Here is a 144,179-nt window from a genome sequence, read left to right as displayed (position 1 = left end):
AAACAACATGATATTATAAATATATTAGGTGAAAGTGAGAAATGTGATTATGAAACTCTGTGATGTGAATACCGTATTTATCGGCGTATAACACGCACTTTTTAGGCTAAAATGTTTAGCCTAAAGTCTACCTGCGTGTTATACGCCGATAAGCCGCTGCAGTTCAATGATTTAAAGCGGGCGCTTTAAATCAATGAACTGCAGCGGCTTTGCAGGTGCAGAGACCGCCAGCGCTGCCCCATTGCCGGCGCCGCTTCTCTCCCCCTGGCTATCGGTGCCGCTGCCCGTTCTCTCACCCTGACTATCGGTCATTCATCATTGCGCCGTGCCGTGCAGTGCATAGCAACGACGCAGGGGACGCAAACCGGAGGCCTGAAGCAGCGCGGACCCGACCCCGGCAACAGGTAATTATACAACCAGGGATGGGGGAGGCAACGGGGCAGCTGCGCCGGCAATGGGTGCCGCTGCCCCTTCTCTCCCCCTGGCTATCGGCGCCGCTGCCCCATTGCCAGTGCCTCTTCTCTCCCCCTGGCTATCGGCGCCGACACCGATAGTCAGGGGGAGAGCATGGGCAGTGGCGCAGATAGCCAGCGGTAGAGAAGCGGCGGCAGCAGGGCTCTAGACCCCAGGAAAGGCAGGGGGAGAGAAGTGGGCAGTGACGGCCTCTCTCCCCCTGCCTTTCCTGGGGGTGTATCGGGGTATACGCATGCACACACACGCACCCTCATTTTACCAAGGATATTTGGGTAAAAATCTTTTTTTACCCAAATATCCTTGGTAAAATGAGGGTGCGTGTTATAGGCTGGTGCGTGGTATACCCCGATAAATACGGTATATAAAGATGTACGAATATGTATACAAAGTCAGTAAACATATATACAAAAAATAGGTAATTACTACAAGGGTAACAAACTCCTAATAAAGTGACATATGCATAATGAAAAGTGCTTGGGATAAAAAAAGGTAAGGAGCGCGGATGGTAAGTAATAAAAATTATTGAAAATATTAAAAATTATAAACTAATATTTTGATTAATACATAAATTAGTTCGCTAACAAGAGGCTTATAAAATAGAGGGCAATATATACATCCAGCAGCTATAATGGTGTAATAAATAAATATATTAAAGATATGACCAATATATAAAACGGGGGAGATTGGTCTCCCACAAAGTGCACAGTCCTTTCAAAAACATACATTAAACACTAGTGAATAGACTATTCGGACATCAGGTGTTGGATGCGGGATAAGTCACCTATGATGGCATCTAGAATAAAGAAGACAGAAAGAAGATACATTAAAAACCATAAAAACATATCATAAAAACAAACCCATTCCCATAGGGGAGTGTTACATTACGGAGCAGGAGTGTAAAAATTGAGGATTAATACGAGCCAAATATCATAAAGAATGAAAAGACATCACAAAAATGGGGAAAAACTGTTGTGATCATTCAAACCAAGAGGGCAGAGGGTTTTAAGCCAAAAAATCCATCTCATTTTAAGTTGTGCCAGACGAGTTTTCTATTCACCACCTCTAAGTCCTACAAAGACTGAATTGATGCCCCTCAGCTTAAATCCACTGGGGTCACAATTGTGATATTGTTTGAAGTGTTTCGGGACAGTGGTAAGTCTGGAGGGATCCTCTATGTCTTTAGCAGCCAATATTCCAAGGACATGTTCTCTCGTACGTCTTCTCAGTTCCCTGGTCGTCATTCCTATGCATATAAATCAACAGGGACAGATAGTATAATATATGACACCTGTCATATTGCATGAGATAGTATGAGTAATCTAAAAAGTATGGGACCCACTTGAATCAGTAAAGATGGATTCAGAGATCACATTGGGGCATGCAACACATTTCCGGCATGGGCGGCACTCCCACTTGGGCTTTTTGGATTCAAGCACATTGATGTTTTTTGGACTGAAATAAGGGCTGTGTACAAGTTTGTCTTTTAAGTTTGCTGCCCTCCTAAATGTAATTGAGGGTTTGTTGGGTAAATAGATCTTCAAGGTAGGGTCCATTTGTAAAATATTCCAATATTTGTGCAGTATGTCACACACTTGAGGAACCTGGGCATGAAAGGAAGAAATTAATCTCGCCTGGTTATCATTACTTGGTTTTGTCCTTGACTGAAGCAGATTTTCTCCTTTGGTATGTTTAGCATACCAAAGGAGAAAATCTTTGGTAGCTTTGGTAAGGTACGCTTTATAGACGATGTCCTCTTCATATGGAAAGGATCCATAACTGAGTTACAACAATTCATGGATCGCCTAAACCAAATAATTTGAACATCAAACTCACCTTTAAAGCCGAAAGAGAGAAGATGGATTTCCTGGATATCGCCTTCCACGTAAACCAACATGGGTATGTACAGACAGACCTATTTAGAAAACCTACTGCTATGAATTCCCTCCCACATAATTTTCTCAGTCCTCCCACCCACATAATTTGATCAAGAGCATACCGGTGGGTAAGTTTTTGAGACTGAAATGCATTTGTTCCACAGATACCATCTTCGAACTGAGAGCTAAAGAATCGTGGAACAGATTCGTAGACAGAGGATATTAAGAAAGATGTATACGTCGTGCTTACCTTCGTGCTAAACATACCAAAGGAGAAAATATGCTTCAATCAAGGACAAAACCAAGCAATTATAACCAGGTGAAATGAATTTCTTCCTTTCATGCCCAGGTTCCTCAAGTGTGTGAAATACTGCACAAATATTGGAAATTTTACCTACCTTGAAGATCTATTTACCCAACAAACCCTCAGTTACATTTAGGAGGGCAGCAAACTTAAGAGACAAACTTGTACATAGCCATTATGTTGGTCCAAAAACATCAATGTGCTTGAATCTGAAAAGCCCAAGTGGGGGTGTCGCCCACGCGGGAAATATGTTGCATGCCCCAATGTGATCTCTGAATCCGTCTTTACTCATTCAAGTGGGTCCCGTACTTTTAAGATTACTCATACTATCTCATGCGATAGGACAGGTGTCATATATTATGCTACCTGTCCGTGTGGATTTATATTCATAGGAATGACGACCAGGGAATTGAGAAGACGTACGAGAGAACATGTCCTTGGAATATTGGCTGCTAAAGAAGTTGAGGATCTCCCCAGACTTACCACTGTCCCGAAACACTTTACACAACATCACAATTGTGTCCCCAGTAGATTTAAGGTGAGGGGCATCGATAGGGTCTTTGTAGGACTTAAAGGTGGTGAATGGAAAACTCGTCTGGCACAACTTGAAACGAGATGGATTTTTCGGCTTAAAACCCTGATTGGTCATATGAACGGCTCCATTCATGATTTCAGTCACATGATCGGCGCAGCTGGCGGTTGCTGGTGACATATTCACAGCATTTCTTGCTGCTGGGGTGTGACTTGCCCTGTGTGGATGCTCCATTTGTTTACACCATGTTACTTGTGCACGTGATTTGCCCATGTGACCTGTGACGCCGTGCGCTGACATTGCGGGACTGCAGGTAATACTAATTAAAGCGATACCTCCATGCTAATAAGAGCACAGTATGTCATAATGGCACCAGCAGTCACAGTCTGATTAACTAACAGCTTTTACTTCTGGTATTATTCATGATTATTATATCTCTCATGAGCATTATATAGCTTTACCGTGTGTTAACATCTGTGACCTCTGATTATTTTACATAATTTACTAGGAGTATACTCCTCTTTTTTCTGTTGTGATGTCTGTAGTGCCTATTACATGTTTTTAACATTGTATGTGTATTTTTTATGTTCACTCAATAAAGTTTGTTCACTTTTTTTCATATACTATGATATCATGTGGCCTTATTTCAGTCAGGAAAAATGCCTTGAAATAATGAAAACATAATTATGTCTATTGTCGCCACTCAATTCAATAACTAAGAAACTAGAACTAGTTTCTAGGAAACTAAGGTCCAACCAATTGGCTACAAAATCATCCTGTGTCTACAAAGTAAACCTGTCCTGTTTTAATGATGCTGTAACTTACATTTCACCTGTCAGGTGTCAGATCCCTTATAGATTTATAACATCTGCTGTGTGAATGGATTGGATTTCTTACTCCCTTCGTGAAAGGATTAACATGACTTTAGATTCATCCCTTTGTGTTGCACTTGATGCTTATGTAGCATTTCTGTAAATAATGGAAGGGATTTATTAATACTGTTATTACTTATTTTCATAGCGCCCTTGATTCTTTTACATATGATGTACATAACACAAACGCAAGTACAATAAATGTAATACAGAGTATATGGTAGACAGATACAGAGGGAAAGAAAGCCCTGGTCACAGGAGCTTACAATCTACAAGAAGAGGGAAGGAAAAACAGTAGGTGAAGGGGACAGCTGGACGTCTATGAGAAGTAAGGGAAGTAGCTGTCTCAGGGCAGTGGCAGTAGGGTTAATATAGGTCATAGGCTTTCTTGAAGATATGGGCCTTCAGGTTACTTTTGAAGGTCTTGATGGTGGGTGAGAACTGGATGTGGGGGTAGCGAGTTCCAGTGTATGAGGGAAGCATGGAAAGAGTCTTGGAGACAGTTGTGTATGGTGTGGACAAGGGGAGGGTACAGGTGGAGGTCTTGAAAGGATTGCAGATTATGTGAGAAGTGGTATTAGGAGATCAGGTCAGAGATACATGGAGGGGACAGGTTGTGGATGGCCTTGTATGTCATGGTGAACAGTTTAAACTAAATTCATTCGGCAACTGGTAGCCAGTGAAGGGTTTGGCAGATGGAAAAGGCATAGAAGAAGCAAGGGAAGAGGTGGATCAGTCTGGTAGCAGAGGAAAGGATGGGTTAAAGGGGAGCAATAGTGTTTGATGGAAGACCACAGAGAAGGATGTTGCAGCAGTCCATGAGGAACATAATGAGGGCATATACTAATAATTTAGTTGAGTCAAAGTTGAGAAATGAGCAGACACAAGAAATGATTCAATGTAAAGGCAGAAGGAGGTGATAAGGGTCTGAATGTGCAGTTTGAAAAACAGCACAGAATCTAAGGTGACCCGAAGGCAGCAAACCAGGACTGGGGAGAGAGGGGAGCAATTGACTGTAATGGACAGACCGGGCGAGTGGTTGAGGAGCTATTGCTGGAGCAATGGGGGAAAGATAATAAATTCAGTTTTTTCCATGTGGAGTTTAAGAAAGAAGAAAACGAATGAAGAGACAGATGACAGACACTCTGGGATTTTGTAGACTGTCTAGTCCAATATGGGGTCCCATAACATAACTATAGGGGGTGTAGAGGTAGTAGGTACATAGAGATGCAACACCATACACATACTGAGGGACATTTATCAATGTTCGCTTATGTATTCTTTTTTTTAATAATTTTTTCCTTACTTTTTTTTTTGCTTATGTGTGACTCATTTATCAACTGGTTTCAGCCTGTTGATAATTTTCTTTCATGTAAGCAATTTTTCCTTTTTTTACTTTGGTAGTAGCTTTTTCTGCTCCATGTTTGAGTTGGAATAAATTTAGTCAATTTTTAACCTTGTTGCGACTTTCTTTTGCGCAGTTGCGACTGTCGCAGTTGATAAATACCCGACTAAAGCAAATCCATTTTGAAAAATTTACTACGTAAGCAAGTTTGAATTTTCTTGCTTTTCTTGTTCTTCATGCAAATTGTCGCACGAAAACACACGTAGTCGCAGTTGCGACAATTTTGCGACAATTATAGTAAAGAAAACCTGACTAAACCCGTTGATAAATGTCCATCACTGTGGCTACACAGTCAAATTAAAAAAGATAGAATTGAGCTGTAGTACCAGACATGGTTACCTATACATATAAGTCCCTATGATTGTATATATAAAGGAGACCAGCAGTTGAATTGCAGAGGTCTTGAGGGCTTGACCCTTTCTGCTAGAATATTCATGAACTATCCAGAATAAAAGCCAATCTTTCATTGAGGCTGCCCTTGCCCTGTATCCAAGTACCCTGGTCAAGGCTGAGTGGCTTGTTGGCATCTGCCGTCAGTTGGAGCAAATTCTCCAACCCACCCCTCCCCGCTATGCCCTCTGCTTTATAGCCAAAAATATTAAGATAATAGAATTAAAGCTTTTGTCTGAAGAATGTTGAGTCGCTTTTCTCCTTCCATTTGCTAACTCCAACTGCAGCACCTAACTAGTAAAGTGTTGGACTCTGCAGTCTTTTGGGGGTTTGTGTCAGATTCTAAAAGCAAATTCTGCAGTCAGAACACAAGATCACTCAATACGGCGCATCCTGAGGGCTGAAGAATGTTGTGAACAAGGGCTGAAGAGATCTCCTGCTGAGTGCACAACAAAGGAGCAGAAAACAGACACTTAACAAGAGACTTACGTGGTTAAACGACATCCTCATTTCTATTGTCAGCCAGAGGAAAAGCAATTTTACTGGCTGATCATCCAGCAAGTGGATAATTCATTCACCGTCCACCTGGAAGAAGCTGAACGGCGATAACACTTTTCATCCGGATGCTGTGAACAACTCATAGGCATTTTTCAACAAATTTTTTTTTGCAGTGGAAATTTTCCTATTGTTTGTTGGTGTCAGACATGGATCTGATCGTACAATCTTTCCAGGATATGTATATTTTTATGGTTTGGCAGCTCTTTTCCTTTACATGGTTTCTTTTATATGGACAGATTACTTCCCATTATGAGGGTCAAACAACAATACAGTAACCCCCAGACATACGATGGCCCCGACATATGATAAAATCGACATACGATGGCCTCTCAGAGGCCATCGCATGTCGATGTCAGCATCGACATACGATGCTTTTATATGTCGGGGCCATCGCATTAACTGCTATCCGACAGCGCAAAATGCTTAAGCTGCTGTCGGATAGCAGTTTAAGCATCCCTGGCAGGTTCGCTTACCTATTCCCGCTGCTCCAGGTCCACTTCGCGATCCTCCGGTGTCTTGCGCATCTTCTCCAGGGTCCGGGCCTTGCTTTCCGGCGTCGTTATTACGTCACTACGCACGCCGCGCCGGCACAGCAGCGTAATAACGTCACCTGAAAGCAAGGCCCGGACCCTGGAGAAGATGCGCAAGACACCGGAGGATCGCGAAGAAGACACCGGAGTAGCGGGACAGCATCGGGAGCCCCTGGAACAGCAGCGGGAGCGGTGAGGACCTGGTGCGGAGCGGCGGGGACAGGTGAGTACACCTTCCTATACTTTACATTGCACGGATCCCTCAACATACGATGGATTCGACAAACGATGGGTCGTTTGGAACGAATTACCATCGTATGTTGAGGGACCACTGTATACAAGTCAGTCAGTGCTCAGTAAAAGGGCCATTTATAAAGCCTACTGGTAAGGTGTGAACAGCAGTGCCAATAATTGCCGGATCATTTGTGTGGCTGTTCACTTCTATTATTGTCTGCAGCACATCGCATTTACACAGGGAGATGTGCTGCCTTCAAACATGTGGCTGTATAAACAATTGGTAATACGGACAATGTTTTGTCGCGTGACCAGGGAGCCTCATGGATGATGTAAAACTGCCTTTTCGTGCCAAATGCAATACCAGCAATATACAGTGCAAAAATATATAAATGAACAAGAAACACACAGCTATACTTTTGAAAGGGCTACGGAGAAATGATGAAAGCTGTAGCACTCACCCTTTAAAGATGCAAGTAGTGAAGGTCCTTTATTTTATATAAAAACAAGGGCTTCTCTGGGCCTAGAGGAGCGGCGACGGCTCAGTTTGGTGGAAATCCCATTTGGTCACGCCTCACCAGGGGCTTGGGGTTGACATTGGTCAGACAGAAAGCCCAATCCTCCAGTAGATATTTGGTCCCTGTAGTGCTGATCAATGGTGATTGAAAGGATCCCTGGTTCAATTAATGTAAAGGGCCACACAAATGCTCTTTGGATTGCTCATTGCTCTAGCTTTTACACAGAGGGATGTGCTGGCAAATAACAAGGAGTTTTTAGGTGGCATGATCCCATCATTCAGCCAACAAACGAGCATTTGTTTGTTGTTTGACTGATTGCAGGGTCTTTTATAGGACTGGACACATTCGGCTTATAATCTTCCTATGTAACATTCCTGTTGGAGTTCACAGCTGTTGGCTGAAATACAGTTGTCTAAGGTGTATGGACACTTCACCAGCCAATCCATAATAATCAGAAGGATGAAACTGAAACCATGGCTTCACAGGTAACTTTGTATATGCAAAAGTGCAGCTCAGTCAGACATTTAAAGTACCGTAGTTGTTTCTCTAGATTTCTGTAGCATAGACCAGTGTTTCCCAACCAGGGTGCCTCCAGCTGTTGCAAAACTACAACTCCCAGCATGCCTGGACAGCCTTTGGCTGTCCAGGCATGCTGGGAGTTGTAGTTTTGCAACAGCTGGAGGCACCCTGGTTGGGAAACATTGGCATAGACTACTTGATGCAGTTATTGCATAAGACACAGTATGCTTTGGAGTTTTTGGCATGTCCATGTGGATGTGCTTTCTGCCTCTAATCTCTAAAATTTACTGTTGAACAATCAGCCAAACTTAGGTTGGCCATGCACCTAAGATAATGGTGGGCAAAAATGGCTAACTTTGCCCAATTTTACAGACTATTGTGTTTAAATTATGCGCTAACTATAGATCTTGATGGATGACAGAAGTTGAAGCCACCACTCTACATTTGTTCAACCGACCAGCCACTGTACGACAGTGATATGCCAGCTTAGTTTCGCAAGTTTTTGGCCTGATCCTTTGTATGAACATTGCCATGGGACTTTGATTGGCACAACATGGTCAATCATAGTTCCTTGTTTGTGGAAAACCTTGCATAAGATTGGCATGGAGAACAGATTACGCAAGATGTTAATACTCGCGTGGTAGAAGGCAGCTAACATAGGAGAAGCACCAACATTGGCACATCACCAGCAACCCTCATCTATTTTCCAACGCGGTGAGCAGTTATATAGAGCATCTCTCACTCTGGAGGACCCTTCACTGTCCATCATGTCCTAATACTTTATGTCCTCCAACAAATATCTGATACTTAGGGTTCTTAGCAGAGAGACACCCTGTGATGATCTCAGTAGTGGATTATTCTATAAAACAGACAAGGTCCAGAGTGGATAACCCCTTTAAACCACCACTAACTTCCTCCAAAGTATGAAGGCCCCAGGTCTTCAATGACTTTACGAAATAGAAAAGAAAAAATATATATATCACACTGCAGCCTTATGCTGATATAATATTCAAGCAGATGACATTCCCTGCATGCCAATGTGTTCTCCTTGGAGTACGGTGACACCCTTCTCTTGTAATCGAAACCAGAGCAAGACTTTGAGCAGCATGTATCCTAGCACAACCAGTTCATTCTGTGTGCTGGGATCACTTGGCTGACAGAGTAAAGTTACACTCTCCAGGGACGCTGGCACAGCAGAGTTTAGAGGCCGTACTAATGATTAGCTAATTAACCAATTAAAGGGAAACCAACACCATTTTATCACCCTGAAATGATTACCTAAGGTGGTCAACCTTGGTGACTACAAGGTATTAATAACTGACATCCCATGTTAAAGATGACAACCTGCCACTGAAAGCATATCAGGGGCTGTCATTTCACACCAATATACCACACAAATGACAAATGGATTAGATTTATTTTTTTAATTGTTTGTGTAGCACTTGCACTCACATTGGTTCATGCCCTCAGTGGCTACACTGTATAATCTATCTAACCCATTTATGTACATGCTACCATTTTGCACATAGTTATTGAGGGAGATAAAAAAAACTGTTTAATTCTTACATAGACTAAACAGTCTAAGAATGCGAACATGGACAGGCTAAGGGTACGGTCACACACAGCGCATCCGCAGTGTATTTCACACTGCAGATGCGCTTGCCAACCGCAGTCACAGAGCGACTGCAGAGCGAGCTCTGTGACTGCCGGTGGCATGCACAGTGTGACCCTACCCTAAAGAGAAACACCAACTGTATAGTATATAAAACAATGATTACATTTCACCACTTTATTAGTAGTAAAAATATACATTTAGCTACAGACACTAACATGAGGAGGCTGTGTCAATATGCTCGCCCTCTGAAGAGCACATGTCCTGAAAATGCTATAAATAGCATAATGATACTCTCCTTTCAGAGTACCTACTAAAATATATGAAAAAATGTGTGACCGCAATTCAATCAAGGATGTTAGCTGATACCAAATAAACATTACAATGTTCAATACCTATATATCCCAGTAAGAACATAAAGATAGCTAACACAAATAAAAATAATGCATGGTTATATATCAGACCTGGACAAAAGTTATTATAAGAAAGCTCAAACGGAAAAACAGGAGAGAGAAATACAGTAACTAAAAAAGCAGATATGTGCCCCATTGAGACCCCATCTGTATCATTGACTGATGGCAACTTCCTCAGGTATTGTGGAAAAACATGCAGTGTCTTAAATACCCAAATAATATAATGAAAATACCTGACAGGTGTGGGCAACAGGATGATGCTATTAATAAAGATGGCCCCTTCCTGTGAAGGACGGAAACAAGTGCAATGAACATATAATACTTAGCACATGCGCACTGATCTGATACAAAGTACGAATAATGGCCAATGATAGTAACAAATGTAAAAATATATATATATATATATATATATATATATATACATATAATTATTATTATTTTATTTTTTATGGTGGCTCTGGCTGACTGTCTACTCAAAGTTTGCACCTTCAATTAGTTGGCTTACTTTTTCCCCAGAAATGTGTACCAAAAAGTGCCTTTTTTTTATTTTTTTTATAGCACATTTACATTGACATATTGTTCAAACAATAAAGCTATAAATAAGTTCCTAAATAATATGAGAGCTTTTTCTATTACTGTTGATGTCATAGCAGAGATAGCATGGAGGAGCATCTGGGGTTAGGGCCCCTAAGCTATATTCAAATCCTGTTAGGAGGGCAGCAGAATTCCCTGCTAAAACCCACACAAATATATAGAAATACAAAATCTTATTCTGGTTCGAGTGCAATGCATAACACTGTATATGTAAAAAGTCTAATAAGTAACTTTTGATTACGTCAAGTCAAGTGAACTACCAGGGTATATTTGCATTACTGCTGGTTTAGCTGAAATATGTCTGATGTCATATAAAATAGTCCATTCATTTTTTTTGTAGTTTATTTGATAAACTAAAAAAAAATGCCAAATATATTTCATTTTACTCCCATACATTGTAGTATAGTTATGGAAGCTAACTTCCAGACCATTTTGGCTCCCAATTATCAAAGTTCTATGGGCATCCTAAATCTGCCCAAGGACCTTTAAAGAAGTACTCCACCCCAAGATATTGTATCCCCTCTCCAAAGGAATAAGATGTCTGATCACTGGGGGGCACTGCCGCTGGGTGCCCCCGCAATCTCCCGGCCGGCGACGCAGCATTCTGAACACGGGAGCTTGGAGCTTCCATGTCCGTGATGTCACGCCACGCTCCCTCCATTCATGTCTATGTGAGGGGGAGTGACAGCTAGTACATAGCTACAGTATCATGCCTCCTCCTATAGATATGAATGGAGGGGGCGTGAAAAATGTGGTTGCCCGTCACGGACCATGGAGTGGAGTTCGCTATATGCACCAGAGATTGCGGGGGGAATATAATGGAAAAAATTTAGAAACGGAGAGATCAGTCCACATCTGTGAGTGTGTAATGGATATCTGGGATAAATAATAAAGCCAGTTGCTAATTTATATACTATTTAATATACAATATTAAAATATTGGTGTAAAATTTCTCTAAAAGTTTCGCCTCCGCAGGGCCCTGGCGTTAATAGGCTCGCTTAAGAGAATATAATAATACAATTCTTTATAGAAATAGTAATCTAATATATTACTGCGGTTCACCCCTGTACAAAGTATTACATATAACAATCATATACAAAACCTGCAAAGAAAATGCATAGAACAAAACCTGTAAAAAATACTGAATGATGTTGCCAAATAGTAAAGTCCTGTGATGAAATATCCTGTGAAAATGAAGTCCTGAAATAAAATGCTAAATCCATTTAAGATGAAAAGATGATTCTTTTCACTGTTTCCTATTGTTTCCAATCCTGTGAGTAAATGATATGTCCGATTTTGATACAATATTGTTATTCCCAGCAGACAATGTATCTTTAAGTAGAGAATACCCACTCACCGCCCTTTAGTCAGATGTTCACAGGGTCTCTGTATCTCCAAGGGATGGTGAATTTATGACTGGAGGTGGCGACAACCGGTATTGGAGTCGAGCCTCTTCTCCCAGTCTGATACCGCTGCCAACAGATGGTAACAATGCTCGCTTCGGCGTGAAGATTGATACCGCCCAGTGTAAGCGGCGTGTAGAGGCAGCGGCGTGTGATGTAATCGGTCAGATGATTGCAGGTCAGCTGACCTCGGATGCACTCAATCCCGGTATGTCCCGCAAGTTGGAAATTACCCTGGCATCGGACGGGAGGTTGCAGAGTGGCCAAAAGGGACCCGGACGTAGTTGTTGGGTCCAGTGACTGACGCTGGATCACAGAATCGCAGATGTCTGCTGATAGATCGCAAAAAGGTCTGCTGGTAGTTATAGTCCTTCTAGTAGTAAAGGTTATAGTCCTGGATTGCTCAATGTCCCGGACAGTAGTAGAAATGGATGGACAATCATTCCAATAAGATCCCTTAGTATGGCAAAAAATAAAAATAATAAGGTAAAATAAAAACGCAGGTTGAACCGCATCAAATGTGAACTTGTAGCAATACCAAACGCGTTTCGGGGTATCTATGGATAGTGTCCTGACCCCTTCCTCAGTGGTGCATACAAAGAACTGAAATACTTTGAGACACTGAGGACTGATCTCTCCGTTTCTACATTTTTTCCTTCAGAAATAGTTTTGCATTCCATTTTTGTATATGTATTAGTATTTATGTGCTATATATTCATCTTTGTTTGTACCTTTTTTAAATTATGGAATTCTTTGATCATGTAATTTAACTGGGCACTGTCAGATAAAAAAAACGTTTAATATGTTGTAAAGCATGTATAACCAATAGGTTTTGCAATTGCTTTCATTAGAAATGTTTCAGTATTTCATACTGAAAAAGCCGGTCAAACAACTGCCCCCCCCCTGCCTGCTTGGACACATACTAGTCCTGCTGTGTCCATGCATTTTACCTATGTCATGGACACACTTCCTTGATTGACAGCTGTAAGCGCAAAATCCTTCCACTGTCAGCTTGTGTCCCACTACTATCAGTGAGGACAAGCTGGGAGTTGTAGTTTTGTTAATGCTAGGGGAGATGTGAGAAGACAGCATACTGAGGGAGGAGGCGGAGACCTGCACAGTGAGGCCACACCCCCTCCCTTTGAGAGGAATTCAGACTAGTGAGCTAAATTAAAAGTGTAATAAAAAAATAAATAAAGGTGCTAGACACATAAAAATTACATGTACATGGTCAGGATTATGTACTGAGTGATATATTAAAAAAAAATTGTTGGATCTGACGGGTACGCTTTAAGGATTTCTATTCTAAAGAGGTCCATGTGATTACAAACATTACAAACTGGCTTTAAATGCCATGGCTACAGCATGCTGCCTTTTCAAAAGAACTTGTGCTAGCCCAAAAGACGCCATGGGAGAAAAAAAAACATGCCACAACCCATTAAAGTAGTGCTCATGTAAATATAGCCAATGTTGAAATGATGCCCCCATTTATGAGATTCCAGCAGTTAGATTCACGCCAATGAAACACTTATAACCTGTCCTATGAAGTGGTGATAAGTTCCCATTTTGGGAAATTCCTTTAGGCTGGAATTCCACTTGTTTTTTTGGGGGAAAAACACCAAGAAAAACGCCAATTCTGCTGCATGGCCTTTTTTCGGCCAAAAAACGCTGCAGTCAGATGTTAGCTGTAAATCAATGAGAAACCGCAAAATTATTTTTCCAGTTTTTCAGTTTGGCGTTTTATTTTTAATCCTTTTGGGGGTTTTTTCACTCTTTTTTTGTGTTTTTCAGCTCCTTGGCGGTTTTGCAAAATCGCAGCAGGTTGAGCCTATGGCGTTTTTTTCCCCTGAAGTCGTGGCTTTTTTCTCCCATAGGAGTAAAAAAAAAACGCCAAGAAAAACGCCATGTTTAGTGATCCAAAAAAGGGATGGAGATACCTTTTTTAACAAAATTTTGGAGGGTACCATTAAAAAAATAATAATAAAGTTACAGTAGTGATGAAAAAAATTGTATTTAACAAAATTTATCTTAACAACATTTTTATTCGTTTTTAAACAGGGATCAATTTATGTGTGCGGGCAGGGCACTAAAAGTGTAGCCGACAATAACAAAAATGTAGAATGTGTGTGTTTTTAGCTTTTTGTTTATTTATTTTTTAGGTGGTACTACTACTCCCAGCATGGAACACACTGTTTCATGATGGGAGTAGTAGTACCTGTACTAATTGACAGATCGCCCCGGGTCTGTTGCGATCCTCCTGTATAACGTATGGATGCGGCCGGCCGCTCTTCTATGGTCACCTATTCATATTTCCCGCAGAGAGCTGTGATTGGCCAGATGGTTCCAGCCAATCACAACTCTCTGCGGGAAATATGAATATGTGTATATATACATCAGTGAAGGAGACCATAGAAGAGCGGCCGGCTGCATCTATAAATTATACAGGAGGATCACAGCGGGTGTCAGGAGTTACATCCGCTGTGATCTTTCCTTAACTGCAGGTACTACTGCTCCCAACATGGTCAGAGTGTGCTCCATGATGGGAGTAGAAGTACCTGCAGTTAAGGAAAGATCACAGCATCGATCATCCTATCTATTGCAGAGATGTGGAGCGGCTCTATACAGCACTCGCATCTCTGCACTATACTCCGGCCGGCCATTGATATGAATTGAACATCACTCATATTTCATCATTCATATTTCTCACTGAGAGCAGTGGTTGGCTGCAAACATCCGGCCAATCCCCACTCTGCGGGGAAAATATGAATGAGTGATGTTCTATTCAGTATAGTGCCGCGATGCAAGCGCTGTATAGAGCTGCTCTGCTATATTATGGACAATCGCATCGGGCGATATGTCTATTAGTACAGGTACTACTACTCCCATCAAGAAACAGTCTGTTCCATGCTGGGAGTAGTAGTACTAACTAAAAAAAAATCTTTAAAGGGGATTGTGTTATCCGAAAATGTTTAAATCAAGTTTTTAGGTTAAAGATATTTTCTACGAATTTTTGGCCTTTTTCTCTTTTAAAATTTACACCTGCGGGGACCAAAAGCTTCTTTTCCAATTAAAGGGGTACTCTGCTGTAAACATCTTATAAGATGTTAGATCGCGGGGGTCCCTCCACTGAGGACCACTGCGATCTCCGCTGCGGCACCCCTGTCATTCGGTGCACGGAGCGAACTTTGCTCCGTGCCCGATGACTGGTGATACCACCCGCCACGCCCCCTCAATTCACATCTATGAGAGGAGGCGTGATGGCTATATACTAGCTGTCACGCCCCCTCCCATAGACATGAATGGAGGGGACGTGGCGTGACATCATGAATGCGGAAGCTGCAAGCCCCAGCGGTGGGACCCCCATGATCTAACATCTTATCCCCTATCCTTTGCATAGGGGATAAGATGTTTACATGGAAGGGGTGTATCGGCAGTGCCACGCCGTGACACGCCTCCTGCATGGGAAAGCCACAGCAGAGTCTGGGCCCTTACAGTAGATCCCTGCAATAGGGGATAAGTGTCTATGGCTGGTAAATTTGGCCTTGTTACAGATTTTGCATTGGGGCCCAAAAGTTTCAAGTTATCTCTCTAGTTTGGGTCCTGGGTTATAGTCTGACTGAGATAGTATGAGCACGGAGTTTGTATGGCTTTTTAAGACCTCCATACACATTGTAGAGAATCCTTTTATCTCCTGACTTCATCTGTCAGGAGACTGTCAAGATAAGAGACCCCAAACACAGCAGCTTCCTCATCATCATCACAGACAGAACAGGATGTCTCAGCTTTGTTTTAGTCTTACTCGTGAAAATCAACATGACAAGATTTCAGGATTATTTTATAAAAGTAAATTTTTAAAGAAAAAAAGGCCAAAAATTCTTAGAAAATATCTTTAACCTAAAAACTTGATTTAAACATTTTTCGGATAACACAGTCCCCTTTAAGAAACCCATACTAACAGGATGGCCTTCCAGTAGCTTCCCCCCTGGTGAGAGCTGACAGCAGACAGCTACTGAAGGTGTATGGTCACCTTTACTCCATAAAATGTGATAGATAGTTTAAGGGTACATTCACACACACGCAGATTTGATGCGCAGGATTTTATGCTGCAGATCTCAATGCAAACTAAATGACTGAGCACAGCTTCTAATCGGCAGTTACAAATCCTGCGCATCAAATCTGTGCAGGATCCTATACGTGTGAATGTAACTAGAGAGATAACTTGAAACTTCTGGGCCCCAATGCACAATCTGTAACAAGGCCCCATTTACCAGCCATAGACACTTATCCCCTATCTGCAGGGATCTCCTGTATGGGGCCCCAGCTCTGCCGTGGCTTTCCCGTGCAGGAGGCGCGTCGCGGCACTGCCGATACTCCCCCTCCATGTATCTCTGTGAGAGAGGCGGAGATGCAGCGTTTGTGCATCCCCGCCTCTCCCATAAAGCTGTATGGAGTGGGGCGTGTTGTCGACCTCAGTGAGGTTGACGACACGCAGATTAACAGAGCCACGGTTATGGCGGGTCCCCATGCCAGGTCTCGATACGGGGGCGTGACAGCTAGTACATAGCCATCACGCCTCCTCTCATAGACGTGAATGGAGGGGGCGTGGCGGGCGGCATTGCCAGTCATTGGGCACGAAGCAAAGTTCGCTCCCTGCACCGAATGACAGGGGTGCCGCAGCGGAGATCTAACATCTTATAAGATGTTTACAGTGGAGTACCCCTTTAATGGGAAAAGAAGCTTTTGGTCCCCGCAGGTGCCACTGTTACACCTATACCCCTGACTCCAGTGCTACAAGCTAGAAGTGGCTACCACCGGGCCGTTTAGCAAGCAGTTACCCGGCATTTAGAGTTTATAATTCAGTGGCGCGCACTAACATGGTGCTAACCTATATGCAACTAAGGGTGGTTAAATTGCTGTAAAAAGTGTATTTTCTAAGCAGTGTAAACTCTGGAATTATTCCCATAAAGTAATATTAAATACATGACAAAACATCAATATCTTTCAATAAGGATTAGTTACACTACCAGCATGTGGACATCCAAAGATTTTTCAAAACATCTTGCAAACTAAATTGGTATGATTTTTTTGTAAATTGCATTTATTGACATTAGGATTAGGAAGGGTTTACTGACGAACGAGACAAAAGAGTAACATTAATAGATTAACAATGTCAGATGATTAGCCTTATAAATAGGTAATTTAAGTGTTTTTTGTAGGGGTTTATTTATCTAACTTGACACTGCACTGATTGGTATTGGTTTAATAGTGGTATTGTGACCCGGTTTCTTTAGGTGTATATCTCTATGAGAGAGCCAGAGATATAGCGCTCATGTATCTCCACCTCTTCTATAGAGATACATGGAGGGGAGGAATCGGTGGTTGACAGTAATACGGCACGGAGTGGGAGGTCCCTCTGTGCATGAAGTGCATAACAGCCAAAAGTTCACCATATCTATTAAAGGGGTCTTCTGACGAGCAGAAAATGCATTACCTGCCTTCCAAACACTCTTGCTCACCTCCAATCCCTCCAATGCTGCTCAGCTAATCCACTTTTCACCTTGTTTCTCCTCTGCCTTTTCCCTGGGTCAATCCCTTCCCTTGCTACCTGTTGCCAAACAAATTCAGATTAAACTTTTCACAACTGTCCTCTCCATAAATCTCTGACCTGATCTTCTGATACCGCTTCTCACGTAATCTCTGATCCTCTCAAGACCTCTGCCTGTGCTCTCCCTTTATCTGCACTTCACACAACTGTCTTCAAGACTTCTCTTGCAGTTCCCCAATACACTGGAACTCAATAGCCCCACAAATCTGGCTCTCCCCCCACCAAGACCTTGAAGAGAAACCTGGAGACCCATCTATCCAAGCAAGCACCTGCTCACAGATGACCAACTTTCCCCATCACCTACTGTTTCCCTCCCCTCTCCTTGTAGATTGTAAGCCCTTGCAGGTAGGGCTCTCTCCCCCTCTGTATCAGTCTGCAATTAAGTCTGTGTCACGTTATTTGTTTCTGTTTAGATATTTTAACACTTATCAAATGAAACGTGCCTTGGAACTAGAGATGAGCGAACAGGTGCTCCGGTGGGCTGGAAAAGGTGGATACATTCCTAGGAAAGAGTCTCCTAGGACTTTATCCACCTTTTCCAGCCCTCCGGAGCACCGGAAAGCTGAACTAATTTATGCAGGAAAAGTCATCAACTGCCAAGCCGAGAAGTTTGTGACGAATCGAATTTACTGTAAGTTCGCTAATCTCTACTTGGAACCAATGGAGCTATATAGATAAACAATTATATTAGTAATTGAAGGCATGCCAATCTACAAGATGGGCACTCATTTACAGCTTGGCTTACACTGTATAATAACTCTTCAAGGAGTTCCACACATGGAAAAAGCCCATAATCACCTTGGTCCCAAGAATAACACTCACATAGGCAGTGATAAGACCAGTAGTGCGTAAATGTGACTGCTGCTCTATTGGGATGGGGAATTTGGGACCCTTTTTTTTGTGATCCCATCTGTCAGACGTCTAGTAGATATATATTACCTCCTAGCCTGTGAATAGACCTAGGGGACACCATGTGCACCATATTCTGAAAAATACAACACAGCTCCATAATAGGTCAGTGTGCATAATCCCTAAGGTTTATGTCAACTTGGTAGTTGTTGATATAATCCTACTAGGGCACTGGAGCATATGTAAGCAGAAGAGAGAGGTAATACTGTTAAAGGAGTTATCCCAAGATTATAAGTGATCCCCTACAGGATAGGGGATAACTAGCTGATTGGTGAAGCTACAGCAGGTGTAGACCCCAAGATCACGAGAACAGAGGTCAATTGTCCCCTAAGATAATTATGCAGCCACATGGATAGGGAATAACTTTTCATCTTGGGATAACTCTTAATTCAGAAGAGCTTAAAGAGTACCTGTCACCAAATAAACTTTTCTAAACTAACTCTGGCTATTTTCCCTAACAACTCCTAACACCCCTTCGAACCCTAAAAAAAATTCAGAGCTTTAAAAACTTCTGTATCTTACCATTCTTCTTGCAATCTCCCAGCTAGATAAAGTGGGCATTTCTCAGCAGGCATGACATCACTGAAGCCTTCTGGGGGACCACTTCCGCCCTCACATAGTTGCAGTGCTGTGATGAATAGAAGACCTCAGACTCTGTGCATCTTTCAGTATGTGTATCTTTCAGTGAGGCTCTATGCATTTTTCAGTGAGGCTCTGTGCAGCTTTTAATGAGGCTCTTTGTAGCTTAGGCTCTGTGCAGCTTTTAACCCCTTGGGGAGGGAGCCCATTATAACCCTAAGGACGGGAGCATTTTTTGCAAATCAGACCACTGTCACTTAAAGCATTAATAACTCTGGGATGCTTTTACTTATAAATTTGATTCCAATATTGTTTTTTCGTGACATATTCTACTTTATGGTAGTGGTAAATTTTTGTCGATACTTGCATCATTTCTTGGTGAAAAATTCCAAAATTTGATGTAAAATTTGAAAATTTAGCATTTTTCTAACTTTGAAGCTCTCTGCTTTTAAGGAAAATAGACATTACAAATACATTATATATTGATTCACAAATACAATATGTCTACTTTATATTTGCATCATAAAGTTGACATGTTTTTACTTTTGGAAGACAGAGGGCTTCAAAGTTCAGCAGCAATTTTCAAATTTTTCACAAAATTTTCAAAATCGGAATTTTTCAGGGACCAGTTCAGGTTTGAAGTGGATTTGAAGGGCCTTCCTATTAGAAATACCCCACAAATTACCCAATTATAAAAACTGCACCCCTCAAAGTATCCAAAATGACATTCAGTAAGTTTGTTAACCCTTTAGGTGTTTCACAGGAATAGCAGCAAAGTGAAGGAGAAAATTCAAAATCTTCATTTTTTACACTCGCATGTTCTTGTAGACCCAGTTTTTTACAAGTGGTAATAGGAGAAAAAGCCTCCAATAATTTGTAACCCAATTTCTCTCAAGTAAGGAAATACCTCATATGTGTATGTCAAGTGTTCGGCGGGCGCAGTAGAGGGCTCAGAAGGGAAGGAGCAACAATGGGATTTTGGAGAGTGAATTTTGCTGAAATGATTTTTGGGAGGCATGTCACATTTAGGAAGCCCCTATGGTGCCAGAACAGCAGAAAACCCCACATGGCATACCATTTTGGAAACTACACCCCTCAAGGCACGTAACATGGGGTCCAGTGAGCCTTCACACCTCGCAGGTGTTTGACGACTTTTCGTTAAAATCGGATGTGTAAATGAAAAAAACATTTTTCACTAAAGTGCAGTTTATTCCCCAAATTTACCATTTTTACAAAGGATTATGGGAGAGAATGCCCCCCATAATGTGTAACCCCATCTCTTCTGAGTATGGAAATACCCAATGTTAGGACGTAAAATGCTCTACGGGCGAAATACAATGCTCAGAAGAGGAGGAGCGCCATTGAGCTTTTGGAAAGAGAATTCGTTTGGAATGGTAGTCAGGGGCCATGTGCGTTTACAAAGCCCCCTGTGGTGCCAGAACCGTGGACCCCCCCCACATGTGATCCCATTTTGGAAACTACACCCCTCACAGAATTTAATAAGGGGTGCAGTGAGTATTTACACTGGCGTTTGACAGATCTTTGGAACAGTGGACTGTGCAAAGGAAAAATAAAATTTTTCATTCTCACGGACCACTGTTCCAAAAATCTGTCAGACACATGTGGGGCGAAAATGCTCACTGTATCCCTTTTTACATTACACGAGGGGTGTAGTTTCCAAAATGGGGTCACATGTGGGGGGGGACCATTGTTCTGGCACTATGAGGGCTTTGTAAACTCCTGTGGCCTTCAATTCCGGACACATTTTCTCTTCAAAATCCCAATGGTGCTCCTTCTATTCTGAGCATTGTAGTGAGCCCGCCGAGCACTTCACATCCACATATGGGGTATGTTCTTACTCAGAGGAAATGGTGTTACAAATTTTGGGGGGCTTTTTTCCTATTTTCCCTTGTGAAAATGAAAAATTTAGGGTAACACCAGCATTTTAGTGAAAAATTTTTTTTTTTTTCATTTTCCCATCCAAATTTAATGAAAATTCGTCAAACACCTGTGGGGTGTTCAGGCTCACTATACCCCTTGTTACATTCCGTGGGGGGTGTAGTTTCCAAAATGGGGTCACATGTGGGTATTTATGTTTTTGCATTTATGTCAGAACCACTGTAAAATCAGCCACCCCTGTGTAAATCACCAATTTAGGCCTCAAATGTACATGGTGCGCTCTCACTCCTGAGCATTGCTGTGCGTCCACAGAGCATTTTACGCCCACATATGGGGTATTTCCGTACTCAGGAGAAATTGCGTTACTAATTTTGGGGGGCTTTTTTTCCTTTTACTGCTTGTGAAAACAAAAAGTATGGGGCAACACCAGCATGTTAGTGTAAACATTTTTTTTTTTACACTAACAGGCTGGTGTAACCCCCAACTTTTCCTTTTTATAAGGGGTAAAAGGAGAAAAAGCCCCCCAAAATTTGTAGTGCAATTTCTCCCGATTACGGAAATACCCCATATGTTGCCCTAAACTGTTTCCTTGAAATACGACAGGGCTCTGAAGTGAGAGAGCGCCATGCGCATTTGAGGACTAAATTAGGAATTGCATAGGGGTGGACATAGGGGTATTCTACGCCAGTGATTCCCAAACAGGGTGCCTCCAGCTGTTGCTTAACTCCTAGCATGCCTGGACAGTCAGTGGCTGTCCAGAAATGCTGGCAGTTGTTGTTTTGCAACAGCTGGAGGCTCTGTTTTGGAAACACTGCCGTACAATACGTTTTTCATTTTTATTGGGGGGGGGGGGGGGGGACAGTGTAAGGGGGTGTATATGTAGTGTTTTACTCTTTATTATGTGTTAGTGTAGTGTAGAGTTTTTAGGGTACATTCGCACAGGAGTTTGAGCTGCGGCGAAAAATTTGCCACAGACCAAACTTGAAGCAGGAAACTTACTGTAAACCTGCCTGTGTGAATGTACCCTGTACGTTCACATGGGGGGACAAACCTCCAGCTGTTTCAAAACCACAACTCCCAGCATGCACTGACAGTGCATGCTGGGAGTTGTACTTTTGCAACAGCTGGAGGCACACTGGTTGGAAAACCTTCAGTTAGGTTCTGTTACCTAACTCAGAATTTTCCAACCAGTGTGCCTTCAGCTGTTGCAAAACTACAACTCCCAGCATGTACTAATCGCCGAAGGGCATGCTGGGAGATGTAGTTATGCAACAGCTGGAGGTTACGCAACTACAACTCCCAGCATGGTGAGACAGCTGTTTGCTGTTTGAGCATGCTGGGATTTGCAGTTTTGCAACATCTCGAGGGCTTCAGTTTATAGACCACTGCACAGTGATTTCCAAACTGTGACCCTCCAGATGTTGCAAAACTACAAATCCCAGCATGCCCAGACAGCAAAGAGCTGTTTGAGCATGCTAGGAGTTTTAGTTTTGCAAGATCTGGAGGGATATAGTTTAGAGACCACTATATAGTGGTCTCAAACTGCAGCCCTCCAGCTGTTGCAAAACTACATATTCCAGCATGCCCAAACAGCAAACAGCTGTCTGGGCATGCTGGGAGTTGTAGTTTTGCAACATCTGGAGGGCTACGGTCTCAGACTGTAGCCCTCCAGATGTTGCTAGGCAACTTTCCGGCTTCCGTAGGATCCAGGGAGCCATCTTCTTCTGCCGCCCGCGCCGATCTCCTTCGCCGCCCGCTGATCACTGTCGCCCGCAGCCACCGGAGGGGTAAGTGGACCTTCGACGTTCGGTCCCCGTCGTTTCCCCGTCCTGCCCCGCCTATTGTGGGTGGGCAGGACGGGGAATACGAAAGTAAACCCCTCCGCCCCCGATCTGCTATTGGTGGTCGCGTCTAGACCACCAATAGCAGGGATAGGAGGGGTGGCACCCCTGCCACCTCACTTCTATCGCTTCAGGGGGATCATAGTTGTCTTAGACAACCGTGATCCCCCTTCTATTCCGGGTCACCATAGACTCGTAATGACCCGGAATCGGCGCAAATCGCAAGTGTGAATTCACTTGCGATTTGCGCCGATTGCCGACATGGGGGGGGTCTAATGACCCCCCCTGGGCATTTGCACGGGGTGCCTGCTGATAGATATCAGCAGTTACCCCGGTCCGGTGGTCCGGCGTGCGGCGGGGACCAAAATTCCCACGGGCGTATGGATACGCCCTTCGTCCTTAAGTACCAGGATGCAAGGGCGTATGCATACGCCCTTCGTCCCCAACAGGATAATGAGGCTCTTTGCTGCTTTCAATTAAGCTCAGTGCGGAGAAACACTTCCTGAGTTTGGTCTCCTGCCAGGCTGGGACCAGACCAAACTCACTGTATTAAGTGCGGCAGGGAACAGAACAGAGCCACCTAGTGGCCATTTTTTCTATTACATTTTAAACATATTTATGTTGATCATTTTAAAAGCAAGTGAATGGGAAAATGTCTGCTAATTACACAAGGGACATTAAAAGTTTTATTTGGTGACAGGTACTCTTTAAAGCCACTTCAGATCAGCTCTTGCTTTAAAGAACCATTGGCAGAGAACATTTAATACCCAACTTCTACCCTACAATAGCATCTACTCATAATTGATACCAATCTCTAGCCACCAAATGATCATCTATTAATACTTAAAACATGAAAACAGCCTGTCTAAAGTTAACAACCCCTTTAAGATGATGGAACTACCCATAAAAATATAAATGGTATCACTCAGTATCACTCGTTGACTTGCAACGAGTACAGATTTAAGTGTGTTTTTGTTTTACAGTGACCTTACCTGAATACCTGTGGCAGGTGTGCAATCAGCTCTCCAGCATCAGTCATGTAATCTCATATAGTAATCCCTCACTCTTCCCATGAAGTGGGAAATCCATGTATCCTTTCTCTGATGCAGATAATAAAACAGATCTACGCTTTGTTTTCTTATCACCTTCGGAAGACTACCTGCTTTGTATAGCAGCAGTCACACTTAATTAGCTAATTCATCTAATTACCTAATTAACTGAAATTGCTAGCAGCAACGTAACTTAATTAGGCTTAGCCAGTAGTGGGTGATTTAACTTAACGTATGGCAAGGCAGTTAAGGTAAGGATTGTATGACTGAGGGCATTATATACTTCTTCAAGATTAAGAAAATCAATTGAGTTTGCATAGCTGCAGACACCATCCTGCTATTTTGCTTTTGGGATAAGATTATTTTTGCCAAGATGTGTTTTTTTTTAACTTGTAATGGATTTAGGTTGTTAAAACTTAATGTAATGGTCTATGATACAAACTGGTGCATCCAGGGCCCCAATGCAAAAACCATGCCCATCATTAGTTACGATCTTTGGCTGCAACACTTGTCATCATGTAGACCTCGCCTTTGTTCCTTTTACGGTTGTACAATTTTCTTTATAGCACATACAAAAAAACAGCCTCCCCCAAATCTTCATAATAGTTTGGCCAGAAATACTATTGAACATCAGACATTTTATTAGACTAGTGTTGATAGGAACATCATTTGGAGGAATCCAATGAGGTCGCGCAAGCGTGAAAATCGAGGGTGGCGGGTATAAACCTTGCGCCAGGAAAAACCCTCATCTGCAGCAGGTCTCCAAGCCAAACAGTCTCTAGCATGTTAGAACAGTCTAGGTAAGGATAGTAAGAAATATAGCTACCAGATTTGTTGTGAGGGCTTAGCTGGCATGCGGTACCGCAGGGCTAGGCATGTTGCATCTGGACATCGCACCACTCTCACTCCAGTTACTGTCTCAGGTTGTGAGATGGCCTGTAAACCCATGCTAGACCAGTCCTATAGATTGTCCCAGCTGGCTGTTGCCAGACTCATTTTAAATGGTAAAGATAAGAAGTCATAAGAGTCGAGCCTGCAGTCTAATTTAACTCAATACAGAGAACCTCAGCTTGCCCAGAGACAGAATGGATTGATAGGTCTTTCTTGATTCTTTGGGTGCATTGCTGTTCTGATGGAACAATTTATTTGGTTTATTTCTGATAATAAAGATTTCTCTACAGAGTCCAGATCAAACTTTTTAGATCGTTAGGAGGTTTTCATCTGCTAGGAAGACGATCAAGCTTTACTATTAAGAGAAAGAAAATATTGTAGCAAGGTAGCCGTAGGCGAGCCCACAGAAGAATCTTGATGAAAGAGATCTAGAAGGGTCCCTCTCTTGGGCAGAGCGAGAGAGGCAGAGTACTAAGTTTCAATGCTTAAACAGGGCAGAAGGTTAGCCCTGGGGAGGTTTTGAAAGGGATGGGAGAGCCAAGGAAGGTTAGAAGGAGTAAGGCTGGGTTCACACTACGATTTTCAAATACGGTAACCGTATACGGTTTTCCACAAAAAAAAGTATGGCAAAAACTGTATGCAACTGTATACAACCGTATGACTCCAAATACGTTTTTTCCCCATATACGGTTCCAAAATGTATGTACGGTTCTATCCGTTTGTATTCCTTTTTGCTATTTTGTTGGAATTAGTTTTCAAGCAATTTAATAAAGTTACTATTGTTCTATTGAAATTACTTCTGCGCATGTGTCAACTCCAAAAACGGATTAGAAAAACCGTGTGCAACCGTATTCTGAAATTCTGTGTACGGTTCTCATAGACAACAATGTTAGAAGAATCGCATACGGTTCGCATACGGTTTTCCAACCAGAGGCAAAAAAAGTGGTCGACAGCGTTTTTGCCTACGGTTGAAAAATCAGCAAAACCGTATCCGAGGCAAAACGGATGCAACCGTACACAACATTTGGAATACGTTTTACAGTGCATTCTCTATGCATACGGTTTCGCATACGGTCGTATACGTTTTTTTGCGGAAAACCGTATACAGTTACCGTATTTGAAAATCGTAGTGTGAACCCAGCCTAAGCAGCCACTCCTTGCACATGCTCTACCATTTCCAGCCTTCTAACTTGGATGCAAGGAGATGAGGTCACTGGGGGGGGGGGGGGTAGATATTTATTTAGCAGACATTTAATTAGCAGACATTTAATTAGCAGACATTTTCCCATTCACTTGCTTTTAAAATGATCAACATAAATATGTTTAAAATGCTAGGTGGCTCTGTTCTGTTCCCTGCCGCAATTAATACAGTGAGTTTGGTCTCGTCCCAGACTGGCAGGAGACCAAACTCAGGAAGTGTTTTTCTGTACTGAGCTTAATTGAAAGCAGCAAAGAGCCTCATTAAAAGCTGCACAGAGCCTAAGATTCAAAGAGCCTCATTAAAAGCTGCACAGAGCCTAAGCTACAAAGAGCCTCATTAAAAGCTGCACAGAGCCTCACTGCCGTAGGCTTGCATTGAGGGGCGGAGCGTGACGTCACACGGGGGCGGAGGCGTGACGTCACACGCCGCCGGCCCTGTAGTCGCCCGTAATCAGAACCGGAGTGAACACGCTCCGGGGACTGATTACAAACGGGGTGCCACGTGCATGATTGCGGGCGTCCCCAGCTGCGGATAGGGGATAAGATGTGTAAGCACCGGAGAACCCCTTTAAAGGAGACACAAGGTATAAAAACATTTCAGTTTTAGTGATTCTCATATTACAAGCCAAAATGTACTGCAAAGAGAATTATAAATGGGTGTTTTTAATAGTACAGTCTTACTATGTGAAAGGTTGTACCATTTAACACAGGCATGCATTTTAATAGATCCTTTAAAGGAAATCTGTCATCACCTGCACTAACCTGTCAGTCTCTGCTGGATCCTGCTGCTAGCAAACAGCAGCAGTGTTGTCATTAAGCTCCATCCATGCTCCAAGTCGGGCATGGAGCTGAAGATATGGAAGAGGATCATTGGTGAACGACAGCACAGAACAAGACAGAGTAAGTACTGTTGTCATCAGTGTCATTTTCCTGTTTTTAACCTTATTGATTTATTAATGAGTCCAGTGTATATTAGATCAAATTTCAGAATTTTAAAATGGTCACTGTCATTTCAAAAAACCTTTGCATGAATCAATACTAAATGTTATTTTAAGAAACTTTGCAATATATCTTATCAGAGAAAAAAAATGTATATAGTTCTTTCTTCACTGATCAGGCTACTTTTCATCACCCAGTGTAGATGTCACATATGGGCAGGGAACAGTAAAGCCCTATCTCACCCACAGTCGCTGTCCCTAAATATTGCCTATTTTCCTAAGTGACGGATCGACAACCACGATGACAAACCCTCCCTGCTAAGTACAATAGCCAAAACTATAAGCTTAACAAGTTAAAAAAAAAAAAAAAAAACATTTTGTGGAAAAGTGCTAAGTGCTCCCTGCTAAGTGCTGGGGCAGTGTTGTCAAAATAATAAAATACAAAAACAGTAGGCATCGGGAAACAGCTGGAGGCACACAAACTAACAGAGATACACTAAGACACACACACGGTCAAAGTCAGCCGAGGTCGGTACCAGGACGCAGCAGAGTACAGGAACGCAGAGCAAGAGAAGAGTCTAGGGAAAAGACAAAGATCAATAAACAAGCAGGTATCCAGTAAGCAGGAGGTGTCAGCTAAGGTACAGACAATGATCACTGCTCGTAGCTTATATAGGCAGGTGACCAGGGATACACTTCCTGATAGGTAGCAGAGCTGAGAACCACAGCCAGATGACATAGGTGAGCTCTATGCAGCTCCAGCCCAACTAGAGTCATTTAACTCTTCGTGTTCGGCCAGAGCCAGACGTTACAGTAGAAGTGTGATGTAGGGCCCAGTATACCTGTATACATACCTTCTGAACTTAGCAGTATGCATGAGGCCTTAGTCTGCCCTCAACATTATAGCTAATAAAAGACTTTAGAAAATTATGACACATGGTATGTCAAGCAAATAAGGACTGACAAATTATGACTTGCTAGACAGTTATTAAGGTAAGTCTAAGCGTCTCTATTATAAACGCAACTCAATTTTTTTTTTTAAACAACCAAGCAGTCTGTCAACATGTGGCAGAGGAACCTACCACCACTGGGCATGGAAAATATATTTCCGATCAAGGTTAAATCATTCAGGCTCCCGGCTCCTGCATTCAAAGCGTTGGTACAATTAAACCTGCTAAATAAAAGGCTTTTTCTTTTTTCTTTTCTTTCACCCGCAGAAGGACGGAGGCGAATGAAGAGAATGCGTCTGACACACACGCTGGTAGCCTGTCTGGTTGCCACAGAGACAACCAATACTATGGCAGAACCTGTTCTGGTTCTTCAAGAGCTCCCTAGCTAAGACGCTTATTCCTCTTAGTGCTGATCTGTGTATTTAGCTTGCTCAATAGGCACTGTGCCATGCCATTCTCTAGTGTCTGATAAGTGGATGGGTAAGGAGTGCTGTAACACTTTTGAAGAATCTTAGCATTTTTCAATGTTGGGCACTTGCCATTTTTCGGAAATGTCGTTGACCAGGGAAATGCCAGTCCCCACACAGTATTTTGACCACATCTCAGGACAATTGTCAAGTGAAATATATTTGCTTAGACTTAGCTGGGGTTTAGATTTCATGAATAAATCAAACTAAATTGAGTTTAATGCATGAGCCGCGATGATCTTGGCTACATTATTGCTGCATCCATCATATTGTAGCCTACGGATCGACCAGGACTGAATGCAATATTACTATGTGCTGGCACTGTATCTTTTTACGTTGCCCCATAGACCAATGTTTGTAATCCGAATATAGACTTGGTAAAAGTCGGGGATTGGGGGCCACTGGACAAAATGTTTATACAATGATTTTGCTAGTGAAGAGTCAGGGAGGGCAGAGTATGACAAGTAGATTTATGGAACAAAGAAAAAAATCTTTTTTGAGGATGAGGAGGATGAGGAGGAAATCGGATACAGTCACAGTTCAGCAAATCAAACATGATCACTTAAGGACCAAATGTAGTCTACTACTGACTAAGATACGTCTGTTTCTTGAATGTATACTTTTTATTGTAATTTTGAAGGATTAAACACTGTTGTTTGTGTATGCATAACGACTAACACTATTTGTGGTCATAACTTGCCTATGGCAGTTTTCACCTGTTCTCACCTCTGCAAATTTCATCTCTGTGTTTGATTTCTACCTGAAAAAAGTGGATTTAGATTAGCTGCTAAGATATCTCTTGTACACTGCACTCACTTAAAAGAAGAGATTCTGCTTCTTTATTCATCCCACCTATAGAAAAAGGGGCAGCATAGAGGACATTGTGGAGTAATACTGAGCAGTGTTCGCTTTGATCAAGCACTGGGGATGAAATAACAATTATCAGAACTTATAGCCATTTGGCTCTGGCAATAGTTCTGCACCTTTCTAGCCCCATCCATTTTCTGGGTCATTCAGCTACCCCTGGCACGACTCGTCCACACAGGTTGCTGGGATGTGGCGTGGCGCAAAAGGAAACTGGCAAGACGAGGTCAAGGTAGCAGTAGGTCAGGGCAGGTGGCACAGGTGCAGGGTCAGGTAACAGAACAAGGATCAGGAACATGGATATCAGGAACACAGTATGCTTTCACTAGTGCACTGGTCAACAAAGATACGGCAGGGAACAAATGGAGGAGCTGATACTTAAAGGGGTATTCCGCCCCTAGACATCTTATCCCCTATCCAAAGGATAGGGGATAAGATGTCAGATCGCCGCGGTCCCGCTGCTGGGGACCCCCGGGATCCCCGCTGCGGCACCGCGCTATCATTACAGCACAGGAGCGAGTTCGCTCTGTGCGTAATGACGGGCGATACGGGGGACGGAGCAGCGTGACATCATGGCGCCGCCCCTCGTGACATCACGGCCCGTCCCCTTAATGCAAGTCTATGGGAGGGGGCGTGACGACCACCACGCCCCCTCCCATAGACTTGTATTGAAAGGGGCAGGCCGTGACATCACGAGGGGCGGAGCCGTGACATAACGATGCTCCGGCCCCTGTACCGCCCATCATTACGTGCAGAGCGAACTCGCTCTGTGCTGTAATGATAGCGCGGTGCCGCAGCGGGGATCCGGGGGTCCCCAGCAGCGGGACCGCGGCGATCTGACATCTTATCCCCTATCCTTTGGATAGGGGATAAGATGTCTAGGGGCGGAATACCTCTTTAAAGACAGAGTGCAGGTGTAGACAATTAAATAAATGAGTACTGGCCCTTTAAATGTAAGAGCTCCGGCGTGCGCGCCCTAGGAGGCGGGACACGCGTGCCGGGGCTGCGAGAACAGGAATATCAGGGAGGTGTGTGACGGGCTGGGATTCGCATGCAGGCGCGTCCCATGATGCGAATCCCAGCCCCACTGGCAGCGGGGACATGACAAGAGAGCGCTCATGGCCAGCGTGTCTGGCTGGAGTGCCGATGTTACAATGAGCAGTGTAAGCTGTGAATCAACCACTGGGTCAGATATTATACCTACTTGAACTTTCTGTCCTCACTCTGCAGCTAATTTCCCTTTCCCTTATCCATTGATTTAATTGGGCAGCATGTAACTTGTCTCTGTAACACCAGCGGTTAGCATGAACCTCTGCTTAACAGTATCTACTGGGTGTGCAGCAGGTCTGCCTCTCTGTAGAATATGGACATCCTTCGCATGCTGCAACAGTTTCTGGCGTGTTCCTTAGGGGCCACACGTGTGTCCATGCCTCATTTTATAGAGCCAGTGTGCGCTCCTGATTCCTGTTCTCCTCCAAACCCTGCCAGGCACCACCAACATAAGAGCACTCCTCCCTTTCTGTGGCGCCTGAGAAATATTTTAGTGTCTACTAGCGAAGGTGTCTGTTTCCTTGTTCCTGACTTGCATACCTGTGTTTGACCTGAGCCTGATATCCTGCCCCTGCTTTTTCCTAATCCCTTTAGCCTGATTGATTCTCTTGAGTATATCTGGATTGACGACCATGCCTCAGTCTGCTCCACCTGGCTGCATCTGAGCTCCTTAGCTCTGTTGTTATTACAGCTCCAAATTAGCTATATCACCAAGTCACCTCTGCTTCATCAGACGCTGTTTCTATTCTAATGCCATCTAAAGCATTAATTTGCTCCACCTGCCTGTATCCCTGGTGTTTGGCACCAGAGCATTGTGGGACCACTTTAGCAGTAGTGACCTGGCGTTTCCCCCGGAGCTGAAGTCCAGTCTCTGCCTCCTGGAATAAAGAATGAAAACCAGGGGGACAATTAGACTAAACTCCAAAATTTGTCCCAAAGCCAAACTGACAAGTGGAACAGTGGGTCCACACCCGTTGGGGCGTTACAGTCTCTCGGTTCATTTTTAAAGTAAATGGTTAGAAGGTAGGAGGAAAGGATCGTGATGATGTTTGAAGGTTCGAGTCATGTGCCACAACAGCTTTACATTATTTTAAATCAGCAGTTTTGATCTAAACTACACCATTGGAAGTAAAATAATATAGAGGGACATTTACTATTCTTTGACTATGTAGTCTGGTTTTTACCCTTTTTTTCTACTTCATTTTTGCTTACGTGCGACAAATTTACTAAATTGTTGCACGGCGTTAATAAATTTGTCGCACGTAGGCAAAACCGGGAAATGTACTCCATGTAGTTGAAAAAATAGTCATTTACTAGTTTCTGCTGTCTGACTTGGTCAGGCAGTCTGTTCTCTCTCTGGACTTTCTTTTTTGGTGTAGATCTCTTTCTTTTTTTAACCCATTTTACTCAATCTACTACAGGCTTAATTAAATGGCTCCTATTAGTGGGAAGCGTAAGTCCAAAACCCGTAATGTTGCTCCACCTACTGCTGCTGAGGTATTATTGGAAAACATGTCTGGCACAACTGTTAAACAGGATTTTGATGCTGGCTCTTCGCTTCACCCTTCCTCTGAAGTTTCGGATGGTGAAGGCTCAGTGGCGCCCGCAATGCAGCGTAAGCGTTTAAAACAACTAAACGCACACCTGAACAACAAACTGGATTGCTGTGGTTTGTGCATATAAAAAAATATAAAAAACATATTAAAAAAGGTGGCAATGTTAACCATCACCGGATCTTCTGAGTTTTGTTACTTTATAGCCCACCAATTTGCAGATATTCCAATTTTGCAATTTTTGAAGCACATAAGATTTCAATGCCCATTCCCTCTATGGGAAACTGCTGTAATTTTAAAAAAGCATACCCAAAGAGGATGTTGGATTCGAAAAGTATTGACCCTGCTGTTTTAAGTTTTCCTTAAACCAAAAAAAGCAATGAACCAAAAAGGAGAAAAAAAAAAGGTAAAATCACTTGTGTTTTATTTAAGTTTCTGATAGCAGATTATTTCAAACTATACATATGTGTTTAAATTTGAAAAATAAACAACATTTTTGTTTAATGCATAACGACTAATGGCCTATTCTTTCCTTACATAGTTCCGTTTAGTAATCCAAAACTTTGGTGGGGTACATTTAGTCAAGTTTTTTAGCCTTTGAGACTTTTTTGCAACTGTCGCAGTTAATAAATTCGTGACCACTGCAAGTCAAAAATCCAAACTAGCTTAAATCAAGCGGGCAAAAAAAATGTGGTCTTCTAGCTCTTCAGAGATAAAGTCTCACGAAAAATAGCGTAGTCACAATAGCGACAATTTAACGACAAACATAGTAAGAAAAAAAATGAGTAAACCCCTTAGTAAATGTCCCTCACAGTTGGTATTAACACTTTATTGGTATATGTTATCTGTATATATAAAACTCAATGTCTGTGTGTGTGTGTGTGTATGTATGTTCTACAAAAACGTCCGAACGGCTAAAGATATTAACATGAAACTTGGCACAGGGGTGGGGTTAAGTTTAAAGTCCCATACAAGTCAATGGGAAATATATGTTACTGCATAACTTCCAAACGGCTGGAGATATTTCGATAATACTTGGTCACATGTTACTTATATGTCCACTTAAAATATAGGATAGTTCATTTAACCCTTAACTACCCCCATTTGTGAGGGTCGGGGTTTTTGTTTAAAGTCCCATGCAAATCAATGGGAAATGTATGTTCCCACATAACTTCCGTACGGCTGGGGATATTTCAATACCTTGGACACATAGGATAGGAGGTCGGAATAGGAGGACCGGGATACGAGGACCGGGATAGGAGGACCAGGATAGGAGGAGGAGGACCGAGATAGGAGGTCGGGATAGGAGGACCTGATATGGGGTTGGAATATGACAACAATATATGAGGACGGGATATGAAGTCAAAAGCTTCCTCCTTTGTTTATTTTCCTCCCCAACAAGGATTAGGAAGGAAAAACCGGGCAACGCTGGGTATTAAGCTAGTCTATATATGTAAAATTCAATGTGTGTGTGTGTATGTGTGTATGTTCCAGCATCACCTCCATACGGCTAAGGATATTGACATGAAACTTGGCACACATGTTACTTATATTCAACAACAAACATAGGATAAGTGATTTAACCCTTACCCACCCCCATTTGAAAGGGTCAGGGTTTTTGTTTAAAAACCCATACAAGTCTATGGGAAATATATGTTACATCATACTTCCAAACGGCTGGAGGTATTTCGATAATACTTGGTCACATGTTACTTATATGTCCACTTAAAACATAGGATAGTTAATTTAACCCTTAACTACCCCCATTTGTGAGAGTCAGGGTTTTTGTTTAAAGTTCCATGCAAATCTATGGGAAATGTATGTTCCCACATAACTTCCGTACAACTGGCGATATTTCAATAATACCTGGTACACATATTACTTATTATATGTCAAATAAAAAGATATGGTTAAATTAACCCTTACCTACACCCAAAAAGTTATGGTTAAATTAACCCTTACCTACACCCTTATATAAAATGTGGGTTTTTGTTTCAAGTACCATGCAAGTATATGGGACTTCCAGTACCTTACTCCACAAGCTCGGCTCTGCATCTCCTGGTGAATGTGTCAATCCAGCTTTGAAGCCACACCCCATCTCACAAAGACATGCCCACATTTTAAGCCCCACCCCTTTTATTATCTATCCTTTTTGTGCATTGGTCTGGCTTGCAAATCACACCCAGTCCCACAAAGCCACATCTCCTTCTATTTTCAGCTTACAATATCTTCATTAAAAATCAGTCCCACCTAAGGACAGGATATGAGGAAGGGACATAAGGACGGGATATGAAGTCAGGATATGAGGACGGGATATAAGGTCTGGATAGGAGCTCGGGATATGAAGACGGGATGTGAGGATGGGATATGAGGACGGGATATGAGGTCGACATAGGAGGACGGGATATGAGGATGGGATATGAGGTTGAGATATGAGGACGGAATATGAGGATAGGATAGGAGGTCGGGATTAGAGGTTGGGATAGGAGGATGGGATATGAGGTCGGGATATGAGGACAGGATATGAGGTCGGAGGACAAGCGGGGCCCTGTACACTGAGGACAAGCGGGGCCCTGTACACTGAGGACAAGCTGGGCCCTGCACACTGAGGACAATCGGGGCCCTGCACACTGAGGACAAGCGGGGCCCTGCACACTGAGGACAAGCGGGGCCCTGCACACTGAGGACAAGCGGGGCTCCGTACACTGAGGAAAAACGGGGTTCCATACCTGAGGACAAGTGGGCCCTGTACGAGAGAGCGAGCAGGTCGGCGGGCGCACAGTGAGCTCCGATGTGGCGCTGCGGCGCTTAGACGTGAGGTCACGTCACCCCATCACAGTGACGTGACCTCACGCGCCGCAGTGTCACGCCGGAGTTCAAAGCGCATCTCCCAGGCAGCCACTGCGGTTCTCTTACAGGCCTGCCGTGGCTGTTTGGGTGATGCCAAACAGCAGCCAGCAGCACCATTCTCCGGGTCCTGGTCTGTGCCGGGCAATAAGATAAAAAAATAGTTTTTATTTCATGTGGCAGGCGGCGGACAGCGGGCCTGTCAGTCCGCCCCTGGGACTGGATATGAGGACGGCATATGACAACAATATATGAGGACAGGATATTAAGTCAAAAGCTTCCTCCTTTGTTGATTTTCCTCCCCAACAAAGGATTAGGAAGGAAAAACCGGTCAACGCCGGGTACTCAGCTACTATATTAATATTTGGTAGTCCAGGGAACTGAACTTATCAGACACTTACTCCCTGTCCACAGGATAGCAGATTAGTGTCTAATCACAGAAGGTTCGACTGCTGGGACCCCCTGTAATTTCCTGTACAGGACCCTGGCTACTTGTCTGTCCTCGGCGCAATCCTTACCTTGCTATATGAGAGCAGGTGACGGCATGCTCAGCCAATCATGAGCTGAGGCTGGACATTACTGTTTATGTATAATATTGCTTAGTGGATGTAAATTTTAATATATGGGAGGATGAAATTAGTCTAATAAGCGGAGATATAAACCATTTTTTTTATAAGTCCTATTACAAAGTTTCTTATATTCACATCTGATAAGGACCCTACAGTGCATACTGTGGTATACCCATGCTGGGTCCACTGAGTTAAATGAACCTAACTACAAAGTGCAGGCAGCCAGTATGATATGTAAACCCCAAACATATGGTCTTTTACCAGATATGAGCCCAAATGGGTACAGTGACAAAGTGATGTAAAAAAAATCCATGTGGATTATGTTGGTGTTATATAAATAAGAAATGTAAAATTATGCATGAAAACACAGGAAACGCACATAAGACACTAACACAACAATTATGCGCAAATTAAAGGTACAGTACACAATGCTTCAGCTGTTCATTTAACATTAGGCAATTACTGTTGTCTAGAATTCATAAGGTGGCACTTAATAATTGAAGAGATCACAGACTAGGACACATGGGGACACTGCAGCTTTCACTTATGAACACATCATAGCTTGTATTCAAGCGCACACAATATAGGGAAACCTCAGCTGGTACATATGGGGATACTGCAGCTGTAACTGTGTTGGGTTTCTGTGGCTTTTGTCTTTCTGTGCTGGTGGGCTACAAGGTCCTTAGTAAAAATGAGAGCTGTAATCCGGCTGTGGTAGGCCACTGCTCCACTTTTTCTTTCCTAGTTAAGATGAATATCAATTCAGGCTTTGATCACATTACGTCAAAGCTACACATTGCATGTATGACTCAAACATATACCACGGTATAACCATGCAGTGGCATTTGTCACCAGTTGGCCACAATTTTTATAAAAAAAAAAAAGAAAAAATAAGTGGTATATGCTTTTTTTTTTTTTTTTTTTGCAGTAGCCCATAATGTGCTCCCCCAGTGGGACAGTAAAAATTGTTTTGGTCTCTGTCAGTTGAATACGAACCTGTACCTAAGTTTGGTATAGGCATTGGGGGGTGCTTTCTTGGCACATAAGCCAAACTTGTTCAGAGCCTAAGCCTTATGAATAGACACTATACAGCACATAAGTAGTGCATAACAGTGGAAGCTATCAGAATTATTCCAGTGCATGGAGCGATTTACGCTTTGTGCAAGGAGACTGTTGACCACCGCATGAAGTGCTCTCCCATAGAGATGCATGGAGGGGCACAGCCATGGCCACGGCTGCTCCGAGCAAGAGAAGAGACAGTGTTCAGAAAAAAATGTCACACAAAACCTGCGATCAGCCAACAAAGTTTTCTTGTTTATCTGCTGATCGCTGGTCCTTGTACACAGGCCAATTATTGGGAACATGCATTCCTAGGAACACTTATTTACCGGATAATCGGCCTATGAAAAAAGGGCTTTTAGAGAATGAAACATGTCATCTGATTGGTTGCTATGGGCAAGTGTTCTGCTTTCGCTTTGCACAAGTTTTCCTGCGCAGGTTAGAATCTGAAACATTTTATCTGATTGGTTGGTATGGGAAACTGCTCCATTTTTCATTTGCGTTAGTTGTGATAACTCATCATTTATTAAAGGGGGTTGCCCACAAAAAATAAATACTGTATTTTTCGCCCTATAGGACGCACCGGTGTATAAGACGCACCCTATTTTTAGGTGCAAAATCTAAAAAATTAAAGATTTTGAACCCAATAGTGGTCTTCAACCTGCGGCCCTCCAGATGTTGCAAAACTACAACTCCCAGCATGCCCGGAAAGCCAACGGCTGTCCGGGCATGCTGGGAGTTGTAGTTTTGCAACATCTGGAGGTCCGCAGATTGAAGACCACTGCATAGGAGGTAATACTCACGTGTCCCCGCCACTCCGGACCCATCACCGCTGCCCTGGATGTCGCTCCATAGCTGTCGCCATGTCCCCATCGCTCTGCTGCCGGCCTGCTGCTGAACATCTCTGCTACCGGCCGGGTATCCTCGCTCTCCGTCGCCGCCATCACGTCGTTACGCACGCCGACGCACGTACGCGACGACGTGATGACGAGGAAGGAGAGCGCCGGCCATACAGGGGATCCCTGAACGGAGAAGACACCGAGGAGTCAGGTAAGGTCCCTCCCGGTGTCCTGTAAGCACTAACCCGGCTATTCAGTCGGGCTGTTCGAGACCGCCGCGGTGAAATTGCGAACCCGAACAGCCGGGTCCGGAACAGCCCGACTGAACAGCCGGGTTAGTGTCACTTTCCCTTCAGACGCGGCGGTCAGCTTTGATCGCCGCGTCTGAAGGGTTAATACAGGGCATCACCGCGATCGGTGATGTCCTGTATTAGTTGCGAGCCGTTGATGGCCGCAGGGACCACCGCGATAGGGGTGTATTGGCCGTATAAGACGCACCGACTTTTTCCCCCCAGTTTTGAAAAATACGGTAGGTCTAATCAAGGTATTATGTAAAAATAAAACATATTTCCAATGTACACGCCTATCTGAAAATGTCCTGTATGACAGTTACAGTATAGAGTATGTGACATTTTTGTTAATATTTGGGGGGACATTTATGAAACTTTGCTTTTGTAGTCTATTTTTTTGTAATTTTTCTTCAACTACTGTTTTGCTTTCGTGCGACAAATTTATTATTCTGTCGCACCACCTTAATAAATTTGTTGCACGTAAGCAAAAGCGGGAAAATCCTCCCACGTAAGCAAAAGCTGTGTGGTAAGCGCAGGAGATGTTCCCACATTAGCTACAGAGGTGGTTCTTTACTGTCCTCACTTGTTTATCGGGCTCAAAATCATCCAGTGTTGCCTAATCCAGTGTGGTGCCTTAATTTTGTTGTGATGGCACAAGTAGGTGTTAAGAGGAGGTCCAAATCCAAAAACATATGTGTTGTTTGCTTTCTTCATATTGTGAAATTTGGCAAAGCTGTTTTGCATTTTAAGTAAATAAAAATGTTCTCATATGCATTTTTTTTGTCATTATTCTTTTTTTAGTTTAAATTTGAGGTTTAAATGAGGTTTTGACAAACCAACATTGGAATTATCTGGAGTAGAAGAGGTTGATTATGGCAATCAGTGTGAAAAGACAAAAGCCAAAAAAAGAAAAAAAAATCACAGACAGTGCCCATAAGTAAGCAATAAAAAATAATCATGTAGTTATGACACACTGTACAATAAAAAAAAAAAAATTAAGAATACTATTAATTAAAGAGGACAACTCATTTTAGAGTATGTTCGGCAATTTAGTAAGCCAGAAATGTGCTGGAGTAAATTTTAGCAAAGTTTTTCACTATAGCGACTTTTTAGCGACAGTCGCATTTGATAAATCACTTACTACTGCAAGTTAATTTCTAAAACCTGCTTACATAAGCAAAAATCTATTTTCTTGCTTTTCTCGCTCTTAAGGAGGATTGTCACACAGAAAATTGCGTAGGCGCTGTTGCGATTTTTTTGCGACAATTATATGAAAAAAAAAACGGGTAAATTCTTTAATAAATATCCACCTTTATTATTTCTTTTCATGTGACAACACTGAAGAAATGTCACTGTGTAACAATGTAAAGTAGTGAGTGCACAGCCTGTAAAAATTGGGTCCAATTAGCTGTTCTCCCTCCCCGTAGTCATGTGTCTTATTAGTGTTACAAGGTCTCAGGTGTAAATGTGGAGCGGGTAGCTTAAATTTTGTGCTATGGCTCTCACACTCTCTAATACTGGTCACCGGAAGTTCAACCACACGGCACCACATGGCAAACAACTTTCTGAGAAGCTGAAAAAAAGAATTGTTGCTCTAAATAGGGTGAATTGCAAAGACCCTATTACTAAGCTGCAGCACAGTGAGCAAAACCATACAGCGGTTTCACAGCACAGGTTTCACTCAGAACAGGCCTTGCCATGGTCGACCAAAGAAGTTGAGTGCACATGCTCAGCATCATATCCTGAGGTTGTCTTTGTCAAATAGACATATGAATGCTGCCAGCATTGCTTGAGAGGTTGAAGAGGTGGGTCCGATGAGATAAAGATAAACTTATTTGGTTCAGATGGTGTCAAACGTGTGTTCAGATGGTGTCAAACCAGGTGAGGAGTACAAAGACAAGTGTGTCTTGCCTACAGTCAATCATGGTGGTGGGAGCATCATGGTCTGAGCCTGCATGAGTGCTGCTGGCAATGGAGAGCTATAGTTCATTGAGGAAATCATAATTTTCAATATACTGATCCCCTCCCTTCGGAGACTGCACCGCAGAGCAGTATTTCAACATGATAACAAACCCAAGCACACCTCCAAGATGTCCACGGCCCTGCTAAAGAAGCTGACGGCAAAGATGATACACTGGCCAAGCAGGTCTGCAGACCTAAAACCTATTGAGCATCTGTGGGGCATCCTCAAATATGGGAGCACAAGGTCTCTAACATCCACCAGCTCTGTGATGTCGTCATGGAGGAGGACTCCAGTGGCAACCTGGGAAGCTCTGGTGAACTCCATGACCAAGAGGCTTCAGGCATCACTAGAAAATAAAGGTGGATACACAAAATATTGATGCATTTGGGCCCAAATTGGGCCCACTAAGAGTACGCTTACATAACGTACTCACATAACATACTTGTAAACAAATAAGTTTATATAATCTGCTGCAGATTTGCGTGGAAAATCTACAATTGGATTTGCTGCAATGAGTCAATGGGTAGCAATATTATTCACTTGCGGATTTCCTGCTGCAGAAAATGTAAGGTTGCCAAGCATGCTCAGTTCAACTTCAAACTTCTGGTCTGTCCCATAAGTACTGGCAATTAGTCTCCACTACACATGCAAGCAAGGGGGATTGTGGGAAAGTGTGTGCACTGTTATATGGGGGAAACCAGGAAGTGATCAGATCTATGGTGTAAAAGAACAGTATAGAGAAGGAAGTTACTTTATTTAAGACAGCACATTTGTCCTCCTTTACATATATGTATTTGGTACACATCTGATTTTACTAACTTTGCTTTGTAGAAAAAAAAAATCCCTGTAACCACTTCCGCAAATAGACATATATTTATGTCCTCTGGGGCTCCCGGGGTACGACGTGTGCTCAGCAGCTCGTGTAATTATTTTTAGGCAGGGTCCATGGGGGGAGATTTATCAAAAGCTGTGTAGAGGAAGAGTGGTGCCGTTGCCCATAGCAACCAATCAGCTTGCTTCTTTGATTTGTACAAGGGCCTCTGGAAAAAAAAGGGATCTGATTGGTTGCTATGGGCAAATGCACCACTCTTCCTCTACACAGGTTTTAATAAATCTCCCCCCATATGTTTATATGTATATGGACTACCACTCCTATTGGGGGTTTAAAATGTAGTTGTATTTGTTCCACATACCAGCTATAACGGTCACATCCCTGCAAACCCAACCATGAGGAGATCCAGGTATTATGGGGGAGATTTATCAAAACATGTGAAGAAAAAGTGAGCAGTTGCTCATAGCAAGCAGTTCAATTGCTAATTCAATTTTAAAAAAGGCCCAAGGAAAATGTAAAAAGCAATCAGATTGGTTGCTATGGGCAACTGCTCCACTTTTCCTTTGCACAGGTTTGGATAAATCTTCCCCTATATCCCCGCACTAACTGTAGAATTACATTTATTATACAGTGAAAGCTCTCCAAAGACCACTCCTTTGAGAAGACCATCTTCTTAAAGCGGTACTCTGCCCCTAGACATGTTATCCCCTACCTAATGTGGGGAACCTCCTACCTAATGACCTAATGTGGGGAACCTGTTACCTAATCACCTATTGTGGGGAAACTGCTACCTAATGTGGGGAAACTGCTACCTAATGTGAGGGAACTGCTGCCTACCTAATGTCACATTCTGCAGAGAGAAGTTTTAGCTGGAACAAGTCCTGGCGGTATGTACCAGCTGAATTAGATAAGGAAAGACTATAGAGAAGACGTCACCTATAGTCACTGATATTATTGTGTATTTGCCTCACAATGTCCTATCAGAGCTGGAGTCACTTGTAAATTCTACAGTTATGATGAGTGAAACTACAACTCCCAGTATAACCTCACCACTTCTTAAAGGGGTACTCCGCTGGAAAACATTTTTTTTTTATCAACTGGTGCCAGAAAGTTAAACAAATTTGTAAATTACTTCTATTTAAAAAATCGTGATCCTTCCAGTACTTATCAGCTTCTGTATGCTCCACATGAAGTTATTTTCTTTTTTTTATTTCTATTTTGTCTGACCACAGTGCTCTCTGCTGACACCTCTGTCCATTTTAAGAGCTGTCCATAGTAGGAGCAAATCCCCATAGAAAACCTCTCCTGCTCTGGACAGTCCCTGACATGGACAGAGGTGTCAGTAGGGAGCACTGTTGTCAGAGTAGAAAGGAAATTCAAAAAGAAAAGAACTTCCTGTGGAGCATACAGCAAGTGTTAAGTACTGGAAGGATTAATATTTTTAAATAGAAGTCATTTACAAGTCTGTTTAACTTTCTGCCACCAGTTGATAAAAAAAAATGTTTTCCAGTGGAGTACCCCTTTAAGTCCTTCTGGGAGCTGTAGTTTCAAATGGTGAAAACTTCACCCCAGTAACTGCATTTTAAAAGGGGTTGCATCTTAGGCCCTATAATAGATGTGTATACATGACAACCGCCCAGTTCTCGTTATGTTCCTCCACCAATAACCCAATCAAAACCCAGCATCCCTGTACATTATATGGACAGCACATTGATTTCAATCGGAATTGTATAACTCTTTGTTTCCCCTGTGGAAGTGAAGAAGGGATACCCATTGCCAGGTTCAGCTGACCACCTCAGTATCCCAACAGTGGAACACCAGCTTAAATTCGGCAAGGACCTTCTAAGAAAAAAAATGTCCAAAGTGGGCAACCTTTTTTCTTTCTTTTATCTCGTTTGACTTCCTTTATGTAACTGAAACCTCCGCCCCCCCCCCTGCCAGTGTTCCCTTCCTGCCATGACACGTGCTCCCCCCCTTCTGTGATATCTGTATCCTCTTGTCATGATCTTATCCATGTAACCTCTGCGCTTCTCACCTTGTCGTCTATCTATCCCCGGTTCCTGTTCCATCTGCTCAGAGTTACATCCTCTTTTCTCTCTGTATCCCTTGTTACTTCCTGGACTTGTGGTATCTGCTGCTCTCCAGAATCCTCTATGTCTAGGTTTATAAGCCAATCAAAATCTTATAGAGTCTATGGAGTTTTCATTGGCTTGCACACCTAAATTTGCTATTCAAATGCATCAGATAACTGGGTGACAACTTCTATAGGATCTGGAATGGTTCCATATAGGTTAGTACCTGTAGCTTTCATGGGATGCTGGGAGTTGTAGTTTTTTTATGTTTTTATTTTTTTATTTTAAGGAACATTGGTCTAAGAGTGTTTATGGGCAAAGTAAAGATACATAATAGTGTAAATGTTAAAAAGTACTGCTGTAGCTCACTGTAGCCAACTTTGATGTAATGTCCTTAAAACAAGTCAAAATGAGGCTCAGTAGTGTGTGTGGCCTCCACGTGCCCGTATGACCTCCCTACAACGCCTGGGCCTGCTTCTGTCACCTGGACAGTCTGTTGTGCAACGTGGCGTTGGTGGATGGAGCGAGACATGATGTCCCAGAGGTGCTCAATCGGATTCAGGTCTGGGGAACGGGAGGGCCAGTCCATAGCATCAATGCCTTCCTCTTGCAAGAACTGCTGACACACTCCAGCCACGAGGTCTAGCATTGTCTTGCATTAGGAGGAAACCAGGGCCAACTTAACCAGCATATGTTCTCACAAGGGGTCTGAGGAACTCATCTTGGTACCTAATGGCAGTCAGGCTACATCTGGCAAGCTCATGGAGGGCTGTGCAGCCCCCAAAGAAATGCCACCCCACACCATTACTGACCCATCGCCAAACCGGTCATGCTGGAGGATGTTTCAAGCAGCAGAACGTTCTCCACGGCGTCTCCAGACTCTATCACCATTGTCCCATGTGCTCAGGGTGAACCTGCTTTCATCTGTGAAGAGCACAGGGTGCCAGTGGCGAATTTGCTAATCTTGGTTGTCATACTTTGCGCTCCGGCCGCACGCACCGGTCACGAGTGCATTGTCCCTGTGTCCCCGGCTGCTGGCGGGGCTGGGTTTCGCATTGTGGGTCGCGCTCGCATGCAAATCCCAGCCTGTCACTCATCCCGCTTTGCTGCCGCCTCTTCCACTGTGTCTCAGCTCCAGCACTGGTGTCCCCGTCTCCTAGGGCGAGCGCGCACCGGAGCTCTGAAATTTAAAAGGGGCAAGTGTGCCCATAATTAGTATTTGCACCTGACACACCATTATAAGTCGTGCACCTCCCACACTTCCCTGCCGGATCTTCAGTAGCCCTAGCCTGAGATTAAGCGACCCTTATAGCCTGCTAGCCTTACCAGTGTATCCAGACTTTCCCGCTACGTTATTTGACTTTGCATCTTTGCCGCCTGCCTTGACCTTCTGCTATATTTGACTATGCTACTACCTTATCCTTTAGTACCTTGCCTTGCCCAGCTACCTATGTGGTCAAGCCGTGTCGGGGGGTAGCGACCTGTGTGTCGCCTGCCGCAGCAAGCCCATCCTGCCTTGCGGCAGGCTCTGGTGAAGACCAGCAGCACCTTAGACTCTGCTCCCTGATACGGCCCATGTCATCAGCCACACAGGTTAGAGGATCCCCATCCAGCTCCATAACAGCAAGATCCGGCCATGGATCCTGCTGGGGTTCCTCTGCCAGATAATCCGGATCTCGCTTCTATTGTGGCACTCCAGTCACAGCAGTTGAGCCAGTTATCCGCCATGATGCAGCAGTTGCTAACTGCTCAACAACAACCACAGCAGCCACAGCCTCCTACTGCTCCAGTGCTGCCTCCCACTGCTACAGTCTCCTCCGGAATGAAACTCTGCTTGTCTCTTCCAGACAAATATAAGGGGGAACCCAAGTCCTGTCGGGGTTACGTGACTCAGTGCTCCATGCACATAGAACTCAGGGTGGAACAGTTCCCTAGAGAACGAGTAAAGATGGCCTTCGTCATCAGTCTCCTAACTGGAAGGGCTTTGGCCTGGGCAACTCCACTTTGGGATCGCAGTGATGCTCTCACAACCAATCTCCAGGCTTTCATGATGGAATTTCGGGGTGTCTTTGAAGAACCTGCCCAAGCCTCCTCCGCTGAGATGGCGTTACTGAATCTTTTGCAGGGCAACTCCTCTGTGGGCGAGTATGCCATTCCGTTTTTTATCCTGACATCAGAGAGATCATGGAACAATGAAGCTCTTTGCGCCACCTTCAAGACAGGACTAACCAGGATGCCCTTGCTGCCCGAGAATTGCCATCTAACTTGAATGAACTTATACAGTTGGCATCCTAGATTGATATCCGTTTCTCTAAGCAACATGAGGAACTTAGCCAAGAAAGGGAGTCTGCACGACCTCGGCACTTTCCTTGTCTGGCACCTGTCTTCCATTAACCAACGCAACCTTCTACGTTTCCTCCCGCAGTGGAGGCTATGCAGGTGGATCGGTATCGCCTGACCCTGCAGGAAAGAACTCGCCGACAAACTGAGAATCTATGCCTCTACTGCGCCAATGCGGATCATTTCCTAAAAGACTGTCCTCTATGTCCACAGTCACAGGGAAACACTCACACCTAGGGTTTGTGGGAGAGGCCACCCTGTGTGAATACCACCTCTACACGTATAAATTTCCCAGTCCAGCTTTTTCTACCTTCCATAGAGATTGTTTCTATTCTTGCCTTCTTGGAGTCTGGTTCCGCGAGAAATTTTATTGATGCCTCCCTGGTACATAGGCATCATCTTCCTGTAACTCGCTTGTTAAAGCCCTTGTACATCTCTACGGTCAATGGAGAAAGACTGTACTGTACTGTGCTATACCACACTGAACTGTTGTCTATGCAGGCTGTAGCCTTGCATAAGGAGAACTTGTCTTTCTATGTAATCCCTCATTGTACTTCTCCTCTCCTGCTTGGCCTACTGTGGTTGCAACTCCATGCCCCGCAGCTGGATTGGAAAACTAGAGAAGTTCTTCATTGGGGACCATATTGCAAAAATCACTGTATTCAAATAAGTTTGTCTAAGATAGAACCATCTAAGTCACCAGAGACATGAAGAAATGCTTCTAAGTGTGAAACAGAGCCGTCGTCCAGATGTATAGCTCCTGCCGCTCCAGCTCTGCTCGGTTAAGGGGTGTCGGGATGTCAAAGTGTATCGGACTACTTCGGTAATAAACTGCACAGCAAGATATTCAGGTGTGTGATCCATTTTTTCTCATCTGTATTTTATTATATCATAACCACTTCATTTCCACATGCAGCACCACCTTGGACTCTTGTACATATTATATCCCACCCCCGACAGCTATTGAGTCAAGCTTTTCCACTCACTGACCGCAAGCGGTGCCCAGTTGTTTTCTTCTCCTGTTTGCATAGGAACCATCTTCTTGTCCGCTGCCCGGTTTGCTTTCGTTCCTTCAGGATTTTGCTGATGTCTTTAGTGAAAAACAAGCTGAAGTCTTACCACCACATCGTCCCTATGATTGTCCTATTGACTAACTGCCCGGCTCTACACCTCCCCAGCGCAGAATCTACCCTTTGTCGGTCCCTGAAACTCAGGCTATGTCTAATTACATCCAGGAGAATCTTCAGAAGGGATTTATCAGGAAATCCTCTTCCCCTGCAGGAGCCAAGTTCTTCTTCGTAGAAAAGAAAGACGGGTCTTTGCGACCTTGCATCGACTACTGAAGCTTGAATAAAATTACAGTAAAGAATCGCAACCCACTTCCTTTAATTTCGGAATTATTTCATTATATACGGGGTGCCAGGATCTTCTCTGAACTAGACCTTCGTGGGGCCTATAATTTGATTCGTATACGAGAAGGAGACGAGTGGAAGACTGAGTTTAATATTCGTCATGGGCATTTTGAGTATCTTGTGATGCCATTCGGACTCTGTAATGCTCCAGCAGTCTTCCAGGAGTTTGTCAGTAAAATTTTTCGTATGCTTCTGTGTCGTTGTCTATTTTGATGACATTCTTATCTACCCGTCCAATCTCCACACTCATCGTTCACACCTCCGCCAAGTTTTACAGCATCTCCGAGACAACCATCTTTAAGAAAAACTTGAGAAGTGTACTTTTGAAAAGACCAGACTTCCGTTTCTGGTGTATATTGTTACCAGTCAAGGTCTACAAATGGATTCTAACAAGCTATCCGCTGTACTGGAGTGGCCCCAACCTTCTGGCTTGAAAGCGATTCAGTGCTTCCTCGGCTTTGCCAATTATTATCGGCAATTTATTCCTCACTACTCCACCTTGGTTGCCCCCATCGTTTCTCTTACCAAGAAAATTGCTAATCCGAAGGTCTGGACTCCTGATACCGAAGAAGTGCTCAAACAGTTAAAGTCTGCCTTCGCCTCTGCTCCTGTGTTGTCAAGACCTGATCCAGGCAAGCCATTTATTTAGAAAGTGGAAGTTTCTTCAGTTGGTGCAGGTGCAGTTTTTACACAAAAATCCTCCAAAGGAAGAACTGTAACCTGCGGATTTTTCGCTAAGACCTTCTCTCCTGTGGAGAGAAATTATACCATTGGAGATCGCGAGCTCTTAGCTATTAAGTTGGCCTTGGAAGAATGGCGTCATCTCTTGAATGGCTCTGTAAATCCACTTACTATTTATACTGACCACAAGAACTTGCTCTATCTACAGACTGCCCATCGTCTCAACGCTCGGCAGGCTTGCTGGTCTCTGTTCGTCTCCAAATTTGACATTTTTATTCACTTCCGTCCAGCAGAGAAGACTCTTCGGGCTGATGCTCTATCTAGATCCTCTGAAATACAAGACCAAGAATCTCACCTTCAACATATTGTCCCTCCTGATCGTCTCATTTCTGCAGCACCAGCAAGTCTTCAGCACCTGCCTCCTGAGAAGACTTACATAACTCCCAGTCTAAGGCTCCAAGTCTTGAAATGGGGTCATTCTTCTTTGTTGGCCGGTCATGCCGGTATTCGTAAGTCCTTGAAACTCATCTCCCGACAGTATTGGTGGACAACTTTAAAACAGGATTTCACTGACTTCGTTCGTTCTTGTTCTGTCTGTGCCCGGGACAAAACCCTTTGTGCCAAGCCTGCTGGTCTGTTACATCCTTTGCCCTGGACCGACATAGCAATGGATTTTATTACTGACCTTCCTTCTTCTGCCGATAATATGGTCATCTGGGTTGTAGTGGAGCGATTTTCTAAAATGGCTTATTTTGTGCCCTTGCCAGGTTTACCATCAGCACCGCAGCTTGCCAAGCTTTTCCCTTGTCATATCTTCCATCTTCATGGATTGCCTACTCATTTCGTCTTCGACCGGGGAGTCCAGTTTGTCTCTAAATTCTGGAGGGCCCTCTCTTGGACTTCTCCTCAGCTTAGAAAAGGATTGTCCAGCACTGTAAGCACGATGCAAAGATGGTTTATTGTAAAACCACACAGCAAACAGCAGCAGGGATCAAGTGACGCTTTTCAGCGACCTTCGTCGCCTTAGTCGTACTCAGAGGGCCCTCTCTTGGACTTCTCCTCAGCTTACCACCCTCAATCCAATGGTCAGGTCGAAAGGGTGAACCAAGTCCTGGGGGACTATCTTCGCCATTTTGTCTCTGCTTGCCAAAGACGACTGTACCGGCTACCATGGGCTGAGTTTCCCTACAACCATAGGAATTCCAAATACACTGGGACTTCGCCCTTCTTTATGGTCTATGGGCTTCATCCTCGTCCTCCTCTTCCCTTGTCTTCTTCTTCTTCCGGAGTTCCTATGGCTGACGAACTAGTGCAGAATTTTTCTTCCATCTGGCAGAAGACTCTTCACTCCCTTTTATATGCCACGACCCGTATGAAGTCGCAAGCGGACACAAAAAGACGCCCTCCTCCTGAATTTTCTCCTGGGGACAAAGTGTGGTTATCTTCCAAATATATCCGCTTTAAGGTACCCTCTTATAAACTGGGTCCACGCTATTTGGGTCCCTATAAAGTCAAAAAATGACTTAATCCCATGGCTTATTCCCTTCATCTGTCCTCCTCTCTCCAGAACCCGAATTCCTTCCATGTCTCCCTCTTGAAACCTGTCATCCACAATCGTTTTTCTCAAAAGGACGTCTCGCCTTCTCCCATCTCTGGTACCTCTGATATTTTTGTTGTTAAGGAAATCTTGGACTTCAAGCTGGTCAGAGGGAAATGCTTCTTTCTTGTGGATTGGGAAGGATTCGGTCCAGAGGAGAGGTCTTAAGAACCGCAGGACAATATCCTGGACCAGGACCTTTGGACCTTCTCAAAAAACTTCTGAACCTCAAAAGGAGGGGGAGACCAAAGGGGGGGGGGGGTTTACTGTCACACTTCGCGCCGCACTCCGGCCACATTGTTCCTGTGTCCCTGTCTGCTGGCGGGGCTGGGATTCACATCGCGGGATGCACCCGCATGCAAATCCCAGCCCGTCACTCAACACGCTCTGCTGCTGCCTCCTCCACCTTGTCTCAGCTCCGGAGCATGTGTCCCCGTAATTTAAAGGGCCAGTACGCCCATAATTAGTTGTACACCTGACACTACTCTATAAGGTCCCTGCACCTCCCACACTTCTCTGCCGGATTTTCAGTGCCCCTAGCCTGAGATTAAGTGTTCCATATTGCCTGTTTGCCTTACCCGTGTATCCACGGGTAAGGCAAACAGGCAACGGCTGTCCGGGCATGCTGGGAATTGTAGTTTTGCAACATCTGGAGGTTCGCAGGTTGGAGACCACTACACTAGCCCATTAGTTCCCTATACCATTAAAGAAGGGAGGGCTCAATATTCACGAATATGCACATATATTTTCGCATATGCACATAAATATGCAGAAAAGAAAGCGAATATAACAAATATGCAAATTTCGCGAATATATGACGATTATTCGTCCATATATTCGTGAAATATCGCAAATTCGAATATGGCCTATGCCGCTCATCACTAGTAGACAACACACAATCCTCCTGACAGCCAGGGTCCCGTTCACAGGGAGCGACCAACGGTCGGACCCCCGCAATCAGCTACTTATTGCCTATCCTGTGGATAGGGAATACGTTAGTTTTGGCTGAAGATCTCATTTAAGCATCCTTATGTCTGACAGCAACCTCACAGACCAGTGTTTCCCAACCAGGGTGCCTCCAGCTGTTGCAAAACTACAACTTCCAGCTGTGAGTTGTAGTTTTGCAACAGCTGGAGGCACCCTGGTTTGGAAACACTGGTCTGTGAGGTTGCCGTCAGACATAAGGACGCTTAAATGGAGGCACCCTGGTTGGGAAATGCTGTCACAGACATTACAGAGCTAGTTGGCCAGCTGACTTTTATGACCCCCCAGCTCACTCATCTATATACATACTTTATTTCAATAGAGGATACGTGGCTGCCAGACACCACCGGCTCAGTTTATGTTCTCTCGGAGTTTGCATAGTTTTCTTCTACACTCCAGGGTGGTAGATGCTCAGTAGATGGAACATGATGCAAGTCTCCAGCTCAGTTTTGGAAAAACATGTCTGAACATGTGCAGCTGGAAATAAAAAGCATTGCTTTGTTCACTAAAGCTGGCATCAATAGGGCATATGGGTGTAGTGGGACCTGTAGTTCTACAGCTTCTGGAAATGCTTCAGTGGAAGACTGCATTGTGTTATTGAATGTAGCACCAAGCACCAGGGACATTGATTGAAGATACAGTGATGTTTGCCCGGTTGTCACACACCACCGCGTTTTGGTCCACAATAGTCCAGTTGGCTAAAACTCTCCTCCAGTTCCACAAATCTGGGACACCTTCTAGCTTTACTAAAACACAAATTTCCCCTTGGTAGGGTCAAGGATCACACTTCAATATAATCACAATAACCCAGGGCCTAATCCTGGGGCACAAAATCCCTTGTAGGAAAAAAAAAAACCTTTATTAAAATGTAACTTTTATCAATTACTTCCTAAAATAAACGTGTGATTTTAAAACTGTGCAGTACAGCCCCAGATATTCAGAATGAATTAGGGAATAACCCACTCATATACATATGCTGGGGTCTGCAGTCCCCCTTATTAAACTGGGTAGCTGTAATGCTGATTTAAACCAGTATTGCTATTAAGCAGCATTACAGCTACCCAGTTTAATAAGGGGGACTGCAGACCCCAGCATATGTATATGAGTGGGTTAATCCCTAATTCATTCTGAATATCTGGGGCTGTACTGCACAGTTTTTAAAATCACTGCCTTCTAGCTTTAAAGGGGTACTCCGCTGCCCTGCTTTGGAAGCTCCGCTCCCCAGCGTCCGGAAGTTTATTGTTCCGAACGCTGCGCGCGGACTTCCGTGTTCAGGGCCGCCCCTCATGACATCACGCCCGCCCCATCAATGAAAGTCTATGTCCCATCGACTTTCGTTGAGGGGGCAAGCGTGACATCACGAGGGGCGGCCATGAACACGGAAGCCCGCGAGCAGCGTTCGGAACAATAAACTTCCGGACGCTGGGGAGCGGAGCTTCCAAAGCAGGGCAGCGGAGTACCCCTTTAACTGGTGCCGAGTGTTGCAGTTGTACAACATTTACAACCTTCCTAAATTAAAAACACAAACTTTTGAAAGCAGTGTTCCTTGGAAAACTACTACTCCCATCATTCCCTGACAGCCAAAGGAATCAGTGTTCCCCAACCTGTGGCTTTATGAATGTTGCAAAGCTACAGCTCCCATCATAGTCCTGACAGCTGAAGAAATCCGTGGCCCCCAACCGGCAGCTCTCGCGCTTTTATAAAACTACAACTCCTATCATACCCTGAAAGCCAAAGGAATTACTGTTCCTCAACCTGCCGCTCTCTAACTGTTGCAAAACTACACCCCCCATCATTCCCAGACAGCCAAAGGAATATTTGTTCCTCAACTTGTCGCTTTTCAGTTGTTGCAAAACTACAAGGCTTGATGGCAGTTTTGCAACAGCTTGAGGAACATACAAGTGACTACAGCTCTGATGGGACAATGATATAGGTGACTCACAGTTATTGACATCTTGTTGTGTAATTCAGCTGGTACATACTGCTGTGACTTCTTCACGCCTCATTTTTTGTCTGCAGAACTTAATGCCCAGATGGCATTGGCTCCGCACTTTGTCACTTACTATATGAAAACAATAATAAATATAATACTATCACACACTGCACCCTCTGAATATAATACTACCACACACTGTGCCCACTGAATATAATACTACCACACACCGTGCCCTCTAAATATAATACTGCCACACACTGCGCCCTCTAAATATAATACTACCACACACTGCGCGCTCTAAATATAATACTACCACACACTGTGCCCACTGAATATAATACTGCCACACACTGCACCCTCTAAATATAATACTACCACACACTGCGCCCTCTAAATATAATACTGCCACACACTGCACCCTCTAAATATAATACTACCACACACTGCACCCTCTAAATATAATACTACCACACACTGTGCCCACTGAATATAATACTACCACACACTGTGCCCTCTAAATATAATACTGCCACACACTGCACCCTCTAAATATAATACTACCACACACTGCGCCCTCTAAATATAATACTACCACACACTGTGCCCTCTAAATATAATACTACCACACACTGCGCCCTCTGAATATAATACTACCACACACTGCGCCCTCTGAATATAATACTACCACACACTGCGCCCTCTGAATATAATACTACCACACACTGCGCCCACTGAATATAATACTACCACACACTGCGCCCACTGAATATACTACCACACACTGCGCCCACTGAATATAATACTACCACACACTGCACCCTCTAAATATAATACTACCACACACTGCGCCCTCTAATTATAATACTACCACACACTGTGCCCTCTAAATATAATACTACCACACACTGCGCCCTCTAAATATACTACCACACACTGCACCCTCTAAATATAATACTACCACACTGTGCCCTCTGAATATAATTCTACCACACACTGCGCCCTCTAAATATACTACTACCACACACTGCACCCTCTAAATATAATACTGCCACACTGTGCCCTCTGAATATAATTCTACCACACACTGCCCCCCTCTGAATATAATACTACAACACACTGCATCCCTAAATAAAATACTGCCACACACTGCACCGTCTGTATTTAATACTGCAACACTGAATCCTCTGAAAATAATACTACCACACACTGCGCCCTCTGAATATAATACTCCATACACTGTACCCTCTGAATAAAAACACATCCACACACTGGTCCTGCTGAATATAATACTGCCACACACTGCATACTCTAAATATAATACCGGTATAGTGTCATAGTGTCACCCCATCAGCTTGGTGTCACCTGTTGCAGCTCAACCCACCCTACATCCCCCCCCCCCGACCCGCACCCCAGTCGCTACGCCACTGTTCCTTTGGCATCATTGCATGATGGGAGTTGTAGTTCTGCAACAGCCTGAGAGCCACAGGTTAGGGGGAACACGGTTTTAAAGGGACAGACTGCTAAGAATCTTGCACGGTGATCCTGGGATTAGTAGTTCCACAGGTAAAAACTTTCCTAAACTACATAGTACAGAGACCCGGTCGGAAGGGTGAGCCCTGACGTTCACAAACCACCTGTAGCTGCTGCAGAACGTCTTTGCCATCACAGCTGTCAGTCAACTAATTCTCTCCTCTATCAAGTTATACAGACCTCACCGCACCAAGAACATTCCAGATCCCCCCACCTGTTGTTCTGCGGTCCCAAGAGGTTCTGCAGCAGCAGCAGCTATCCCCATTTATCTTGCCTACCCCAGCACATGGCTCCAATGTCGCTGACCCCCCCGGTACTCGGCAATTAAAATGCTAAGACATAAGAAGAATATTTCACCTTCCCCACTTGCTGGACTTTTAAATCCCCCACGGGCCGCGATTGGCTGGCGGGGTGTGTGACGTCACGGTGGCTGCGCCCCGCCCTTCCTTCCGTCCCTGAGTGTCTGTGCAGTCTGGCAGCGGATCGGCGAAGGAGAGAGAGCACGGCTGGGGCTGCTCCCGGACCCACCGAGGAGGACCAGCCAGCCTGCCGGCCCCCTCCCCCCGACCACACCATACCTTCACAGCTATACCCGCTCACCCCCAATCCATCCACCCCCCCTCTCGGACCCTCCCTCTAAATCCCTATTTATTTATAGGTGTTGGGGGGTTCCCTGCAGAACACAAGAGGGGGGAGGGTGCACCAGGCGTGCAGGATTTTTACCTTCATGATTATGGGCGACAAGAAGAGCCCGACCAGGTACAGTGCAGCAGGGGCTGGGTGGTGGGGGGAGGGGGATAATAATAAGCCTTAAAGGGGAGGGGGTAGGTTTATTTATATACCCCCATTACCATGTAGACAGATGGAGACATAATCCCCCCCCCCCATTCCTCCTCCCCAATCATCTCCCTGTCCTTGAAGGCTGCAGTACCTCCACCCTGTGTGCCCCCTCCCCATTATAATGTATATAGGATGTATATAGGGAGCTGTATATGCTGGGGAGGAAGTGCACAGCTCTACTATGGCGGCTGATCCTCTCAGACACATAACACACACACTCCCTGCACAGAGCCTCAGACAAAGAGAATATTTACCAGGAGAGAGAGGAAAAAAAGGAGGGCAGGGTGGAGAGAGAGAAACGCCTCCACTATCCCTAAAATCTCAATAAGTCATTACCCCCCCCCCCTAATATCCTTTAGTATTATTTCATTATTGATAGGTAAATGGGGAGGGAATGGGAGACAGTGGGTGGCAGGAATGTCTTGTGTCGGCTGTGGCTTCTTTGTCTTTTGTGTTATTTTCACAGTGGGGTGTGTTGTGTTTTTATAATGCCTTATTGCTTTGCAACAAATGCCCCCCCCCCTCCCCCCCCCTTCCTTTTCCTTCTTTCCGTCACCATCGTCGCTATATGTCAGGGCCCTATAGGGGCACGAAGGGTTAAACATGACGGTGACGGCTCTGGAAGGAGAGGGGAGGGGATGGAAGTGAGGGGGGGGGGGGTACTCTGTTGTTGGAATGGCTGCATATCATAATGGTGGGGGGGGGGCAGTTCATTGGCGGAGATGCTGTGGGTGTCTTCAGTGACAGGGTGCTGGCACAAGGTGGTGGTTAAAGGGGGGGGTGAGGTGAGGGCATAGCAGTTCGCATTGGCAGAAGACTGCAAGGGTAGGAGTAGATCTCTGTGGCTCCTTCCTGGGCTTTCGGCTTGGGTTAACCCCTTCCCTTCCGCCGGTATGGCCTGCGATATAAGGTTAATTTGAAGGGCAGGGAGTTTAATCTTGGATATGGTGATTCTTGGTGCCCCCTGCAGTCACGGAATTGACAACCTGCTCTTATGTGCTTCTTATTTCTTTGGATGGAAAGTTTGGGATTTCTAGACATAAGGGTGGCGTTTTCAAACCAGGGTGCAAAACTACAACTCCCAGCATGCCCGGACAGCCTTCGGCTGTCCGGGCATGCTGGGAGTTGTAGTTTTGCAACAGCTGGAGGCACCATGGTTGGGAAAACACTGACACGGGGTTATGCAATAGGACAGGTCCATGTGGGCATGTGCAGGTGATTGACAGGTCCGCGAACGTGTTTTGATATCTCTTGTGCTTGCTTTACAGGCCAAAACGGCAAGCTAAGCCTTCAGCGGATGAGGGATATTGGGATTGTAGTGTGTGCACTTTTAGGAACAGTGCAGAAGCCTTTAAATGCAGTATATGCGATGTCCGGAAAGGAACGTCCACAAGGTACAGTACCCGCTTGCCAGGTTCCAGCCCTCCTTCTAGCAAGGAAATTGTTGCAATTATCTTATGTAAATATTTACGTGATACATTTATTATTTGTTGCCTCTTCCTGATGATTTGCATATTGTATATTCCTGGTGATTTATACGTCGCCGTAGAAGACTGAGGACCACCTGTGTCATGTGGTCCCTATACCAGCCGTGACCTTTTACTCCTGTTCCCCCCCCCCCCCATTTGCGCCGTTGTGCGACTTTATAGTGTCACATGACCGTTGACTTTTATGGCGCGTGCTCACTAGAGATGAGCGAACGTACAGTAAATTCGATTCGTCACAAACTTCTCGGCTCGGCAGTTGATGACTTATCCTGCATACATTAGTTCAGCTTTCAGGTGCTCCGGTGGGCTGGAAAAGGTGGATACATTCCTAGGAAAGAGTCTCCTAGGACTGTATCCACCTTTTCCAGCCCACGGGAGCACCTGAAAGCTGAACTAATGTATGCAGGATAAGTCATCAACTGCCGAGCCGAGAAGTTTGTGACGAATCGAATTTACTGTAAGTTCGCTCATCTCTAGTGGTCACTTTTCAGGTTGCACAGAGCTTTGTTGCTCTTTACCTTTTTTTTTTTTTTTTTTTTGCATTTGTTTCTCAGGACTCCTGGCCCGATTGGTAGACTGGATGTTAGATGTAGCAGAGCTGAGTTTGTCATTTCACTCTTTAGGTGTTGCGTTGTCGTAGCTTTCTGTGTTAGGATTATGGAGTAGGATTACCTGCGTTCCTTTTGTTGATCCCCACTGCGATATCACAATGAGCGGAACTGTGTGACAACCTCAGCTCTGCTGCGGCTAGGAAACTTGGCTCTGCTGCATCACTACTTGATAGTTTGACTTGTTCTCCGGTGTGCCGACCTATTATAAGCGGTGTCTATTAGAGATGAGCGAACTTACAGTAAATTTGATTCGTCACAAACTTCTCGGCTCGGCAGTTGATGACTTTTACTGCATAAATTAGTTCAGCTTTCAGGTGCTCCAGTGGGCTTGAAAAGGTGGATACAGTCCTAGTAGACTCTTTCCTAGGACTGTATCCACCTTTTCCAGCCCACCGGAGCACCTGAAGGCTGAACTAATTTATGCAGGATAAGGCATCAACTGCCGAGCCGAGAAGTTCGTGATGAATCGAATTTACTGTAAGTTTGCTCATCTCTAGTGTCTATATCAACCATATATGTAAATGTCGACTATTGATGGCAGGTGACCTGTCTAGACAGTAGGTAGAACTCCCTCCAGACCTCTTTGCTGGAGGACTTGTTACAAAATGATTTGTACAGGTGTTTAGATTTCATAGGTATTCGTTATTGTTATATACTTTTATATACCGTATGTATTATTATTATTATTTACAATGAAGAATAGGAATGTGGAAAACGTTCTGGCAAAATTTAACTTTCAATGTCAATAGCTTTTATTTGCTTTTCTTTTGTATTTGTTTTATACCTCGTGAGGCGCGTCTGATCTGATTGAGAAAGATTAACCCTTTAAAAACTTTGGTGAATGCTGCATCTGCATGGATTAATAAGGAATTACAGTATATTTACCTGTGAAATATGCTGGGAGTTGTAGTTTGCCGGGTAGAAAACTGGTTCTTACTTTACTATTTACCAATTACTCTGCTTGACAATTGATCTGGTTGGGGAAGCTGAGGTTTAAAATATTGCTTTTTTAATGCTGAAATTTCATTGTAATATTGGCTGTAGCGTTGGCCATATATGAGCAGATAAATGGACTGGCCTGACCCATGACAAGCGGTTGAGGCAGTGTCTGTCGATCAGTGTTTCCCAAGCAGGGTTCCTCCAGCTGTTGCAAAACTACAACTCCTAGCATGCCCGGACAGCCTTCGGCTGTCCGTGCATGCTGGGAGTTGTAGTTTTGCAACAGCTGGAGGCACCCTGCTTGGGAAACGCTAGTAAACCTAATGATGATCCAAGTATTTTCATATAGCAGCCTAGGAGGTCAAAGAATCATGGTCATAGTACAGACCCCAAAATGCATTACCTCTATCTTAAACTGACTTACCAACGGGAATTTGTATATGATTTGTAAGACAATTGTTCTGGGATCATAACTAGAGATGAGCGAACTTACAGTAAATTCGATTAGTCACGAACTTCTCGGCTCGGCAGTTGATGACTTATCCTGAGTAAATTAGTTCAGCTTTCAGGTGCTACTGTGGGCTGGAAAAGGTGGATACAGTCCTAGGAAAGAGTCTCCTAGGACTGTATCCACCTTTTCCAGCCCACGGGAGCACCTGAAAGCTGAACTAATTTACGCAGGATAAGTCATCAACTGCCGAGCCGAGAAGTTCGTGACAAATCGAATTTACTGTAAGTTCGCTCATCTCTAATAATAACAACGAAGATGTGGCTAAGGCTCCTTTCACACTATATGTTGCTCCATTTTAAAGACCTGTTACAATGTCCCGTTAAGAAAACCCTTAAAAACGCCCATTACAAAATCCCATTCAAGTCTATGGGATTTTTTGATTATCCGTTATCACCCATTATAGCTCGTTATGAATAACGGACGTTATTTGTGACGGGAGAAAAAACATCACATGCACTAATTTTTCTCCCGTCACAAAAAAGTCTGTTATTCATAACTAGCTATAATGGGTGATAACGGATAATCAAAAAATCCCATAGACTTGAATGGGATTTTGTAACGGCCATTTAACGGCTGTTTTTAACCTCTTAAGGATTAAGGACGTATGAGTACGTCCTTGGTCCCGCTCCCGTGATATAACGCGGGGTCCCACGGTGACCCCGCATCATATCACGGCGGGCCCGGCGTCATAGTGAAGCCGGGACCCGCCGCTAATAGCGCACGGCACTGTTCGAGGTGCCGCGCGCTATTAACCCTTTAGCTGCGCGCTCAAAGCTGAGCCACGCGGCTAAAAGTGAAAGTAAAAAGTGCCGGTTAGCTTAGTGGGCTGTTCGGGATAGCCGCGGCATCCCGAACAGCTTACAGGGCAGCTGGAGGGTCCCTACCTGTCTCCTCGCTGTCCGATCGCCGAATGACTGCTCAGTGCCTGAGATCCAGGCATGAGCAGTCAAGCGGCAGAATCATCGATCACTGGTTTCTTATGAGAAACCAGTGATCAATGATAAAGATCAGTGTGTGCAGTGTTATAGGTCCCTATGGGAGCTATAACACTGCAAAAAAAAAAAAAAGTGAATAAAGATCATTTAACCCCTCCCCTATTAAAAGTTTGAATCACCCCCCTTTTCCCATAAAAAAAAAAACTGTGTAAATAAAAATCAACATATATGGTATCGCCGCGTGCGGAAATGTCAGAATTATAAAAATATATCGTTAATTAAACCGCACGGTCAATGGCGTACGCGCAAAAAAAATTCCAAACTCCAAAATAGTGCATTTTTGGTCACTTTTTTATATCATGAAAAAATGAATAAAAAGTCCTATCAATGCAAAAATGGTACCGTTAAAAACTTCAGATCACGGCGCAAAAAATGAGCCCTCATACCGCCCCATAAGCGGAAAAATAAAAAAGTTATAGGGGTCAGAAGATGACAATTTTAAACGTATTAATTTTCTTGCATGTAGTTATGATTTTTTCCAGAAGTACGACAAAATCAAACCTATATAAGTAGGGTATAATTTTAACCGTATGGACCTACAGAATAATGTGTCATTTTTACCGAAAAATTTACTACGTAGAAACGGAAGCCCCCAAAAGTTACAAAACAAGTTTTTTTTTTTCAATTTTGTCTCTCAATGATTTTTTTTTCCGTTTCACCGTAGATTTTTGGGCAAAATGACTGACGTCATTACAAAGTAGAATGGTGGCGCAAAAAATAAGCAATCATATGGATTTTTAGGTGCAAAATTGAAAGTTAGGACTTTTTTAAAGGCAAGGAGCAAAAAACTAAAGTGCAAAAACAGAAAAACCCCCGGTCCTTAAGGGGTTAAGGGTTTTCTTAATGGGACATTGGAACGGGTCTTTAAAACGGAGCAACATATAGTGTGAAAGGAGCCTAAGGTGTAACCCTCAGCTGTTGTTGAACGTTCTGCGAGTATTTCCGGCTTGTGATTGACAGTCCATAATATCCAAGGTGTTATTTATGAGCCTTTGTTGACACATAGTAGTGATACTAAAAATATGTCAGTGGTGCATTGTTTCTGTACAGAGTGACAGGAGAACTCGTACAGGTTTTGTCCTTTGTGGTTTAGAATGGTTATGAATATTTTGTAAGTTTAGTTCTAATATGAGAAAATAATCTAAAGGGATATTAAAGGAATACTTGGGAATTTAATAATGTCAAGTTGGTGGCCATCTTTTTTTTTTTTTTCTTAAATGGTGGGTGGTACTCCGATGGAAAACTATTTTTTTTTATTTTTTCAGATCTGGTTCCAGAAAGTTAAACAGATTAAAAAATTACTTCTATTAAACATTCTTAATCTTTCCAGTACTTATCAGCTGCTGTATACCACAGAGGAAGTGGAGTTGTTCTTTTCTGTCTGTCCACCGTGCTCTCTGCTGACACCTCTGTCTGTATCAGGAACTGTCCAGAGCAGGAGCAAATGCCCATAGCAAACCTATCCAGTAATTAACAAATGTCTTTTAAAGGGTTATTCCAGGAAAAAACTTTTTTATATATATAATCAACTGGCTCCAGAAAGTTAAACAGATTTGTAAATTACTTCTATTAAAAAATCTTAATCCTTTCAGTACTTATGAGCTTCTGAAGTTAAGGTTGTTCTTTTCTGTCTAAGTGCTCTCTGATGACACGTGTCTCGGGAAACGCCCAGTTTAGAAGAGGTTTGCTATGGGGATTTGCTTCTAAACTGGGCGGTTCCCGAGACACGTGTCATCAGAGAGGATTTAGACAGAAAAGAACAACCTTAACTTCAGAAGCTCATAATTACTGAAAGGATTAAGATTTTTTAATAGAAGTAAGTTACAAATCTGTTTAACTTTCTTGAGCCAGTTTTTTCCTGGATAACCCCTTTAACTTTTTGGAGCCAGTTGATAAAAAATAAATAAATATTGTCTTCCACTGGAATACCCCTTTAATTAGAGGGTGACACTTGTGAGAAGACTTAACCAAATATATAGTTTCCTTTTAAATGGCCTCAGTTTGTCTATCAGTGATACCTTACCATTGAAGCTTTGACTTACAGTAGTCTTACCTGCACCATAGGGGTCTAGATCCTTCAGTCTTTGTATCAGTGGGGGGTCCTAAGCTCCCAGGGTTTAATTTCTGTTTGGCTTCTAACTTGTACGGCCGGGTTCACACTCCAGAATCCACAACCCAGAAAATTTTTGTGCAAATATTCTTGAGTGCGGCCCCACGACAGCACGGACATTGCCATCCTGATAGACGGCAATGTCTGCGGTGCGGATTCAGCTAGAACAATGAGCAGGTTCAGTGTTCTGGTGGAATTATTTGATTGGAATTTTCTGGTGGAAAATCTGACCAGAAAATTCTGCAGTGTGAAGGGGTTATTGGAAAACACATTCACCTGCATGTTACGGTCATGCAACCGAATTTCCGACTGGAACTCCTGAGCAGAATTCCTGTCAGAAATTCGTGTGAACCTGGCCTATGGGTGGGTTCACACTACGTTTTCTCCCATACGGGAGCGCATACGGCAGGGGGGAGCTAAAACCTCGCGCTCCCGTATGTCACCGTATGCGCTCCCGTATGTCATTCATTTCAATGAGCCGGCTGGAGTGAAACGTTCGGTCCGGTCGGCTCATTTTTGCGCCTTATGCGCTTTTACAACCGGACCTAAAACCGTGGTTGACCACAGTTTTAGGTCCGGTTGTAAAAGCGCATACGGCGCAAAAATGAGCCGACCGGACCGAACGTTTCACTCCGGCCGGCTCATTGAAATGAATGACATACGGGAGCGCATACGGTCACATACGGGAGCGCGAGGTTTTAGCTCCCCCCCTGCCGTATGCGCTCCCGTATGGGAGAAAACGTAGTGTGAACCCAGCCTATGACATAAAGCGATGTAATTTGCTTTTAGGGCCCACAACAGTGACCCCCCCCCCCCGACCTACGATGGCCCCGACATACAATCATTTCAACATGCGATGGCCTCTGAGGCCATCGCATGTTGAAGGCAGCATCAACATATGATGCTTTTGTATGTCGGGGCCATCGCATAAACGGCTATCCGGCAGTGCAGACTGCTTCAGCTGCCACCTGATAGCCCCGTGTGGTCCCCTGACTATCACTTACCTGTCCTCGGGGCTCCGGCGCGTCCTCTTCGTCATCACGTCACTGCGCACGCCGTCCCGTCATCCAATAGGAGCGGCGTGTGTAGCGACGTGATGGCGGCGACGGAGAGCTAGAATGTCGCAGAGGCCTTGCCGGAGCATCGGGGACACCACAGGGACGCAGCGACAGTGATGGAAGCGACATCCAGGGCAGCGGTGATGTACAACTTCCTATACCAGTAGTCTTCAACCTGCGGACCTCCTGATGTTGCAAAACTGCAACTCCCAGCATGCCCGGACAGCGGTTGGCTGTCCGGGCATGCTGGGTGTTGTAGTTTTGCAACATCTGGAGGTCCGCAGGTTGTAGACCACAGTCCTATACTTTACATTGCACGGATCCCTCAAAATACGATGGTTTCAACAAACGATGGTCCATTTGGAACGGATTACCAGCGTATGTTGAGGGACCACTGTAGTTTACGTTACTCAGAGTTTTTTTTTTTTTTTAAAGTTTACTTTAAGAGCTTTCTATCAGTCTTCTGTGGGACAGTTCAAAGATAAGGGTCATTGAGGGCAGCATTTTCGTTCCCCCCCCCCCCCCTATCATGAATGCGTGTTCTTGTCACTTTCATACTGAATCTGCATAATAACATGAGGTTGTTTTTAGGAAAACTCTACGAACTTAGAGGGAGATTTATCAAAACCTGTGTAGAGGAAAAGTGGTGCAGTTGCCCATAGCAACCAATCAGATCGCTTCTTTCATTTTTGAAGAGGCCTGTGAAAAATGAAAGCAGCGATCTGATTGGTTGCTATGGGCAACAGGGCAACTTTTCCTCTGGACAGGTTTTGATAAATCTCCCTCTTAATGAGTGATCTTTTAACGCGGAACTTCCAGCAGTTGTTGTGTTTGAAGGTTCAGCGAGTATTTCCTGCATGTGATTGACAGTCCATAATATACAAGGTGCTATTTATGAGCATTTGCTTACTCATAGTAGTCCTACTGAAAGTGTCTGTGGTGTATTGTTTGTACAGAGTGATGGTAGAAATCACACATTTTTTTTCTTCTTTTTTTTGTCTTTTCGTGGTTTAGGATGGTTATGAATGTTTTCTGAAAGTTTAGGGGTAGAAGAAATAATAGGAAATTATGTGAAGTCATTAACTCCCCAGTAATAGACTGGCGGACCTTTTTCTTCATTCTTGACATGAATGGATTTCCATAAAAATGCATTACCCTCTGGTTAGGAGGGACTTTTGCAAACAAACACCCCCAAGCTTATTTTGGTCCATGCTTGGATAAACTAACAACATGGCAGGGTTTACTTGGGAAAATGAGCTATATAGTGTGTGTTGTTTGTTGGAGAATGGGAAACAATGTACCGTATATACTCGAGTATAAGCCCACCCGAATATAAGCCGAGGCCCCTAATTTCACCCCAAAAACCCAGGAAAAGTTATTTACTGTACTATAAGCCTAGGGTGGGAAATACATCATACCCCCCCCCCCCATGTCATCATCCAGACCCCCATCATCAACACCCTCATCATCATCATCACTCTGTCATCATCCCCCCCCCCTTCATCATCACCCTATCATCCCCCCCTTAATCATCACCGCCTGTCATCATCCCCCTGTCATCATCCCACACCCCCTTCATCATCATCGCCTGTCATCATCCCCCCCCCCCCCCTACATCACCGCTTGTCAATGTCTGATTTACAGTGGTCTTCAACCTGCGGATCTCCAGATGTTTCAAAACCACAACTCCCAGCATGCCCGGGCATGCTGGGAGTTGTAGTTTTGAAACCTCTGGAGGTCCGCAGGTTGAAGACCACTGCGGCCTTCGTCATCATCCAGACACCCCCCCCCCCCCCTCCCCCTTTAGTTTTGCACTCACCTCCCCTCGGCGGGAAGTTAGGGTGAGCTGGTCCGGGCCATCTGTGCTGTAGGGACCGTCCGGTGGGGAGGGATAGTCGTTCCGGGCTGTCCATCTTCACCGGGGGGCCCTCTTCTTCGAGCCCGGAATAGTGACGTTGCCTTGCCGACGATGCACAGGGACGTTCATGCACAACGTCTGCAAGGCAACGTCACTATTCCGGGCGCGGAGAAGAGGGCCCCCCCCGGTGAAGATTGACAGCCCGTAACGACTATCCCTCCCCACCGGATGGTCCCAGCAGCACAGATGGCCCGGACCAGCTCACCCTTCCTTCCCGCCGAGGTGAGGGAAGTACAAAATTAAAGGCGGGGGGGGGGGGGGGGGGGGGGGGTCTGGATGATGATGATGAAGGCCGCAGTGGTGGGAGTTGCATGCTGGGAGTTGTTGTTGTTTTGAGACATCTGGAGGTCCGCAGGTTGAAGACCACTGAGGGCGGAGAGTTCATTAGAGTATAAGCAGAGGGGGGTGTTTTCAGCACAAATAATCGTGCTGAAAAACTCTGCTTATACTCGAGTATATACGGTACCTTTTTGGATCTATTTTATTGTAGGTTTGTGTACATGTTGCAGTTATCTCGGAGGGAAGCGATTTCTTATTGTATCTTTCCCACGACTGCCTTAGGCACTGACAGCCAGCGTGACCTATTATTAGTGTTGTCTGTTGAAGAGTTAACTGGCTGAGGATTTCTGTTGTAGGGTAATTTAAAGGGTCAGCTGCATTGTTTTACTTTTCCTGTAATGCGTAGAAGACATGGTGGTCACAGCTGACTGTTTCTGATGAACCTTCAATGTTCTATGATGAGAGGGGCCTGGTATCCAGCTCCCTGAACTGAAACGGTGTTATAGGCCATCATGGCAGTTCTTCTCACCATTACCACAATATAGCACGTGTAGTTTGTCAGCACCAAGGAGAGCAGGTTTGGAGTACGGTACTCGATTTGGGTGAAAAATAAGCTTATTTTTTAATACTTGACAATTTGATCGTTCTTAACTCACTCAAAAGAAAGCCTCCACCCTTCATTGATGAACCCTAGGCAGTTCCTGATGGCTCTCAGTAGATGGGATTCCTTCTTGACGCTCATGATTTCATGCTCGGAGAGTTGAGCATTGTCAGATGTTTGCCTCGTGACTGGTGTGAAAGCCCTTAGGCTCTATTTATGTTGCAGGAATTGCATTATGCAATGGGTGAACAGACCCTTAGTCCTGGGCTTCACATCAACGTGTCAGCCGACAGCAAACTGCATCTAAGTCACATGACCAAAATATTTGTGCGACTTTTATGGTCGTGATATGGCTCTTAGAAAAGCAGCAAAATTGCAGAGAAGTTGCGGGCAAGTCGCAGTATGGTGCACATTGTATTAAGGTCAGTGGTGGCAAAGTTGTGTATGAGCTGCAACCAAAAATCCGTTAAAGAAGGATTTTGTTTGACTGTTGCATCGCACTTGCGCTATGTTGCGTGTTGACACTCCATTCATTGACGTTAAGTGTGTGATCACACTGTTAGGCCCCGCAACCAATGTTGCCCAGTATTCATAACCTAATAATTCTTTTGGCAATCTATAATCGTGATTTACCATGATGGGTTGCCAGTGTGTTCAGAGGGTAGGACTGTAGGGGGGAGATTTAGCAAAATCTCTGCAGAGGAAAAGTTGACCAGTTGCCTATAGCAACCAATCAGATCACTTCTTTCATTTTGAAAAGGGCCTGTGAAAAATGAAGTGATCTGATTGGTTGCTATTGGCAACTGATCATTTTTTCCTCTCTAGGTTTTGATAAATCTGCCCATTGTGTACAAGTGTATCACTTGGAGAACAGGATTCAGATTAACCATCAATGCCTTTGTGTCTATTGATGATCATTTCTCATGCTAGTTATTTTTTTTTTCCTGGGCAGTGGGTGGTGGTTTACAGGGCATTGTATGAAAATATGCACTTTTTGCTTGTTTTGGCACATTTAGTGGTGTTTGTACCACACGTGGACAGATAACGATTGACCTTCCCAGATAGTAATTGCAGTGTATCTGTATGAGAGGAGGCAATAGTAGAAAAGCACAAGCTTAGGAATGTGCACCTCTCGAATACCGGTCATAAAGGGTCAGTTTGTAAATATTGGGTCAACTTCTCTTATCCATTTGGAATAGGTATAGTACAGTGGCTTTTAGGGCAACTTGAGATGAGCAAAGTTACAGTAATTCGTCACGAACCTCGCGGCTCGGCGTTTGCGGACATTAGCCTGCATAAATAAGTTCAGCTTTCAGGTGCTCCGGTGGGCTGGAAAAGGTGGATACAGTCCTAGGAGACTCTCCCCTAGGACTGTATCCACCTTTTCCAGCCCACCGGAGCACCTGAAAGCTGAACTAATTTATGCAGAAACTGCCAAGCCGAGAAGTTTGTGACAAATTGAATTACTGTAACTTCGCTCATCTCTACTTACAACCCACTCAGAAAAATGGCTACTGTATTGTGACTGTGGACTCTATCAAGTCTCTATCATATCCCCTCTGTCTCTTCTTTCTTCCAAGCTATACATGTTAAGGTCCTTTAAACTTTCCTGGTAAGTTTTATCCTGCAATCCATGTACTAGTTTTGTATCTTCTCTGAACTCTCTCCAGAGTATCTATATCTTTTTAGAGATGCGGTCTCCAGTACTGCGTACAATACTCCAAGTGAGGCCTCACCAGTGTTGTGTATAGCGGAGTGAGCACTTCCCTCTCTACTGCTTATACCTCTCCCTATACATCCAAGCATTCTGCTAGCGTTTCCTGCTGCTCTATTACATTGTCTTCCTACCTTTTTAAGTCTTCTGAAATAATTACTCCTAAATCTCTTTCCTCAGATACTGAGGTGAGGACTGTGTCAAATATTCTATATTCTGCCCGAGGGTATTTACGCCCCAGGTGCATTATCTTGCACTTATCCACATTACATTTCAGTTGCCAGAGTTCTGACCATTCTTCTAGTTTTCCTAAATTCTTTTCCATTTGGCATATCCCTCCAGGAACATCAACCCTGTTACATATCTTCTCTGGATCAGTAATTACCATAAATCAGTAAGGATCTATTCACACAGGGGAATTTCTGCTTGCGGGATTCCGCCTCAAATTCAAGCCCATAGACTTCTATGGGATTCCGCACTCCCATTCAACCTTCTGAAATTCCGCAAGCGGAATTTCAGAAGGTTGAATGGGAGTGTGGAATCCCATAGAAGTCTATGGGCTTGAATTTGACGTGGAATTCCGCAAGCAGAGATTCCACCGTGTGAATAGACCCTAAGACAGAAAAACCTCTTTATGACGAGACCACAAGAAAACATTTTTGGTCATGCACTAGCCAATTGGGGGATGGCTGCACTGTGACCTCAATGTGTCCCTATGGCAATCTTGATAAGAAAAGCCTGAGATGATGTGTGACTGAATGTCCTCACGTAGCCCCATCTTCACAGTGTAAGCTGTGGCAATAAGGAGGTTCCCAATTTCTGGCTCTGTATGGATTGAAAGTCTTTGTTAACAAGAATGGTCCTATTCACTGATGGAAAGCAGAGATCTCTACAAAGATGGAAGATCTATCTAGGATAATGCAGAGGAACACGGTGACCCTGCTCATGTGTACGTTAATAGAGGAAGCAGCGGCCTGCGCAGCCTCCCTCCAGCTCCGTCTCTGCACACTTGTGAATCTGCTGATGATTTTTACCTTTTATTCAGCGATCTTTAATTTGAGGACTTTTTCTTTTCCGCCTTTTTATATTGGTATTTTCAGGGTTGTCATAATGATTGATGAACAGCATTTAGGCTGTTAAGATGTCAAGACTGAGACGCCTGGATGTTTTATTCAGATGATGTTGCTTGTGGGGTTCTTGGTGTTTTAGTAAAATGATCCGGCTCGTTCAGTGTTTGGCAGATACTGTATTCATGTTAACACTTTGCCTCCCTGTCCAATTGTATTATGTATGAGTATTAATCCAAATACAGAAGAGGTTCTCTAAGATTAGACCTATGTATGTAAAACTATGGTGGCGTGCCAAAAAGGTTATGTACTACTTTGCCACATTTAAAAAAAAATTTTTTTTGATTGCACCTTTTACTGCTAAAACAAAAAAATACACAGCCACAAATATTAAAGGAGTACTGAAGCGGTATTTAACTTATGCCCTTATCTGCAGGACAAGGGGATAAGTGTCTGATCATGGGGGGTTCCGACCACTGGGACCCCCTGAAATCTCACATACCAGGACCTGGCTCTGCGCAGCTAGTGCTCTTGTTGTCAGCATAGAGATGCATGGAGGGTGCGTGTCTGCCGCTGCATTATGCTGCCGCCGTGGCCCTGTACAGGTCAGAGTGGTCACTTATCCCCTGTCCTTTGGATAGGAGAGGAGTTATATGCAGCTGCAGATCTCCTTTTAAGTGTTGTATGCGGTTATGTGTCTCCATTGTTAGACTATAAACAAATCCTGTTTAGTCTGATTCTGCTGTTATTTTGGGTTCCTTGTACACTTGTGTTCAGTAAAGTAACTGCTATGATAAGCCATTACTTTGTTATTAAAGGAGTTATCCAGGATTAGAAAACACTGTTGGTTTCTTCCAAAAAACAGCACCACTCCTGTCCTCTGGGTTGTTAGTGGTATTGCAGCTCAGTTTTTTTTTCAGTTAATGGATCCTAGTTGTAATACCACACACAACCTAAGGACAGTTGTGGTGCTGTTTTTGGAAGAAATTAGCTCTGTTTTTTTTGTTCCTAGATACTACATTAAGGCTCCTGGACCACAGTGCAAAATTTACTCCAGGTCTCCCACCTGCCATGTCCCTATGTTCATAAGTAAATCTCTTACCGTATGTGGTCTTTACAGCCCCTCAGGAATCCAGGTCCAGGTGTGACTGCTACCTCTACACCCCCCCCCCCCCCCAAAGTTATATTCCTGGTCTCGAAGGCCAGACCACCACCGCTGATAAAATCATGTCCTAACCCAGTCTCCAACTGGCAAAACTACAAATCCCAGCATGCCCAGACAGCCAAAAGTAAACTTTTTTTTTTTTCCCCCCAGAAATCCGCCTAAAGCCAGTCTTGTTCCATATTTCTCGTTAGACTTTTGCTTTTATGCTGCTTTTACCCGTTCCAAGCGCGGAGCCAGCTGCACTCAGTTTGGTCGCTTCACACTGTCAGAGGCGCTGGCAGCGAACACTATATGACAAGGGCAAACGAGGTGATGAAAAGATGATGCATTGAGTGAGACTCTCGGAGCATTCTTATAGAAAATCACTTTAATTTCTTCCAGTCGAGGACTCCGCTTGTTAATTGATCTGTGGACACAGCATGTGTCATCTCAATCAAGTTGTTACGGTTCCACTTTTGCTGTATTTCATTATATTTACACGTTCATAGCACTATCTGCTTTGGAATTATCTTGAGGACCCTTCTCGGAACACATTGACGCTGTTGATGTTGGATTCTTTCCTTCTTTATATCCATGTTAGAGCTGATGTTTTTTAGTAAGAGAAAAACATGATTGCTTTTCCCCATCTCTTACTACGATGGTGCTGGACCAAGAGGTAGCGACAGGCAAATTTAAAAGGTTCCTCCTCCATCATCCCATTATCAATGTCATCCTGACGACACTTATGGGGTGCCAGGCAAGTAGGCAGGCATGCTGTCTGTAGCGTTCCCTGCTACAGGCATTATGGTGTGGTCTGACTTTCTGCCTCTGTGCTGCCAGTCAGGAAAGAGAGGATAGGGAGCTGAATGCCCTGTGGGGTTTCTCTGGCTTTCTCAGTCCCTGAGTTCCAGACGATGGTGTCACATGGGGACCTATAGGTGGGGCAGCCTATATGTTGGAAAATATTAAGAAGCCACTAGCACCAGATTCAAGGGGACATTTGCCCTTTGATCTGAAGTCTGGAGGTAAGCTGTTTAAATCATACCTGTCATAGTGCCCAAAAAAAAAGAAAACATATATGTTACTCAGTACCAAATCCTGATCATGTCCAAATAATTATGTCTAGGACCTATATATCCCTAACAAATAGCATTTATATGTTGCTCACTTTCTTTTTGTTCTTGCATTGTGGAGGGGGCATGTCCATCTCTCTCCCTCACTGTGGTTCCTCATCTGCTCTGAGTCTGGGAGCAGTCTGGCAGTCTCCAAATCACTGCACAGTAGTTTTTATGCATACGTTTTCTAGGGATCGACCGATACCGTTTTTTTAGGGCCGATACAGATACCGATAATCTGTGGCCTTTCAGGCCGATAACTTATACCGATATTCCGGTATAAGTTATCGGCTATTTCTCCACCCCCCCAAGAAGCCGCTGCAGATCATTGATTTAAAGCGGGCGCTTTAAATCAGTGAACTGCAGAGGCTTTGGCTGAATCAGAGACTACCGCCGCCACCTGCTTCTCTCCCCCTGCCTGTCTGGGGGTCCTCCCAACCACTGCTGCTGCCCCCCAGCCATCCCTCCCTACCCCACACCGGACACCGCCCCCACCGCCGCTGCCCTCCCCTATCCCCGGTTTTATAGTTACCTGTTCCCGGGGTCCGAAGTCTGCGTTACTTCTGGCTCCTGTCCTGCGCTGTCACTGTGCGCACTGACGGTGACGTCACGTTGAGGACGTCACCGCGCTGCGCAGTGCACAGCGTGACGCAGGACGCAACAGGAGCCAGAAGTAGCGCGGGCCCCAGACCGGCAAGGTAATTGCCGATACCGATAACGTCAAAAATCGTGAATATCGGCCAAACCGATAATCGGTCGATCCCTAACATTTTCTATCTGTTCCTAGTAAAGTTGGATGCTAATCAACAAAGCAGTCACTGTGTGTCATTTAGCTTTCTGAATGTCTGATCAGATTCTATGTCATTCAGGAGTCAGAGAAAGCTTTGGCTGTTCAAACATGCTGGGGGTTGAAGTTTTACAACCGCTTGAGCTGCAGTGTTTATAAAACACTGTGTTAGAGCAGTGTTGCCTTTAGCTGTTGCAAAACTACAACTCCCAGCATGGGAGTTGTAGTTTAGGAACATCTGAAGGCTGTAGTGGTGCAATGGTGATCTCCTATACTGGATACCAACACACTTTACGGCCGGTATCCAGTATACTGCAAAATTCAGAGTAGTCTGTCTGCATAAAGATAGATGACCCCTAGTGGCGGCTATTTTCATTTTTTAGTAAAATTGACTTTTATTTTATGTATATTTAAAAAATTTATCTTATCAGTAGTACTACAGAATATAAAAAAAACTTTTCATAATTACAGTGCCTCTTTAAATATAATCTTCCAGTCCCATTTCTCTCTCTGCAACTGTGGTGGACCCAGGAGAAATTGGGAAAATCTCTGTGTAAACTGAGCCTGTACATCTTTTAATCCATTCTGTGCAGAAGTACTAAAGGGGCTATCTGAATGCATTTATTTAAAAAAAAAACTCCATCCTCCATTTTATCTTTATCATGCCCCTTGACTTAATCCTGGCCCATCTTCATGGATCTCTTCGCCTAGGTGGTCTTATCTTCCTGTTCCTCTTGCGCTGCCTGGAGCCAACAATTTCTGACAGTCAGTGCTGCTCTCTTGTAACTGCTTATTCCTATTGGCTGTAGTTTGGGATAGGCAGGAGACAGGGATGGAAAAGCATGTACCGCACCTGCGTCAACTCGAAGTGCATTGAGTTTGTCAGGCAAGATGACATGGAGCATGTAGTCACACACTGAGGTCGGGCTTGTTGCATTGACTTGGCTGCTATGTCTGGCTTACTAAGAGACACTGTATCTATCCAGGCCACCTAGCCAGTAGTGAAGTCATGTGGTCTCTGTCTTGGGAGGGTGGGGGCTGTGGCAAGAGAGGGACTCACATGGAGATGAAGAGGACAGGAGACAGGGTATTTTTTTGTTTGTTTCCCGACTCTAAAAGGGGGCAAATGACTAAAAACTTTTAATAAATGAAAATTATACTTAGAACAAAAAAGAAAAACACTTTTTTTTCCTGTAACCATATAACCTCTTTAAGAATTTTTCTGTCGTGTACAATCCTTTGCTCTCTTTTTTGTAATGTTAGATTTATAGGTGCCATCTTTATCGCTTTAAAATGCTAGCCAGATAAGTAGGCAATAAGTGTGATTTGCCTGACAAATGCACTGAAAAGTATGCAAAAAAAATACAGATGATGCGGTCCAAGAGACAAAAAGTCCAATCCAATATGGCTGAATTATTGAACTTTTTCTTCCATCTGCCTCCAAATATAGAGGGAAATGATATCCTCATCTGCCTCCTAGGATTCAGACAATGTGGTATAAATTTAGTAGACTCAGATTTGTTGGATTCCAAATATGAAATGTTTATTTTTACTATGCTACAGGGCCTGTTAAGTTAGTGTAGTTCATAATATAGTGTCTGTACCTGTGTGTGACTGTTTTCTCACAGCTCTTCTGTGATTTTCACCCCAATATTTATTTTTAACAGCATACAAAATGACTGTTGTCTCGGATTTTTCCCAGGTTGCAATGCGGCCGAGACCTGACTCACTAGTCAGCTGATGACAGGGAGCCTGTCTGCTTCAATGGATAGAGGGATCGCTTGGTGGGAGAGAGATCAATCTGCAACTAATGCAACAGCTGTAGGCACCCTGATCGAAAACCACAGGTCTTTTGAATGGTTGCAGCTCATTTATGCTTCAATGGGTAGGGTGGCTGACGTGTGGCAGGGAGGAAAATGGAATTATGGGATTTGTAGTCAAAGAAGAAAACTCAAAGGAAATACCAGTTCACAAAAAGCTAGCCACAGTGTTAAGGTAATCTCACAATATAGCCATTTAGCCCCAAGACAAGCACAGATCCTTCCTAAGCATGTCCATTACTGTCTTCCAGGTACGTACTAAAATCACCTTATGGTGGATAACCCCTTTAAAGACATAGAAATTCAAAGGACTGTTCATGAAGTGTTTAGTGGGTTTGAACAGAGAAAAAGAAGTTTGTTTCCAGTAAACATAAATGTACATTCTTAACTATAACAAAAGTAAAAAACACCAGATTAGTGTTTATCAACAAAACAACCAGCTACAGGCTTCCAATTCATGAGAAAACTCTTATAGATAGAATAAGACTGGTCAGTAGTTCGTAGTCTATGTAGGGGTGTAGGTAAAGTGGTTTGTTTTTCTTGGCCACTTGTTGGAGGCTTGAAACACATGCAGAAATTCTTGTGGAAATTCTGCCATGGGAACATAGTCAGAGGGTCTAAGAGGCTTCTCAATAAGGAATGGTTACGTCAATGATTTAATACAAAAGGACTCAGTCTGGTGAATGTTTTATCAGTCTCATACTTCATCAGTTCTTCCAGAAGATGTGCAAACTGCATTAAACAGCCCTGAGACAGTGACACAGTTCAAATGCAGGGCTTCTCTTTAATTGTCCAAACCAAATATGCACCCGTGTTCACACTGACACAAACACAAAACCTGCTTGTCTAAGCACTAGCTGCACATGTTAACTTGCCCTCACTATACACGTGTACTTACTACTGGCCACCTGACAAAACAAACTTTAAATGTGTTACCTTACACAAATGGCAATTGTCCCAGTGGCGTCTAGCAGACCTCAGGACCTTCAGTTAGTCCCTCTGTGCAGTCTCTTATGAGCTGTCTTCAGCACTTGTGTTGATCTGTGCTCCTGTGAGTACCCAGCATAGACCAGGAAGGGATGAAGGGATGAAAGGCCAGCATGGAACTGCAGCTTTGAGAAGAGGAGGGTCACTGGCCGCATACTGGAGCCCGGGGGGGAGCAAAGGGGTGTGTGTGTGTATGTGTGTGTGTGTGTGTATATATATATATATATATATATATATATATATAATATATATATAATGCTATTTTTATTACCAAGTGTGTGGACACCCTTAATTAATAGTTCAAGTATTAGCTTTTAGTGCAGACATGATGAGAGATTGGTTAAACATCCATGGTTAATAATAAAAATTAAATTTTATTTTATTTTTTTAAAGAATGGATAGGTTGAGACTGAGGCTTAGAGTGGTATTACAATTGCACAATGCTGCCCAGTGCACAGAAAAGTGTTGTTACTGGAGTTATCCTCCCCTAGACATCTCATCCCCTATCAAAGGATAGGAGATAAGATGTCTAATCGCGGGGGTCCCACTGCTGTGGACCCCTGTGATCTCTCCTGCAGCCCCCCGAGTCATCAGCTCTATGGAGCGAAGTAGTGCTCTGTGGCGGCTGACTCAAGATACAGGGACCGGCGGTTTGGGACATCATGGCTCTGCTCCTCGTGACGTCACACCCTGCCCCCTTAATGCAAGTCTATGGGAGAGGGGGTGACGGTGATTCAGGGTGCTGCAGGAGAGATTGCGGGGTCCCTAGCAGCGGTAACCCCGTGATCAGACATCTTATCTCCTATCCTTGGATAGGGGATAAGATGTCAAGGGGCACAGTACCTCTTTAACCAGTCTAAAAGATGCAATGAGCTGGCAGATGAGCGTTGGCTTGTTAGGCGATTGCTTGGCCTATTACTCTGGGCGCCATCGGCCCTGTGTAATAGGCCCTTCAGAATCTGTTTCCATGTGGTAGTCTGTTTCCACAGCAGCAGGAGTACACCTCAAGGAGAAATGGGAAATGTTCTATGTTTGTTTGTCCTTTGAAGTGCAGCTGGGAGGCAAGTGAAAGTGAGAAGTGGATCGTTTTTTAAATTAATTTAATTGAACTTTATGATTCAACTTGATTTGCCTAACGACCGCTACCTCTTAAGGTCCCCCCCCTCTCTCTCCCCCATCCATCAGCATACCCCTTTAAATTAGATCATACATTCCTCCCCAGACTTGATGTGGAAAAAAGTGTTATAGTATCTGACTTTTAATAGTGTTTACCTGCAATTTCAGGATGCAAGGAAAAGTTTGAATCAATAGCTCGATTGATTAAAGTGGCTATATGTGAGACCTATAAATCCATGAAGAAAGAATGTCATAGAAGTCTGTAAGCTCTCTATAAGAGAAATGTCCACATAATGACCAGAAAACTCATGTCTGGACTAGGGTGGATACGTTAACGTATACTTTTTGTTTTCTCCTTTTCAAATGTATGTAAAATGCATATGATAGGCCTGGTTCACCCAGCCGAATATGTGCGCAATGTCAGCTTGGAAAACATGGGTGGGTGATTCGGCAGGCGCTAGTACCGCTCTCATAGACTGCAATGCATTTCCGAGTGGAAACCACAGAAACAATAGACAAGTCTTCCATGGAAACATATGCCATGGAAATTCTGTTGTGTGCCCAGTGCAGCAGAATCCCACTAAAATTATTGGGACTCTGTTGCAGCGGAATATTCCTGTGGTATTCTGCGCGGACATTCCACCGTCTGAACATAGCCTTAAACTGAAACAAAAAGGCAATGTGAACTCTCCCTTAACCAAATGTTTACTGCTGTAACCAAGTCAAGCCCTCGCACTTTTGTTAAATAGAATTTTTGGCAGGAAGGTACTTTGACCTGTTGTCCGAATGGGACTGGGACCAGAAATCTATCCTAGATAGATTTTGGCAATTTGTCTTAAGAGTTGCAGCCACTTGTGGGACACAATGCAAACCTATTTATTTACATTAGCTTTGATGTAGCATGGTTCAGGGAGCATGACATGACAATCTTTGGCTTCGCAACGCGTGTTGTGGCCAAAGTCAAATTTTAACTGAATATCCCAACCTGGTGAGCGGAGGATCATTTGTGTCCTATTCACGTCAAAGTCAACAAGCTGCAATACCAAAGGCAACCCATGCAGATGGGTTCAGAGCTGTGAAAGCTACTAGTTTTTTCTTTAACCCCTCAGGGTGAAAAAGTAATGTCTAATGATATGCGCTTTATTAACCTCTATACCTTGAGTTTCATAGCTGCAGTGTGCCTAATGCTGGGTTCTTTCTAAGGCTAGGTTTCCACTTAGCTTTTTTTTTACACTTAATAAAAGGCCAGAAAAACTGCCACAGGTTTTTCTTACATTTTGGCAGTTTTTCTGGCGTTTTTGCCTTTGAGTGGAAATTGCATTTTGGCCCCTTTTTTCTAAATTTGTTGGGTACCAAAAAAAAAAAAAAAAAAATGCAGTAGGGATGGGAAAAAATGTGTTTAAAGGAGAACTACGGGATTTAACATTTTATCCCCTATCATAAGGATAGGGGATAAGTTTCAGTTCGCGGGGGTCCGACCGCTGGGGCCCCCCCACGATCTTCCGTACGGGGCCGCGGCTCTCTGCATAGACACGCGCCCTCCATTTACTGCTATGGGAGAGCCGAAGAGCTGCCTTCGGCAATTTCCGTCTCTCCCATAGCAGTGTATGGAGGGGGCGTGTCGGTCGCTGCTTCGTGCGGTGGTCAACACGCCCTCTCTAACCAGAGAGCCGGTGCCCCGTACGGGAGATCGCGGGGGGCCCCAGCGGTCGGACCCCCCGCAATCTGAAACTTACCCCCTATCCTTAGTTCATTTTTATAATGAACTTTTAATACATTTTTAAGAAAGTGTGTATGTGTGTTTCTCTATTTTTTTTTTTTTTTTAACACATTTTAGGTAGTACTACTACTCCCAGCATAGAACAGACTGTTCCATGGTGGGAGTAGTAGTGCCTGTACTAATAGAAAGATCGCCCCTGGTGTCACTCCTGACACCCTATGCGATCGTCATATCTTTACAGAGATGCGGAGCGGCTCTATAGAGTGCTCTCATCTCTGCACTATACGCCGGCCAAAGGATAGGGGATAAGATGTCAGATCGCCACGGTCCCGCTGCTGGGGAGCCCCGGGAACCCAGCCTAACTTTTGGGAAACCTCAGATCTGGCACGCATACTTTACACAAGGCAGACGCCGGCTTGCCGATTCCATCTGCCGTATTCGCGCACTGCCATAGGTGCCGGCCAGCGCGCGCGCAACAAGAACCACGCACCGCAGCACAACAAGAACCACACACCGCAGCCAACACCACAAACCTAGCGAGATAACCCCGTTTCCTTTCATCCTGGTCTGCATACTGAGAGGGCTCGCAGAATTCCGCTAGCTGACGCTCATTGCAAGAATCAGGGAGGACTCGCACTTACGTCCAAGGGTGAGCGGTACTGTGTTCGAGTGTCTGCTACAGGACTATCTCTTATCTTATTTTGCGCAACATTGAAGAACATTAACAACCGCTGCGATTTTTGCATATATACCGCATGACTATTTTATTAATTGCATTGCTCTGCATTTTTCACAGTTCTAATCCCCCCCCCCCCCCCTTCTAATTGGAACATTGCTATTAGTAATGTTTTTACTGCAGTGGAGTGGTGGCATTTTTCAGCATTTTAGGTTTTATAACCATCCACAAGGGCCATTTGGTTGGACTGTGTATATGCATTTGATTGTTTCTTTTATTCAATATAGTAAATAAATTTATTTTTAACTCCTCTTCACCCATATATCTTTTAGACCTTGAGCTCCAAATTCTTCTCTCTTTTTCTATTCTTATAACGTTTAGGAAGATCATGTTGGTTCCTAGATTTTAGTCACTGGTTTCTCAAATGAAATTTATCTAGCCCCAGGCAAGAGCAGCGTAGGCCCTAAATCCCCAATGTCCTCTTCACACATCGACACATCACTCTCCCTTTCTTGACTTGCTCTACTTATCGGGAAGCTTCTATACCTTGTGATATTTTCCCCTGCCTGAGGGCCTACATGCCTCATGAAGCCTAAATTCCCTGCAAAAGCAGATGTAGGAAAAGGCTTGAAGGCAACATGACTATAACTTGACTTTTTTTTTGTTATTATGATGACTAAGCTAATACATGTCATGAATTGTATTGTCTTAAGTGTATATTCTGTAATTTAATGGTAATGTCTTAATGTCTCCAAAACCAAAGTCTCCAATTCTTGTAGGTTATGTGGAATATTGTTGGTTCAGTCTGGAACTGTGTTTGGAATGAGTAATTTACCTTGGTTTTGTTTGTTTTTTTAGCACCTGAAGTGTGTAGCTCTGGTGCTGTTTTGGTTGGCGTCTATAGAGCATGCCTGTCTAATTAGAGTTTTATTGCTTGCACTTTCGAGCAGCTTTGTGGCTACTAACATGCAGGCCCAATGATTTCCACCCATGGGCACTCATGCAGTCAACCAGATTCTAGTTTTTCCAATGCAGGTTTAAAATGAGAGGTTATCTAAGTGGTTACTTTCTGCAACACTTCTGTATCAGGACTATTGTATTACTTGTCCGCAGGTCATGATGATTTCTCTAACATAAGGAGCCCTCTAATAAAACCTAGAACTGTGCATGTGTCCATCATGACTTCTCAGCAGCAAATGAGGTCAGAACATAAAGCCGTGGTCTCAGCTGTGACTTGAGACGCCCTCCCACTGACTGCTAGGATGAAGGGGCAGAAGCTTTTGGCTGCATGCTCTGTGCCCCTACATCTCCGCTCTGTGCCACTAACGCATCCGGTATATGGAATTACAATGGGTCTTTCGCCAATCCTGTATACTGATTGATTTAGCTGTATAGAGCTGAGGTGAAGGGGCACAGTGTGTGCAGCTGTGATCTTTTGACTCTTCATATTTGGGATCCTAAATTTTACCCCTTAAGGTCCTCTTTCACTTTAGTCAAAAGTTGGCTCTTCCACTTACTACTTGTACTCCACTTTCCTATAAAACAGAAGGCCTGAATTTTATCTACATCCTTCTCCAGATATGAGGACAGTCTGGATTGTGGGTAAAGACATGTAAATTGGTCCTCTTAGGGTTCGGAGGTCAACAAAGCCTAGAACAATAGGCTTCCTATTCACTATAACTTGTGATGATAATCCCTAAAGCGCACTTCACAAAAACCATGTTTTCCATACATTAAACTGATAGGGATTATCAAGACCTTGCTTTGTTATATAAGACATTTAAACTGGTTCTCATAAATGAAGATTTATGGTTTTCTGGCTTGGTGGGCAATATCTCCCCTGAGGTTCTTGACCTTCCAGGTCAGGTTAAAAGGTCAGGAGAAAATGTTAGATAAGATCAAGGAAATGGCAAATGGATAAGGAGAGAATGTAACAGGGAAGATAAAAGCAATGGTATAACATCCTTCTTTTACAGTCTAGACCTCTATACTACAGATAGTGGAATATTAGATCTTATATTTCTACACCTCCATTTGAATAGTTCTGTATTAAGTCCCTAGGAAAGTATAACTCCTGATCTTAAACATTCATCCCATGATCTTTGTGATTGATCGATCATTCTCTTGTCTTGCTTCAATATTGAGGATTGTGGGGATGAAAACAATCAGGACCTATACATCCGTCCTCATGGTTAGCACTGATACTTTGCAGTACTTTCCAGGGTTTGAATTTGAACAGGATATCTGCATGGAATTTTTTTATGGTTTCCCCTTTTTTAACTGGGACTCTGGTTTCACTGATTTGCTTCCACACCCCAAAAACATCTAGATGGATAAATCGAAATCTATTAAATTAAATTGGACTTGGTGAACCCCAGGGAGGCAGCAACTAATGTAAATTGTGACAGGGCAGTGTAGCCTGTATGTGGTGAAAGCTGTGCAGTATACATGAGGTTATATCCTGCTTATAGTTAGTCCTCTCTGGGGAAAAATGTATTTCCCAATGATTTGGCTATGCTCTCATAACTATGGGGCACCGGCTCCTAATGATAAACAGGCGGCCCATGGCCAATGGCTGTCTCCAATTTTTTTTTTTTTTATCTAATATTTGGGGATATCTGCTTTTTACGGATAAAGATAAAATAATAAACTAGCAGTAGATTATGCCATTATGCCAAATCTTGTTGTTTATGACTCTTTCACCAATGTGTCCCTAGATAGCATATAACCGTTACACTCATTGCCAGACACTGTAGATCATCCTTGTACGTGTGCCTGTAATTGTACTTTGAGCACATCCCTTGCCAGAGACTTATTGATCCAAGAAGAGATTGATTAAAAAAGTTTAATTAGTCTAGACCGTCCTGAATTTTTTTTTTTTTTTGGGCTCTTTATAGGTCTTGTCTGAAACTTTCTCACTTACCCTATTAGGACATGTTCAGCTTGTAAAGGAATGTCTCTAATATTAGAGTAGATATCGTGCATTACTATAGGACCCTGTTAGACCACTTCAAGAGCTACATTGTTTTTTCGAGATTTAAATAGAAAAAATTAAATCCAAAAATATTGACACCAGAAGAAAATTGTCTGCCTGCCTCCTATGGGTTATTTTAATCTGATTCACAATGAAGAGGTACGGTAGAATAACAATTCTGTTATGGAGGTAATTTTCTAGCACACAGTAAAATTTAAGCGATTCCTCCTGTAAAAATTGATTGGTACAGTGGATTAAATAGTAAATTTAGGGTGATTCTTTACTGTAAAAGCAGTGAGACTATAGAAGAGCCATGTGATGTTGTGAAGGCTGACAAGTTCAAGGGGAGCCTGGATGTTTCCCTGGAAAAATAGTGTTAAAAGTTATGAATACTAGATGGTATTGTGTTAGATGGTATGGAGCAATTGGCATCTGCCCCCCCCCCTCCCCTTTGTCTGCATCCTTACAATAGTGTTATATGCTGAATCTCGTCTTTATTCCATCCTCATGAACTATGTAAATATCTCGAGTCATGTTGCAGCAGGAGTGGCCAAAACCACACCAGTCTCCATTGCTGCACCCATTGAATGGCAGTTGTTTTCAGTAATTTGATGCCCGCTGGACCCCCCTTTGTTAGCCCCCCAAAAAAAAAATGCTAAAAATGGCATTTCAAGAAAACTTTGGCTGCCCATCTGTTATTTGCTAGCCATTTATTAAACTGGCCTCATGGGATACTACTTTTCTCTTGTAGTGGCCTCTGTTGGGAAATTTGACGGATAATGGCCTGGTATCTCATGAGGAGTGATCATCTAACAGTGGTGGATCTGTGGTTAGTCTTGTGTCTAAGAGGTGAAAAGGTGGTAGAGGCCCCTGATGTGGTGATTTTGTTGGAGGTCATGACATAGTGGCCATGATTTTAAAGTGATCCAGGTTTGGGAAAACAGAGATGCTTTCTTCTAAAAATAGCACCATCCCTGTCCTCAGTTTTGCTGCATAGAGAGACAGAAAATGTCATGTGTATTTTGAGTACACTCCTGCAACAGGTTTAAAGGGGTTATCCACCATAAGGTGATTTTATGGCTATGTTGTGAGATTACCATAACACTGTGGCTAGCTTTTTGTGAACTGGTATTTCTTTTTTGAGTTTTCTTCTGACTACAAATCCCATAATTCTATTTTCCTCCCTCCCACACATCATCCACCCCACCCATTAAAACATAAATGAGCTTCACCCATTCAAAAGACCTGTGTTTTTCAATCAGGGTGCCTACAGCTGTTGCATTAGTTGCAGATTGTTCTCTCTCCCACCAAGCGATTGCGCCACCCATTGACGCAGACAGGCTCCCTGTCATCAGCTAACTAGTGAGTCAAGTCTCGGCTGCATTTCAATCTGGGAAAAATCTGAGACAACAGTCATTTTGTATGCTGGTAAAAATAAATATTGGAGTGAAAATCACATAAGAATTATGAAAAAACTGTCACACACAGGTACAGACACTATATTATGAACTATATTAACTTTACAGCCCCTGTAGCATAGTCAAATAAAAAAAATTCCTGGAATACCCTTTTATTCTCTCAATATAAATGTATACTACACTCTGGCTGTATGCTCCAAGAGCGTGCACTGCATGACATAACTACCGTGTCCCATAGACTTGCGTTGAGGGGGCGGGGTGTGACGTCACGCGGGGGTGGAGTCATGACGTCACGATACTCCGGCCAAACTCGGAGCCTCCAGCGCTGTGGAGAGCTCGCAAAGGTGGGTGCTGAATGACAGATTGCAAGACCCCCACGATCAGACATCTTATTCCCTATGCTTTGGAATAGGGATAAGATGTATTAGGGCCAGAGTACCCCTTTAAATTGCACTGGCCTGACACCTCTGGTCCAACAGGAATTTGATGACACATGTTGATTCAATGGACCGTATTTTTTGCCCTATAGGACGCACCGGCGTATAAGACGCACCCAATTAATAGGTGCAAAATCTAAAAAAAATAAAGATTTTGAACCCAATAGTGGTCTTCAACCTGCGGACCTCCAGATGTTGCAAAACTACAACTCCAATCATGCTGGGAGTTGTAGTTTTGCAACATCTGGAGGTCCGCAGATTGAAGACCACTGCATAGGAGGTAATACTCACGTGTCCCCGCCGTTCTGGAGCCGTCACCGCTGCCCTGGATGTCGCTCCATCGCTGTCACCGTGTCCCTGTCGCTCTGGAACGTCTCTGCTGCCGGCCGGGTATCCTCGCTCTCCGTCGCCGCCATGACGTCGTTATGCACGCCGACGCACGTACGCGACGACGTGATGATGAGGAAGGAGAGCGCCGGCCATACAGGGGATCCCTGAACGGAGAAGACACCGAGGAGGCAGGTAAGGTCCCCCCCGGTGTCCTGTAAGCACTAACCCGGCTATTCAGTTGGGCTGTTCAGGACCGCCGCTGTGAAATCGCGGCGGTCCCGAACAGCCCGACTAAACAGCCGGGTTAGTGTCACTTTCCCTTCAGACGCGGCGGTCAGCTTTGATCGCCGCGTCTGAAGGGTTAATACAGGGCATTACTGCGATCGGTGATGTCCTGTATTAGCCGCGGGTCCTGGCCGTTGATGGCCGCAGGGACCGCCGCGATAGGGGTGTATTCGCCGTATAAGACGCACCGACTTTTCCCCCCCAGTTTTGGGGAAGAAAAAGTGCGTCTTATACTGCGAAAAATACGGTTATATCGAACGAAGAGTTGTCCAACACTCTCAATAAGTTACAGAAAGAGCAAAGTGCTTGGCTGCCTCACCATTCAGTTCTGTGAAGACTGTGGTGGATGAATATTGATAAATGAGGGTCACTGAACCACTATTTTCCTAATGCATTGAAATCACAAGGTTGTCGTAAATGTTGAAGATTAGCATACATCTCTAGTGAGTACGGTTCTTTTTATGGGCCAATTCATGCTACGTAATTTCTTAGCAGAATTCTGCTTAAAATTTCTGGTTCAGCAGCCGGTTTTGTATCTTGTTCTATCCTTTTATTTTATTTTATTTTATTTTTTTTACAAAGGATTCTGTGCCCTTTATTTATAAAAAAAAAAAAAAAAAGTATACAGTTTTAATAACATTGTAGTCAATGCAACCGTATGAGCACACGATTGCATACAGTTTTTGAGGTATACGTTTTCCCAAAAAAATATAATAATAAATCAAAACAATATGGCAAAATCGTGACGTGAATGTAGCCTCTGTTGGATTCTGCTAGCACGATGGAGTTTCTGCAGTAATGTTCTGCTGCAGAAATTCCAGATCCCAGATGCCTACAAAAAAAGATGTTTACTCTTTTGACAAAATACGGACGGCGCTTTTCGGAGTGGTCATAGTGCCGGCTTGTTCTACTGTTGCCTGTGCCTATGTTGTGTAAATGGACCCCTAGTGTCCACTGGTCTAGATCTATTGTGAAAGAAAGTGGTTTGGATGATTACCGTATTTAAAGGAGTTTTCCCAGTTTGTGCAAATAGGGTTTATGATTGCATTTTTAAAGTATTTTAGTTTTTGTACTTTGTATATCTGTTGTTCTTGGTTTGTAATATCTCTGCTTGTAGTCCTTGAATAGCAGACTTCATTGCTTACTCCTTTTATTGGCCTTATTTATGGCTTATGTGTGGTTTTGCAGTATGGGTGCAGTTTTGTGCTGTGCTACTACCACAACATGGGTGCTTAAAAAGGGGTACTCCACTGGAAAACACTTTCTTTTAAATCAACTGGTGCCAGAAAGTTAAACAGATTTGTAAATTATTTCCATTAAAAAATCCCAATCCTTCCAGTACTTTTCAGCTGTTGTATAAAAAGTTCTTAGAGCTGAGCGGAGGAGCGGACGCACGTCTGCACGTGGAGATGCATGCGGCGCTCTGCCGTATGTATGGTGCGGGCTCCGGACTCGTGCTCGCTCCATACTCTGCAGCCCCCAGCTGTTCTCAGTAGCCGGGGGCCGCCGCTAATAGCCAGCATTCGGCGATCGCCGCGGCTGGCTATTAACCCTTTAGATCGCCGCTGTCAAAGCTGACAGCGGCGTCTTAAGGGATCTGTGAATGCTCCCTGGTGGGCTAGTGGGGTGGATCACCCCCCCTGCAGCGCGATCGCGGGTGGGCGATCCAGTGTGGAGGTAGCGGATGGCTTACCGCTGCTTCCCTGCTCTCTGTGGCTTTGTCATTGATAGAGACTGGCTGGACCAGGCTCTGTCAATGGATCGCAGATCAATGGAGTTCAATAGAACTCTATTCATCTGTCTGAGGAATCTAATGATATCTAAAAGACTAATAAAGTGAAAAAAAAAAAGAAAAAAAAAGTTTTAATAAAAGTGTAAAAGACATTGTTTTTTAGACAGAATCGGGATATATCGCGATGTATCCTCACCTAGACGGTATCGCAATATACCGTGATATATCGAATCGCCACACTGGTATCGCGATTTGAATATTATCACCAAATTCTTGGCGATTCACACCCCTGATATATAGTATGTTTGACTAACTAACTTTCTAGGCAGTATCCACATTGTCACATGCTCTATAGATGTGAACAAGGAGTTAACAGACTGTCAAGACATCTCTCTCGCTCTCCATCTCTGGAGGACTGAGACACACAGCATATTATTAGTCTGTAAAGTGCCTCTTACTATGTAATGTTTCCAGAGGCCCCAGACGTTCTCATCTACAATAGCTGATAATTCCATTTGGCTCATGTCGCGTACTACTAAGAGTCAATCTCTCCGCTCTCATACTATTACATTAGTGGCGCGATCTGTTCAATTAGCGGCCAAATCTTTAGATCAGCCAAATTCCAATATCCTTCAGTTTCCTCTCGTCGTCCACGCACCAGCATGGCGATTGTGGTGGCTCCATACCCTTTAAGTGCTAGGAAGAGATCATTTAGAGAGTACTTTGAGAAGTCAGTGTAATTATTTGTGGTGAGTTTCCCCACTGGGCTTAGTTACAATAATTCTAAGCGTGAAGCCGAACCATGAAATGAAATTCGCTTTGATTTTAATAGAACGAGGGCGCGTAAAGAATTAGGCTGAAACGCTAAAGAAATAAAAACATTATAGATTCTCCTCTTACACCCCCCCCCCCCCCCCTTCCCCTCCTTCCTCTCTTCTATGTAAATTGAATGTCTGTGTTGTCAGATCAGTGATGGAGTGCGGAATAGGTGAAGAGGGGTTTAGTCTTCTACAGCAGTTAGTGGGCACGTTATTACTGTGATGTGGCCAACACTCCGCTTAGCTGACACGTTTGAGGTTTATGTCAGTGCTTACATTTCATGAACCCAAGGAAATGGAAGGGCACGATCATTACTGTACTTCTGAAATGTGTGTGTAAATACACTAATACATTGTACCATGGGAGTTAAATAAGAGTAAGTCTAGAACATTTTACTTGGAATTTGGATAAAAATATGGCAAACCCTCTGTAAGAAGTGAGAGATCTGTTTAGGTTCTAGAGACTTTTTTTATGCTTGGGGAGGAAGCCTCATTCCTAGTGGCACTATCATATGCTGTAATGTGTGACAGAAAAAATACAGTAGATACACAGGATCTGGAGATCTAATATGTATGAGGTCTAGGAACAGGAACGGAAAAAAGACCTATGGATTCCAGGCGCTGCCAACTTGGTTTCCAGTGGGGATAAAGGCCAAAGATACTACAGGTTTAGATGAACACTGTAGTCTTTATTTCATATAAAAACAAAAAACGGTGACTCGTTTAGAGGGGATACCTCTCTTCCTCAGATCAGGCAAGTGCCTGATCTGAGGAAGAGGGGTATCCCCTCGAAACGCGTCATCACTGTTTTTTTTTTCTTTTTCTTTTTATATGAAATAAAGACTACTGTGTTCATCTAAACCTGTAGTATCTTTGGCCTTTACCCCCACTGGAAACAAAGTTGGCAGCGCCTGGAATCCATAGGTCTTTTTTCCGTTCCTGTTCCTAGACGTCTTCTCCAGGACAAGGGTCCTCTTGCTTCCTGCGACCTCCGGCACAGCAGCCACTTGGACACCAGTGAGTACCCCATTGTGGGGCGATATGCGCATTCTTCTATTTTTTCTGGTGAGCACCCATCCATTAGAGCGGTGGGTCATCCACCTTATTATATCTCCCATACAACCAAGGGTAATACATGAGGCGCCGTTCCTTCAGTCTTTTTTTCTTTTCTTTGTGTCTCTAATGTGTATGAGGACAGCTTCAATTACTTTCAGGATCTTCCGTAGAGGAGAATGAAGTTCAGGTATGTTGGGTTTTAATTTACCATATCCTACTATGTGTTCAACTGGGAGATAAGTGGCACAATAGATGTGGGGAAGGTGCTTATCCCTTATGATCTGTTAGCAGGAAAATGGTTAATCATAAGCCCATGACTAGATAGGACTTATTGTTGGGATATTGGGAATACCTTATATATTGAAATAGTTCTCTCCATCAGTGAGAAGGCTTAAGTGCTCAAGGGGTATTCCTTAGCAAGCCAAGTATCAGGCTTAGCCAACCCTTCTATTCAACACTTCCGTTCCCACTGTGAATCAAAGGCAGAGTAGGTATATGTAAGTAGGTATAGAGGCAGAGAATAAGAAGAGATGAGCTGCTAACCCTGGTGTTTTGCCATGCTGGAGAGCTTCCCCTGGGTATTTTAACTTAATTTACATATTCCAAAAAAGAAAAATGCCTGAATCCTGATGACTAGCTCTATCTAGCCTTGTGCCTATTTACACCCCTCTTATTCTGCGGACAGGTGTCAGTTTAAAGGGGTACTCCACTGGCCAGTGTTCAGAAGTAAATGTTCGGAAAGCTGTTTTTGCGCTGTGGGGTCGCCCTTCGTGACATCATGGCTAAGTCCCCTCAATACAAGTCTATGGGAGGGGGCGTGACGGCAGTCACGACCCCTCCCATAGACTTGCATTGAGGGGGCATGGCAATGATGTCACGAGGGGCGTGGCCGACCCCGCTGCATGAAAACAGCGCTTGGAACACTTGCTTCCGAACGCTGGCCAGTGGAGTACCCCTTTAAGCTGGCCGTACACATCAGAGAAATTTGGTCCAAGACTGCTAATACCAGCAAGTCCAAACAACATTCTGCAGTGTATAGAAGTCTTCCAACTCTTGCCAAATGGCAGATATCCTAGGATATAATAATCAGGCAGTTGGGTTTCAATTGCCTGATCCTTATGTACTAGGGAAGACAGGCTGCCACCAGAGAAGTCTAGCAAAGTGTTAGAGGTGTATATTATTTGTATTGCTTGCAGTGGGCACGTAGTTCTTGCCAGCAGGATTACAGAGTCTTGTATGCGGCAGTATTGGTTTCCACGTTGGGGTCACTCTGTTCCAGTTTGTAACATTTTATGAAGTTGTTAGATGAATCTGTTGCTGGTAATGTTCATGCCTCTCCACCTTGTCTATCACTAGAAACAAGTAGTGGGTTGTAATAGCTTATTGCGGTGACAGCTGTCATTGTGAGACGCAGTTTCATTGATGCTATTTCACTAAATAGCAGTCTCGTTTCCTCCTGTTGTTTAAAGGTTTAACATCTTGTTGTCTGTGTTGCCAAAACAGCTGTGCCACTAAGGAATAAACACTGCTTAAGTCATTGGTTGATCCACGTAGACCCATATGACACAACTTCTTGAACTAGATCAATGCAATAACCATGGTCTTATGTGTGAGCTGCACACAGCTGCTGCTGACATCACGCCCCCTTCCATAGACTTGCATTGAGGGGGCGGGGCGTAACGTCACATGGGGGCAGAGTTGTGATGTCACACGGGGGCGGAGTTGTGACATCACGATACTCCGGCCCCCGTAGTTGTGAGGCCTCAGACTCGGAGCCTCCAGCAGCTGCTTGCAGCTCACACAGGTGTGTGCTGCATGAGCGATTGCGGAGGTCCCCAGCGTGGGATCCCCGCTATCACACATCTTTTACCCTATCTTTTCGATAGGGCCTAAGATGTCTTAAGACCGGAGTGCCTCTTTAAGAGTGCAATCCTTTTGAATTGTCTTTTGGGGGAACTGAAAACCGCTTCCACAGTCCCTACAGATGACACCGAATAGTAAAAGGCCTGTCAGTCAGTCAAAAGACATGCACACTGTGCCCTCTACAGATCCTCAAACCAAACAATTCCCATGCCCTTTGTTACAGGTTGGCATTAGTTGATCCATAGCATCAATGACGTTCACGATGGAGGATGAGCTGGTACCAAGCTTATTTTAAGAACACCATTACTTTGTATCCTTCTTGGTCTTATTGCTTGTGATATGCAGATGAGTCGCGCTGGCCTTATCCAGTTTATTTTTAGATAATATATTGACGTTTTGGACACTAGCACAGAACTCTATGTACTCTGCTATTCTTGTAAAACACTCTGCACCCACTAGATCTAAACAAAGTGAATCATCCAGCAAAGTTTACATTTTTTTAGCATTACTTAGTAAAACTTTCAGTTCAAGACTAAGTTTGCGTAAAGGATAGTGTAGTGATGACATTTATGACTTGTCTTGTCTGCCGGGTTTATAGAGCTGCAAGTAGAGGTTCTGCTTTTATTTTTGTTATTGGTCCATCTGTCTAAAACTGAGATGACATTGTGGATAGCAATGAAATCTTTATTGGCTAACTGAGCAGATGTAGATTGCAAGCTTTTAAAGGGGTTCTCTGCCCCTAGACATTTTATTCCCTATTCCAAGGGGAGGGGATCAGATGTCTAATATGTCCCGCTGCTGGACCCCCGCGATCTTGGCTGCGGCACCCCAGACATTCGGTGCACGGAGCGAACTTCACTCCATGCCAGGTGACTGGCAATGGGGGGCGGAGGCTCGTGATGTCACGGCAATGCCCCCCTCAATGCAAGCCCCCTCCCATAGACTTGCATTGAGGGTGCGTGGCCATGACATCACAAGCCTATGGCGCTGCAACTGCACTCTAAACGAACGCCGGGTGCAGCAGTGAGATCGTGGGGGTCCCGCCGTTGGGGATAGGGGATAAGAAGTCTAGGGGCGGAGTACCCCTTTAAGACCTCTCGGGTCCCTTCACCGGGTGTGTTATACAAAATGAAAGTAAAAGCATCTCTCTTACATACATTTACAACAAACCTAGTTTCTAATGAGTATCGGATAAGATGAACCCAGTGTAGGACATAGAGGTGGTATAATGGGATGTACGTAGCAGTCAACTCTGGAGGTGTCGAAAGGTGTTCAAACTTCAAATGGGGTCAGGCTGTGTGCAAGTCAGGTTTTCTCTATCTCTGACCAGCACAACAATTGAATGTGAACATTAGTTTGATCTTTCATGTGTTTTCTCTGAGTGGGAAACAGTCCCATTAATACAGTGAATCTGATGCCCCTGACCCTGTGTCCAATCTGGCAAAAATGTTCTCCCACTGGTGTCGGTCCTCCTTATTTTTTATATACGTGTGCGACCCTTTTGTGTGGTGGCTGGCCAGTTTAGAGAGCAGTTGGGCATTTTACACACGAGGTATATCGCGAGATGATTTGCATTAACAGATGAAAGTCATGATAGCAGATGATAGTATAGTCATAATGATATGAGTTTTTTGTATGGACACTCTCTCCGTTGTGTGGATGTATGTGCGTGTTTTGCACCTTTTTTGGAGGCAGGGTGTGGTATTATTTTGTGTGTTTTTGTTTAGGGCACTCCTTACTGTCATTTGGTTTAAGTTGGGGGGGCTATCTAAAGGCCAGTATGGGTGGCTGTGGGAATATTTCCCTTGGTCGGTCTTCAGTGTGCAGTGTTTGAAATTTTTTTTTATATCTATTTTGTGTGCTTTGGGGTTGTAAGCAGAGCTCAAGTCCTGCAGGAACGCATGGGAATGGAGTTCCTGCCCTTTTCCCACAGCAGTAACACTGTTCTTTGGGGTGTTCCCACACTTTTTTTTTTTTTTTCGTTTTTGTTTTGTATTTTTCCCCCTAGTGACCCTGGCACACTGTTTCCTGTTCGATGTTCCTTATATCCCAGCAGTTCTTTTCTGGGAATGTTGGTGGCATTTCACATCTGGTTGTCACTAATCCTGGCACTGGAGCCCGGGTTTATATAGTCATTTCTTAGTTTCTGGAGGTGTATATCACAGTCTGCCGTATTAGAACAGATTTGTCTTATAAGTGGCCTGGCTGTATATGAGGAGTTCTTTGTACATTTATGGTAGAATCAAAAGTCTTACCTCACCACCCAGATTTGAGGTTCATTTGGTGCAGCGGCAGATGTGTTAGCCCGAATATATGGTGTGGGCGGAAAAACTTGTGTTTTTTTTTTATAGAGTTTTTGCTTATCATCAAGGAAAACATTAGATTACCTGGCCTTTTTGTTTTTGATGAAATAAATACCTGTCAAAGCCATCCAACAGGGGCTTACCTACCCTTTTCATATTCAGAGCATATGAACGTCCGGCTGTTCTTTTCCTTGACAAATTTGTAAAGTTGGATGAAGTCACCAATTTTGCCAACATAGGTTGACAATATAATATTGCATATGGGGTACCCTCAACTTTGCTGATCTTTCAAAGAGCCTTTTTGGCGGCCAGTGCAGGTGATTATTGGCTCTTTGCTGCTATGATGAAGAGTATTAGCTTTCATGTAATATACATCTCCATTAAAACTATGGGTTTGGAGGGGAAGAGGTAAAACATGTGAACTGTCAGGATTTCTGCATTTGATGCTCACAGCACAGGTCAGTTTCTAGGTTTTCCATGGCAGCACATTGGCTGATCAATGAGAGAGCAGATGCCGTGTATGAAATTGGATGCAAAAACACGGACATCATTTGGCCGTCTTGTTGACAGCTGTAAACATCTATGTCTGATAGAAGATGTTCCTCCAGGCGGTCAGGGAAGCAACCTGAAATTCAAACAAATGTGTATCTTCTCCCAGATGAGGAGTCAAACCGCAATCCTCCCCTCCACATCTCGCTCTGATCTCCAGCAGAACAGAAGACTTGTAACAGGTCACCAGGGGCCTATCCTGACAGCCGTCTGTCTCTTTCCATAGAGCAGCGTCCTGGAAGCCACAGAATCATTGCTCTACCTGCTGCAGTATATCCATCTTCTGGGTAAACGGAGGAACATATCCAAGCTATCTTTTAGCACCTCAAGTTCATTCACATTCCCCAAACTTCCATAGGCCTTAAGTAAGTGCTGCCTTAGTCATAAAATGAGCTGCAGGCAAGTCATAAACTATTAAGGGAGCCCCTCAACCATCACTACTCCATATCATGCATGGTGGTTTATAGATGAAATGGACCCTTGGAATGCCTGAGTGTGCCGTCTTGCGAGCTACTATATGTGCAGTTTCTTTTCTAAGCTTTGCTATGTGAGAAAGATAAAGGGGATTTCTACTTTTGAACTTTAGTGTCTTTAGGTCCAACCATTGGGACCTCCACCTATCCCAATAACAGGTTTCTATTTTCAACAGAGCTCATGTAACCTTTCATGTATGGTATGGAATGGAAGCTAAAAGAGCAATAGCGAAGTGATATCACGTGTGAATATTCATACATGGACATGGACAACTGAGGGTTTCTGTTGGATGTTGCAGATTAAATTATTATTTTTTTACTACAGAATTGAGGCTAAACTCATTTTTCATTGTAGTAAGTTTATTTTGTATTCTGTTTTTGTAGCCAAGTAGGATGGTGTAGATGCTTGACAACAAACTGACTAGGATTTATTTACCAAGTGGAGTGGAGTTTTCTTTGTAGGTTTAGATTCACAACAGATATTTTTCCATGTTATTTACTAAGGTTTCCCTACATTTTGCACTTTTCCCTACGTTTTGCTTTTTTTTACAACTGTTCTTATCTGTCGGGGTTTTCCCAGCTCAAATCCACCACATTTTATGTGGAAACCTTAGTAAATATATTGGGATTTTTCAAAACTATCAGGGGAAACGTGCCCCTTTTGTCAGGACCACAGACCCTTTCTCCTGTGGCCATTAGGGATCGACCGATATTGTTTTTTTAGGGCCGATAGCGATAATCTGTGGAGTTTAGGGCCGATAACTTATACCGATATTCCGGTATAAATTGTTGGCTATTTACCCCCCACACACCACCGCAGATCATTGATTTAAAGCGGGCATTTTAAATCAATGAACTGCAGCGGCTTTTGCGGTGCCATAGACCGCCACCCGCTTCTCTCCCCCTGCCTGTCTGGGGGTCCTGAGTCCTATCACCGCCCCCCCACCCCCGTGCCCCCTACCACCGCCCCGCACCCCCCACCGCACCGCCCCGGCCCCATTGCCTCCCCCATCCCCGGTTTTATAATTACCTGTTCCCGGGGTCCACTCTACATCTGGCTCCGGCGGAGTCCTCCTGAGCTGTCACTGTGCGCACTGACGGTGACGTCACATCACGTCACTCGTCATTGCGCACAGCGTAACGCAGGACGCAGCAGGAGCCAGAAATAGCGTTGACCCCGGGAACAGGTAATTATAAAACCGGGGATGGGGGAGGCAATGGGGCCGGGACGGTGCGACGCAGTGCGGCGGGTCGGTGGGGGGGGGGCGGTCGCGGTGCGGGGGGCGGGGCATTATCTGCATATCGGCAAGGTAATTGCCGATACAGATAATGCCCAAAATCGAGATTATCAGCCGATAATATCGGCAAAACCGATAATCGGTCGAACCCTAGTGGCCATGCCCTCTTTTCAGGTTTTACTTGTAAAATGGAGGGTTTTGGTTTTTTGGGTGGCAAATTGTGTTGCACAAAACGTGCGACAAAATTTAGGTGCAAAACCCGAGAAAAGAGTCTGGTCACTTTGGTAAATAAACCCCAAAGTGTCATTCTGTCTTAACTGGTCAAAAATTTCTGTGCAAAATGCAATGGATGGTGCTAGAACATCAAAATTTGCCTTTTTATTGTGTTTCTTCAATAGATACACTTCCCATTTTCCAATAACCTACAGGGGGGAAAAAAAACTTTTGGGAGAAAAAAAAAAACACGATAAGTTAAGATGGCGGCCAAAGCTCTGCTCACCTGCTCCAGCCGGCCGGCTTCGGTGATCTTCTTCTATGGTCTCATTCTGGCAGACCATGGAAGTAGATCACTAGTCAGTGCTATGCAGTAATAGCAATCGCAAAGTAATAGCAATAGCAAAGTAATGATTGCTATAAATATTCCCCTATGGGGAGCCCTCCTACGGCATTGTATACGTACAAATTAAAAAAGTTTTATAGGGATCAGAATAGAACAATTTTAAACAAACTTATTTTGCTAAAAAGGCTAGACTTTTTGGAAAAGCAGTACAATAATAGAAATGCATGTAAACCATGGCTATCATTTTAATCGTAATGACCCACATAATAAATAGAACATGTCAGTTTTAGGTTAGGTTCACACTACGGAATTTCCGCCTGCAATTCCGCTTTTAAATTGCAGGCAGACATTCCGCTTGCTAAAATGTATTGTATAGTGAATGGTTTCTGTTCACAAATTCACACTCCGAAATTTGTGTAGCAGAATTTGTGAACGGAAAATCTGCTTGGAAATTTCCGCCTGAAGAATGGCGTTGCTTATTCTTCAGACAGGAATATTCTTGGAACACATTGCAGTCTATTGGAGACTGCAGTGTCCGCAGGGTCCTAGCGTTGACTGATTCAGCCGGCGCTGGGCGCACTCAGAATCTCCGGGCGGAAATTCTCTGCCCGGAGATTCCGTAGTGGGAACCTAACCTTACCGTAAAGTGTACAGCATGAAAACGAAAACCCCCCTAAAGTTGTAACATTGTGGTTTGTCCCCCTCCCCCCGAGTGGTCATTTGGCCCCCGAGTACAGGGAGCAATAGTGTGCATGCTCAACCACTGCCCATTTACTCTTCTGAACATTGCAGGGTTCAGTGCTCTGAAATGGTCAGAAGTCCCCTTTTTTCCAGTTGTATAACAGCATAGAAGTTAATGGAGCGATGGCTGAACAAGCACTAGTTCTCTCCTATTTTGTAGATAGGGGATATCTTTTACTTTTAGGATAACCCCTTTAAGCTTGATGGAACCAATTTGGTTTTGCAGCCTGCAGACATGTATGGCTCCAAATTATTTTAAATTATGCCGCTTAACCTATGCTTGGATTATTCTTTTGACTTCTTCTTCTCAGTCGTGGTGTTCTGGTCTGTGTCACCATACCTTTTCACTGTGTATAATGGATTGTTTCCTCCACTTCCACCCCAATCGACCAAAGGCGCGTGTCGCTGTTATCAGACTGATTAGAATGCAGCTGTTTTGTGTCGTTTCTAGCCACATTGATGTATTACCAACCCATGTTTATAGCGTGAACAACAGTATTGCTTGGAATACAATACATGGAATAAAAGAAGTGTTTACACCCTTGGACTGAAGGGCAGCTGTAGTAGGCCAATAGTGTTTTCCAGATTAGCCAGTTTACAATTGAGGACACTGTGTTTGGCCCTCTGTCATACTGTAAGTATTGCCTTATTCCTTTCCAATGAATGGGGGTCATGTTTGTGAGACTAAGTGGAAAAAGGTAATAAAAAAAATGACCTATTGTTTGAATTAAGTTTTTATGTTAAACACATTTTTTAAAGAGTACCTGTCACCAAACTAAGCATTTAATATATTATTCCTTACGTAATTATAAGACACTTTGCTGTTTACTTGCTGTTAAAATTCTCAACCTTTATATGTTTTTAATGTGATTGGTAAAACGGCCACTAGGTTGCTCTGTTCTATTCCCTGCCACAAGTCAAACAGTTAGTTTGGTCTCCTGGCCTAACAGGAGACCAAACTCAGGAAGTGTGTGTGGGGCATGGCGAGGCATAGCTCTCGCAGGCTTCCGTGGCATAGCGCCTGCTGGAGAACCCGCACTTTCTCCTGCCCGGAGCACACACAATGTAAGCAAGAGGTAAGGTAGGAATTTGTGCTGGAGGTGTGTTAGGAGTAGTTATGGAATATAATCTGAGTTATTTTAGAAAATAATCTACGGTATATTCTAAAATCCTGAAATATTTCCATTTCCCTTTTGGCCATTATGCCTAAAACTAAACTGAGACTTTTTACTTTGTACAGATCACTTCTCAGCTGTGCCCTCATTTTCATCACAGACAGAATTACAGAGAGAGGTGACACTATATAGGTAACAGAGCTACACACAATAGCTGTTGCTCACAGCTTAGCCTTCCCCATCCTTCTAGAACAGGGGTCCTCAAACTTTTTAAACAGGGGGCCAGTTCACTGTCCCACAGACCATTGGAGGGCCAGACTATAGTTTAAAAAAAAAAAAACAACTATGAGCAAATTCCTATGCACATTTGTATATCTTATTAGTGGACTACCCCTTTAAGTACGGAAGTATGCATCACTGTTCCCCTCACATTAGGTAGGCAGCATAGTTCCCCCCACATAAGGTTGGCAGTATAGATCCCCCCCCCCACATTAGGTTGTAGTTCCCCCACACTAGGTTGGCAGTGTAGTTCCCCCACATTAGGTTGGCAGTGTAGTTCCCCCACATTAGGTTGGCAGTGTAGTTCCCCTACATTAGGTTGGCAGTATAGTCCCCCCCCCCCCACATTGGGTTGGCAGTATAGTCCCCCCCCCCCCCCACATTGGGTTGGCAGTATAGTCCCCCCCCCCCACATTGGGTTGGCAGTATAGATCCCCCCCCACATTAGGTTGTAGTTCCCCCACATTAGGCTGGCAGTGTAGTTCCCCCACATTAGGCTGGCAGTGTAGTTCCCCCACATTAGGTTGGCAGTGTAGTTCCCCTACATTAGGTTGGCAGTATAGTCCCCCCCCCCCCCACATTGGGTTGGCAGTATAGTTCCCCCCACATTGGGTTGGCAGTATAGTTCCCCCCACATTGGGTTGGCAGTATAGTTCCCCCCACATTGGGTTGGCAGTATAGTTCCCCCCACATTGGGTTGGCAGTATAGTTCCCCCCACATTGGGTTGGCAGTATAGTTCCCCCCCACATTGGGTTGGCAGTATAGTTCCCCCCACATTGGGTTGGCAGTATAGTTCCCCCCACATTGGGTTGGCAGTATAGTTCCCCCCCCCCACATTGGGTTGGCAGTATAGTTCCCCCCCCCCACATTGGGTTGGCAGTATAGTTCCCCCCACATTGGGTTGGCAGTATAGTTCCCCCCCCCACATTGGGTTGGCAGTATAGTTCCCCCCCCCCCACATTGGGTTGGCAGTATAGTTCCCCCCCCCCCCACATTGGGTTGGCAGTATAGTTCCCCCCCCCCACATTGGGTTGGCAGTATAGTTCCCCCCCCCACATTGGGTTTGCAGTATAGTTCCCCCCACATTGGGTTGGCAGTATAGTTCCCCCCACATTGGGTTGGCAGTATAGTTCCCCCCACATTGGGTTGGCAGTATAGTTCCCCCCACATTGGGTTGGCAGTATAGTTCCCCCCACATTGGGTTGGCAGTATAGTTCCCCCCACATTGGGTTGGCAGTATAGTTCCCCCCACATTGGGTTGGCAGTATAGTTCCCCCCACATTGGGTTGGCAGTATAGTTCCCCCCACATTGGGTTGGCAGTATAGTTCCCCCCACATTGGGTTGGCAGTATAGTTCCCCCCACATTGGGTTGGCAGTATAGTTCCCCCCACATTGGGTTGGCAGTATAGTTCCCCCCACATTGGGTTGGCAGTATAGTTCCCCCCACATTGGGTTGGCAGCATAGTTCCCCCCACATTGGGTTGGCAGTATAGTTCCCCCCCCCTACATTGGGTTGGCAGTATAGTTCCCCCCCCCTACATTGGGTTGGCAGTATAGTTCCCCCCTACATTGGGTTGGCAGTATAATTCCCCCCCCCCACATTGGGTTGGCAGCATAGTTCCCCCCCCCCACATTGGGTTGGCAGCATAGTTCCCCCCCCCCACATTGGGTTGGCAGCATAGTTCCCCCCCCCACATTGGGTTGGCAGCATAGTTCCCCCCCCCCCACATTGGGTTGGCAGCATAGTTCCCCCCCCCCACATTGGGTTGGCAGCATAGTTCCCCCCCCACATTGGGTTGGCAGCATAGTTCCCCCCCCACATTGGGTTGGCAGCATAGTTCCCCCCCCCCCACATTGGGCTGGCAGCATAGTTCCCCCCCCCCCCACATTGGGTTGGCAGCATAGTTCCCCCCCCCCCCCACATTGGGTTGGCAGCATAGTTCCCCCCCCCCCCACATTGGGTTGGCAGCATAGTTCCCCCCCCCCCACATTGGGTTGGCAGCATAGTTCCCCCCCCCCCCACATTAGGTTGGCAGCATAGCTCCCCCCCCCCCCCACATTAGTTTGGCAGTATAGTTCCCCCACAGACATACAGTGTATGGCTGGAGGCTGTATGCCTGTGTACTGCCCCACTTCAGTTCTCCGTCTATCACTCCCCCGGTTCTGGCCAGAGCAGTAAGTCCCGAGACCTAAGGAGCAGTGGTCGGAGCACCGAAGCTGACGTGCCACTGGTAACACTTACCAAGCTGGCCAGCGCATGTCCTGCTCTCTGCTCCTCTGCTCCGCGCTCCGTTGCTATGGACGCACGCACGGGTTGTCAGTGACATCCCTGCGTGCGCTACCTCCCAGCATTTTTAAAGTAAACGTGGGGCCGCAGAGAGGTAACCGGGGCATCACTGTGTTCCGAAAACATCTTTCAGGACACAGGGATTTCAGGACGCAGGCCTGCAGGCCGTAGTTTGAGGACCCCTGCTCTAGAATGTCCTTTTCCATTCATGTAAGTGAGACAGCTTTAATCTATTGTCGCCTATATCCATGGATCCTGCTGTAAAGCATATTTCTTAATGCTATTAAAAAGAGCTCAGGCAAGCAAGGTGGCAGCCCACCATAACAATGTACCTTATCTATCTCTCATCAGTAAAAAATAAAATAAAAAAAATAGGCGATACATTTCCTATAACTTGCCTTTTACTTAGAGAATGAGAAGCCTTCCCTTTTTTCTGAGCCTTCACTAAATAATACTGATGCAGAAGTTGAGGTCATCTTGCTTTGGTGGGTTTTCATAGGTTTGGTTAATTGATAATTTGTGGGTATTTTTTTTTTTTTTTTTTTTTTTAGTTCTTAGTTTTCTGTCCTTAAGATTGGTTCCTTAGTGCACTGTATGGGCTTAGCATAAATATTTCATAAAGCAACCACGTGTATTTTGTCATAAAGTAACATTCTGTGATGTGATATTTACGGCCACACAAATCCTGTTGTGATTAAAAAGGATCCTTATCAATCTTATATGTATAGGCAATATGTTCCGGAGTGGTGACTTAGATGTCCGGTCTGGGGCTCCATAGTTAAAGGTACACTCCGGGCAACTTTAACTTCTAGTGTGGGGCTTGAGGATTCTCTCAAATGGTTTTCGAAACCTGTATTCTACTCCCTTTCCCCATAGGCCTTGCATTAGACATGATTATCCTTTTTAAAAGGACTATTTCTATCATTTCTATGACATTTGAGAGGTTATGAATGGTCTTGAAGTTGTAATAAAGATTAAAGGAGTACTCCGGCCCTGAGACATCTTATCCCCTATCCAAAGGATAGGGGATAAGATGTCTCACCGCGGGGGTCCCACCGCCAGGGACCCCCGCAATCTTTTGTTTGCCACCTACCTGATTGAGCTGCATGCCGCGGTGCCAGCTCACAAACAGCCGGGTAGCGACCACGGGGCTGGAGTATCGTGACGTCACCCCCGGCTATGCAAGTCTATGGGAGGGGGCGTGACGGCCGTCTCGCCCCCTCCCATAGACTTGCATAGCGGGGGCGGATTTGTGACGTCACGATACTCCGGCCCCGTGGTCACCACCCGGCTGTTTGTGAGCTGGCACCGTGGCGTGCAGCTCAAACAGGTGGGTGGCGAATACAAGACTGCGGGACCCCCGCGGTGAGACATCTTATCCCCTATCCTTTGGATAGGGGATAAGATGTCTCAGAGCCGGACTACCCCTTTAAGTTAAGGGCCATGATTCAGCAGCAGGGAGAGCTTAGTTGAAAGGAAGACCTACACAATGCAAAGGCTCATCTCCATTAACCTCTACAGTTGTGATACTTTGGGAAATTCACGGACTATAAAAATAGGTTTTGGTTTAGCATCAATCACTCAGTTGTGGTCAGCTTCTCAGGGCGCTACTTAGTGTTATGGTTATTGTTGGGAAGGAGCCAGCTTATTGGAAACTGTCCATCTGAAACTAGAGTAGGTGATATTACTTTACGGGTTTCAGTACTTGGATGGTCTGATGGAGGTGACAGGCCGGAATGTTCTGAGTAATAGACTTAGCTTGCTTTTTCACCGCTCTCTGTAACTGAGCAGCCATTCATGTTCAGGTTCATTGTCCTGTATTAGAAAAGATATTATCCCAGAGTACAATTTCTTCGAACGCAGAGAGCACAACTGATGGGTGCATGGAGAATGCAATTTATGGCACATCCAGCTGTCTTTATGGCCCACCGCAATATCCCACTAAACTTGGCTAGAGCTGCTCATTTTTAGGACCCCACTGATCTGCAGTGCAGGTTGTAAGTTTGCACCTTGTGGTGACACCAGGGAGACTGAAGGGAGAAATAAGTGTCTTGCAAGGCAATTCATTCAAATCGGTCAGACATTTGTGTGCAAATGGAACCAATGGCTTGAGACACACACACACACACACACACACACACACACACACACACACACAACGGAATTCTGTGTGCAGCATGTGCCGCCACAATTAAACTGTGCTATGACTGCACAAATATGTGCTTTCCCTATTGATTACAAATGTTCCTGGTAGAATTCCACAATGGAAATTCTGTAGTGTGCGCAGTGTAATAGAATCCCACTGAAGACAAAGGGAAGCTGCTGCACCAGGATTTCTCTTGGCGGAAATGTTATAGTAAGCGTGGACCCTAACAGTACGTTCAAATGTGCGTCTTATGCTGTAGATATTTTGATGCTGATTTTTGCAGTAAGAAGTCTACAGCAATATATGGTACATACGAATGCACCTTAATGGTGACTGTTTGTGAGACAAAACACTGAAGAACTACACTCTGTGCCCATCAATGGCAGCTGAACTCAAGAAGGCCAAATTTTGACCTAATGTGAAACTTGCAGTTCATGTTTGCTGTAGTCACTTTAGAGAATCTGTTGACCTACCTGAGGTTGGTTGTAGTCCATCTTAATAAAGACTAGCCAATATTATTACGGCTATTCGATCAATAATAATTGCTATGATCAGTCCCATCTTAAGGGGAATAAAGTGTTGTTCACACACAGGTTTGTGTGTATATATACATATGTATACAGTACACACAGTGCCCAAAAAAAGTAAAATGGAGCCGCCCTCACGTGGTTTCCAAAGGAGCAGCTAACTGGCACAGGTAAAGATTAGTACAGAACATGTTATACCTCCCTGTACTTTAGGGGGCGCTATCAGACAGGAATTCAGTGCATACACTTCAGTAATTCAGGGGGTTTTACCAGTGAAATGCCCATTCTGATTGGTCGGTTCTTCCAGCCATTGACAGGTTTCACAGATCTGGACTGTCCGTAGCATTGTATGTGGAGTCTGGTTTCAAGTTACAATGGTCCAGAAAAGACCATTGTATGTTGAAACTATTGTATGTGAGGCCATTGTAAGTTGAGGGATCACTGTACAATAGTTTCAACATACAATGGTCTTTTCTGGACAATTGTAACTTAAAACCAGATTCAACATACTATGCTACGGTATCTGTGAAACTGGTTAGTTCTTCCAGCCATTGACACATCAGAATGGACATTTCACTGGTAAAACACCTGTATTACTGAAGTGTATGCACTGACTGGTGTCTGGTAGGGAGGTACAGGGAGGTATCACATGTTCTCTACTACTCTTTACCTGTGCCAGGTTAGTTGCTCTTTTGGACACCAGGTGACTGCGGCTCCATTTTACTTTTTTGGGACACTGTGTACTGTACAGGACCCTGAAGAAGCTCCTGTCCTCTACATAGACAGTGATTTACAGCTCCCAGCAGATCTTTCTTAATTTTATAAGTAAGGATTTGCTTTATCTATATTAGTTACCTACTTCGTTTTTTATCCTCTCTATTTTTCTATTTTTGGATGAGATTTTGGTGGCTTCAATATCAGTTACCGGGTTTCCATAGAGTTATGGTCTCAGCATAATATTGTAACTTGTGGGACCATGTCAAAATGCCCAAAAAAAATTATATACAATGGCCATATTAAAAGTTTCTAGCATGTGATGTGACCAAACAGCAGCAATTTTGGAGTTTTTTATTTTTTTATGTTTACTCCGGTTGCTGTACAGGATCATTATTAATGATCCTGTACAGCAATCAGCGTAAAATTGATATTGCGGCATGGGTAACTGTTTGAACAATTAAAATAAAATGTTAATGATTCACTAACATTTAATTTTCATAGTTCAGACAGCTAGCAATAGGAAAAGGGGGAGATCATTTTTATTGGTGGAGCGGCTTATTTACATTTTTTTTTTAACTTTTTTATATAGCACTCCTATACACTTGGGGGTATGTGCAGACTGCAGAGCATTGCACCCGACCTATGTCTGTAGTACTACAAACACTAGGATGCCATGCTCTGCACATACTACTATGTGTATAGCAGTGTATACGTACTACATGCACACTGCTTTACCCATGGGGGTATGTGCAGAGCATTGCACCCTTGTGTCTGTACTACAGGCACAAGGGTGCAATGCTCTGTACATACCCCCATGGGTAAGGCGGTGTGCACTGCACACACTTTAAGTAGGGCAATTATATTACCCCCCCCCCCCTGATGCCCCCTGTGCCATTATACCCCATCCCCCTTTAATGACTCCTGTGTCATTATATTCCCCATCCCCCTTCTGATGCTCCCTGTTTCAGTATACCCCATCCCCCTCTGACTCCTGTATCATTAAATTCACCCCCTATGATGCCCCCTTTTTCATTATCCCCCCCCCATTCCCCCTCTTTGAATATATCCCCCCCCCCCGATGCCCTGTGTCATTATACCCCTCCTCTGATGCCCCCCATGTCATGATATTTCAGCCCAACCCCCTCTCCTGTACCACATTATTACCAAACCTCCCCTCCTCTCCTCTCTGATCCCCTGCTACCTGTACTCCGCCCCCATGTGCGCTTCGGTAGGCTCAGGGGTTCGGCGGTCATTGTTGGTACTGAACCGCGTCCTGCGCAGCTCGCTATAGGATGCAGTGCACAGCTGTAGCCTGTCGGAGTTTAGTTACAGGGCAAAACCGATTGCCCCATTTTATGTGAATTCCTCAGAGATTTGGTCCTGCTTGCCCGAAGCAGGGCTAAATGCTTGAAGAATTCACCTGCCTGGCACCCGGAACTGCATGTCCCGGGCATCGGGCTTTACAATTTCCACAGTGACTCACTGTCACTGAGGCTGCTGCGGGATTTTCAGGCCTGACCGCAGCAGCCCCCAGGCTGCGGACAACGAATCGGGCGATTATTCGATAACAGGCTTCGTCGATAACTAATCCAGTTATCGAATTTAAAAGATTTTATCGATTAATTGTTGCAGCTCTATATGTATATTTTATTATAATTATTTTGTATAATGTGTCCTTGGTTCCAGGGCACTTTACATTTGGTAAGGGTTAAAGTACAAAATACAAATGCAGGGACAATAAGTGTGTGTGTGTGTGTGTGTGTGTGTATATATATATATATATATATATATATATATATATATATATATATATATATATATATAATTAGGGCTGCACGATATATCGCAAAAGCAGTCGAATTGCGATTTTTGCTTTCTGCGATATGGCTCGGGCCGGCTCTTGTGTGCTGCTGCAGGTGGGGGCCGGCCAGAGCAGGTAAAAATACATTTTAATACTAAGTCAGTGTTTCCCAACCAGGTTGCCTCCAGTTGTTGCAAAACTACAACTCCCAGCATGCCCGGACCGGCAAAGACTGTTCTGGCATGCTGGTGGTAATAGTTTCACAACAGCTGGAGGCACCCTGGTAGAAAAACACTGAGCTAAGTAAAAGGGCGCAGGGAAAAAGAAAAAAACTTCTTCTCACCTCCTCCTGATCCCTGCAGATGTCATTCGTCTCCGTGCGGTCCGGTGTCTCCCCTTTACCATACAAGTAGTAGGACCTTTCCCTTTTCAGCCAATCACTGGCCCCAGCTGTGTCACATGTCAAGCCAGTGATTGGCTGATGGGGAAAGGTCTTTTTTGGCTGCAAACACACTGGGTTTCCGGGATCCGGTTGGAGATTTGAAAACCCTCCAGGAAACCCAGTGTATTGCTGCAGTACAAAAAGCTACCTATAGGGGGAATAACGTGAAGGGGGGGGGGGGGGATGTGATATGGGGGAGAAGTGATATGGGGGAGAAGTGATATGGGGGAGAAGTGATATGGGGGAGAAGTGATATGGGGGAGAAGTGATATGGGGGAGAAGTGATATGGGGGAGAAGTGATATGGGGGAGAATGTGACGGGGGAGAAGTGATATGGGGGAGAATGTGACGGGGGAGATGTGATATGGGGGAGAATGTGACTGGGGGAGAATGTGACGGGGGAGATGTGATATGGGGGAGAATGTGACTGGGGGAGATGTGATATGCGGGAGAATGTGACTGGGGGAGAATGTGACGGGGGAGATGTGATATGGGGGAGAATGTGACTGGGGGAGATGTGATATGCGGGAGAATGTGACTGGGGGAGATGTGATATGGGGGAGAATGTGACGGGGGAGAATGTGACGGGGGAGATGTGAAATGGGTGGTGGGCATGGAAGGAGTGGATAGTTGTAAAATGGAGCAGATTGGACATGAAATGGCGGGATTTCACCATTTATTTCCCATTGCATATCAAAATCGCAATATTTGGGCCCATAATCGCAATCGCACATTTTCCCCATATCATGCATCCCTAATACATATATATATACATACACGTAAACTGCCAAAAGTGCCTTTTGGCCTGTTTAAGAAATCTAGGAACAAATAGAAATGCTTGTCTAACATTTAGAAAATCCACGGATAATGTCCTATGGTCGGAGCTGATCCCACGGCCCCAGCCCTGCATGACGGTAATAACCGTGCCACCACCATGCCGCTTTTCATTCCCTTGTGAGTGACATTTAAATTGTTAGTGGCTGCAGACTCCGGAGCCTCGGGGTGGTTATAAATACGACAATGCCTCCATCGACTCCAGCCTTCCCCCTTCCAGATGACACACTGTGCTGGCTGTACAATTCCACACATGTTGTGGGTCAGGCATACAGCCAGGAGTTCTGTGTTTAGCCAGCAGGAAAAAATAAGCATTAGGATTCCCAGTAAGCCTCGCATCCGTCTGTGTGTGCCTCACGGTCAGAGCTGCCCGAGCGAGTGAACTGCGGGGAGATTGCCGGTATTAAGTGGGATGGGTAATGAAAGGCTTCCTTGGCTCCGGTGTGAACATGGTTTTTAGATTGAAAATCACTTTTAATGCCATTTTCTTTCCACCTGTTCAGCTGAAGTACGGTATGCAGCAGAGGTAAGCGCAGCACTCTTTGTTTATTTTGGCAGGCCCTGCAGCGAGGGGGACCCAAACAAAGGGCCAAACTATGTCCCTTTTTCCCTTATGGGGAGTGTGACTGTACCTATAGAGAACATTACATGGATGCACTGTATAGGGCCTGGCCAATGTTTTTCAAACCATGTGTCTCCAGCTGTTGCAAAACAACAACTCCCAGCATGCCCGGACAGCCGTTGGCATTCCGGGCATGCTTGTAGCTGTAGTTTTGCAACAGCTGGAGACACTGTTTAAAAAACACTGGTATAGGCTGACAGGTTTTGCCTTTTATTTCTACACTGCCAAGCAAGAGCCAGGACTTTTTATCCTGAGGTTATTTAGAATTAGTAAAATATACCTGCCTTCTTCCAGCAGCAGCGCCACTCTTGTCCTCAGTTAAAGGGGTAATCCACTGGGAAAAAAAAATGTCATCAACTGGTGCCAGAAAGTTAAACAAATTTGTAATTTTCTTCCATTTAAAAATCGTAATCCTTCCAGTACTTATCAGCTACTATTTGCTCCACAGGAAGTTATTTTCTTTTTGAATTTAAAATTTCAGAGAGTCCGGCCGCTGGGAACCCCCCAAATCTCTGGGGTTTATGTTATGACCCCCTGTGATCAGCCATTTTATCCCCTATGCTTTGGATAGGATTTCCACATCCCTGTTATCCCCTGCCTGGGACATGCAGTTCTGAGCACTGTGCAGGTGAAGGTTTCAGGCCTTTAGCCCTGCTTCGGGCAGGCAGGTTCGGACCTGAAAGCTCTCAACTAGTACGGCGGCGCTCAGGGTGTATGGAACGGACCTGCTCCATACCCGGCAGCCACTGCTAATAGCTGGCAGGTGACTATTACTGCTATTAACCCATTAGATTGCTGCCTGGTCGACTAGTGGGGTGGGCAAAGTGAGATTGCGGGGGGGGGGGGGGGGGGGGGTGGGGGGGGGGGTTGATCCACTGTAGAGGTAGCCTGAGGGCTTACCTCTGCTTCCTTGGGGACCTTGGCTCTGTCATTGATAGGGCCTGGCTGGACCAGGCTTTATTAATGGAGAGCAGAGCGCACAGATCAATGGAGTTCAATAGAACTGCAATAAGACAACTCAGAACAAGGCAGGCGTCCTGCACTCACCACATAGGTACTGGTCACTTGGCTCCCATCTCGGGCTGCTCCTCTGGATGGGCTTACGGAGGCCAGAAGAAGTGCATTCCTATGCGTGAAACCGCCGGCAGTCTTCTCTGAACGCTCCACGCTACCTTGTCAGCCCATCCGGAGGAGCAGCCCAAGATGGGAGCAGAGTGACCAGTACCTATGCGGTGAGTGCAGGACGCCTGTCTTGTTCTGAGTTGTCTTATTGATACCTACTATTATATTGTCCTAGCACTGCCACAGCTGGATATACCTGGTTGCCTGCAGTGCCTGTCTGTGAGCCATCTCTGAGGGCTGCTTATGTGAGTTATCGGGGCCACTTGTTTTTTGCTTTTTGTATTTTTCAATAGAACTGCATTGATCTGTATGAGGAATCTAATGATTCCTCCTAAAAGTCCCCTAAGGCTAGGTTTCCGCACAGGTTTTTTTTTCTGGCATTTTTTGGAAAATGTGCACTGCAGTTTTTTGAGCCAAAGCCAGAAGTGTATTCAGAAGAAATGGGAAATATAAAGAAAGGACTTACACTTCTCCTTCCTTCTGGATCCACTTCTGACTATGACCAAAAATCACCAGAGAAAAACCTGTGTGGAAACCCAGCCTAAGGGGACTAATAAAGCGTAAACATTTTTCATAAAAGTTTAATAAAGGTTTAAAAGACACACACAAACCCCTTCCATATTAAAAGTTCAAATCATCCCCTTTTCCTATTTATAAAAACATGTAAACATAATAAAAATAAACATATTTGGTATTGCCGCACGAGTCACTGTCCGATCTATTAAAATATAACAATTATAAATGACTTAAATGTAAAAAAAAAGATTTTTTTTTTTTTTTATCATATCCCAGAATAAATAAAGAAAAAGCCATTTAAAAAGTCACATTAATACCAAAATGGTACCGATACAAATAGATTACGGTGCAAAAAAATAAACATACTGTCTGGTATACGAAAAAAAAGTTGCAGGGGTCAGAAAATGGCCCTTTAAAAAAAACAGTTGTAAAAATATTTAGATTTTTTTTTTTAAATTAGTAGAACTTGAAGGAAACTATACAAATTTGTAATTGCTGTAATCAGGGTGACCTAAAGTATCAAAGTAACATGTAAAAAAGAAACCAAATTTGCTAAATTATCCAAAGTACAGTGGGTCCAAAAGGAGAGCACGAAAAAAAAAAATTAGCCCGGTCCTAAAAGTGTTTTTAGGCTACCGATTAATTTTTTTTTTATTAATAAAGACCTTATGTACCGTACATACTATCTTGGTTGAAATTATTTTGTGTACCAGGACAAGTAGATTGTGCTCCCGTTTTTAGTCCCTTGGACACGTAGTTGTGTTTTTTTTTTTCCTTTTTCCCCCCCCATACCCCTGGGATAAGATGTCTAGGGGCAGAGTACCCTAGTGGAATCAATACAGAGAAAAAGATTTGCACCTTTTTCTGTGTTTTGGACCAGCTGCTATTTTACTGACCAAAATGCTACACGTGAACCCAGCAGGTAACATCCCCTGCATCCATCTATCCTCGGAAGAATATGATATATTCATCTTTTTTTTCCAAGCCAATTCCACTCTGCTAAACCCTAGAACTTCTCATTAAATGATTAGTCATGGCATGGTAAGGGTTAACCCCACGGTGCGTTATCGTTTATCCTGAAATTATAAAGCTTTGATTTATTCTCTGATGACTTTTCAGCAGCTTTGAGATGAATCCGATGTTACTAATTGGTTTTACGGAAAGCGGGAAAAAAAAATTGGGAGAAATTCACAGCGGAGATGTTTCTGCGTAAACACGAGGTGCGGAACTGTAATGTCTCTCTGCCAGTCCTCCAGCCTTATGCTGGGACTTTAGTATAAACACCAATAGGTAAAACATGCTTTGAGGAAATTGTATTTAAATGTAGGAGAGTTTAAAGCGTACTTACTGTCAAGTAGAAATTTATATACGTGGAGCTTGAATGGAAAGTCTTTATTTCCGTATATACTCGAGTATAAGCCGACCCGAATATAAGCCGAGGCCCCTAATTTTACCACAAAAACCCAGGAAAAGTTATAGACTCGACTATAAGCCTAGGGTGGGAAATACATCATCCCCCCCATGTAATTATCCAGACCCCCGTCATCATCCCCCCCCCCCCCCCCCCATCATCACCGCCTGTCAATTCCTTCATCAGTGGTCTTCAACCTGCGGACCTCCAGATGTTGCAAAACTACAACTCCCAGCATGCCCGGACAGCCATCGGCTGTCCGGGCATTCTGGGAGTTGTAGTTTTGCAACCTCTGGAGGTCAGCAGGTTGAAGACCACTGCGGCCTTTGTCATCATCCAGCCCCCCTTGGCGGGAAGTTAGGCCGATGGCTGTCCGGGCTTGCTGGGAGTTGTAGTTTAGCAACATCTGGAGGTCCGCAGGTTGAAGACCACTGATGAAGGGCTTGACAGGCCGAGGGGGGGCGTTTTCAGCACGAAATATGGTGCTGAAAAACTTGGCTTATACTCGAGTATATACGGTACTTATAAAAAATAAAAAAAAAGCATTGCAGGATTTTTTTTTATATTTTGAAAATAATAATGCAGCATAGGCTATTATAAGAGAATAAAGAAATACAATGTGTGAACCCCATAAGAGGTGTATAGCTGCGCTATATAACTTGATCCCATAGCAGTATACAGATAGAGCTGGGAGTGGTTTGTGAGCTAGCAGGAGCAATCGAATAGGTGACAGTCCTCCTTTAGCTCACAGGAAGTCAGCTGACCCAGGACTGACTTCCTTTTCACACATTAAAGGACCTGTGGCCAACCTAGAAAAAATAATATTTTACTGTTATAATTGCAGCTGTGCTGGATTAAAACTAATGACACTGTATGACTAGTAATGGTGAATGAGCATGGTATGGTGAAAAATGAAACAATCTGCTTCTTTAAAACCCAATTCACTTTTATGTTGATAAGAGTTGTTGAATAGTTTTGGCCATAATTGAATGTGACCTATAGGGATGTTTCCTTTATAAACCATCATAAAAAAATGTCAGCCCATCTTGCAATCAGCTGATCACTTCTGTTCCAGATTCTTTAATCCCTAGCAATAATCGTCTGACGAATTTTTGCTGCTTAAAGAAAACCAAGTCATGATAAACCACCCCCCGCCTTTATTTTTATTATTTGTTAGTTTTCTACCTTGATATTTCTCTGTATTTTCTGTTCAGTCTCAGTCAGATTCACAGACTGGGAAGGGGCGTTGCCCAGCAGGCTGTGACGTCATCTGAAGCCATCCAGGGAAGAACTTCCTCCCTCACTCTGCTACACACAGCCCAGAGCAGTTCAGTCTGTGAGATGAGCTATGATTGGCTATTCCAGACTGCGTTTCCTGTGTTTGGACTTCTGCCAGGCCAGCAGGAGTCCATAGTCTGTGCAAGAGATGGGGGGGGGGGGGGGGGGGGAGAGAATGTGCTCTGGACAAGTAAGAAGAGACCTAGTGGCAGCTTTTTTAAACACAAATAAAACATAGAAAACATTACAGTAACCCCCGACATGCGATGGCCCCAACATATGATCAAATCGGCATACGATACTTTTATATGTCGGGGCCATCGCATTAACTGCTATCCGACAGCGGAAAATGCTTAAGCTGCTGTCGGATAGCAGTTTAAGCATCCCGGGCTGGTTCACTTACCTATCCCCACTGCTCCGGGTCCACTTCGCGATCCTCTGGCGTTTTCTGCATCTTCTCCGGGGTCCGGGCCTCGCTTTACGCCGTCCCGGCGCCGCAACGTAATAACGTCACCAGAAAGTGAGGCCCGGACACCGGAGAAGATGCGGAAAGAGCCGGAGGATCTCTAAGACGACGGCAGAGCAGCGGGACAGCATCGGGAGCGGTGAGGACGCGGTCCAGAGCGGCGGGGACAGGTTAGTATAACTTCCTATACTTTACATTGCACGAATCCCTCAACATACGATGGATTCGACAAACGATGGGTCGTTTGGAACGAATTACCATCGTATGTTGAGGGACCACTATATATAATCTCAATATACATTTTTTTTTTTTTTTTAACAAAGTATATTAGAAATATTTTTCATTTACCATAAGGAGTGCAATAGCAACAATTAGTTTTAATGACAGTGCCGATTTAAATAGAAATGCAGGATTACTATTGGCCATGCAAAAGTGTAGCGGAGACAAAGAGTATACTGTAAAAGAATAAAAAGCTGTTGTCATGAGATCCACAGATTACCTATTGTGATACCAAGGGACCAAAATTCAAACTCTATTCCGCTACATCAAACTCTAAATCTTACCATAGAAGAAACAATTATATATTAAATGTCTTTTTTTTTACATGTTTTTATAAATATTATTAAAACATTATGTATGAATGGCCGCCTTACATTCCAGGTTACTCATTAAGGCTACTTTAAAACAAACAACTACAACAAAAAAAGAGAGAGTGTAAAGTAAAGCTGCCGGTGCTCTTCTGCTTGCTCTTGTGGCCCGTGTTCTTTGTCCTTTTAATACTAGAATTCCGAATGATTAGCCAGCCCTCCTCAGCCCCGGAGCAGCGCTCATCTAATAAGCTGGAGAGCAGATCAAGTAACAGGAAATTCTCTTTCTGGGTAAGGGTCAGGCAAGGACAGGAGAAGAATACTAAGAAGTTTCACACCCAGACTCCCTGTGTGCAGGGTGCAGGAGAAAGCTTGGGCTCATTCAATGTAGATGGTCTGCATTCTTCCAGTGCTTGCATGTATTGTTCACTGCAGCGTACTCATAAAGTGGGGGCAGCCTGGTTCCCCTCCCCCATGCCTTCTCTAGCACGTACGAAGCATTTGCAGTCTACATGGCATAATACAGGTTAGGATCTCTCAAGACTGGCATAGGGATATAGAACCTTTCCAGATAACTACTGTGTGTATGTTTATGTGTGTGTGTGTATCTATCTCTATATATATATATATATATATATATATATATATATATATATATATATATATATATATATATATATATATATATTATTATTTTATTATTTTTATTTATAATTTTTTTAATTATTTATTATTATTTTTATTATTATTTTTATTATTTTTATTATTATTTATTATTGTTGAATGGCTGTTTTAAAAAATATTCCAGAATTTTTGCATAGATCATATATATCAGTGGTCTCGAACCTGCGGACCTCCAGATGTTGCAAAACTACAACTCCCAGCAGGCCCGGACAGCCAAAGGCTGTCCGGGCCTGCTGGGAGTTGTAGTTTTGCAACATCTGGAGGTCCGCAGGTTGGAGACCACTGATATATAAAATCTTCTAGCTACATACTACAATTTAAAGGGCTTTTTCATACAATCCGTACTTGTTAGAAGGGTCTTGTTACAATGATCAGTACACAATTTGTCCTTCTACTGGTACCATCAGCATTCAGCTGTAGTGTGTGTGGGGGGAGGCTGACAGTAAATGTTCAGCTTCCCTGCAGCCCCAACAATTGAAAGGAGTGTGTTACGTCTCGTTCTGGAGGACCCATGCTGTCCTGTAATACAGAGAATCTCTTTGTAACTGCTCTTCAGAATAAATAAGAATTCCCTAATAGGGTACGAAAAATGAGTTTTCTAAATTGGACAACTCCTTTTTATACACCAGCATTTGACGTGAACCAACATATAAAGTAGGGCCATGATGGGTTTGGTGACTCGGTCTAACAGAAAAGAGGTGGGGAGGTCACAGTGCATGTTTGTGGTTGTCAGTGGCTTGTCATAACTCTCGTAAGCTTTAAAGGGGTATTCCAGGAATTTTTTTTTATTTGACTATGCTACAGGGGCTGTAAAGTTAGTGTAGTTCATAATATAGTGTCTGTACCTGTGTGTGATGGTTTTCTCACAATTCTTATGTGATTTTCACCCCACTATTTATTTTTACCAGCATACAAAATGACAGTTGTCTCCGAGACCTGACTCACTAGTCAGCTGATGACAGGGAGCCTGTCTGCTTCAATGGGTGGAGGGATTAATCTGCAACTAATGCAACAGCTGTAGGCACCCTGATAGAAAACCACAGGTCTTTTGAATGGATGCAGCTCATTTATGTTTCAATGGGTGGGGTGGCTGATGTGTGGGAGGGAGGAAAATGGAATTGTGGGATTTGTAGTCAAAAAAGAAAAGTCAAACAGAAATACCAGTTCACAAAAAGCTAGCCACAGTATTATGGTAATCTCACAACATAGCCATTTATCCCCAAGACAAGCGCAGATCCTTCCTAAGCATGTCCATTACTGTCTGCCAGGTACGTACTAAACTCACCTTATGGTGGATAACCCCTCTAATAAAAAGTGGCATGCACATCTATGGCTGCCACTCATATGTAGCTGCGACAGGTGGTAGTATGGGGATCTCTTGACAATCTCTTCCCCCCCCCCCCCCCCCATGGTCCTTTACCAGCCTTAAAGGCCAAAACTTTTTTTTATATATCAACTGGCTCCGGAAAGTTAAACAGATTTGTAAATTACTTCTATTAAAAAAAATCTTAGTCCTTCCAATAGTTATTAGCTTCTGAAGTTGAGTTGTTGTTTTCTGTCTAACTGCTCTCTGATGACTCACGTCCCGAGAGCTGTGCAGTTCCTATGGGGATATTCTCCCATCATGCACAGCTCCCGGGACGTGACATCATCATTGAGCAGTTAGACAGAAAACTTCAGAAGCTAATAACTATTGGATTAAGATTTTTTTTAATAGAAGTAATTTACAAATCTGTTTTACTTTCTGGAGCCAGTTGAGATATATTATATTAATATTATATTAATATTATATTAATATTATATTTATATTATATTTATATTATATTTATATTAATATTATATTTATATTATATTATATTAATATTATATTTATATTATATTGATTTTGCCTGGAATACCCCTTTAATTGGGCTTTGAAGGTTGAAGTGGTTGAAAATGAGTCTCTGCTAATTTTTTTTTTTGTATTTTTTTTTTACCCCCCTCTTTGGCCACGTCTGGTATTGCATCTGCTGTAGTCGCTATAGTTCCTTGAATGTTGCAATACTAGACACAGCCTGAGGACAAAACTGTCACCATTTATTTAGCTGGATAAATTGGGTTGGTTGAGAGGAGAATGTGCTATCTCTGTATTACAAACAAGATGATTTTCTGCTCACTACCTTGCCTCCTCTGCGTCCCAGACAAGGGTACTCCAATCCCTCTTTAAAGATCCACAGCACTGAAAATTGTTGCATTTCGGCCGCGGTACGCAGCCATAGTCATACAAAAACAGAATGTAAATAGATCTTTTATATCTAAAAATCATTTCCATCTCCTTCCCTCCCTCTTTTTTAGATATAAAAGATCTATTCACATTCTGTTTTTGTATGACTAAGGCTGCTTACCGCGGCCGAAACGCGTTACTTTGTACATTGTCCATGTCCGTTGATTCATAAATAAAGAAAACTGTGTCAAGCCTGCGCTGGTTTTCTATTTTTATTGCTGCTACCCCTGTAGTTTGGAAACCTTTTGTTATGGTCTCGCAGTACAAATTGATGCCACTGCACCTTATGTAAACTTTAAAGGGGTACTCCAGTGGAAAACATTATATATATATATATATATATATATATATATATATATATATATATATATATATATATAATATAATATAATAATTATTATTATATTTATTTATTTTTATGAACTGGTGCCAGAAAGTTAAACAGATTATTAAAAAAATCTTTACCCTTCCAGTACTTTTTAGCAGTTGCATGCAACAGAGGAAAATCCCCATAGCAAACCTGTCCTGCTCTGGACAGTTCCTGATACAGGCATCAGGTGTCAGCAGAGAGCACTGTGGACAAGACGAAAAATAAATTCAAAAAGAAAATAATTTCCTCTGTAGCATACAGCTGCTTAAAAGTACTGGAAGGGTAAATAATTTTTTAATACAAGTAATTTACAAATATGTTTAACTTTCTGGCACCAGTTGATTTAAAAAAAAAAATGTTTTATACCGGAGTTCCCCTTTAAATAAAGAACACTGTTTGTTTTTCACTTGTCGTTACTACATCTTGGCTGAACTGTTTACTGTTTGCTATTCACTTTCAACTTCTTACTGAACTTTGCATATGAATTTGACCTTTGTATTCTATTGGTGAATAAGAACTTTGGGCATCTTCACAAATGCAACTTTGTATGAGGCATCTTTAAGTCTTTAGGACAGTGGTCTCAAACTGTGGCCCTCCAGATGTTGCCAAACTTCAATTCCCAGAATGCCTGGACTGCCAACGGCTGTCTGGGCATGCTGGGAGTTGAAATTTGGCATTATCTGGAGGGCCACAGTTTGAAACCACTGCTTTAGGAGCTGGAATACCCCTTTATCTCCTATGCACAAAATAGGGGTGGTTGGGGAGAGGGTCAGGTCCAACCTCTGGGGCCCCACAATTTTGAGAGTACTGGCCGAATAGCGCTATGGATCAACATGTGCTCCATTCATTGTCTATGGGAGTGCCAATGAACAATGAATGGAGCATGTGCAGACCCACCGGCAATCTTGGGCCCCCAACACCCCCAAAAAAGGGGATGTCCCGAAACTAGCTCAAGATTACTATTGTCTATAACTGTTCTTGTATGAGAGATGCTTGACTAGGAATGAGTCCCATGATGGCCAAAAAAAGCAACATTATTGCCCCAGATCAGATCTGTGAATTACTTCTCTGGATTATAGTCATAAGCTTTATGATCCAACCAATGTAACCATTGTCTTAATTATGTAAAGATTCACTTGTTCTGCATGTCTGTGGTATTTGAAGGGCTAAAGGGTAAATACTAATTTTCCATCAGGAAAAATAAAGTTCCCCTGGGCACACGTTTTTTTTTCTTTTTCCCCCCTAATGTAGTGCTTAAAGGGGTACTACGGTGGAAACTTTTTTTTTTTTTTTTTTTTTTTTTTTTTTTTTTTTTTTAAATCAACTGGTGCCAGAAAGTTAAACAGATTTGTAAATTACTTCTATTAAGAAATCTTAATCCTTCTAGTACTTATTAGCTGCTGAATACTACAGAGGAAATTATTTTCTTTCTGGAACACAGTGTTCTCTGCTGACATCAGGAACACAGTGTTCTCTGCTGACATCAGGAGCACAGTGTTCTCTGCTGACATCAGGAGCACAGTGTTCTCTGCTGACATCAGGAGCACAGTGTTCTCTGCTGACATCAGGAGCACAGTGTTCTCTGCTGACATCAGGAGCACAGTGTTCTCTGCTGACATCAGGAGCACAGTGTTCTCTGCTGACATCAGGAGCACAGTGTTCTCTGCTGACATCAGGAGCACAGTGTTCTCTGCTGACATCAGGAGCACAGTGTTCTCTGCTGACATCAGGAGCACAGCGTTCTCTGCTGACATCAGGAGCACAGCGTTCTCTGCTGACATCAGGAGCACAGCGTTCTCTGCTGACATCAGGAGCACAGTGCTCTCTGCTGACATCTCTGCGCATTTTAAGAACTTTCCAGAGCAGCATATGTTTGCTATGGGGATTTTATTCTACTCTGGACAGTTCTTAAAATGGACAGAGATGTCAGCAGAGAGAACTGTGGTCATGATGTCAGCAGAGAGCTCTGTGTTCCAAAAAGAAAATAATTTCCTCTGTAGTATTCATCAGCTAATAAGTACTGGAAGGATTCAGATTTTTTTAATAAAAGTAATTTACAAATCTGTTTTAACTTTCTGGCACCAGTTGATTTAAAAAAAATAAAAAAATGTTTCCCCCCCCGGAGTACCCCTTTAAAGTTAAAGCCTTAGCAACTTAACTTTACAGGGGACAATAGAAGCTGGAGAGATCTCTTTGTAAACCATATTCATGACTTGAGCTCAGCAGGTTTCTATCGAGTCCTAGTGATGGACAGCTGTCTGTCAGGTTTAAAACTCCTAGCGACAATTCTGACAGTAAACCTTTTCAGGGTCTGGACTGGTTAAATACGTTTCTCTCAGATGATGGTCGGGAAAGTAAACGTCAAGAGTCCGTTCTTTTCATCTTGTTCACACTTCTGCCCTCTCAAGTCAGTCATCTTGTCTTGCAAAGTCTCTGGAACCAAGCAATCTGGCAACCTAGCTCAGTTGTGTCGAGGACTGGGTACCTATGTGTTGACTTTTTACCATCATGATGAAAACAGTTGCCAACTTCTGCCACCCCACTTGTTGCCTCTCAAACTATAATGGTAGGTTATGCGATACTACAAGACCTTGAGACCTCTTCTAAACCATTCATTTTTGTGTGCAAGGGACTACATAACATAAAGACCCAAGGGGGTGTAGAAGCTCAGGGTAGCCTCAATCCTTTGGGCATCTGGGCATGCAAAATTATAAATTTGTTTTGAACTGGGACTCCAGGGTACTCCATACTCTTGTTTACTGAGGAACTAAACTCTATGGGGGAGATTTATCAAACCCTGTGTAGAGGAAAAGTTGACCAATCGGATCGCTTCTTTCATTTTTCAGAGGCCTTTTTTAAAAATGAAAGAAGCGATCTGATTGGTTGCTATGGGCAATTCAGCAACTTTTCCTCTACACAAGTTTTGATAAATCTCCCCCTATATGTATGGACATTATACAATTGGGAAAAGTACCTATACTATTGTGTATGGCCACTGCCCTACAAACTATTGGACTGATCCAGTTTATGGACTGTAAAGTTAATCAAAGCAAATTCATATTGATCCTGGACTCTTCTTTGCACTTCCCAAATTCCAGTATGTGAATGAATAATGGTATATAAATCAGGTAGTCCATCATTATGAATTTTTCTGTATAGTCAAATCCTAGGAGGCATCACCACTGTCCAGAAGAACTGACAAATTGAAAAACAGACCATGGCCGCACATCCACAACTTGTACATTTGTGAGTTACTGTCCAGGAAAACGCCTTTGGAATGTAGCCAGTCACTTACCCTACTAAGACAATATGAGGACAACAATCTCCTCAAATAAAGCAGTGGGGTTTGTTACACTGAACATTTAGATGGTTATTGAAAACAGATTGCGTTTGGTTAAGTAGAGCCGCTCTACAAATTACATTGTTAGAGGCTTCTCCGACAAAGTTGAACTTATTAAAGTAACCAAAATAACTTTTGTTAGGCACAATGTGAAATGTGGACGATGTAACAATCTGGTTGGTGTTTGTTCTTAAAGGGGTACTCTCACCCAAGACATCTTATTCCCTATCCAAAGGATAGGGGATAAGATGTCTGATCGCGGGGGTCCCGCCGCTGGGGACCCCCGCAATATTGCATGCAGCACCCACCTGTTTCTGGTCCGGAAGCGCTGGAGGGTCTGGGTCGCGACCACGGGAACGGAAGTCCGTGACGTCAGGACGTCACGGACTTCCGTTCCCGTGGTCGCGACCCAGACCCTCCAGCGCTTCCGGACCAGAAATACATATACATATATACATATTTTACATAGTTTATTAGCAATATATCTATAGAGGGGATATGAATCTTATTAAGGGTTCCCATAGAATGCGGTAGTCTTGGGATTCATTCCATTACTTTGTTGTTCATAAATAACATGGGAATCTTATAGATTGCCCACGAATTGTGTATGGCTGAAGCATGAATTGAAACATTTATCTGAATAGATGCAAAATGGCAAATGAGGAGTTGGGGGGGGGGGAGGGTATGCATTTTACAATTTTAGTTTAACCGGTTTTTATATTGTGCACACATTCATAATAAAGATTATTTATTTCTAGAAGTACCATATGCCTACAGGTCCATAATGAGGGCTCTGTGTGCCACCGCGCAGGCCAGATACCAGTTTGGCATTTCATGTAACTCATGATTGGCCAACTCCATACCTAACAAGTGCTCTCAATGTACTGTGAACTTAAAAACGTCAAACATCCATGACCCTTGGCTGATCTCTAGCTACTAACTGGCCGTGAGGGGTGGCTGCATTTTAGTAGCTTCTGATTGGCAGCTTACACGAAGGACAAAAGTGTGTTGTGTTATAGGGGTGTTGTGGCTTGCATGTTTGTGTGGACCATCTTCAAGCTGGATTTTTTATGGTTCTGCTGTGTAGTGGGCACAATTTTCTGAGTGATTCCACATAGAAGGCCATTTCTATGCATATATTACTATACTGGCTGTACGCCTGCGGATTTATGTGTTTGTCGCCATGTGGCACCTCTGTCTGCACCTGACACTCGAGGGGAAACTCTAATACTAGTTTTTATTTTCATGAATCCATGAAAGCCGTGTTGTCGGCTCTGTTTGCACAGCGCTGTCAATGTTTTTTACTGACGTGCTGGTGACAAAGTTCAGAAACCATAAACTTGCATGCCAAAAACCTTTTTTGTGGTCCTTACATGGTGACACCTGCGGCCGGTTAAGAGCTGTGATTGTTTGCCATTTCTTAGATGAAGGCCGTGCTTGTTTTTTTTAGGATACTTGTCTGAAGATGTAAGATTTGGCATTTGCTTACCATGATAAAAACAAAAAGATAAAAATCTAGTAGTTCCTCAGTCTGGTAGGTAAGCAGTTAACTTTGCTCACTAGCCTCCCTATTACCGTATTCATAGGGATTTTATAGGATCTATAATGTTCCTTCACGCTGTTACTAACACAGTGGCCCTTCTGTAACCGGCGGACACAGTGGTGGATTAAGCATCAATCCAAGGCGAAGATCCGGTCATACAGCACCATAAATCTTCACCATAGCTTTATATCTGACTTATTGATTTGTTTGTTTGACTCTCCATGAAGGGTTATTGTATGAAAGCTTGGAGTACTAATATACAGCTGATGGGCTTCATTGTGGTTTCATTTACGTTGTAGATTTAGTAAGAAGGTTTTTAACATAAATCCAAAGTTTCAACAGTGCGACATCCATCAGACTCGGATGTTTGGGACTGCTGAGTTACATCTGAATGATTTCTCTAGTGTAGAAGATTGAGGACTCTTGCCTAAACATCCAAATATGTGATGCCTGGCAACTAACAATTTTTTGGGTAAATGCCAGATTTGCGGACCAGATGAGTGGTATATTGTAATGTCTGTTTTAGATGCAATCTGCTGGCAGAAAGAAGTCCCGTTGGGCATCCTTCTATTTTACCAAGCAATATCTGCTTTATTTTAGTTGGGCAATTTGTGTTGGAAAGAAAGAAAAGTATAGACTTTCTGCAAAATGTCACCCCTGACAAGGGGATACCATTGCTTGTTTCTTCTATTTACCCCTTACCCTGTTTTACCCTTCTCACAGTTCTGCAATGGAGTTTATAGCATGACCAAAATGTAAGTTCACCCATTGTGTTGTAGGACTTCTACCAGTACTTGAAAACCTTCAGCCTCCTTCCACACCTCATGTACGGCATGTAGATTAGATCAGATAGCTGCTTCACTTATAAGGTGAACCACAAGTCTGTTCCTACCTATAGCATTTACATTGTATGTGCAGTCTCGCAGTTTTCCCACTAATCCTCTTAACCCAGATGCATAAATAATCCAAATTATTCTTAAGTAGCCCAAAACATGCAGAAATCTGGCAGCTGCTCTCTGAGCTATGGGGCATTATGGTTGCCAGGGTACAGTAGGGGGATTGAAAATGATGTCTGCTTAAGACATCACCTGGGTTACCAAAAGTCGTTGACACCTGCTAGTAATCACCTTTTTCTATAAAATTGATTTTCTTTGTGAAATAATAATTTTTTTTTAAACCACCACTTCTCCTATTCTTGATTTTAAAGCAGCACTCTAGGTAAAGATGTTTTTTCTTCCCCTCCAGGACTATAATATAGTTAAAGAGCATTGCTAATCCATCACTTACTGGGTAGCTTTAAAGGGAACCTGTCACCAAGTTTTACCCTATAAATCGAGTTGCTACACATACTAGATGTTAATATCATGTGACCTACCATGCCTGGATGTCTGCTGGCACATCTGGCAAAGGGCGCGCGTGCATTGGAAAACAATCTGTCGGACTGTTTTAAAGATGTCCAGTGGTGACAAATTTATCCCCTATCCTGCAGTCGGACCCCCCACAATCTCCCATACTGGACCCCGGCTCGGCGATAGTAGAGCGCAATTAATACCCAGCAGGTAAGCTGGTACAAACACTATTCCTCTATTCATATCTATGGGAAAGGTGGATACACAGCACTCCTGTGTTTGTACCAGCTGACCTGCTGTGTGCAAAATTCACACACACAGCCCAGCCCAGGCCAAGACGGGGTCCCAGCGGTCGGACCCCTGCAATCAGACATTTATCCCCTATCCTTCGGATAGTGGTTACATTTGTTACATTTGTGGTTAAATTGTTACTGGCGGCCAGAGTGGTGCTTTAACTTATACATTCTTGAATACTACGTTTTGTTTTCCAAATGCAGGAAGACAGCATGTTCTCACAAAAAATAGGCCATGTGTCCATCTGACTGAATACAACACCCATAGACTGAGCCCATCTCGCAGCATCTCCCACCCAGGGCTCACTCTCCTCATGAATGGAGGCGTGTCGACCACCGCATGAAGCTGTGGCCAACATGCCCCCTCCATGTATCTCTATGGGAGAGCTAGAGATACAGTGTTCAGGTATCTCCAGCTCTCCCATAGGGGGGGGGTTCAGGTGGTGGCAGCCACAGATCTAAAATAAATGTGAAATTTTGTGTTTTCTGATGACAGGGTAACACTGTGTGTCTTCCGGCTCAGAGAATGCACTTTGCTCCAGGAAGAATGTCACAGATGTACTTTCTTTTCCCGAGATGTTCTTTGTTCCAGTCCTTATCTGTATCTATAGGACGACACTAATTAAAAATGTAGGGTCAAGAGCATAGGCCATTGTAACAAGATTCTTCTGCAGCGAGTTGCTAAGCATTCGGTGACAATTACCCTTGACTCCATGTTCCTTTCTTTTTACGTTGAATTGTCTGGGCTCTGTTTAGAAGCAATCTTCATACTATAGAATAGTTGGAGGTGATCTGAGGCTTACAAATGGCAGCGGAGAGAACTTTGAGAGCCCGTAAACTGACTATATATGTTCTGAAGAGCTTTTCACTTACACAGTACTAGAGGAAGTACGGATTCTATAAAGACTTCTTTTCAGGCAATACTCTGTGGAGGAAAAAAAAATAATGCAAATTATCTCTTCTTCAGAAGAAAGAAATAGACCTTTTACTATCCAACCCAGAGTCTCCTCTAAGGGCCCATTCACACTATGGAATTTTCACGAGTTTCCTGTTTGAAGCACACTTCAGCTGATCTCAGTAGGAGTTTGCTGTTTATACTGCTAATATTTTGTAGCAGAACTTCTGATGCAGAATTGGTTTTGGCTGGAAGATTGAACATGTTCAATTTTCGTGCAGAATCCACCCAAGAAGTCCCGGCACTATGCTGTAGTGAATGGGTCGATGTGTACTGTCTGCAGCAGATTGCAACGTTTCTGAAGTGAGCGTAATTTCCATAGTGTGAACGGTCCTAAGAGTCGCCCATGTGCAGACAACTGTTTCTACTCCAGTTCCTGCATTTGGAGTGATGGTCTGATGACCACTCACATAACACCCCCCAAATGTTCAATAGGGACCTAGGTCACCTGACACTCAAATTTAGACAGTGGAAGAGGTGAAACTCAAAGTGCACTCAAAAGTGTGAAAGGGAAGTACGTAGGGTTACTGGGTCTCATTACAGAGACTCATTGAGTTATGGAGACCTGTTTTGAAGAAATAATCCCACTGAAAAATAGTAAAGGGTGACTCTTTTTGGAGAAGACTCTGATCTGGCTAGTATAAGGTACCTTACTTCATTCTGGAGGAGGGTTAATATTCATACTTGCATAGTGAAATTCCTTCAGTCTGGTATCAATTCTTCTAAATTATCAAGACAAGAATGACAACATATTTGTTGCCCCAGAAAACCCAAGAATCCTGTTCATCATGCTGCAGTTTTTCAGAATGGTGGAATATCTACCAACTATCTGATGAGTGGCTATGTTGGCTTTGCCTATCCTGCCTAGCCAAATACTTGATCTGATTGGCAGATCTTGTTGAAAAATTTTGGTCACCATGTTGTATTGCTTAAATGATGTCATTTAAAATACTCTCCAATAGAAGTACATTTCTGCAACACGAGTGGCTGAGTTGAGGTGTCCAAACGTTGCAGTTGATGACTAATGATCAAATGTGCAAAAGAGCTTTTCGCCTGTCCTGATGATGGAGGAATGAAGATCAAGCACATTGTATTTCAAAAAGTGGGTTCCTTTGTTTTGCTTAGAGATAAGCTGCTGGCAGAACTTTTTGGCAGTCCCTTTTTTTTTTACTCTCCCCTCTGCATGTTCATGGGAAAAGCCAACATCTTGTGCGTGTGTTGCCAGCTTTGGATGTTCTAGAACGTATGCATGATTGGAAATAGACCACTGGTGGTTGGATTGGCTTTCCATTCTTTATAAGGCAGGATATACATGTTCTTTTTGTATCACAATATTTACAAGAACATTATGTAGATGCCGTTTTATTGCTCAGATGTCTTGCTGTGTTGCTCTGTAGTGTTAATGTATCTAGTTCTTAGTATTATACTGACAAAAACAAGGAAACCACCAACCCCAGAGATAAACATGAGATCATGCTTTTAATCATTCTGTTAAATGTAGAATGGTTATATGTATACTGTATACATAAGGGAATTCTCATGATTTACATACAATGCATGTGGCACTAAGTATTCTTAAAAAAGCACGGACTCAAGAAGTCAAGTAGACAGATATAAACATAGGATTGAGACAGATTACGTAGAACATAGTGTCATAACTGTATATGTCGAGGTTAAGAGTATAAAGTGAAATATACATGAATTAACATGTCATTCCTGTAAACTGAGGAATAACCTTATTTAGCTTGTTCTTCTTGTAAACTGGTTCCATCCTCCAGTGCACGTGACTCCATTCAAACCTTGGTAGGTATGGTTTTGCAACAGTGTCTGGGAACTGTTTCCAGGAAGGCATCAATAAGTTTCATGGTGAAGAGGGTTTCCCCTGTGGGTAGTTTACATCACACACTCACCTTCTTAGAATTTCTACTGAAAAACACAGTTGACCATATCTCTATATGAGATGTTAGGGCCAGAGAAATACTGCAGCACTATCAATCTTTGAGTAGGAGGTTTGGATTATGGAAGACTGTAGTTGTATGGCCCGACGTGCGCAGTAAATGTGCACTAATTTTGTAAATCGCACACATTTACGAAGCCTATTACACTGGGAGATGTGTAACCATTTTTTTTAATTATTTTTCCCGGTCAAAAAGAAGCTATAAGATGGCCAACAAATGTTAGTTCGTTCTTAGGCTGATCGCTGTTAGCCCTATTACACAGGGCAATGTTGGCTGATAACTACCCTGTGTTTATAGGGCCCTTAGGTCATTTGCAGAATATAGGATAAGAGCAGAGATGTAAGGAGGTGTAGTACTGTGGAGGGCATTGTGGGTGAGAGTGAGGAGTTTAAATAGTATTCTGAGCTGAATAGCCAACCAGTGCAGTACCTGGTACAGGGGGAGGCATGGGTGTAGATGCTGAAGAGGAGCCTGGCTGCTGCTATTGGGATAGACTGGAGATGGGAGAGGTGTTTTTATTTTTATTTTTTTATATAAATATATACTACGGCCTTCTTTACATGTACCCAAAATGTTTGTGTCAAATAAAAAAACATTGCATACAGCTTTTCTGATCCTGTGTAACCAAACCAGGATTTTGTACAGTTTTGTGCCACAATCACATCCCAAAAAAGTTTTTTTTTGCATAGGATTGACCTAGTCCTTTCACTAGTTTTCATCCCAAGAACAAATACCTGGAGCCAAGCTCTAATGTGCATTAATGTCCTTTCCTGATGTAGGTTAACTGGCACCTACAGTGAACAGCATGGAGTCTATGCCAGATTTAATAGCTAAACAGGTATTCAAAGCATTAGGCATCCAGTCAAGCTTGCGATTACATTTCCTTACTTCTGACTTTCCATGGTCTGTCTGTTCAAAGGTTAATGAACTCTTCCACTTTGACCTTTAGGTATATTCAGATTACAGAACATCCGTCCCTGAGGAAGCTTAGTGACCCTATGTCTGCCTAGAAAGGAGGGGCGGGGGGGGGGGGGGTTCTGATTAAATTTTACTATATTGGCAAGGGCACCACCCTTTTTAATTCTTAGTAATACACATAATATAGTGTCAGTAATCATTTTGCTGGGTAAAAATATATATAGATGGATGGATGGATGGGTAGGGAAAAGGGAATAAGGTCAGCCATGCCTCCTGATACCACATCGCCTGATTCTCCTGAACAGTCTAAGAAGAGTAGGGCCCCATGTACTTGAAAATTCCTAGAACCATCCAAAATCTCAACAGTGCCATATAGCTTCCCTAGGTCATGTCTTTTTAGCTGTTTTTGCTAGGACTTCAGCTCATTTATGACCAATTTTGGACATCAAACTGTTTAGAATCTAATTGTTAATTTGTGGGTAGAGGGACTGTTTCACATTACTTTATCATTATGGTAGTATTGCATCAGGCTCAATCCCTGAGCCTATGGTGTCCATTAGAGATGAGCGAACTTACAGTAAATTCGATTCGTCACAAACTTCTCGGCTCGGCAGTTGATGTCTTATCCTGCATAAATTAGTTCAGCTTTCAGGTGCTCCCGTGGGCTGAAAAAAGGTGGATACAGTCCTAGGAGACTCTTTCCTAGGACTGTATCCACCTTTTCCAGCCCACCGGAGCACCTGAAAGCTGAACTAATTTATGCAGGATAAGTAATCAACTGCCGAGCCGAGAAGTTCGTGACTAATCGAATTTACTGTAAGTTCGCTCATCTCTAGTTTCCATCTCTGGCCCATGCACAAACTCTGAAGCAAGGACCAATGGCACGGCAATCTTTTAAAATGGGAATTCACACCTTAAGAACATCTTAAATGTAGGTATAACCAAACCCAAGGGCAAAAGTCTGCGGTAAAAAAAACTATTAAATTCCCACCCCTAAAACTTCACTTTTATTGATGTAAGATAAAACATTCTGGATCTTATCTTGCATCAATAAAAGTGAAGTTTTAGGGGTGGGAATTAAATAGGTTTTTTTTTACCCATCGGTTTGGTTATTTATCTATTGTTCCCTTACTCACCTAGGGGTAAAAGAATTTTGTGTTTTTGTTATAACCTTAGTCAAGTTAAAACTCATGGCCCCAGTTATCCAAATTAATATAAAAAATAATATAAAAAAGTTAATTCTGCAGACTTGTGCACAGGATTTAGCCCTCACAACCTTCATGTCGTAGAACTTCAGACTTTTTTCTCTAGAACGTCAGGATTTTTATAGAACCTGTTGATAGCCTAGACCAGGCATAGGCAACCTTCAGCACTGCAGATGTTTTGGGCTACATCTCCCATGATGCTTTGTCAGCATTTTGGCTGTAAGAGCATTATGGAAGATGTAGTCCAAAACATCTGTAGTTCCGAAGGTTGCCAATGCCTTGCCTAGACTCAAAATAGGTAATCAGTATCCAATTGGTGACATCTTGACACCCAGCACCCCACCAATTGGCTGTTCAGCAGAGCTGCTGTGTGCCCATTCACTTCCCTAAGAGCTGTGTTGTAGTAACCTGACATGGTCACTACACATGAATGGAGCCAGGGTTTCCAACTCCATTTATTGTGTACATCTGGGCTTATCCTCAGGGATTTTGCGTGTTGGTGACCAACCTATCAGAGGTTGTCCAGGACTGTACAATCCTTTTTAAAATGTGGTTACTTTGGGCAGTGCCTGTCTTTTTTGACTATTTTAACACCTAGGCAGACTTTCCACAAATCAAGATTTCTTAGCCAAATTTTAATAGAAACAATTGTTCAGCCAAATAAACTGTCTGGTGCCCTTTAAGAGAAAAAGGGAATGTCAATGTCCGCACATCTAATAATTTCTCTTGGTTCTTGCACTGCTACTCTCATTTGGTCAAGCTAAAACTAGGGTAACCTAAAGACGGAGATTTAATTGAATACCCTTTGGGTTAACCACTCAGCTTTTGGTGACTGGCAGTTTAAAGATGGTTTCGGATCAGTTGGGCCCATCCATCAAACCTGTCAATATCTGAATGAATAAACAAAAATTGTGCAAAATTGTAGAAAATGCTGAGGGTTTTGGCGGGTTTAGTAGGGGGAGGGATTTTTAATGAGTGATCACGTCCTGTAAGAGCTATTGCTGGTTAAACCAGTCTCTGTACTCTCCATTCTCACAATTTGTCAATGAGTATGAAACTGTCATTCCTGAGACAAAATAATCATTTGGACTCCTTGGAGACGAGCAGCAGCATCTATTGTTGTGTAGAGTAATGCTGTGCTACGATGAAGACACTGCTCGAAACCGGCGTGCTTTGAATCGGAAATTAGCTTTGGACGCCTTTACCTCCTCTCAGACTTAAAGTATCTTCTTTCAATTGTTCCGCTGCTGGAAAGTAGCACAACGTGGCTGATATGTTTATGGTTGCTTCTGCTGTCTGGCCCTGATCGGTTATGTGCAGCGGATATAAATATTCATATGAATATTTGGGATTTTTTTATGTTCATACCACCCTGGTCTGAAGAATTTTTTTTACTTTTTGTGGAGCAAATTGGAATTTTGTGTCACTACAACAATTTATAAATAGATGAAATGTTATTAGATTATGAGATCCAGTGGGCTGTTTTTTAGGTACCCTCAAAGGGCCTTCAATAACACAACTAAATACTTAGCCTAAGGACATAAGCTGCTATAAGTATACACTACTATAAGTTAGGGGTGTGAATCGCCAATAATTTGGCGATTCGATTCGAATCGTGATACCAGGGCGGCGATTCGATATATCACGATATATCGCGATACTGTCTAGTTGGTGATATATCGTGATATATCGCGATATTCCCTATTAAAAGCTTGGGAAAACTTATTCTACACATCAATACTACATTCACACAAAGATATACTGTATTAAATATACATTTATTTTTTCTTAAGAACAATGAGGACTTACAACGTCAAACAAGTGTTTAAGCAACAAACTCTTGTGCTTGCAGGATTTTTTTTTCTTATAACAAACCTAATACTTTTTGACAGCTTAGCTGAGGTTTGATACTAGATTTCACAAATAAATACAATTCTGTATAACATAAATAAAATACCAAGGCATGTGCCATGTGGGCACATAGGTTTGTCGTATTCCCGCAGTATTTGATTCTGACGTGACATATGTTGCACACTGCATGGCTCTTGTCATACTCCTTACTCCCTGGTTTATTGTAGAATCCAAAATGAATCCAAATGCCCGCCTTATAACTCCACGGAGCATCCCGGATATCTTTATTGCCAGCCATGTTGATGCAGCGTTCACTCTGCAGCAGCTACCGCGAGACTACAGACTCAGACCAAACAGGAAGGAGAACGTACGCACTCACAGGACAACTCTTGCGGGATCTTGTTCTTTCTCTGCTGCGACTCGCAGCTGAGAAAGAACAAGATCCCACGAGAGTTGTCCTGTGAGTGCGTACGTTCTCCTTCCTGTTTGTTCTGAGTCTATAGTCTCGCGGTAGCAGCCTGCGAGTGGGACAGAGCTGATGATAACAGGTACACTGCCAACTAATGGTCAGGAGTTTAAGTGTTATAAAAAAAAATAAGACAAATAGGACTATGACTCAGTGAGTGAAATAAAGTAAATGTTAATTATAATAATTTATAAAAAATCGATTCTCAGAATTTTCAAAATCGATTCAGTATCGCGGAACAAAAAATCGCGATAATCGCGCAAATCGATTTTTTCTTACATCCCTACTATAAGTATATATCCATCTTTAGCACTACAAAAATTGTCTTCATAAAAATAAAGAACATACTTTGCCTTAACTACTTTTGGAACATAATTTGAAATTCTTGTTTGAGGCAACAGTTTTCTTCTAAATGGTTATACTTGTAATTTGTAGACACATCACTTAGAGGGTGTTAGAAATTAAAAAAAATTTCCCCCCAGATAATGCCCCTTATCCATGTCCTAACTAGCATTTCAGCTTGGCCTCATTTACTTTTATAGTGCAATACACACAGTCTGTGAATAAGAGTGGTCATGTTGGTGAAAAGACAGGCTTTCTTCTAATCTAGTGCTCATATGACTTTGTGGATTTATAGTAGAAAGTAATCTGTCTGTTCCTGTGTTGAGATCTAATGTTTTCCTTTTGTATTTCTTTATAGGAAGCCTAGAATAAACTCCCAGCTAGTGGCGCAGCAAGTTGCTCAGCAGTATGCCACCCCACCGCCTCCGAAGAAGGAGAAAAAAGAGAAGATTGAAAAACCTGAAAAGGAAAAAACGGATCGAGAAAAACTAGAAAAGGAAAAACCTGAAAAGGATAAGCTGGACAGAGAGAAACTGGACAGAGAAAAAATGGACAGGGATAAGCTGGACAGAGAGAAACTGGACAGAGAGAAACTGGACCGGGATAAGCTGGACAGAGAAAAAATGGAAAAGCTAGACCGCGAAAGATTAGACCGCGAGAAAATAGATAGGGAAAAAATGGACCGGGAGAAACTGGACCGTGAAAGGCTAGATCGGGAAAAATTGGACAAGGAAAAGATGGACAGAGAAAAGACTGAGAAGGATAAGACTGATAAAGAGAAACCTGAAAAAGAGCAGAAAGTTGAAAGAGAGAGGCATGAAAAGGAAAAACCAGAGCGGGAGATTAGTACAAGTGTTGTCAAGAAGACATCTTACAAAAAGACACGGTAGGTGCATTACCATTGTGGTAGCAGGGCATTGTGCCACCACTAGTTTTCGGCAGCTGAGGTTGGTAGATATGACACCCATAACCCCTTCAGAATATCTGAAATTGTCTAGTACTGTTTAAAAGTTCCATAAAATTACATTTGGGATACATTCTGTATACAAAAGCAGAGTCCTACTTAGTGCACAGGATGTTTCACAGGGCAAATGAATATGGCTCCAGTCACACCTTATTCTATCTTAGCAAGGCCCTAGAAGAAGAGCCGGGACACTAATTAGTGATGCAAAATTACACTAAACATTTGCCGATATTCCCACATACAGTGACCATATAGTGGTAGATATCAGCTGTACACAAGCACTCTGAAGATGGTATGTGACAAATGACTCGCACTTAATTTCCCCCGGCCAAACATTTTAGGTTCTTTTCTCCATTACAATGCCCACCTCTTTACACCATTTCCACGTGTATTACCTCACCCAGTAATCGTGCCTCCTCTGTGCCAACATATACTGTTGTAGTCCTCTTATATGCCCTCATATATAGTTGTAGGCCCCCCTTGTGTCCCCATATGTACTTGTAGGCCCCCTCTCTGTGCCCCCATATAGCTGTCTCTGTATCCCCATAAGTGTAAACAGCCCCCAGTCCCCAAACATACTGCCCCGCTTTGGTGCTCCCCTGGTCTGGGGAGCAGTGGTTCATCGAAGTATAGTCACCGCCCCAGACTTGGGCAGGCTGCACGTTCTACTGCACACCGTCAGTGGCTTGATGTAGCAGACGTGCCTATGTGCAGCACAATTCACTGCCTCCATCCTCACAGGTACTGGCAGTCACTGGTGGGCCACAACCACTTGCAGTGACTAGCTGCTGTGGAAAAACTGGACATGCTTGCGTCACAAAAATATGTTTCAGGACGCATAGACAGCTGTCCTTAAGCTAGGACTATTCCAGTAAAACTAGAACTTCAGGTCACCTTGTGTGTAGTGGCATTTAATAGATTTTTTTTTTTTCCAGAACTTAAATGTCTACCCTTAAAGGGGTACTCCCGTGGAAAACCTTTTTTTTTTTTTTAAATAAATCAACTGGTGCCAAATAGTTAAACATATTTGTAAATTACTTTTCTAAAAAAAATCTTAATCCTTCTACTACTTATTAGCTGCTGAATACTACAGAGGAAATTATTTTCTTTTTGGAACACAGAGCTCTCTGCTGACATCATGACTGCAGTGCTCTCTGCTGACATTTCTGTCCATTTTAAGAACTGTCCAGAGTAGAAGAAATCCCCATAGCAAACATATGCTGCTCTGGACAGTTCCTAAAATGGACAGAGATGTCAGCAGAGAGCACTGTGGTCATGGTGTCAGCAGAGAGCTCTGTGTTCCAAAAAGAAAATTTCCTCTGTATTCAGCAGCTAATAAGTACTAGAAGGATTAAGATTTTTTAATAGAAGTCATTTACTAATCTGTTTAACTTGCTGGCACCAGTTGATTTAAAAAATTAAAAATAAATTCCACCGGAGTACCCCTTTAAACAACATTCTACAGGTTTTTTTACTCTAAGTTAAAAATTCTGCTGACTTAATTTCTTAATATCTTTTTATAGTCAGAATTCTGTTTTTGGTATTTTTTTTTTTTCTTTTAAAGCTCCAAATCTTTTGCATAGATATGGACTTTTAACTTGACAATTCTTTCTTTCACCACTAGAGAAGTTTAGGGGCTTGCTGCATACTGTCCTAGATTGAACTCCATAATGACATGAGACATGGGCCTAAGTATATAAAAGGGTTATCTGAAAATTAAAACTTATCCTGTAGGATATGTGATAAGTATCTGACCGCTGGGACCCCCACAGTTCACAAGAATGAGGTTCCATTGTTCTCTAATTGAATAGATTGACCTTGCATGCTCAGCCACCAATTCATTCTCTTGCTATGGGACTGCGATGAATAGCAGAATACAGTATTCAGCTATCTTTGATGTCCCCATAGCCAGTGAATGGAGTGGAGGTTGAGCAATGTTCTCTGTTCACTATGGATAAGTGACCTTTGTACTTTAGTTGGACCACCGCTGCCTATCTGATAGATAAGTGGTAAAGGGGTTATCCCAGATCCAATACTTAAAGGGGTTGTCCAGCAAAAGAAACAACCGGTGTATGGTGTCAAAAAGTAATAAAGCAAATTATTAATATAATGTTGTTAGCCATACTGCACACATCTATCATTATTAACCAAGCTGTCTCGCATGAAGCTGACACCTTGTCACAATCACTGAAAGGGGTCTGCTCTGTCCATGCTCCCACCCCTCCCCTGATATCTGCTTAGTACAAAACCATTGATGGGAATAGGGGGAGCTCCTATTACTGCTATTTAGATTTTAAGGCAGCATGAAACCTTTCTCAGATAAGACAGCAGTCATACTGTTCTGACTAAAACTGTAACTGATAAACTTTCTGCTGTCTTAAAATCTAAAAAGCTGTAATATGAGCTTCTCCTCTTCACATTAATGGTCTCTCCCTGAGTAGTCAGGGGGTGCAGGGGCAGGAGCTCTGTGTGACATGTCACAGCTACAAGGGAGAGAGCGCAGCTGATAAGGAGAGATCTTGGCATTATGGCAAATTACATTAAGTAAGTTGCTTTATTTTACTTTGTGACACCATACTCAGGTGATCGCTGGACAACCCCTTTAAGTTTAATGGACCTCTCTGCGGGTCTGATACACTTGCCCGGATAGAGGATTGCGCTTTCTGGCAAACCATAAATCCATTTTGTTGCATGCTAAGGCAGATATCAATCTCTTCTCTTCCAATAATGTGTTGAATGTTACTGTTTGTGGTTTCTCTGCGATGATGTACACGTGAATCTGGTAGACCCCGGAAGAGCAAAGGCTACGGAATAACAGGGGAATTGTTTAATCCACAATATAAAGCCTTCTTCAGAGCAGCCTCGTCTGTCACGTACATGAGCCTGGGCCGACACCAAAGAGTGTGTGTGCATTTCACGGTTCAGTATCTCTAAGAATTGTGACACTATAATTTTCTCTTTAGTCCCAAGTTGTTCATTGCTGAATACTGGCCCCGGTTTATTTACAAGCCTTATTACATGAATGGCTGAGAACAGAAAACGGGGCCTCTCAAACATCACTGACAACAAACTTTCAATTTTCTATAAGTGTAAATTGTATGATTGTAAACATGGCGTGCCGAGCAGCTGTATGAATTAAGACGGGGAGTGAAAACCCTTATTGTTCGGGAATAAAAGTGTCTCATTGTTTGCACTCGCATGTGAGGAGCACTCTGAATTTGGGGCGGAGGAGCCCATAATTACTTTATATTGCGAGGCTGTGTACTTGTTGCCACGGTTTCAATACCTCATTTACATTCCAAAACAGAAGAACTGTGGAATTCTGGGATATATTGGCCACTAGATATTTGTATGTTGACAAGAAGAATTCTTTTGTGTGTTCACAGAATGCGCTTGGCTTGGAGTTGCTGTTTTAAATCCCATTTCACAAGCCCGTGAGGCATCGCTGGAAAAAATTGTTATTGAGCAACAGCCTAATTGGGTTTATTAGTAGTAGAAGAGTAAAGGGAAGGAAAGGGAACACTCTTAAAGGGCTCTGTCTGGGTTCTTAAAATGAGTCCTAGACATGTTTGCCTAGTAAGGAGATAGCTGTGAGTGTTGGTAGCGAGCACACATTTCTTGTATAATACTGTATGTCTATAGAGTTACATGTGTGTATATCTTCTGTATTTATAGCAAAATAAAGTATAGAATCCTTAAAGGGGTCATTTTCATCATTGACATCATTTGGTCTCCCCCAAGTAGCTGCCGTTCTGGTGCCCCATAGATGGCCATTCTTCTCAGCAGGGTCCATGTCATTTTGTTACCCCTTCAGAGGCAATGCCTGGCTGGCAGCAACTTACCTCGGAAAAATCAACTCTTTACAGAAGAAGGCAACATTGTTAAAAGGGGCTGCATCTGAGACAGTGCCTTAATGCAACATTAAAATAAATACTAACTATAGTAACTATGATATCCTTAGCTGTGTTTGTCCCATATTGCAATCTTAGGGTAAAGTAACATGTGCCGTATTTTGCTGCGCATTTGCTGCTGTCTATTCTCCTACCCATTAAAGTCGTTGAGTTACGAAATATGCAGCTGATTTGCTACCTATTGACTTTACTGGGTAGAAACATATATGCAGAAGCAAAATACAAAGTGTCTGACCCGACCCAAAAGGTATGTTCTTACATTGGTATTTTGCTGCTTATTTTGGTGCAGATTATCTGATGCTGGTTTTTCTACGTATTGACATCAAGTCTGCAGCAGAAGAATGCATGCAACTATAAGGCTAGGTTCAGACTACGAAATTTCCGCCTGCAATTCTGCTTTGAAATTGCAGGTCGGAAATTCCGCGTGCTAAAATGCATAGTGTAGTGAATGGTTTTCCGTTCACAAATTCACACTTTGGAATTTGTGAAGCGGAATTTGTGAAGCGGAAAATCCGCTTAGAAATTTCCACCTGAAGAAAGGGGTTGCTCTTTCTTCAGGCGGAAATCCGCGCGGAACACTTTGCAGTCTATTGGAGACTGCAGTGTCCGCGCGGTCCTAGCGCCTAATGATTCAGCTGGCGCTGGCCGCACTCGGGATCTCCGGGCGGAAATTTTCTGCCCGGAGATTCCATAGTCTGAACCTAGCCTAAAACTGTTGAACTCAATGGTAAAACAGGCATTTGTTTATATATTAAAGTAGACCTGTCAGCAGATTTTTACAATATAAAGTAGGGGAATGGTTGTATAGGACTTTGGACCTCTCGTTATTTGATTGACCCCCTCCAGCATGAAGATATCAGACTCTAAAAACATGGAGCCCACTGAAGATTCTTCTCGGCTGCTAATTTACAAGGGGAGGCGGGAATACGGTAGCCCCGAGTGGCTGTCAATCAGGGTGTTAGAAGAAGTGAACATCACACAGTGAAGAACCAAACTGTGCTGGGCTGTAGCAGCTGAGGGGATCGCCCAGTGGGCTCCAAAACCTAATGTACATATCTTTAAAATCTCTAAGGTATCTGCATTGCAGGGATCAATTAACTATTGAGAGGTATAAAGTAATAAAATTAGGTGGCATGTCCTCTACTTCTCCATGCAAAAACCACTGCACACAAATAATTTAAGGCAGATCCAAGCAGAATTTCCATTTGAAATTTCTTCCTGGAATCCTTGTGGAATCAAAGCCCCATTGAGGTCAGTGAAAGTTCCTGATGAGGATTACTTTCATTGAGGAAATTCTGTAGTGTGAACCCACCCTAAAAGGGAAACTGACAGCTGGTTCACCTGCACTAAACCGAATACACAGTGATATAGTGCAGCTGAAACAGATCACAATGAAAGATAACTGTGCCGCTATTTAGGAGATACAAGAAGTATTGGGGTCCATTGCTAATGTCGTCCTTTGTGTGATACAGAGGGCATACAGACCTTCACTCCCTCTTTCCCCTCTGTTTCCATATGCCCTCTCACCTCATAAATATTCATGAAGGGATATGTCTCTGAGCGGAAAATCAGCAAAAATCCATGGGTCTGAGGTCCGCCCCCTGCTCTCCACCTACACCCTCCACCTTGAATGTTAATGCTATGGTGTTAATGAAACCAGTAGACTAGCAAGGCGAGGTGAAGGTGTGAGATGCAGAGCAGTAAATCTGCATAAACCCATGTGTCTGAGATCCGCCCCTTGTTCCCGCACTCCCTGCCTCAATTCTCTGCTGTAAGGGAGAGGCAGGGTGGAGGGATGGGCTGCAAAGCATTGAATCTGCTGATCACAGCCACATGGAGCGGCATCAGAAATTACTGGACATCACATTTGTTAAAATTTCCTACTTGTTAATGAAAACTTTAGAACACTTGCTCCTGCCTCCATTGCGCAAAGTACAGCATTACCTGGGTGACAGCACTGATCAAAGTTACAAAAGGACATGCTACTTAATTTTAATACATTTTTATTAAAGTAGACCTGTCAGCAGGTTTTTGGGTATAAATTAAGGGCATGGCTGTATAGGGTGGTGGGAATACCACAGGTTGGACCCAGATCTTTTATAAACCTGTCTTATTGATTGGTTGTGAAAGGAAATATTGCATTGCCTTGTGTTTTAAAGGGGTTATTTGGCTAAAGACATAATGAGGGGACATGGCCTTAAGTCACACCCGGGGAATAAAGAGCTTTCTGAGACTGGAGACTCAGCCCCACATAGAATGCGGGTGCTGCTCTTTGGCCAGATAACCCCTTTAAAGTTAACCCAAACCACTGTTTAATACTATGTGATCATTTAGTTGACTTTGTTCCTCTGGTGGACAAAGAAGCCCAATTCACCTTCTACCATTATACTTTTTCCTATTCAGATGGCGGTGATGAACCCTCCACACTTATGTTAGGCAAACTTGTAGCTTAACGCAATCGGCCGTTTGGACAGATTCTAAAGGTTTGATTCTATTGCTTGTGTCCCCACAGACCAAAGCCAGATATACACAGAAACCCTGAAAATGAAATGAACAGTATTCAGTCTGCAAATGCAACAAAGATCAGTAACTTTAACCACACTTCAAGGTGAGTTTGAAGATCGGTCCAAGTAAAGTATATATAGTATATATATTTTTATAAATATATATATATAATTTTTTTTTTTTTTTTTTTTGCATCATAAAAACTTGGAACAACTTGAAGGGGTTGTCCAGTAATAAAAAAAAATCATCCCTGTTCACAGATTGTGTATAGTATTTTATCACATCCCCATGCACATAAATGAAGCTGTAGGATTAACACCAGAGACAACCCATGGACAGGGTAGAACTGTTGCTGTGCTAGATGACAAGCTGCAAAAGTGGCTAGTAGTTACTTATTGATGTTTTCCATTGGGAATAAAAACATGCACACTAAGCCTAGCTGAGCATGCATGTTCTTGAAGTTGGCGGGGAGGAACAGTTAGGCCCCTTTCACACTACTGTTATGACACGGTAGTGTGACGGCCGTCAGGACCACCGGGGAAAATAGCAGGAGAAAAAATAGTGGTTGCACGATTTTATTCTCCCACTATTATCTCTGAAAACAGAGGCGCCTGACGGACCCCATTGATTATAATGGGGTTCATTGGGGCCCGTTGCGCCCTGTCAAAATGATGGCCGTCAAACTAATAATAAAAAATTTGACGGTCTTTATCGACGGGGTGCAACGGTAGTGTGAACGAAGCCTTATTTGTGTCCACCTTTTACTGACAGATTAGATCTATTAATGATAAGGTTTTCAGACTTGATCAAACTAGTCACTATGCAATGACTTATGGTTCTTGGATGCTCTCAATAGGTGGTTTAGCAATCATGCATCATACCTTTATATATGATAAGACTACTACAGTATATTACTCATTTGTACTATTTTATAGCAGATGTAGTGCTTTTGCTCTCTAAATTGTACAATGTAGCAACAGTGCCATCTAGCAAAAAATGTGCCACCACAAAGACTGTCTCTTGGTTACCCTTGTACGTGATATTTTAATTATGTACTATTTTTGTATAATGAAAAATTTGACCCACAAAATGCCAGCAGCCTCCATGGGAAGAAGGGTGTTTGTGTATATTTGTGTATATATATATATAATATATATATATATAATATATATAATATATATTATATATATATATATATATATATATATAGTGTGTGTGTGTATATGTGTGTATATAGATATAGATATAGATATAGATATAGAGAGAGAGAGAGAGAGAGAGAGAGAGAGAGATTTTTTTCTCCATTTATTGAAAGTACTAAATACGATTATAGATTATAAATATTATATTGTTAAATGATTATTTTTTTTATCAAGCATGATTGTTTTGTTTTTCTCTAAGTGGCATGTAAAATCTATAGGAATTTAGTACATGGCCCTTTGTCATATCCTTAGGCATTGTTTCTTTGACCCCCCCTATTTCTTCTCCTGATAGAAGACCTCAACTCCCAACATTCTATGACATCCCTTGTCTAAAAGTGCTTGATTAGAGTTGTAGTTTTGCATTATTTAAAGACTGAATCAAGGTCAAGGTTTCCCAATCGTAGTACCTTCAGCTGTTGTAAAGCTACAACTCCTAGCATGCCCGGACAGCTAAAGGCTATCCGGGCATGCTGGCACTTGTAGTTTTGCAACAGCTGGAGGCACCCTGCTGGGTTAACGTCATCTTAAAGTAAAAGTAAAATTTACTTAAAAAATTAAAATATAAAGGGATTTTCTAAGCAGGCCTACTTGTGCACGTTGACCTTAAGATATCCTCTTGGCACCATCTTAGCACATGCCCATTGAAACTAGAGGCCAACTGAATTTCCTGTTATTCTCCAGTGTAATGTGCATTAGGAACATTTTTCAGGGTTAATTTATTCTAAAGTAGCAATGAATCGGACATTCACTGAGGTTCTTGTTTTTCCCCTATCAAAGGCCCAGGCTGAAGAACGTGGACAGAAGTACTGCACAGCAGCTCGCAGTAACTGTGGGAAACGTGACCGTAATAATCACAGACTTTAAAGAAAAGACTCGTTCTTCTTCCACCTCATCCTCCACAGTCACCTCCAGTGCGGGCTCGGAACAGCAGAACCAGAGCGGCTCTGGCTCAGAATTCACAGACAAGGGTTCCTCCCGTTCCTCAACCCCTAAAGGCGACATGTCCGTTGTGAATGACGAGTCATTCTGAAAGGAACACAAAATATTGCACATACATTGGGCAGAAGAGACTCCGAATCGTGGTCAGGAATTCCCAGACACCCGCCTGCCTCGTCTCTTTATATTCTTGGATTATAATATTATTATTTTTATTTTATTTTATTTTTTCCAGACTGAACTCATTTGGTTTGTTCCTTTCTCGGACCCTAACAATTGCTCCACCCAGGACCATTTCTGCTCGACATGGGAACCTGCAAACTATTGTACCGTCAAGAATGCCCCTTAACAACTGCGTATTCCATGATTTTTTTAGCATTTCCCCAGCAATCATTTGTAATTGGATGTGCACCTAAATCTCTACTTTTTATACAGATCTACTGTTTTTTTTCCTATTTTTATTATTTTTGTTTATTTTGGAATTTATTTATTGCATTGACAACTCCTTTATTTGCTTTTGCCGAGCCCTCACTTTATTCCCGCCCCCCCATGTGTTTTGCCTTCCCCCAGCTCCTTTCCTGTAATACAGCATATTATCAATTTTTATACATCAATATATATATATAAAGTATATATATATAAATATATATAAATAAATGGTTATTTAAAACCAATACATAGAAAAACACTGGTGCTTGATACACTGTGAAGTGATAATATTAACATAGGCCCGAAAACTAAAACATTAACGCATTTTGGTGCCAGAAGATTGTGTTGATCAGTTTAGGACTAAGGGTGCAAAAAGATGGTGACAATAAAAAAAAAAAAAAAAAAAAAAGTGTGAACCATCCTCTATACCATCTTGTGTTCATGTTGTCTCTTGGGTTCTTAGCTTACTATGGCTATTCATGGCTTAATTGAAATACTTCCTGTAAACCAGGAAATGGACGTCTTAAAGGGTGGCTTGTAATATTCACAAATATGTATGTAAAATGTTTATACAGTAATATTAGATGATCTTTTAAGTAGCCGTTTCATATGGTCCTCATAGACCTGGATAGGAATGACTACCCTTGTAGATGCCTTTTTAAAGACTTCTATTAGGGTTGCCAGTTTTCCTTTTTTTTTTTTTTTTAAATATATCTTTTATAGAGTCATGCAGTATATTCCAACACTCTTAAGGATGCCTTAATCATGTTCATATTAATTGGCTTCAGATTTTGGGCCTACCTAAATATGTTTTTGGGCCAAGCAACAGCGAGTCCCAAGAGCATCTGAAACCTTAGGTTGGTGCAATGGCAGAGTTGACTGTGGACTGTGGTTTTTCCTTTTTAATGCTACAATGCCAACCCAAGTCAACAAATGAGCATTCCCATCCTGCCATCTGGGCCCTAGAAATTAACATGGTCACCAACCTATGTCTTACTGAGCCCCGAACGCATCTTCCAATGTATACCAGAGTTGCTTTGCAATTAGGGATGTCTAATATTGGTGCATTCATTTTCTCAATTATATTTGGGATCGCTTATTTATCAGAAGAAACAATATTTACTCTGCCTGTTACGTGAGCTATGACCCATCATACAATCGTTAAACGTGTCTTGAAAATAGAAGATCCTAGTATATATGGTGGTTAAACTAGTGAGATAGCAACCTACATTGTCCCCATGTGGATTGGCCAGCTTAGTCACACTGGAAAGTCAGTGTATAATATGACCAATCCTTTGTACGATCTCTTTTGCATCAAATACTGTTATCAGTGTAGGTGACAGATCATGAAGATGTACCAAAAAAAAAAAATAATAATTATATATAATTTGTGACTATTACTGGATTCCTTGAAATTGAAGGGTCCACTGAATTCTACATGGACTAGAGTCTGACCCAGTTTATTAAATTGTCTATAGAGGAGTGACTTTGCAAGGGATTATTATATTGAAACCACTACACCCCTATAGAATACTAGTTTCCTATATTCTATAGAAACTTACCACATTGTCGGTAGAATATTAGATCTAGACTGGTTGCTTATCATGGCCAACCATCCACTTATACTTGGTACCATGATAAAAATTCTCTATCTGGTTATTAGTTGGAAGACATAACTTTACTTGGCTGAGGACAGCATATGAATTACTTGACTCTAATAGGCTATGGCCTACATTATTGCATATTTAATGAGTTGCACTGGACCCATCAACTATACATCATGAGGATGTCATGTCAAGCCAATGTTCAGTTTTAAACATCACTAGAAACTACAGTTCTGATTTCCGGTCCAGTGCAAATCTCAGTCTTAGGAAATGCATACATTTGACAAAAAGGCTTTTTGTAACATTTAAAGTATGTGTATTGATATTTCTGTAAGAATCTTGATGTGAAGGTATTTCTGAAGGGCATCTTTTTATTTTTTTATTTTTTTTATTTCTTTTATTTATTTATTTTAAAATTTTTTTTTTTTTTTTGGAATCATCATATGGACTGATTTAATGCTTCCAAAGAATAGATCAGAAATGGTTAGACCCAGGGAAGTTGAAGCATTACTGATAGAGTACAATATGTGCATTATTATGGGCACAGTCATTTAGTAATTTCCGAAGACAACTTAAAGGGGTGTCTAGTAAAAGTGATCTTATCCCCTATCCACAGGATAGGAAGATAGGTATCTGACCTTGGGTGGGGGTGTCTTACCGTTGGGACACCCCCACGGTCCTTGCAATGGGACCTTGTCTCAGTGAGAATGTGTGTTGTAGATGGCACGCTCTTAGTTTATATGGGAGTGCCACAAATACCAGATTCCAGCAATCCCATATAAATATATGCTGTAAATATATACACACTCTTACTAAGAGCCGGGGTCTTATTCCGCAGATTAGTGGGGATGCGACAGCAGTCAGACTTTTCAATATTAGATACTTATTATGTATCCTGGACAACCCCTTTAAATCTAACTTAAATCTTTTTAGTCATCCTTTTAGAATTAACTAGTACTGCCGAGTTCATCCACTTCCGTAAGCCCAAACCCTGAAACAACCAGTCTATGCAATTTATGACATGCCAAAAATCTGATTGTCCTATCACTATATTGACTATTGCTTAGGGTTTATGGATGACCTTTCATCATGAGTTCTCAGCTTTCCCTGGAGATATAGGAAAAGGTTTGCTCCTAATACTTTTTCATATCATGGCTGCCCATATATGAGCACCATGGGCCTTTCAACAGCAGGATTTACAATCCTAGTGATCTTTGGTTACTAAAGCAGTGTGTACATTCTTTGTTCCACTGGAAAAGAATAGGAGTATATTTTGAGGCTGTATGGCCTACCAAAACCAGCACCAGAGGCTCCACCTATATCAATTAACAAGTTCTTAGGCCAACCAATCCGATAGATTGTTATATTGGTCCCAAGTTGACTTTATCCACTGGAATGGAAACTACTATAAAAGGAAGAGTTCTATGTTGAAAAAGCTTCAAAGGAAAACTGTCATCAAGTTCACCCACACTAAACCAAATACATTGGGTTATAGTGTGGGTGAACAGGAGTATGTAATGTGCTCACTTTGTAAAGTTTTGTTTTGGCTGTGTTTGCATCCTCTAAAGTGTCCTCCATCTATCTTGGTTTTGCGCACAGCAGGCGGGTCCCCTGCCGGCAATCTTACTTTGTGTTCTGGAGGCAGGCGCCCGAAGCCTGCCCCCCTTGTTGCGTATTCATTTTTTGCTTCTCCACATCCTAATGACGTGGAGTTGTCCGCCCCCCCTGAGCGCTGCGCTCTGTCTTCTGAGTACATGCGCTGTTTTTTTTACCCAGCTCTCCGTCCTGATGACATGAGAGTTGTACGCCCTCAGAACCGCTCTGCGCCGCGAAACTGCACAAGCGCTTGGAAGACAGAGCACAGTGATTAGGGTGGTGGATAACTCCGAGTCATTAGGACATGCAGAAGCAAAAAATTAATATGCAACAAGGGGGGCGGGCTTTGAGCACCTGCCTCCACAACACAAAGTAAGATTGTCAGCGGGGGGGATCTTCCTGCTGCACACAAAATTGGGATGGATGGTGGACACTTTAGAGGACACAAACTCTACCAAAACAAAACTTTACTAAGTAAGTGAGCACGTTACATACTCCTGTTCACCCACACTATAACCCAATGTATTGGGTTTAGTGTGGGTGAACTTGCTGACAGTTTTCCTTTTAAATGTTGAAGATCCTGAATAGACAACATTTTGACATTGCACAGCAGCTGAAGTTCTTAAGAAGCTGAAAAGGCATAGGTTGGAGAACTAAAGTTTGTTTTTCATTCAGAAGGCTTCCATTCTTACCCTGCCTAAAATGGCTTGTATAGAGGGGAGCCTATCGATCGGCCCAGTTTTCTAGTTGGCCTATGCTTCAGATTTAGGGACCTAGTCATACCTTTGTGAATGTTACAAAATGCCTTTTGTGGGAGTAATATTTTATGGTTTCGAGCCTTTGATTTGACTGTAGCACAATACATAACTATTAACTTGTGTTGTGACTTCAGCTGTGGTAAAAGTCTGAATTCTTGGTGTTATATATTAAACCTTTTGTGTGTTTCTCGTCCATGAATTAGACTTTTGCCCCATGTCACAAGTTACAGTGGGAATTTATTATTCCCTGCACCAGTACAGTAGCAGAAGTGCTAATTTTCTGTGCAAAAAATGCATAAAAATTGCACAAACTCCTACTTTGCGCAAAAATATTTTCTGCATAAATGGACCTTGCACACACGTCTTGTGCAATTTTGCCACTCTGTGCTGGTGCAGGGAATTACACATTCCCTACGTAGTAAAGCTTTTGATGGAACCATGCACCCTGGTTTAGGACAATCTGCAGAATCCCTTTAATTCCCCACATATTTGAGCTGCTAACTCCTTGTATCTATGTCAATCTTATTGTGCTGTAAAAGCAGATTTACTGTCCAGTTTCTTACTGGTATTGGATCTATTGATGTTTGAATCCATGTGGCATCAAGTGTATTTGCCTCTTAATTTTCTAAATATAAAATGCTGTCTATTTGTGACATTCATTGGCTTGTGAATCCTATGTCAGCTCTGTTTTTTTTTTGTTTTTGTTTTTTTTCTTTTCCGGCTGATAATTGAATATTTACTATTATATAAGGTCTATAAGGTTTAATATTGCATTAGAGCAGATAAAGTAAAATTAAACCACTTTTACCTTTTGTTGGTAAAACATTTGCCAATACCTTAAAGGGGTACTAAATAGTCAGTGGCCAAATGCTTGTTTACCTGTCCTAATTCCCATACATATATGGTCGGCTTGGCCAAGCATGACTAAGCTTGATCAAAAAAATGAACCAATGGCAGATCTCTCTCGTGGTGACTTATCTTCACAGGAAGAAAGCATTGGACATGTGAAATAAAACATACCTAATATTACTTTTTGACATTTGCTGTCAAGGCGAAGTCTAGATGCTTCTATACACATTAGTCGACTGACGCAGCAAAAATCACCAGGTTTGGGCACATTTTATCTAATTTGTATGGGCTTCTCTAGACCACACCTACTGTATGTCAGTAAAAATGTTTTTCCAGAATCATATAGTGTTCATAATTCTGATCATGTATTAACATGTGACCATGGTGAACACCAGCATGGAGTTAGCTATACTGGGATCCTTAGAATTTAAATGGATCTTTTAAGGATCCTCTCAATCAGTAGGGTTGTTTTTGGGTTAATGGGAACCTGTCATCACTTTCATTGTGCATGAACCACAAGTTATCGGGGTGGTCCCTGTCGGCTCCCTGTTCTAAGCTTTGATTGGAGGTGTATTAATCAAGGCCAGTAGGGTGGGGAGAAGCCACTGGGGACTGCCCCAAGTACACCAAGGCGAAGGCAGCATAAAAGTGTTGACCGGTTTCCTTTTAATATTTCCAATTGATAGCCACTAGAGAAAAATACTTGGTGGTGAATCGAGACCTTGGGTATGAGCATGTAATGACTTCTAAAGTGAGGACTTTAGGTGTATAGTTGTCTTTTGACTATAAAGATGGGCAACAATGATTTGTCCTTATTGGCAGAATGATTTGGATGTCATTCGATATAGCCACCTACATGTTTGTCCAAATTGGATATTACTAAGCTTTAGCCTTCAGGCCACATTCTTTGGTTTGGAGACACCTATGGCTTTACAAAGCCCTAGAAGGAACCTAAACTGTTGTAGGATGTGCACAAGCCAATGAATGTGTTGTCTCTCGGTGGAACACTGTGAGATAAGGCGGCCTATGTAACTTACCCTCAGTATATTTAATGACTCTTACAATCAGTTTATATTCTAAATATTTTCTTGTGTGGTAAATTCTGTAAATGTAGAATCCAAAATTTGTTTTCTCAAGATGACCTGTTTAAAAAAAAAATTCTGTCTAAAACATTTTGAAATATTTTTTCTTTTCTCCACCCGGCTTGATGTTAATTTACAGCTGGTAATGTAACCTTGTAATTGTGGGTGAATATGACTATAGGATGGTTTGCTGGCACAGGGCTATATCTCAGAGCACAGTGTTTAATTTTATTTTTTTTTTCTTCAAGTATCACAGATAATAAAAATCTTACTTTTGTGCAAGTTTAGGCACCACATAATGAAGTAGTAAAGTATTCAGCAATCTTTTTCTCTTTTCCTTACCCCTCCATCAGTACACTTGGTTAGGTTCAAATACCTTTTAAAGTTTACCCGTTGCCTTCATTCTGTACATTCTCGACCTTGGAACCACTTAAAAATATATCAATGAATAGTACAAAACTATCAAAAGTTTATCCACAATACATATATTAAGAAGCACTCCTGCTAGAGATAATACACTGTTCTGCTTAGTGCAGGGCTTAAGGAGTTGGTGCATTGCATAGGGATTCTGTGTTTGGTGTTAAGTCCCTGTGTCTTGCACAACTGCCTTAGGCCCGGTACGAGGCATAACCTAATGTATGGGCTCTGTCTAGAGCGTTCCTTTTAAATGGCTCCAAGATGAGAGTTACCCTTTTAATACTTGGCGTGACTGTTCGCTTAGAAATTGGGCAATGAGTCAGCGCATAGTGAATAGATAGGCTGTGGTATTATGCTCGGCTCATTGCTTCGGCTATGGGTGCACTTTAAATAATTGACCCTACTGTGTGTGGAACTTTATCACCTGCCTTACTATTTTTTTTTTCTTTAAGCCTATTATATCTTAAATTATTGAAAATTTTAATAATTGCTGACTATATAATATGAACTTTTTTTTTTTGCGTGTATGTAACCAAACATGGTTTCAGAGCCAACGTTTAGATAGACATTGAAACATATAGGTTTTCAATGCACAATCAATTTTGTTGTTACGTATAACTTGTAACCTTTATTTACTGTGTAAAGCTGGTTACATTGTCTTTATTTTATTTTTTTAACTTTCTTTTTTTTTTTGCGTTGTAGTTTTTGTTTAGTTTTTTTCTTTTTCCGGCAAGTCCTATAGAATGCTTGTTTATGTCAGACATGATCTTTGTAAACCTTTTGGCTTGTATTCTCTGCTTTTGACAGTTATTACTGTACAGTCTATGAAGCATTTAGGTTTTGGTTTTTTTTTTTCAACTTTTTTTTTTTTTTTTACTTTTATGGTATTTTATTTTTCATGCTTAAAGTGTCAATTGGTGTTTTTTTGTGAAATGGTCAGAAATTCACAGGTCTTTAAATGTTTTCGGAAAATTTTTATTAAACACTG

General features: G+C 43.1%; 1 protein-coding gene across 2 annotated transcripts; it reads left to right on the top strand.

The window, feature by feature from the left end:
* Nucleotides 1-53,462: 53,462 nt before the first annotated feature.
* On the top strand, nt 53,463-137,126 carry RYBP (RING1 and YY1 binding protein). Of its 2 annotated transcripts, XM_056524629.1 has the most exons (5): nt 53,463-53,737; nt 55,087-55,212; nt 127,297-127,824; nt 134,326-134,421; nt 136,298-137,126. In XM_056524629.1, the coding sequence occupies exons 1-5, from the start codon at nt 53,706-53,708 to the stop codon at nt 136,548-136,550; spliced, it is 1,035 nt and encodes a 344-aa protein (XP_056380604.1). In that variant the 5' UTR covers nt 53,463-53,705; the 3' UTR covers nt 136,551-137,126. The 2 variants fall into 2 exon arrangements, with proteins under 2 accessions (XP_056380604.1, XP_056380605.1); XM_056524630.1 differs by lacking the exons at nt 53,463-53,737; nt 55,087-55,212 and adding an exon at nt 61,596-61,674.
* The last annotated feature ends 7,053 nt before the right edge of the window (nt 137,127-144,179 follow it).

The sequence above is a fragment of the Hyla sarda genome, chromosome 6 (genome assembly GCF_029499605.1).
Source record: "Hyla sarda isolate aHylSar1 chromosome 6, aHylSar1.hap1, whole genome shotgun sequence".
NCBI lineage: Eukaryota > Metazoa > Chordata > Amphibia > Anura > Hylidae > Hyla > Hyla sarda.
Note: the sequence above shows the minus strand (reverse complement) of the source record. Positions and strands in the feature narration are given on the sequence as shown.

Coding starts and splice junctions, on each gene's coding strand:
- RYBP (XM_056524629.1), top strand. CDS start 53,706: ATGATTATGGGCGACAAGAAGAGCCCGACCAG. Junction 55,213..127,296: donor CGGAAAGGAACGTCCACAAG/GTACAGTACCCG, acceptor ATTTCTTTATAG/GAAGCCTAGAATAAACTCCC. Junction 127,825..134,325: donor ACATCTTACAAAAAGACACG/GTAGGTGCATTA, acceptor GTGTCCCCACAG/ACCAAAGCCAGATATACACA.